This window comes from Anabrus simplex, chromosome 1 (genome assembly GCF_040414725.1).
Source record: "Anabrus simplex isolate iqAnaSimp1 chromosome 1, ASM4041472v1, whole genome shotgun sequence".
NCBI classification, from domain to species: domain Eukaryota; kingdom Metazoa; phylum Arthropoda; class Insecta; order Orthoptera; family Tettigoniidae; genus Anabrus; species Anabrus simplex.
The window spans coordinates 1,199,494,896-1,199,637,827 of NC_090265.1; the positions used below are offsets into that span (position 1 = coordinate 1,199,494,896).

General features: G+C 40.6%; 1 protein-coding gene and 1 non-coding gene across 7 annotated transcripts; one reads left to right on the plus strand and one right to left on the minus strand.

Annotated features, from left to right (window-relative positions):
* The first annotated feature begins 34,457 nt into the window (after window positions 1-34,457).
* On the plus strand, window positions 34,458-121,113 carry LOC136877469 (uncharacterized). 6 transcript variants are annotated; one of them, XM_067151551.2, is made up of 7 exons: window positions 34,458-34,593; window positions 55,844-55,991; window positions 60,576-60,729; window positions 94,956-95,180; window positions 105,866-106,096; window positions 114,772-115,276; window positions 120,460-120,573. In XM_067151551.2, the coding sequence occupies exons 2-7, from the start codon at window positions 55,852-55,854 to the stop codon at window positions 120,465-120,467; spliced, it is 1,263 nt and encodes a 420-aa protein (XP_067007652.2). In that variant the 5' UTR covers window positions 34,458-34,593; window positions 55,844-55,851; the 3' UTR covers window positions 120,468-120,573. The 6 variants fall into 6 exon arrangements, with proteins under 6 accessions (XP_067007652.2, XP_067007661.2, XP_068084792.1 ...); XM_067151560.2 differs by having other exon boundaries at window positions 114,772-114,931; XM_068228691.1 differs by lacking the exon at window positions 114,772-115,276 and having other exon boundaries at window positions 120,460-121,113.
* A 5,451-nt stretch (window positions 121,114-126,564) lies between these two features.
* LOC136859326 (U6 spliceosomal RNA) lies at window positions 126,565-126,671 on the minus strand. The gene has a single exon (XR_010858971.2). It is a non-coding gene; the product is annotated as a U6 spliceosomal RNA (small nuclear RNA).
* Window positions 126,672-142,932: the final 16,261 nt, after the last annotated feature.

A 142,932-nucleotide genomic window follows, 5' to 3' on the forward strand; every position in this document is an offset into this window, starting at 1 on the left:
GCTAGACAGATGTTTCTTTCCACCTAGCGAAATACTAAACCCTTGGTGGTCAAAGGTCATGGGTTCAATACACAACGACATCTAATTAACAGCACTAGACTCCGTGAAGTCAGCAGAGCACTGGGGAGTATGGAAATGAAAATCTACAGCCTGTTTCCAGTCAATCAATCGGGTGAGGAATGGGATGAATGACGCCCCCATCAAGGGGCGAGGATGGGAATTGTGCCAGCTGCAGGAGCCTGTCGCACTCCTCTGGGGCAATGATTAATGACTGACAGATGAAATGAAATGATATTGGAGAGCGTTGCTGGAATGAAAGATGACAGGGAAACCGGAGTACACGGAGAAAAATGTGCCCCGCCTCCGCATTGTCCAGCACATTTCTCACATGGAATGACTGGGATTTGAACCACGCAATCCAGCAGTAACAGGCCGGCGCGCTGCCGCCTGAGCCACGGAGGCTGCACTGGGGAATATGTATAAACTTGTTAATTATATATATTTTAAACGTGTATATTTTATTTATAGTTTATGTATTATACTCGTATGCGTAGGTTTTTTAAGGATTTAATATTTAGTTAAAGTGGTAGTTGATAAACTTGGCTGAATGATCATCATTACGGCCATACGTTAAGGAGGTCCCGGCTTACGATTCCCTGCCGGTTCGGAGATTTTCGTCGCATGCGGCTCGAGAACTGGGTTTGTGTCTCTCGCGATACAAACTTCCTCATTTATACACAACGCACCATACTACCAGACATCACCACAGAAACACGTAATAGTGAACACATCCTTCCCAACTTTGCCACTGATGAAATACAGAGTTGGTATCTTAAAGGGCATCTAGCCATAGAAGTAGGCCAAATCCTTATTATTATTATTATTATTATTATCATCATCATCATCATCTGTTTACCCTCCAGGTTCGGTTTTTCCCTCGGACTTAGCGAGGGATCCCACCTCTACCGCCTCAAGGGCAGTGTCCTGGAGCTTCAGACTCTTGGTCGGGGGATACAACTGGGGAGTATGACCAGTACCTCGCCCAGGCGGCCTCACCTGCTATGCTGAACAGGGGCCTTGTGGAGGGATGGGAAGTTTGGAAGGGATAGGCAAGGAAGAGGGAAGGAAGCGGCCGTGGCCTTAAGTTAGGTACCATCCCGGCATTCACCTGGAGGAGAAGTGGGAAACCACGGAAAACCACTTCCAGGATGGCTGAGGTGGGAATCGAACCCACCTCTACTCACTTGACCTCCCGAGGCTGAGTGGACCCCGTTCCAGCCCTCGTACCACTTTTCAAATTTCGTGGCAGAGCCGGGAATCGAACCCGGGCCTCCGGGGGTGGCAGCTAATCACGCTAACCACTACACCACAGAGGCGGACTATTATTATTATTATTATTATTATTATTATTATTATTATTATGTTTAAACTCCAGGGTCAGTTTTTCTCTCGGACTCAGCGAGGGATCCCACCTCTACCGCCTCAAGGGCAGTGTCCTGGAGCTTCAGACTCTGGGTCGGGGGATACAACTAGGGAGGATGACTAGTACCTCGCCCAGGTGGCCTCACCTGCTATGCTGAACAGGGTCCTTGCCGGGGAATGGGAAGATTGGAAGGGATAGACAAGGAAGTGGGAAGGAGGCGGCCGTGGCTTCAAGTTAGATACCATTCCGGCATTTGCGTGGAAGAGAAGTGGGAAACCACGGAAAACCACTTCCAGGATGGGTGAGGTGGGAATCGAACCCACCTCTACTCAGTTGACCTCCCGAGGTTGAGTGGATCCCGTTCCAGCCCTCGTACCACTTTTCAAATTTCGTGGCAGAGCCAGGAAACGAACCCGGGCCTCCGGGGGTTGTAGCTAATCACACTAACCACTACACCATAAAGGCGAAGACTAGGCTAAATCCACGTGCAGTAAATGGAAATAAAGCTAGGTAAGAAATAATTATTTGTAGCCTTTGAATTATTCGACTGCAATTCATAACATGACTGCATAAAATCACAACAAGAAAGCACACAAGATTCATCATCATCATCATCTGTTTACCCTCCAGGTTCGGTTTTTCCCTCGGACTGAGCGAGGGATCCCACCTCTACCGCCTCAAGGGCAGTGTCCTGGAGCTTCAGACTCTTGGTCGGGGATACAACTGGGGAGAATGACCAGTACCTCGCCCAGGCGGCCTCACCTGCTATGCTGAACAGGGGCCTTATGGAGGGATGGGAAGATTGGAAGGGAGAGGCAAGGAAGAGGGAAGGAAGCGGCCGTGGCCTTAAGTTAGGTACCATCCCGGCATTCGCCTGGAGGAGAAGTGGGAAACCACGGAAAACCACTTCCAGGATGGCTGAGGTGGGAATCGAACCCACCTCTACTCAGTTGACCTCCCGAGGCTGAGTGGACCCCGTTCCAGCCCTCGTACCACTTTCGTGGCAGAGCCGGGAATCGAACCCGGACCTCCGGGGGTGGCAGCTAATCACGCTAACCACTACACCACAGAGGCGGCAAGCACACAAGATTGCGACTTGAAAATATCCATTTTTCTTTCATGAAATCTATTTAAATTAGATTAAAATAGATTGTCAGAAAATTTATTGTGATTTGAACTTTTCACCATAGATGCATGGCAGTGCGCGTTCCACATGTTCCACTATGCGTTTATAGCGAGAGAAAATCTTGAGTGTGCAGTAATGCACTGTTTTAGCACTTATTTCTACGCAAGTAATACTTACGAAAATCAACTCTGGTATGCTACCAGCTTTACGTTATGACTCCCGTGGTGTAGGGGTAGCGTGCCTGCTTCTCCCCCGGAGGCCCCGGGTTCGATTCCCGGCCAGGTCAGGGATTTTTACCTGGACCTGAGGACTGGTTCGAGGTCTATTCAGCCTACGTGATTAGAATTGAGGAGCTATCTGACGGTGAGATAGCGGCCCCGGTCTAGAAAGCCAAGAATAACGGCCGAGAGGATTCGTCGTGCTGACCACACGACACCTCGTAATCTGCAGGCCTTCGGGCTGAGCAGCGGTCGCTTGGTAGGCCAAGGCCCTTCAAGGGCTGTAGTACCATGGGGTTTGGTTTGGTTTGGTTTGGTTTTACGTTATGACTACCAAAGTGTTTTATAGTAGGAATGTCTAATAAACAATATGTATAATGTTTATATTTGATGAATATTTCACAGCCATAATAGAATAAGTACTGGAAACACGACAGTTTCGGTCACTTGACCAATCGTCACATCTTAGTTAATATTCAAAACTGATAATTGTTAATATCCCTATGAAAGCCTTCATTTCATCAGTACTAGTGTTAAAAATGTACCCTCTGTCTTGTGTATACAGATTCGATTGTCAACAATATTACGAATATACAGCAAATCAATTCTTTAAACAATTCTGTCATACCTTATTATTCTGAAGATGACATATCTTCCGCACAAATCACAGATAAAGGAAAGCGCGCAACTGTGAGCTTGATTTTTTTTTTTTTTTTTTTTTTTGCTAGGGGCTTTACGTCCCACCGACACAGATAGGTCTTATGGCGACGATGGGATAGGAAAGGCTTAGGAGTTGGAAGGAAGCGGCCGTGGCCTTAATTAAGGTACAGCACCAGCATTTGCCTGGTGTGAAAATGGGAAACCACGGAAAACCATTTTCAGGGCTGCCGATAGTGGCATTCGAACCTACTATCTCCCGGATGCAAGCTCACAGCCGCGCGCCTCTACGCGCACGGCCAACTCGCCCGGTAGAGCTTGAATTTAGGAGATAGTGGGTTCGAATTGCACCGTCGGTGGCGCTGGAGATGCTTTTCCGTGGTTTCCCATTTTCAAGCCAGCAAAATTATGGGGCTATACCTTAACTAAGGCCATGGCCGCTTCCTTCCCAATTGTAACCCTTTCCTATCCCTGCGTCAGCGAAAACCATCGACATGTTGGTGCGACTTTAAACCACTAGCAAGAATAAAAAATAAAATAAACAAAATTAAAATTACAGTATATACTTGGCAACTGTTCAGTAGGCTACAGGTTAGATTCGCGGTCCTACACCTGTGATATTTTCACGCCATGATCATGAATGTCTGAAGCGGGGCTCGTTCTGCCTCGTGTAAGTAATGGAAGAAGCCATCTACTAAAAATACGTTCACTTAACTAAACAGAACAGTGTTCGTTGTGTTTCAATTTGGGTTTCTCCGCTACAGCGCTAGAGTTCACAACTAGCCAACATTAACACAGTTGAATGTAGTCACTTACAGGGTCTCTCATACAAACTCAGACCGAACGCACGATGTTTGTACTCTGCGCTACGGCAGCTGCAATATGGGAGGCGCGCGCATAGTTCTAGACCTTGCAAGCAGCCTGCGTGTGTTCGACCTGGCAAGCATCAGTTACCAGTCTGAATCTCGGCTGTTAACATGGGGAGACAGTTATCATTGCAATATTGTATTTTCGTATGTAAAAGGTCTGGTTTCTTTAATGGTCGTGTGAACAGTCATAACTCTCACTTATTGGTATGCAAAAAATCCTAATGAAATTTATGAAGATTGGTGCTAGGTGTGCTGTTAGTGCAAGATGAATAATTGGGCCTATATTTTTTTCGAGATGACTGTAAATGCAGAGAGGTACCAAGATGATATTTTGACACCGTTCTTCCATCAAATAACGGAAGAAGAAACATCGCGTGGGTGATTTCAACAAGATTCAGCACCTGCTCATACAGCAGAAGATTCCCTTCTTACAATATCGGAAGTGTTTGTAGACGGAGTGATCAGTGCTGGTCTATTTACTCCTCATTCTCCAGATCTAATAGTGTGTGATTTTCACTTGTGGGGTAAACTGAAAGAAAAAGTGTATCGAACAAATCCACATTGGTGGAACTGAAAGAAAACATTATGAATGAAATCAAAAATATTATAGTGGCAGAACTCACTAGCGTCTGCCAGAATGTAGGTCGACACTTCCAGCATCTGTTATAAGGTAAGTTTCCATATAGGAGTGTATACAGTGAGCTGAGGCTGCTGCCGTAGCGCAGTGTACAAACACTGTGCGTTCTGAGTGTATATGAGAGCCCCTCTACATATCTTGCTTTTAAATGCGTGTTTACGTGAATCAGATTTGGAGTTAACCGTTTATAGGATGGAGATCCATAATGTACCACTTTCATTTGCTACTAATATTCAACTCCTCTACCGCAACTCTACAAACTCTGTCCGTTGTGCAGCTGGCGTCTCAGTACCATTTGACATTCGATTGGGAGTTCACCAAGGATCCGCCCTGCCACCTTTTTTTTTTTTTTTTTTTTTTTGCTACGGGCTTTACGTCGCACCGACTCAGATAGGTCTTATGGCGACGATGGGATAGGAAAGGCCTAGGAATGGGAAGGAAGCGGCCGTGGCCTTAATTAAGGTACAGCCCCAGCATTTGCCTGGTATGAAAATGGGAAACCACGGAAAACCATCTTCAGAGCTGCCGACAGTGGGATTCGAACCCACGATCTCCCGGATGCAAGCTCACAGCCGCGCGCCTCTACACGCACGGCCAACTCGCCCGGTCCTGCCACCTTTACTGTACAACTTGTACATGGGCAGAGTAACCGCGGACTTGCAAACACCCCATCTATGGACTTCTCTATGCTGGCTAGCGACTTAAGAAACAGTCTTAATGAATTGGTTACCCAGTTGAAAAACAAGGCTGGGAACATTTGGATTGCGGCTAAACCTCTCAAAATCAGAATAACCAGAGTGAGGCACTCAAACAAATAGGACAATATGTACAGAAATCATCCTTGCAACTAGAAGGAGTAAGCACCCATGGTGGACGCTAACGTGTGATAAGGCAATAGAGGAGAGAAAACAGGCATGGGTGAAATGGAACTGCAACAAAAGCACGGAAAATCATACAGCCTTCCTAACAATCAGAAAGAACATGGCCAAAACAATCAGAAATGCTAAGTGCAATATAACAACGACATCATAGATAAAGGCAGAGAAAAACTTTCAAAGGAACTACACCAGTAATACAAAACTCTAAAATCTCAGACAAACGCTTACTCAGCCCCAACAATTCACCTTCGAGGACCAGAAGGAGAACTGAAAATTGACAATGAAGATTTTACTAGAGCCTTTGCAAAATATTTTGTTGACCTCCTCAATGCAGAAGTACCCGAGAAAAAACAACAGTTTCAACCCAAATTATTATTAACCCTGACTCCCTTCGTCCTACCAAAGAAGAAATCACACAGATCAGCTCTGAACTGAAATCTAACGAAGCAGCAGGCGAAGATGGCATCATTGCAGAACTATGGAAACATGCCGATGAAGAGTCAGTTGACAGTATCCACAGGATCATAACTGATATCTGGACGACGGAAACACTGTGGACTTCAACTATCATCCACCCGCTGCACAAGAAAGGAGACAAGTTAGACCCTAACAACTATATAGGGATCTCTTTCCTATCAGTGACTTACAAAATCTTCTCCAAAGCATTCCTTTAAAAAAGTGGAGGCACAATTAGACTCCCGCAAAGGAGGGTACCAAGCTGAATTCAGGAAGTCAAGGCCATGCACAGAGCAGACTTTGAACCTCAAAACTATCTTTACCTACAAAAGCCTCAGCGCATCACCCTATGTGGCAATTTTCGTTGACGAACAACCCATGTCCAAAGTCATATTCAGAGGGGTGTTATCAAAAAGCTTCGAAATAAAAACATGTGTTAGACAAGGAAATGGTTTGTACTCCATCCAGTTTGACTGTCTGCTGGAGAAGGTCATTCGGTAATGGACACATACACCAGCTAACAAATCTGGATTAAAAATCGGCTACAAACAAACACAGTCACTTGCTTAGCCTTCGCAGATGACCCCACATTCTTAGCTTCAAGTATGGAAGAAGCTACTGCACCCATAAGCGAATGTGTATAATGAATGTATAAATTAAATGTTTAATAATTCGCATATGGGAATACTACAGTATGCTGGGAAAAGCTTGCAGTCTCACAAAGCAACAGTCAGGCGCCGTTCAGACTGAAAATATATCCACAGAATACGTATTAAGGCACGAACAGGAAGTAGTTAGCCTGAGTGGTACGTCCAATTATGTTTTATGATGCCGACGAGAAGTGGAAACTTTCTATCCAGTTCCCACGTGAATCTGCATGTCGGAATTTGCCCTGCCTAGAAGAGCGAGTGAGACACGAATAATACCCGTCATCCCTTGGCAGAAAGTGGAAGAATCCAAACTACTAAGAACGCGAACGACTCAGCCAATCACAAAATTGCAAATTTTAATGTCTTGTCATAGCGGGAATCTACAGCTAGTATTTGGCGATTTGGTGCCCGAAGTAGCTGTGAAATATTGTGTCCTGACATCCCAGCAATATTTGAGAATTTATCAGTGCAAAAGGGTGGTTAATCAGTGGTTAAATAAGAACTTTTCAATTCTACATGGAAGAGTGGTATCGCCCAGGAAATGAACAGTCATGGCGGGAAGGCGCCATACTCTTGTAGAAAATAGAGCCAGTGACGCGCACCGTCGTATAAATTAACCTGTGATCGTTTCTCATAACGCAATGTAACACGTAATTCGGACCAAAATTAGGAATGTTTTGAGCACATTTCCTAAAATTCTAACCTACGGACATATGATAAATCGGTCCCAAGGGCAGGATCATTACGCCACATCCCTTCCACAGAACTATTTTCGAAGTGGGGGGAGGACTGTTTACAAAAACGAAGACACCAGAGTGGTGAACTTCAGTCTCGTCGGAATTCTCAGTCTTGTGGTGAATCGCAGTCCTGTGAGAATTCGCAGTCTTGTAAGAATCTTCAGTGTCTTATACAGTAGTTGACATCCGAGTGAGTAATGTATTTATTTGTGTGAGTAATATCTTAGCCGAAATGAACACTTCGACAAACTTTTATTCTACTTTAGTTTATGCAGAGATAATCAGGCAATTAAATCAACAAGTGACAATGGTAGTTATATTTTCAACACTTGCCTTGAATGAATTTATAACATGCTAGGACTGGAATGAACAATTAATCTCTTCGTAACACGTAGCTGCATAACATTTTTCCTAGTTCATGTGTAGCTTGTATATTTCGTGGAAAAGTCATATTTTGGAGGACGATTATTATAAAATTCTCCACATCATCGGGAACATTACATTTAAATTTTTCCACACTCTCATAGAACTATTATTGCAAGTGAGATATTTGGGAGCAGAATTAGTCAAGCCAGTTACAGGGAGAAAAACTTTCTTTCCACAAGTGGAATGCTGCCGCACTAAGACCTTGAGTCCAGTGTTATGGTCAGAGAAGGTGAATAACCAATAATCCTTTACACAAACAAACTGAGAGGGGTGAAGGAGGCGACAGCAGGAGGCTAGGCAGGTAGCGGAGTCCAGACTTTCAACTTCACGTCAGGTGCTCAATGCACTGTCATTGAATATTCTTCGTAGGAGTGTTAAAAATGCGAGTGCTAATATAAATATGGACTTGTGCAACGCTATTGTAAAAATGCATCAAGTTTGCGTGTGTGACCTCTTGGATAACATCAGCTTGAAGAGGAAGTACTAAATTCATCATGACGGAGTCCGGAGGATGATCTGACCTGCCTCCAGCACAAATAAGGTAAATGAGCAAAATGTAAATATGTAAATATGTAGGACTATGAACAATCGATGATCATAAATGTAGTTTAGAATTTTAGATAGGATTGTAAATAATTCACGGATCGGATGGTAATTATAGAAATTAGGATCGTAATAATAATAATAATAATAATAATAATAATAGTAATAATAATAATAATGATTAGCGAGTGTTATTTGCGCAGTTTCCTTAAGTTAATGTTTTAATATTATTTCTGGACCATTTTGAAGTAAGTCATTTGACATATGAGAATCCTATTTCACTAAGAAATTTACATACGCTGTAGTGCAGATTTTTGAAACAATGATAATGATAATAATAATTGTGGTAATGAGTGTTATTTTGTTGACGTTTTGATTTTGTAGATGCCGCCACGCTAGTTTAAATGTTCATTTTTGCTGCTAGCGCATTCAGTTTATTATTTCATGTTATGTAATCATTGTTCAGATGAACGTTTCCGGTAGCTCTCATACGTTGTATTTCGCGACGATCTCGTTGATACGCGAAAGTTCATTTCTTTATGTAACGTGGTTACACATTTCGATAGCCGTGTTTTGAGTGGCAATCTCGTTATTTCCGTTAAATAATTAGTGATAGGAAGCCATTGATAAGTTAGCTCTGATATTTCATAATATGTGAAACGGTGGATGATCAAATAACGAGCAAAGTAATAGTAATATCCCTGATGTTCTGCGTTGAAAAATGGAAAATGTAATATTTGGACCGTGTCATGAGTAATGTCGTAAAAAAATGAATGTGTGAACGACACAGTTATTTTGCCCGCCTGATATGAGCGAGGCCGTATTATGAGTTACTACGTCGAGAATATTGATGAATAAATAGAATTGAGAGATGAATAATTTAACCGAGAGTGTTAAATATGCGACGACATGTGTTATGGTTGTAGGCGGAAAGCCTGTATTGTTTCAAATAGTTTCCAGGGAAAATAAATGCTCGGAAAATATGCAATTTAGAGTCCGAGGTAAATTGTGAACAGAGCGACCGATCAATGTGTGTTTCGACAGTCATGTATAATCATTGATGACACGTTATACCAATAATTATTGTCCGTAAAGATTGAATAGGGTCATGTCCAGACATTTTTAGTCTGAGGTTAGAAGATTGCCATCAAATTCACATAATTTTGCTACGTGAATCAGGGTAATATTTTATACTTCTACATTGCGCATTTTTATTTTAAATTTTATTAGGCAGCGATTTTTGGGATCTAGATTTTTGTTATGATATCATTTCTTTGCACATATGTTGTCACCGTATTATTTTAGAATCTGATACGTGAATAGTGTTTGATTTAATGTCTGTAATAAAATAAAATAGGTGTAGTCAGGTTATTTTAATTTCAATATTTCTTGGGAGCAGTGTTTCTCCATTGACATATTCATTTATGTGAATAAGATTTCATGTGTTAGGATAACAGATCATCGATTAGTTCATAGTCAAAACCATAGTAGTGGTATGCTCATACCAAAAGACAGTCAGTAATCACCAAGCCTTAGAAATCCACTACATTTCAGTTAGGCAAATGAAGCGATCTTTAATAAGCAGTTGTATCACAAGTGCCGCAGATGACTTACATAAATAAGATGAAATCTGCCTCCATCTAGAGTTGGTACCACACAAATATGCATTCGCAATGAAAATGCAGGTAGCGGCAAAGTAGATAAAGTTAACGATGTAAAGGGATCGCTTTCATTTAAGATGTAAACTTGAGGCACTTGGCCTAATTAATTTAAGTATTTTAAGCGTCCAGACTATCACAGTTAAGTAAATAAGGTTTAACAAACTAAACGAGTGGTGGTAGCACTTAGATGTTCGGTTCAATAATTTTTTTTGTTTTCAGCCACGAGTAGTTTAAATATGTGGCAAAGGTTATATAACGGATAAAGTACCATGTTCATGGTTGTTTTATGTTTCCCTCTTTTTCAATTTTGTTACACATGGTTAGTGTATTCTATTATTATTTTAGAGTTGGGTGTTTCCCAACTGGAGTCGAATATGAGATAAATATTTGATAGACTCCTTAAAGTCAATGTCAATTGGATGAATTAATAATTCAATTAATTAATTAATTACTAAGTTTATTTTGAGAGGACATTTTCCAAGGTATTGTAAATCATTTATTCAAATGAGGCTATATTTCTGATCAGTGTTTGAATGTGGTCACGTCATCGTCATGGAGACAGTGGTTCGATGTACTCCAGTATATTTAAAATTTCGAGCGACCTTCAGTCGAAATTTATTAAGGCAGATAATTAACTTATTGTAATGCAGATCTTTTAATTGTTTTGAATTTTAATTTCATTTCACATTATTTTATTCACACCATTTTACTTTCATTTTACACTCTGCAAATTTTTGTTCAATAAACCATTTTATTTATTTAAATTTTAATTCAGTCTTTGGGTACCGTCATGTAATAGTTTAGTTTACCCCATCTTTCATTTCCTCACCCTCCGATCGACGTGTGGCCCATCAACCCGTGGGATCCAAGGACGCACCACCCTTGAGGAAGAAGAGTCTACATGAGGCGGTAGGTATTTTTTAAATGTCATTATTTTCAGGAGCAGCCGGCGCACATATCAAGAAAGAAGACCACCGCATTTGGTGTCTTTAAAAGGGCACACTACGTACCAGCTATCCTCCCTCAAACGCATAGCAGCTAAAGTAGGGCTGAAGATCGCTGTTAACAAAACAGAATTTCTGACCAGCATCAGAGAAGCACCCAACTTCATTTCTTTGGGGGACAAAGTAATACGAAATAATAAAATGAAGGAATACTGGGCTAAGAAGAAGCTCACCAGAGTTAAGAACCACCTGGTCCATTGTAGGCCTAAACAAAGAACATATCACCCTAGACACGTGTGCTCTCTTTATTAAATTTCTGTATATTTAACAATTTCGTTTTTTATGACAATTTGGTGGGAGGATAATGTTCCACTCTCCCCCCCTCCCACCCGTGGATCCACCCCTGTAGAGAAATAATTTTCTTTTTCTCTAATCTTCGCCAGTAAAGCATTGAAAATTCACGCTGTGGAGAATGGCAGCCAGATGTCAGTTTATATTTACAGTAACCGCAAAGAGCCTATTGACAGACGAACAAAATAGCTAATATTTATGCACAAAGGCTGTCTCCATGACAGGTATCACAGGCATAAACGCGTATTGGTACCTCCATCCACTGAATGCATAATATCCAATAATATACAAATTAAGTTAAAAGATTGAAAATCAAAATGAACGTGTGTCTAACTCACACACGTGGCCGTGCGGTTAGGGGCACGCGGCTATGAGCTTCAATTCAGGAGATAGTGGGTTTGAATCCCACTGTCGGCAGCCCTGAAGATGGTTTTTCCGAGGTTTCCCATTTGTACACCAGGAAAATGATGCTGGGGCTGTACCTTAACTAAGGCCACGGCCGCTTCCTTCCCACTCCTAGCCAGTTCCTATTCCATCGTCGCCATAAAGCCTATATGTGTCGGTGCGACGTAAAACAAATTGTAAAAAAAGAAAAACTACACACGTCGCAGGTTATAAAATTCCATCTCCCACGGAAAATATTTAATTGCACCTGTGTTTTTGTTGTTTCGTTTAATATGACTGGGAAATCGTAACTGGCCCCGGGTCTAAGACAGTGAGCCTGCCTCTTACCCGGGGCCTAGGGTTCGAGTCCCGGCCAGGTCAGGGAGGACTGATTCGATGTCCACTCAGCCTATATGAGAACAACTGAGGAGCTACCTGACGGTGAGACAGCGGCCCCGATCTACAAAGCCCACAATAACAGCGAGAAGATTCGCGGGGCAAACCACACGTCACCTTGTAATCTGCAGGCCTTCGAGCTGACCAGCGGTCACTTGACAGGCCAAGGTCAGTCAGGGCTGTAATGCCATGTTTTGTTTGTGCGGGGAGGGGAGGAGGAGATCGTTGTCGACGTTCCTGTTTACTTAGCTCATGCGAGGTCTGTCTTTGTGACTGTGGTGTTTGCTGTAATATATCGTTACGTACTTATATGACTGCAAGCCTTCTGGAAGTCCCCTTTGGTAATTTCTGAAAGGGATTTGTGAGTCAGGCTGGAGACTTCCACCCGGTCTGAGGGCATACGTGGCCTCCCCCGCTATTGTACCTTCCGTCTGCTGTCTCCGTGAACTTTCTAGAAGGTTACTACTCCGGGCACACGCCGAAGATTCTAATAGTTCATCACCAAGGATATAAAAGCAGGGTTGCCGCGAAGAAGGATTAGGTTTATTTTTTGTGGATTATAGTATTGTTGGACCAGAGATGTGAGTGCTGAGAGAGTGTCGTCGTGGTGAAGTGTTGAAACTGTTGTTGTTGTTGTTGTTGTTGTTGTTGTTGTTGTTGTTGTTGGCCCAAAGTAGTGTGTTGGAGGGTAATGGTAAAGTGTTGTCGCTGTTTAGTAGTGTTTGAGTGGAGAGCTGTCTTTGTTTAGTGGTTGGTGTTGAGTCAGTGTTCTTATTGTATTGTCAAGTGATATGTGATAAGGAATTCAGCGTGTGGATCGGTTACGTGCACTGATTGTGTGTGTTATCGGACTTACCTGGAGCCAAGCCAAGGGTACAGACGTCGTGTGTTATGATAGCCAAAGTTCGTGTGTTCAAACCTTGTCTGCGAGGAGCTACTGCGTGATGTGATAGTGCGTGCTAAGCCACCTGAAATGTAAGGTCCGTCATTGAATATTGCGGAAACGTCTCCTATTCCAGGTAATTACCAGCCAGCTTGAGACCCACTGTGAGGATTAAAGACTTGTGTAAATAGCCACTAAATAGCGAACTGTTGTCATTCATTTTCAAGTATATTTCTGTGTGTGCGTACACACACATGTACTGAATGGGCCCGCCTAAATTTTATATCAATAAAACTGAGAGAGTTTTATTCGTAACAATATGTTGTTGATGCGCGGATGGCAGAATAGTAAGTGAAATTGTTGTTGTTTTTTCTTGTTTTTTTCTGCAAGTTGTTTTACGTCGCACCGACACAGTCGGTCTTATGGCGACGATGGGACAGGTAGGGGCTAGGAGGGGGAAGGAAGCGGCCGTGGCCTTAATTAAGGTACAGCCCCTGCATTTGCCTGGCGTGAAAATGGGAAACCACGGAAAACCATCTTCAGGGCTGCCGACAGTGGGGTTCGAACCCACTATCTCCCGAATACTGGACACTGGCCGCACTTAAGCGACTGCAGCTATCGAGCTCGGTAAGTGAAATAGTATCAAGGTTCAACGAGGCTAATGCAGTAAGCTCTCAGCTGTGATAAACGATATCGTATAAGAAAGGAGTCAGGTCTCGGATTAAAGTCTCTACATTGATCTGTTCTCAAAATGAGCTATCTGTACGGGAGTGGAAGCTGGGTAGACTCGGGATATTTTATTTATTTTAAACATACATGAAGGTAGCGAGATTGACTGCTGACCCAAGAGTAGTAAAAAATGGCTGGGGGGTACCTCAAATGAGGAGATAAAAGCAAAGTTACGAATTAACTCGATGGATGAAGCTGCGTGTATAAACCGCCTTCGTTAGCACGATCATGTGAGACGGATGAAAGATTATAGGTTAACTAGGAGAATCATTAACTCGACTATAAATGGTAAGAGAAGCAGAGGGAGACTGACGATTATAAGTATAAGTAGGTCAGCGTGTGGAGCGGTCACGTGGACTAATTGTGTGTGTTATCGGACTTGCCTGGAGTATAAGTATAAACGATGTCATGGAAATATTGCTAATAGAGGAATGTGGAAGCACTTATTTGATTCACAAAGGTTTGCAGACTGAACACTGAAAGGCATGACAGTCTATACTTATGTTTTGTTTTTGTTTCTTATATTGGCTTTACGTCGCACAGACACAGATAGGTATTGTAGCGACGATAGAATAGGGGGGTCTTTCATCGACATCTCTGATTTGATTTGCACCCAACTTCGTCGCACCTCCTAATCATTTTTGCTCGGCCGGGTGGCTCACCATCTATAACTTAGCTTCCCGCCGATACAATCAGTATATTGGGCCGACACCTAGTTGGTTGTCAGCCCCCCAGCACCATGTCTAGCTGCGTGCTCCATGATACTGATCCCGCCCTCACTGACCAGGACTTACTTACCAAAATCCAACTGGCACACGTCCCAGCCCGAAGCGTCTCAAGGATACTGCAAGACTTCGTTCCTACACGTCGGGTCCTGGTACATCTCCATACACCGAGCTCGATAGCTGCAGTCGCTTAAGTGCGGCCAGTATCCAGTATTCGGGAGATAGTAGGTTCGAATCCCACTGTCGGCAGCCCTGAAAATGGTTTTCTGTGGTTTCCCATTTTCACACCAGGCAAATGCTGGGGCTGTACCTTAATTAAGGCCACGGCCGCTTCCTTCCCACTCCTAGCCCTTCCTTGTCCCATCGTCGCCATAAGACCTATCTGTGTCGGTGCGACGTAAAGCAAATAGCAAAAAAAAAACATCTCCATACAGCGGACGCCGCTCCATATTTCATCACCAACGGAATCTATTTGGACCGCCAGATCCATCGAGTGACGTCTAGGCCTTCGTACTTTGCTGACGAAGCACCACCACAGTGGACTCCGCCCCAACTATCTTCCTCTCGTTCCTACACTCCTCCCACCACCACCGCCACCAGCACCACCAACACCACTACCGTCACAATGACCACCACGCCATCCATCCCTCTCTATCCTTCTCTTCCGGTCACAACTGTTGTAACATGCCGTCCTTCTCCTCTCATGACTTCTTCCCTCCCTCTCTGCCCTACCCCTGAAGGACCTCAACCCCCGTACAAGCCTACTGGCACATCTCAGTCTACAGCTGCAACACTGCCTTCGTCACCATCATCTACGCACGGCGCCGACGCAGCAGCCCCCGCCGCAGCACCATCCACGCAGTCCTCATCGACGTGTCACACCATGTACAGTTGTGTGATCCGCGGAGTGGATCCAGCTCTCTCAGCCCGAACGATTCTCCAGCAACTTCAAGCCGACGGCGTCCCAGTCCGTCGCGTCTTTCGGATCAAGAACTCCTTCGGCCCGACGTATATGGTCCGCGTCCACCTTCCAACTGCCAAGGATGTCCAACGACTTATTGCTAACGGAGCCTACATCTATCGTAATCGTCATAAAGTTGAGCACTCTCTCTCCCCACCTAAACCTATTCGCCAACATTTCAACCCACCATATCGTCGCCCCCGGCCAGCCCCTCCTTTTCAAACTAGTACACCCGTCTGTCCACGCCTTTCCGCGCCAAGTTTCTTCCCCCAACCACCTCCAACGGTAGATATCATCCGACTCCTCATCACTTCTCTCAACAATATCACAACAATTCTGCAACCCCTCACATTCCATCTCCACCCTGCTATGTTTATTTAAACTTCACTCCTAGCGCACAACTCATATCATTCCCACGTCCCCAGCCAAGAGGACCCACCGTTACTTCACCATGACTTTTCACATCGCTATATCCATCTTCCTCTTCTATCACACCTCCTAATTAGTTTCCCTTCTCCCGGCCCGAAAGAGCGCGTTACGCTTTGAGGGGCCCGCCCCGCCTTCGGACGGGGAATGAAAACCTATCAAAGCAAGATGGAATAGGAAAGGGCTAGCAGTTGGAAGGAAGAGTCCGTGTCCTTTATTAAGGTACAGCCCCAGTATTTTCCTAGTGTAAAAATGGGAAACCAAACAGAAAACCCTCTTCAGGGCAGCCGACAGTAGGGTTTGAACCCGCTATATCCCGAATGAAAGCTCACAGCTGCACGTTCCTATCCGCATGGTCAACTCGCTACATAAATTATGTATATTCGTAAATTGGAGCTAAAATTGAGAGGGCAGCCACCAGTGAAAGTTTAACCCACTTTTAGAGCTGCTCTTTCAAGGTTGAATTCATATATTTGTGACATCAACGGAAATTAAATACTGAGCAGAGTGACCGCGCGTGTTATCACGCTACAGCTAGAGGAACGAGCTCTGCATTCGGGAGACGAGTGGGTTCGAACCCCCTGCCGTCGGCTGTCCTAAGAACGGTCTTCTGTAGTTTACCATTTTCACTTACAAGCAAATTCCGGGACAGTTCCTTTTTATAGCCCACAGCCGATTCCTTTCACCTCCTTACCCAATTGCATTCACGGTCATTCATTTCATATTCGTTAGTTTCTCAAATTAGGTTGGCGTCAGGAAGGGCATTCAACCGCAAAAACATGCCAAATAATTTCATCACAGCTCATCTCCGACCCTGTATCAGGAAATAAGACCAAGGAGTAGACATACATACGACAGGAATTAAATATGGTTCAACTGAACCGTAGTATACATTTGGAAGTCGTCCTCATTCTGTCTTCGGTTTTGTTCAGCTTTATCATACTTCGCATTAATTTCACAAGCTTCCAGAGGAAACTGTCACTTTAGCATGGCGTATTAAACGTGTGAATGGAGCCACTTAATCTATGTTTTTAAATTGTAAGGGTCGCGTAAACATTTATTATTTCAGCAAACTTTTGTAATAACGATTCCTTTACAAATAAAAGTATTTATAGAATCCTCCTTATCAATACAAATCAGATCATCTGTTAGATGGAACAAAGTCTATACATGTTTCAGCCTATTCTCAAGACCATCTTCAGTATCAGAACAATTATTACGTAACACAAAAACAAATTTAAAATCTTGATGAAGTGAAATGACAATGATCATGATTAATGAATTAAAAACATATTGAGGTACAAAAGTCCTCTCGTCTGATAGGTCGTTCTTGATTGACAAATAAAAACTTGTTGACTGTTGAATTAAAACATATTGAGGTGCAAAAGTCCTCTCGTCTGATAGGTCGTTCTTGATTGACAAATAAAAACTTGTTGACTGTCAATCAAGAACGACCTATCAGACGAGAGGACTTTCGTACCTCAATATGTTTTAATTCATTAATCATGATCATTGTCATTTCACTTCATCAAGATTTTAAAATTTGTTTTTGTGTTATGTAATAATTGTTCTGCTTCTGTAGATGGCTTTGAGAATAGGCTGAAACATGTATAGACTTAGTTCCATCTAACAGATTATTTGATTTGTATTGATAAGGAGGATTTTATAAATACTTTTATTTGTAGATTGATAACCGCCAATACGGAATGAGATTTAAAACTTGCAACGATTCCTTTCATATGCACTACTGATCATCTGAAGGTTTTTCACGTATGGTATATGTCTGTCTGTCTGTCTGTCTGTCTGTCTGTCTGTCTGTCTGTCTGTCTGTCTGTCTGTCTGTCTGTCTGTCTGTCTGTCTGTCTGTCTGTCTGTCTGTCTGTCTGTCTGTCTGTCTGTCTGTCTGTCTGTCTGTCTGTCTGTCTGTCTGTCTGTCTGTCTGTCTGTCTGTCTGTCTGTCTGTCTGTCTGTCTGTCTGTCTGTCTGTCTGTCTGTCTGTCTGTCTGTCTGTCTGCCTGTCTGTCTGTGTTCCCAAAACTGAAAAATGGCTGGACATATTTCAACTAAACTCCGTTATCAGGGGCAACTGACATCAGGGTCATCGTATGGAGTACAGTAGAAGTTCAAAGAGCTTATTCTGAAATATCTCCTTTACGTAACAAATGATGTAGAAAATGCAATTTTCGATCGTTTATGCCAAATGAATATTTATCGTAGGATGGATAATAATGGACATGTTTACTGAAACTGGACTTTTGGTAGAAGTCCCGTGGGAAAATTAGTGCATGGCACATCGGGATCACTTCAGTGTGGGTTGACTGGAAGATTAAGACTGAAATTTTGCTCTTTTATGATAGAGAAGATAATAAGGGAATTATTATCACCAACGAGTTTCGCAAGCCTGCAGTTGCAGTGGTCAGGAATACTACAGAATGTAACATTGACGTCGACGTGTACATTTGCTTTTTTCGTGGTAAACTGCGGAAATGCGATATACATATTTCAGGTTGTTGTGGGCTACGGATGTGCGTAATTTCATTTGTAGATGATAATCAAAGACGTAATTTATGTTCAAAGTTACTATTTTTGTGTCCCCCTATTGGGGTGACATATGGTTATTAAGCTGACAATGCAATGGGGATGACGGCCTTTTAACCTTTATTGTTGTGGAATACTGTGCTCTGTGTAGTGAACTGTTGGTTTACGCCCCTTTCAACAAGTTCCTTGTAATGTACACTTTTGCGACAAGAATATAATTCATGTTATATGTATTTCTGTGTCGAGTAAGCCATGATTACCGATGGAGAGATAGAAGAAGAATTTGAAAAGGGTTCGAGTTCGTAATCAAGTGATGTTGACATTTGCAAATATGGTGCCACCTTTTCCGAGTCGGAATTGGACAGTAGTTTGTGTGGTGAGGACACTAGCAAAGATCGTAAGATGATTCGACCATATCACTCACCAGCCAGTGACAGTTACTGGGGAATATTCTCAGTTTTGCAGAAACATTTTTTAGTCACACGTAGCCCCGCTTTACAGTTTCCTCTGAGTGCTAAATCTCAACCAGTATGTAAGAATAAAGCAATAATAGACTCCAATCCACATAATTTTCCTTGCCATTAATAATTGAATTCTGATGGTTGCAGAGAAATTCCACTGTCTGTTGCGCAATGCACAGCGTGCTGAGAAAGGAATGGGCACCGCGCTGCACTCTATGAACACCTTACGTTAACAAGCAATGCAATACAACAGCGAATGGTAGCGCTAGTTTCGCGCGACAGCCTAAAGATGAGAGGCCTGGACACACTACCGTGACACCCTACAAGAGGTGACATCGTCTTGAACATGTTAAAAGTGGGAACAAAAATTCTGCACAACTTTCGATCACAAACAATCGTAAATCATTCTAATTTTGTCTCGACTTCATTCAGCTTTATCATACTTCAAATTAAACACCACATGCTTCCGGAGAGAATAGCGTCTATGAGAGACCGGGCGAATAGTTAGCCCCATAAAAGTCAAAAGTGTGTCAGATCCCCAGCAGTGTGACATTGATGATGATTTTGGTGTATGACTGCGATGACGTTATCTTACTTAACGCATGCCATACTCCAAGGATAGCCCGTGAATGCGAAGTATTACTGTTCATTTTTAGAACATCACTGCAGTGGCGCAAGGAGTGACGACACTTTCTGCAGGCACCTCCACCATTTTGCAGGTGACTAATTTGTACGTTCGATGGAGCTGGAAAGTGCATTATCAACCCCCATAGTAGCCCGACTTAGGCCTCTGTGATTCTGATTTTATACCGAATAGGAAGGAACCGTTGTTCCCTAAGTTCTGCAGACCGCACCATTCACAGCATCCAGGCGCTCCTTCAGGGATACTTCGGCTTCCACATCGTTGACGACGGATTCTACACAATTCTGGGGACTACGCAGAGGTACTTTAGAGATTTCATAAAGAAACATCCTTTCTATCGGCTGCAATTAGTAGTTGCTATTAATAAAGAAACTGCCCTCGTAGTGCTCTCACTGAAAACGACATGCAAGATACGTGTACGCAACAACACTCGAAATATACTGTTCGGTAGCCGAAAGGCCATAAAACCTGTGACACATTTTGAGCCCATTTTTTTGTACATAAACATGGCTACAGAACGCAGGGCTAATAATATTTGTGCTATTTGTTTACCTCGCATTGACAGAGAAAAGTCTTATGCTGACGATGATATAAGTCGGGGCTAGCGACCGTGCCCTTTATTAAGGTACAACCCCAGCATTTGGCTGGTGAAAAAATTATAAACAAAGTGAAAATATATTTAGAGCTGGCGACAGAAGAGTTCGAACCCACTATCACCCGTATGCAAGATCACCTATTACTAATAATTCCAAGGGCCGATTACCTAGATGTTAGGCCCCTTTAAACAACAACCATCATCATCACCCATATTTCCAGTACTGCTTTTCAATGTGAACAACTACAGTAGTAAGCGATCGACCACAGGACATTATCTTCCATATGGAGGTTTTATATTATTTTGGGGTGTGCTACCTACGCCGTGATTACATTCCACATATTTCGAAACATCCTATATTTTGAACACACAGTTTTATTTTCCTCCTGCACCCTATACATTTGGTTCCGATTTTCTCTTTGTCATACTGAACGGTTAATTGAAACAGTTCAAACGGCGATTTCTGTCTGGTAAACTAAGTTTTGCCTTTTTGGTCGGTCAAGAACACGTGGATTTGTAAGAATGGAAGTGATGGTCTCCCACAAAGCTTTGGAATGACAGAATGAAAGTACTTCAGAAATTTAAAGCCTTTGTGTTCTGTCCACTAAGGAGAGCTTTACGACGATCATGAGAGGACTTAATTAAATTTCAGATTTAATAAAGTTTTGTTAAAGTTTCCACATAAAGATAATTCAGTTTAGTTACATGTTTACTCAGCATGCCACTTCAAAGAACGATCATATCTATTGTTTCTCTTCAAACTTGTGGGCAACGGGGCTACATTATTAAGTTAGAAGATCCTATCGGAGGCCGGAAAAATACCTTTATAATTAAATTAAGACTAAAGTAACCAAATGCGTCAAGCAAAAGTAATATTTTAAAACTATTTAATAATAATAATAATAATTTTACGACTCAATAATAAAATTACTTTCACAGTTTTCGGAGGCACCGAGGTGCTAGAATTGTGTTCTGAAGAACATAATTTGCGTTTCCTTAAACCTACTGACACGAGGCTGACAGCTATGATTGATAGATGTGTGTATTTACAGGATGTATCTAAACATTTTTAATAAACGTCGAAAGGTAATTCCTCTGATCAAAACAACAAAAAATGTCCTGCAATGCTTTGTTACAGAGTTACATGCTACGGAGTTATAAGACGTGCATTGACCACATCACAGGAGATTCTCAAGTGAATACGATGTCCAAATCGTTGATTTCGTGAGCCGAAGTAGCGTACACCACACTTTTCATATTTTTTCTTTCTTTCCTGGCCGTATTATGTACTCATAAAACGGGCACTCCCGAGCGCACCACAATTTTCATATGTCCCAGCAAATAAAAGTTCACTGGATTAAGGTCACGAGACCGGGCAGGCCCATAGAGTTAGTAAATGATACACTAGAGGTAGCATTGGCGCCACCGTCTACGAGAGAATCACTGTAGCGAGCGGAGCATATTGCTGTTTGGCAAAAAGCTCGCTCGGCTATGCTCATCAATGTCAATAGGAGCCTTTTAAAACTGGGTGGATATACATAAGGTTTAAAATTCTTACATGTAAATATTCTCAGATACTACAGTATACTTGCGATGCTTCTATCCAGTAAAAAAGAAAGCCCAAAAAAGCATGAATACAGAACTAAGTGCGTAATAAAAGAGGACGGTGTTCAGGTGCAGTTAACTAACATGAAATCAATTTATTGTTCATATTAAGTCTTCTAACAACATACGTATAGAAGGAGGGCTCGTATATTTCGCTATTTCTTGTGTAAATGACCAGAAATTTGGTATAATTCTGGCCAACGACCGAAAATGTCCTCTCTCGTACGAAGCGGATGAACGAGTTTTTAGACCTAAGAACGTTGGCGAGATTTTGAGGTAACGTAGACAAAGTATTATCATCGCCGCTTTAGACCCTAGCTTTCTGAGCCCAAGTTCGCAGGTTCGAGCTTGGCTCAGTCCGGTGATACTTGAAGGTGGTCAAATAAGTCAGCCTCTTGTAGATAGATTTAGCGGCAAATGAAAGAAATCCCGTGGGAAAAAATTCCGACACCTCAGCGTCTCCGAAAACCGTGCAAGTACTTAGTGGGATGTAAAGTTATTATTATTATTATTATTATTATTATTATTATTATTATTATTATTATTATTATCGATGTTTTCTAAACATGATTACAAGTGAAAATATGACACTCGGTTGTGGTTTCAGCCTATTATGGAGTTTTTATTTACGTTTTCCTGAAATGTACGACATGCTTTAAGATTTTAACTTGTAAAATGATTTCCGTCAATCGCACCGACACAGATAGGACTTAGCCTATGGCGATGATGGGATAGGAAAGGACTAGGAGTGGAAAGAAAGCGCCCATGTGTTTAATTAAGGTACAGCCCCAGCATTTGCCTCGCGTGAAAATGGGAAACCACGGAAAACCATCTTCGGGGCTGCCGACAGTAGGGTTTGAACCCACTATTTCCCGAAAGCAAGCGTACAGCTGCGTTGCCCTAACCGCACGTCCAACTCGCTCTGTCAATAATTCATTTTGCTTGTATATAGTCTTATGCGACATTTAAAGGAATAATAATATTGACGAAAGTAAAGGACTCAAATGTTAACACGGTGTGGGACATCTAGTCTCTAAATTGTAAAATCTGGTAAGGTATGAATGGGGACTGCTACACATATATTATACTAGCTGATGTACCCGTGCTTCGCTACGGGATTATCAGAAAGACAGATTTGTGGTTTTCCTAACTGAATTGAACATAGGTCATTACAAAAACGTCAGTAGGAATGTAGCGATTGAAAGCAATGTTGTCATATAAAATACTCGATCAAATGAAAAACCGCACACTTTCTCACTTTCAACGAACAGTACTACGGTGCCGATCTAAGAGTCCAAAGTTCCAGAGCTGGAATAACCAGGTCGCAGACTGCCGTGAACACTCCTCTGTCATTATTCCGTTAAATATGCACACTACTCAATCCGATCAGTGCCGCAGAGTAGGGATTGAATAGCTCGAATACTATGATGAACCAGTGTGTTACGTACCAGATATATCAGAAAATGTATGAACCAGAGGAATGGCATGTTAAAGAAGAAAGTTATCTTACTCCACAGCTACTTCCCGCCAATATACAGGCAGGCTGTTACAGTCGGTACGACCAGGCGAGTTGCCCGTGTGGTTAGGGGCGCGCAGCTGTGAGCTTGCAACCGGGAGATAGTGGATTCGAACCCCACTGCCGGCAACCCTGAAGATGGTATTCCGTGGTTTCCCATTTTCACACCAGTCACACCAGGCTGTACCTTAAAGCCAAGGCCGCTTCCTTCACCACTATTCATTTCCTATCCCATCGTCGCCATAAGACCTACCTGTGTCGGTGCGACGTCAAGCAAATTGAAAAAACCTCGGTACGCTGCAGTAATCCTATCTATCGAGGATGAGAGGAAACAGAAGACAAAAAGCACATCACAACAAACAATGGTCAATGTAATGTTATTGTTGATAAAGTTTATGAGCTTTCTATATTGCAGGCCTTAACATTAGTTTTCTTCCGACTCTGTGATATTAGGGTGTCCTACAAAATTATTGATATCGTAGACTGGAGTTCCTTATTATCAGATATTACATACCGATTTTCACTAAATTCTGTTCACCCATTTTCTCGTGACTCGGCGCTGATATGGACCTAGTAACAAAAATGCAAATTCATGAATATCTCTGATTATATGCGGTACGGTAACAATGTATAAGACATAAGTGATCGGAAATTTAATAATTTCTTACATAACTACTACTAACTTACGACATAACTAAAGTTATGTTAGTTACGTAGTATTTATCGATACGACCACTAATAACATAAATAACTTATTTGAGAATTCCATTTCAGGCCTTCCCCTAAACTACCATTTCACTCAACGTGAATAAAATAATTTGTAGCCTAGACTGCAGTGGTTCATCACACGATATTACATACCGATTTTCATTAAATTCTCTTCAGCCCTTTTCTATTGATGCGTGTACAGACAGACAGATAGAAATTACGGAAAATTAAAAAATTGCATTTCCTTGTTACTGTGGACATGACAGATACAGAAATATCATTCATTTCAAATTCTGAGCAATGATAAGGCAAGACACTTATTTTATATAGGCTATAGATTACATTTCAGGCCTTCCCCTAAACTACTGTTTCTCTCAGTGCGAATAACATTATTGATAGCCTAGATTATAGCGACGTATTCCCCGACTTTGCATACCAATTTTCGTGAAGATACGACCACTAATAAAATAAATATTTGACAATTAAATTTTAGGCCTTCCCCTAAACTACCATTTTTCTCAGCTTGTATAGCCTATATTGTAGCGACTTATTTCCCATTATTGTCTAGCGATTTTCATTAAGACACGACCACTAATAACATAAATATTTGAGAATTAAATCTCAGGCCTTCCCCTAAACTACCATTTCACTCAGCGTGATTAAAATAATTGATAGCCTAGATTGTAGCGGTTCATCACCCGACTTTACATTCCGATTTTCATTAAATTCTCTTGAGCCGTTTTCTCGTGATGCTTGTACATACATACATACAGACAGACAGACAGACAGACAGACAGACAGAAATTACGTAAAAGTAAAAAAATGCATTTTCTTGTTACTGTAGACATGACCGATACAGAAATACCATTCTTTTCAAATTCTGAGCAATGTACAGACAAAACTCTTATTTTATATATATATAGATATAGATTACATTTCAGGCCTTCCCCTAAACTACCATTTCTCTCAGTGCGAATAACATTATTGATAGCCTAGGTTATAGCGACGTATTCCCCGAATTTTCATCCCAATTTTCGTGAAGATACGACCACTAATAATATAAATATTTGACAATTAAATTTTAGGCCTTCCCCTAAACTACCATTTTTCTCAGCGTGTATAGCCTATATTGTAGCGACTTATTTCCCATTATTGTCTAGCGATTTTCATAAAGACACGACCACTAATAAAATAAATATTTGAGAATTAAATTTCAGGCCTTCCCCTAAACTACCATTTCACTCAGCGTGATTAAAATAATTGATAGCCTAGATTGTAGCGGTTCATCACCCGACTTTACATTCCGATTTTCATTAAATTATCTTGAGCCGTTTTCTCGTGATGCGTGTACATACATACATACAGACAGACAGACAGACAGACAGAAATTACGGAAAAGTAAAAAATGCATTTTCTTGTTACTGTGGACATGACCGATACAGAAATACCACTCTTTTCAAATTCTGAGCAATGTACAGACAAAACTCTTATTTTATATATATAGATGAAGGGAAAGCAACAAACTGTATATAGAGAAAATATATTCAATAGCTTTTAATAGGCCTACTATAAATACACATAAAAAGTGGAAAATAGACCACAAATTCTAGGCTATCATGCTCATATTTTCTTATTTTCTTTTTTGTACCAATTCGCTTTACGTCGCACCGATACACATAGGTCTTACGATGTCTATGGGACAGGAAATGGCTAGGAGTGGGAAGGAAACGACTGTCGTCTTAATTAAGGTACAGTCCCAGCATTTGCCTGGTGTAAAAATTGGAAACCATCTTAAGGGCCACCGACAGTGGGGTTCAAACCCACTATCTCCTGAATGCAAGCTGACAGCTACGTAACCTAAAGCCTGTAGCCATTCGCTCGGTATCATGCACGTGATTTTTCTGGGCATTTGCTTTCAAAGGCATGGCCATTCAGTGAAAGGAAAATGTCATCCCTTATATTTCGTAAAATATTTTCAGTCTTCAAGGTAAGATGACCGAGCTCGATAGCTGCAGTCGCTTAAGTGCGGCCAGTAATCGGGAGATAGTGGGTTCGAGCCCCGCTGTCGGCAGACCTGAAGATGGTTTTCCGTGGTTTCCCATTTTCACACCGAGCAAATGCCGGGGCTGTACCTTAATTAAGGCCACGGCCGCTTCCTTCCAATTCCTAGGCCTTTCCTATCCCATCGTCGCCGTAAGACATGTCTGTATCGGTGCGACGTAAAGCAAATAGCAAGGTAAGATGCAAAGAATATCATTCACGCCGACAGGAGAATCAGTTGCGAAGTCAGCCCAAGTAGGCCAATTCACATGACAATAAGTGTCACGCAAAATATTATGAATTTCAAGGCAGCGATAAGCTGCACAGGAGACTGGCATTTTCCTTCAGAGAAGTATATACTTCAATTTGTCGGGAAGCTCCAGTAGTGACAGTGCCAAACAATCCAGCTTTTGCCAAACAGCGCGCTCGTTCAACTTCGAACGCGACTGCAGCGCCCATGCTACCTCTAGTGTATTATTTACTAGCTCTATGGGCAGGCCAATGCAGCAGACCTCGACGCCCGATCCATTGTCGTAGGAAGGTGCTGATCAAACACCAGCGTACATGCAATCTGAAGTGCGCTGGAGCCCCATCATACATGAACTACATGGCTCAGCGAACTGCTGGGGGCACATTTTTTAATAGTAGAGACAGCGTGCTTCTCAAGAAGCTTAGATACGCTAGTCCTTTCAGTCATCGAAAGAATCATTTGTTACTGAATAACATGCTACGGAGTTATAGGACGTGCACTGATCATGTCACAGGAGATGCTCAAGTGCCCCCCATGTGGAGCCTCAACATGGAGTGGGAAATCCGCTCGAAGATATCTACTGTAGGTCCTGTCGAACTGCTGCACAGGAATCATTCATGAACAAGGGGAGTGTATATGTGAGACATGACAGAAGGAAGAAGTATTCAGTCAGCAGCATGTAAAGATTGTTGGTTACAAGGTTAATGTCCAGGTAGACAAGGTGAATTATACTAACGAAGTAATGGAATTTACCTATGATAACAATGAGATTTACAATAAGATACAAAAATTGAAAAATAGAATGGAAGCTGAAACTGATAAGATTTTTGGGGATATACTAAATGCAATGTGTTGGGATATATCTGAAATACTTATTTGAGCACTCCTTGCATGTGGGAGCTTATATGAAATGAATGGAGAATTGCTGTAATAACCCCTGCGTACAAAGGAAAGCGTGATAACATAAAGCCGGCCGGGCTGAGTGGCTCAGACGGTTAAGGCGCTGGCTTTCTAACCCCAACTTGGCAGGTTCGATCCTGGCTCAGTGCGGTGGTATTTGAAGGTGCTCAAATACGACAGCCCCATGTCGGTAGATTTACTGGCACGTAAAAGTACTCCTGCGGGACTAAATTCCGGCACCTCGGCGTCTCCGAAGACCTTAAAAAGTAGTTAGTGGGACGTAAAACAAATAACATTATTATTATTTATTAACATAAAGCCGATAATTGCAGGCCAGTGTTGCATGTAATCGTTGGGAAAGAATTCTTTCTGTTTATATTAGACGCGTTTGTGAAATGTCTAACTGGTTTGGTAGAAGGCAGTAAGGGTTTTGGAAAAGTTATCTCACAGAAGTTCAACCTGTAGGATTCCAGCAAGATATAGCATATATTTTGGATTTATAAGGTATAGTGATTGACCTATCTAAGGCTTTTGATAGATAGAACATGTGACACTACTGACAAAAGTGAGTGCAATTGAACTAAACAAAACTCAGAGTGAAGCTTTACTGATTAAGAGGGGAATTCTTCAAGGTAGCAGAGACGTAAACAATATGATATCGGCCCGTAAACAAAATTGGCCCTCCTCAAAGAAAAAGTGTGAAACTGTCAACAGCATAAGTAAATTTTACTGCAGCAGATGCAAGCAAAACTTTAATGCAATCTACAGGAAGTATAATTTAAGACTTCGTAGCGGTTCACCAAGGAATGATGATGCTTGTAGTTTAAAGGGACCTAACATCTAGGTCATCGGCCCCTAATGACACGACACAAGACGAAGTGTAAGGACAATTAAAAATCCATAATCCTCCACTGACCAGAATTCAAAACGTGAGGACGAATAATGAATGGATGGATATGAAGTTAAAACAATCAGTGGATCCGACCCGCAATGCCCCACATTCCCAGAAACTAACGTTAAAACAATAGTATTACTGACCAAGGGACTGCTTCTAAAGCATAATACTGAATCAATGATGCTTGTAGTCTAAACGGGTCCAAAATCCAGGTCTTCGGCTCCTCCTAATGGTACTTGTGGCTAGTAAAGTAGAACCATGGTATTTGTCATGTTGCGGTACTAATCAAAAGTAGGGTACACTCGCGCGGTATTCCACACATTATGGTACTACTCACAGGTAATGTAATGCGCACATGTAACACAGACTTATGGTGTTTCACACATTCCGGCGCCATTTACAGGTAACGCAAACCTATGGTGTTCTTCACATAAGTGGACTAACCATAGGGACTCGCACTATCCCTTGGTGTTCCTCACATAGTGGGTACTAATCATAGGCAAGGCAGAACCATGGTGTCGCTCATATAGTGGTACGAATCACAGGTACTGTAAAATGCATCCTGAGCAGTCACTGTCTCTACTAATCACAAACCTTTTGTGTACCCAACATAGTGGTACTACGCGGAAGTAAACACGACCCATGGTGTTCCCTGTGTGATGGTACTAATTACAAGCAGTATCATGGTTCTAATTTGATTATCCCTTGGTCTCCCCTTGTAGTCGCCTCTTACGACAAGCAGGGTATACCGTGGGTGTATTCTTCGTCTGCGTCCCCCACGCACAGGGGGTTGTGTGTTTGGTCCGCGAGACGTATTTTATTTCCCTCAAGTCCGCCGGCAACCCGGTTAGGACCCCCACCCCTTTCCGCCACCTGGGACGCGCGACGTAGGAGTATCACCTCTCCCCCTGCTACGCCAGCGTAGTAGGTTCGTGGCACCGAGGAATAGGAGCACAAGGAAGTGGAGACAGTGAGCGTAGGAATAAACGAAAGTGAACTCACCAGCAATATACATACTCAGATCAAATAAATAAGTAAATAAATAATAAATATAAATAAATTTCGGCTCCACGATACTGTCGTAAACACTATTCATTAACCAATTGCAAAATCTTATTCTTGTGATGAAATCTGTAGGCGGTATGTTATGGACTGAATGAGACCGGTAAGGTGGCAAATGCAATAATTATGTTGCATTACGTGCTGACGACTGTAGCGACAATTCACGTGACACAACTCAAGCACTGGTTACAGAAGTGGGAGAATGTGCTGCAGGGTCTGCTACAGCTAATCAACTGCATCAACAACATCCATGGGGATGGGCCGCCATCCTCTCCCTGGTGCGACGCCTAATTCACCTGTTTCCTCGAATTTCTTAATCATTTTTTTTTTCGCCCCATTACTTGTCATGGGACCTCTTCTCTGCTGTTTCTGTCGACGATATTCCCGTAATGCAGCGTTGCTATTGCTGCCATTCTGATAAAACAACTTCACTAGTAGTGCACAGTCTCTTTTCCCAATTGGCATTACGTTTCACACGGAAAGGTTCAACTTTCGTACGTTACAACGAGGATTGACTTCACGAAAAGAATCAACATTCGTCACCAAGTAACAACCAAGGAACTGACACAACCACTGCCTTCGTAATGTCCAGGCCGTACTGTACCTCTGATGACGTCACGCTTTGGGGGGGACTTGAAGGCGATACGCATGTGCTCCGCTTGAATAACACACTCGTTTAAATTACTTAAAGAACTGTTAACACATTATAAAACCAAAACCTATCCTCAAATATTTGTTAATTCTGACATACAATGCATATCCTTCCCCGTAACGTTCTATTTCTCGCATGTATACGTTCGTTTGCGTGAGTACAGCCTAACACTTTGAGACATATTCTTGCGATTTTATCCATTTTCTGGTCAACTAGAACATTCACATCATACACACTGACAGAAAACATACAGCCCATTACGATTACTATTTATTTATTACAAATATAAATTATTTCTGTACCTCACTGTTTCCACTCCATGAACATTGCAGCTTTCCTGGACCTCTTGCAGGAAGTTACACCAGTATGGAGTAGGTCTGCTCTCCTTGAAGCACTTTGTTGAATACACAAGTCGGTGTGAATTTTGGAAAAGTTATTTAATATATTCACCCAAATATATATAGGCCTACACTGTCCGGCCAGGTCTTCCAATTTTTTCCCGCAGGCACAAATGACTGGGGAATCTGCCAACTGCATTGACTCCAAAGCCAAGGATTTTGTGACACACTTAGGATTGTCTGAATTTAGAAATACCATCTTATGTATCTGACACTAACACACAAAATACTTTGTACACCTCAATTCCAAGTTCTATTGACATGTCTGATGGATACTTTAAGCCCCCTCGATTTGGGAAATTCAGATATCTTACTTCTGGAGGATTCAGAAATAAGATCTGAATCTGTCAGAAGATAAGATTTACGTAAATCACACTGCTGTTTGATACTCATAAATTACTATTTATTTATTTATTTATTTATTTATTTATTTTTTATTTATTTTTTTTTTTTGTTATTTGCTTTTCGTCGCACCGACACAGGTAGGTCTTACGGCGACAATGGGACAGGAAAAGTCTAGGTATGGCAAGCGGCCGTGGCCTTAATTAAGGTACAGCCCCAACATTTGGCTGGCGTGAAAATGGGAAACCACGGAAAACCATCTTCAGGGCTGCCGACAGTGGGGTTCGAACCCACTGTCTCCCGAATACTGGATACTGGCCGCACTTAAGCGACTGCAGCTATCGAGCTCGGCGATTCTCATAAATATGACTTGCGTTTTCAAATACACCGAATTCAGACAAGCCGTAGGTCTGATTACATAAAAATATAGGGCCTACCTAATGTTACCCATGTTTATGACATAATAACAAAATTTAACTCACCATCTGGACGGGACACTCTTATTTATCTCAGGATGTGATTTTCAGGAAAGTGCTTGATACACACAACTCTGTTGTGATTAACTATTAAATTCTCCCTGGGAATAGCCTTCTTCCAAAACTTAACTCGTTCTTCATCAGAAGGAAACACAAATACCGGAGTGTACTCTCCTTGTTTATAATTGGCTTTGCAGCCAGGCACACAGCAACTCTTAGGCATGTTGATTTCCCTCACTGATCATCTTAATTCAAGTATATACAATTCGTGGTTAATAATAAAACACAGAATGCACTGACTCAATTAATTTTACACTATAAATATAACTTTACACAAATAAACTACAAAATTAAAACTGACGAACGATCTTCTTAACCTATAGCTTCACATAAATACACGCTCACACTAAGTTTTCTTCACTAATTAACGACTTTCCACTTAACAATGCAGTCGATGACGACTCATTCTCACATATGAGTAAACATACGGCCATCGGTAAAAATTTCAATAAAACTGTGAAAATCTATGTTTAACTGTACTAACTCATGTGCTAAACTTCCCCCCTAACGATCAGCTGATTGCTTTCCCGCGCTCGTTACAGTACGGCCTGGACATCACGAAGGCAGGGACACAACGCAATTCTACCGAAAGAACATTTTGACGTCAGAATTACGGAATATTGCACGTTGTGACCGCTTACAGCGCCATATTTTCACCTCGTGTCAGAACCTGGAACTAATATTTTTAATGGTATAATTCGCGAGCGCATTACTTACGAAATGTCAGACTCCTACGATCGTTACTGCCCGGGCTGTACCGCGCTAAATAACATTACTGTAATTGTGGACACCGGTAAAACGGCAAATCGAAAAATCCTTTCTCGCATTTCGTTGCAGTTAAAATATTAGTGTAACGGAGTAACTGAGACATAACCTACATTCGATGTAACAGGGTAATTTCGACCCAATATCAACTCTCGGCTGCTCCGCGACTTGGCACCGCAGTCACTCAGCGAAGATGGCTAGTGTGCTCAACACGTTTACCTACTATGAACAGCGAAGTGTTATATTTTGTTTTCTGTGGAACAAGGGATGAGATGAGCGTTCACGGGGAGCCATGCGGCCCGCATGATGCGGGAAATGCAGCCGACGGGACGTAAGGGCACAAGGGTTTCGCTTTGAGTGCGGCATCTTCAAACAAGTGTTGCGATGACACAAACACCTGAACCACGGTGGTGACTGTGAAAAATAGTCAAAGGTATTTCGACCACTGCATGTATTTTGATTTTCCAGTATGTTTATTAGTGGCTGTAAAATATAGGAGCAAACACTTTTTAGTTTGCCCTCTTTGTGTCAGTGCGACGTAAAGCAGATTGTTAAAAAAGATGTTAATCTTGCTTTACGTCGCACAGGCACAGGTAAGTTTTATGGCGACGACGGGACAGGAAAGGGCTAGTAGTAAGAAGGAAGCGGTCGTGGCGTTAATTAAGGTGCAGCCCAAGTAATTCCCTGGTGTGAAAATGGGAAACCACGGAAAACCATCTTCAGGGCTGTTGACAGTTGCGTTCGAACCCACTATCTCCCAAATTCAAGCTGACATCTATGCGAAGCAAACCGCGCAGACACGCGCTCGGTGAGAACTTTTTGCTTTTTGCTTTACGTCGCACCGACACAGATAGGTCTTATGGCGACGATGGGATGGGAAAGGGCTAGGAGTGTGAAGGAAGCGGTCGTGGCCTTAATTAAGGTACAGCCCCGGCATTTGCCTGGTGTTAAAATGGGAAACCACGGAAAACCATCTTCAGGGCTGCCGACAGTGGGGCTCGAACCCACTATCTCGGTCAGAACACAAACACTTGTAACATCATAGACTTCCACCCATTATCATCTGAAAGTAGGAAATGTTGTTTTTCTTACAGTGAACCTTAGATTTTTTTTTTTTTTTTTTTTTTTTTGCTAGTTGCTTTACGTCGCACCGACACAGATAGGTCTTATGGCGACCATGGGACACGGTAGGGCTAGGAGTGGGAAGGAAGCGGCCGTGGCCTTAATTAAGGTACAGCCCCAGCATTTGCCTGGTGTGAAAATGGGAAACCACGGAAAACCATTTTCAGGTCTGCCGACAGTGGGGTTCGAACCTACTATCTCCCGAATACTGGATACTGGTGAACCTTAGTATGAATGCATTACCATAGATTCTCACATAATTACACGTAAAATAATTAAAACACACTAAAACGTTTTATATTCCACCTCTGTAGTATAGTGGTTAGTGTGATTAGCTGCCACCCCCGGAGGCACGGTTCGATTCCCGGTACCGGGCGAATTGGCCGTGCGCGTAGAGGCGCGCGGCTGTGAGCTTACATCCGGGAGATAGTAGGTTCGAATCTCACTATCGGCAGCCCTAAAGATGGTTTTCCGTGGTTTCCCATTTTCACACCAGGCAAATGCTGGGGCTGTACCTTAATTAAGTCCACGGCCGCTTCCTTCCAACTCCTAGGCCTTTCCTATCCCATCGTCGCCATAAGACCTATCTGTGTCGGTGCGACGTAAAGCCCCTAGCAAAAAAACAAAAAAAAATAATAGCGATTCCCGGCTCTGCCACGAAATTTGAAAAGTGGTACGAGGGCTGGAACGGGGTCTGCTCAGCATCGTTATGTCAACTGAGTAGAGGAGGGTTCGATTCCCACCTCCGTGGCTTCCCACTTCTCCTCCAGGCAAATGCCGGGATGGTACCTAACTTAAGGCCACGGCCACTTCCTTTCCTCTTCCTTGTCTACCCCTTCCGATCTTCTCATCCCCCCCCCCCCACCAGAAGGCCCCTGTTCAGCATTGCATGTGAGGTCGCCTGGGTAAGGTACTGGTCCTCTTCCCCAGTTTTATCATCCCGACTCAAAGTCTCACGCACCAGGACATTGCCTTTTAGGCGGTAGAGGAGTTCGAGGGAAAAACTAACCCTGGAGACTAAAGGGATTAAGAAATAAAGAAAACTTTTAGAATTGCTCTTGGAGGAAGCATGTTATTTCATAAATTAGTGTACTGAAGGCTATTTACACTAAAACAATTCCACCGCGGAGTTCGTCATCATACACTATCCAAAAAATGCACATTCACAACTTTGTATTGAATTGCCTTTGGTATGTATATTCTATGCTTTTAACTTTTAAATTGGCAATTGACAATAAAGAAATTCAGTTGAATTCAATTGTATTATGGTTGCATGTCATGATTTAATTATCATATGGTTGGTAATGCTGTGCTTGTCCGAAGCAAGGTTGGCATTTCTTAGCGAAGACCGCAGAGGGAGAGTAGTGTCATACTGGCCATGTGTGTGTCACGTAGATAGTCCACCGTCGGGAGAAAATTTAGCTTCTTCGCTCTAGCGGGCCATTCTAATTATATGTTGCTCTCAGTTTCAGAAACATCTCTAAGGTGAGTAAATACGATATCAATACGACACTCTTCACAGAACATAGCTTTCGTAGCACATTTGAAGGATTATTTTATCTCCTGACAGTATAGAAATAAAGTAATTGTTTAACTAATTTCATAAGGATAAAAGATTAATTAATATTATTACAGCGCAATTAAGAATAATGATTAGTGAATTATCATGTGTCTCAATTTTCACTTATATTAATACCAATGTCATATTGGCAATTTATTTGTAATATTTTTGCTAGAGAATTAAGAAAAATTTGTAAATTATCGTGTGTTTATGCTTTCTGTTTATTCGTACACTAAGAATGAGTTTCTAGACGGAACTCAGCAATTTGACTCATTCAAAGCGGTGAATTGGTTGAATGTTTCTTACTTTCTTTTATTTTTCTGCCCATGTGCTGCATATTCTCGTGACCACCAACTGAATTATTTCCACCAGGCAAAAAAAAATATCGCATTGTCACTCGCTTGGAAGTTCAAAGAAATATTGTATCAACAAATAAATTAAAACTGATAGCGTATTTCATTTGAATATGCTGGGTGCCGTATTGGACAATGGGAGGCTCTCTAATGTGGACATTGCATCGTATACCTATAGCTGTTTCAATTACCTGATTGTGACTTATTGTGCCGGAGGGTGAGGGAATACAATATACTGGCTTCCATTGCAGGCATGTAACTAAATCTATCAACGTTACAGTGGGATATTGATTATTTTTACTGTGTGGACATCTGGCATTGTACGTACAGAAGTCCACACAAGCGACGGTGAAACGGGTTTCTTTTTCTGATTCGTTCTGGAAAAATCTCACTCGTGCCTCCTTTCTCGTTTGTTTAATCCAGTGTCATTCTATACTTGCCTATGGTTTATACAAAATATGATAGAATCGTAGTTCATATTTCCTTAACGAACGAGTCGGGGGCGTTGTTCGGGTCGTGTAGTTGTTAGCTTGCATTCGAGAGATAGTGATTTCGAACCCCACAGTCGGCAGTCGTGAAGATAGTTTTGCGTGGGTTCCCATTTCCACAACAGGCAAATGCTGAGGCTGTACGTGAAGGCCACGGTCGCTTCCTTCTCAGTCCCAGCCCCGCCCTATCCCAACGTCGCAATAAGACCTGTCTGAGTCAGTGCGTCGTAAAACACGTGGAACGATCATGAACTCAAGACTGCCGCGCTTCCGCTTGTTGGTTATCAGGATGATAACGAACACAATTCTCCTCTATTCTGTTCCGACACCGATGGCATTGGTTGTGTGAGGCTCAAGAACTCCATACTTTCTTATTTGGAAGTTGGGCTAAATCCAAAAAACAAAAAACAAAAATCGTTTAAGAATTATGATACACCATTTTTTCGAGGAGATCGAACCCTTCCGACCTTGTTTACTTTATCTTTCTAAAGGATTATTTTGGTTCTTTTCTTTACATCGTTACGTATAGATAGACAACGCTTACGTTAGTACGTTATAAGGGACGGCAAACTGATCATTAGAGCTGGGACTTTTAGGACCGCAGCGACATAGCACGTTACCTGCGACGCGACGTAGTGGGTTATATGTCAAACATTGACACGTGGGGGTGAGCCCTCAGTTTGTGCAGAAAATAATACATTTTTATTCCATTTCATCCGACTGAAAGTAGGAATTATGATCGTTAAGGCGTTGAAGTCTAAACGGTCTGACACCGAGGTTAGCCGATTCGAGTCCCGTTGGGCGGAAAACATTTCACCATCAGAATGTTGGCCGGCAGGGTAGGGGAGGTGGTGGTGGTATACAATTTCTAATCAATTGCGTGCCAAAAGCCTGGATTAAATTCCAAACCTCTCCTCAGTGATCATATGGGGTGAGAGCATATGACGCTGTTGATGGTGATTCGTCCGTTGGATGGAGATGTTAAGCCTTGAGCAGACCCCTTGGTACTGTTCGACAGGATTAGGCTACGTGGTGGCACCGGGTTCACCCTCTCCCTTCTGAGTGTCATATATCACGTCGCTCATTTCATCTCATTAACTCCTCTGATGAGGTTGACGTCAGGGAAGGCATCCGGTCATAAAAACTTGCCACGACAGATTCATCTCGCCTCACCTCACGCCCGACCCCGTAGAGAAACGGGACAAGGGTTGGACAAACAAACATTGGAATAAGCTATTTGTACAAACCCTGGTGTCTTAAGAGCTAATTCTTTCCTTTATTTTCTTTAATTATTAACACAATTTTTAGCGGAAATACGCAAAAAATGTTCGTCGCGACTAACCGGTTTGTATAGCGCCACAGCAAGTAATGGCAACTTTACATGTGCTGCGAGGAAGGGTAGCAGGCTTTTTGCCAGGTCATGGACACTGAGGTAGCGTATGATTCACCCGCTTGCCGCGGGCATTTGTCAGGTCATGAACACTGAGGTATCGTATGATTCACCCGCTTGCCGCGCGTATTTCAGGTCATGGACACTGAGGTAGCGTATGATTCACTCGCTTGCCGCGGGCATTTGTCAGGTCATGGACACTGAGGTATCGTATGATTCACTCGCTTGCCGCGGGCATTTGTCAGGTCATGAACACTGAGGTAGCGTATGATTCACTCGCTTGCCGCGGGCATTTGTCAGGTCATGGACACTGAGGTACCGTTTGATTCAACCGCTTGCCGCGCGCATTTATCAGTCTGGCAATCTATTTTGTGTCTGTTAGTTTCTTAGTGTGTAATCAAATACTAAATGGTTTTTAATAGTATAATCACGTCGTACTTATATTTAACTAGCTGATGTACCCGTGCTTCGCTACGGGATTCTCAGAAAGACTGACTTGGTGGTTTTCCTAACTGAATTCAACATAGGATATTGCAAAAACGTCAGTAGGAAGGTAGCGATCGAAAGCAATGTTATCATATAAAATACTCGATCAAAAGAAAAACCGCACACTTTCTCATTTTCAACGAACAGTACTACGGTGACGATCTAACAGTCCAAAGTTCCAGAGCTGTAACAACCAGATCGCAGACTGCCATGAACACTCCTCTGGCGTTATTCCATTAAATATGCACACTACTCATTCCAATCAGTGCCTCAGCGTAGGGATTGAATAACTCGAATGCTTTGATGAACCAGTGTGTTACGTACCTGCAGTATCAGAAAATGTATGAACCAGAGGAGTGGCATGCTAAAGGAGAAAGTTTTCCAACTCCCTAGCTATTTCCCGCCAATGTTCAGTCAGGCTGTTATACTCGGTACGCAGTAGTAATCCCATCTCTCGGAGTTGAGCGGCACGAAGAACATCACAACAAACAATGGTCAATGTAAAGTTATTGTTGATCAGTAACAAACAATGGTCAATGTAAATTTATTGTTGATCAGTGTTATGCGCTTTCGATATTGTAGGCCTTCTGAAATACCCCTCTTATCATAGTCGATACAGTAAAACTGAATGAAACATAAATGATCGGAAATTGTATTGTCTAATACTTTTGTTATGTAGTACCGTACTTTTCGATAGCACCAGTAACATAGGCAACGGTATTTAAAAATTAAATTTCAGGCGCCTTCCCCTAAACTACCATTTCATCTCGGGAAAATAAAATTATTTACAGCTTAGACTGTAGTTTCTTATTCCCCGACTCTATATAGCGGTTTTCATTAAATTCTGTTAACCCATTTTCTCGTGGCTCGGCGTTGATATGGACTTAGCAACAAAAATACAAATTCATTAATATCTGTGTTATCAGGGCCGGTACGGTAAAAATGTATAAGACATAAATAGATTTATCGATAGGACTGCTCATAATATAAATATTCGATAATTGAATTTAAGGCCTTCCCCTAAACTACCATTTCACTCAGCGTGAATAAAATGATTTATAGCCTAGATTGTAGCGGCTCATCCCCCGACTTTATATACCGATTTTCATTAAATTCTCTTCAGCCATTTTCTCGTGATGCGTGTACATACATACATACAGACATACATACATACAGACAGACAGACAGACAGACAGACAGACAGACAGAAATTACGGAAAAGTAAAAAGTATATTTTCTTGTTACTATGGACATGACCGATACAGAAATATCATTCTTTTCAAATTCTCAGCAATGTACAGACAAAACTCGTATTTTATATATATAGATTGTAATACGTGTGTAATATTGTTCCTTTGGTGAAAGTTCTATTGTATAGTATTGAACCAAAATCTCAAACTATTATTACCGTACTCAAGTTGGTAAACTGTCAACCTTTACCTCTCCGTCGAAATTCGCCCAGAAAGTATCAAAGAAACTTACCATTTTGTAGCGTATTTGTTTCAGCTTTGATGTATATAACCCCCCTCCACCTGCCCGTTATATCCCACAAACCCGGGCACTTTTTCTTGTCTGTACATTTTGTCGTCGTCGTCGTCGTCGTCCCCACACCACTAATTCCCAGTCACCACTACTGGGCTGTACAATACTTGTAATGCATCGGGAGATAGTGGGTTCGAACCCCACTGGCGGCAGCCCTGAATGTAGTTTTCCGTGGTTTCCAATTTTCACACCAGGCAAATGCTGGGGCATCTTCCTTCCCCCTGCTAGCCCTTTCCTATCCCATCGTCGCCATAAGACTTCTCTGTATTTAACCCACTATCTCGGCTTGCTACCTGACAGAGTTGGGTTTCCTCCGAAGGCTACCATCCTAATAGTGTTTGATGAAGCTTTTAAATCTATTGTTCATTGCTTAGGTTTACAGTGCGAGAAGGTCCTTGAAAACACTGATGCAAGTCATGTCAACAATGGCTTGATTCAGGTTCCTGTGTTCCATCCATTTCGGTCCCATTGCGTTCACCCTGTCGCAGACGAACTGTAGCCTAACATTTTTCTACGGATTTCACTTTCGGACGAACTGCAACTTGACAAAACCTTATGTAACTGGTCCTCTTTGAAACTGGCAAACAACTATTAACAGTCGGTCGTGAGAAAAAGGACATTCATGAACCCACGATGGACTATTTTAAAAGTCACACTCCTTGGTTGAATGGTCAGCGTTGATACCTTCTGTTCAGAAGGTCCCGGGTTCGATACCCGGCCGCGTCGGTGATTTAAATCGCGTCTGATTAATTCTTCTGGCTCGGTGACTAGGTATTTGTGTTAGCCCCACATTCTCCTCTTCAAATCCCGCACTACCAACCACAGAAACACGCAATAGTAATTACATCCCACACAGAGTTGGTGTCAGGAAGGGCATCCGGTCGTAAAAGTCAAATCCACATGAGTGACACAGTTCACACCCGCCACTACACAGGTGTGTGAAAAGCGATGGAAGAAGTAGAAGAAGAACAAAAAGGTGGACTATTTTAAGACTAACTGCGATCTCTAAAAGTTTACGGTAAAAGGGTTGCTTCGAACCCCACTGTCGGCAGCCCTGTATATGGTTTTCCGTTGTTTCTCATTTTCACACAATGCAAATGCTGAGGCTGTACCTTAAGGCCACGGCCGCTTCCTTCTCCCTATCATTTCCTATCCCATCGTCGCCATAAGAGATGTTATCAAATTCTTAAGCGAATTTTGTGTACGTCCCGCGCTCTAAGAGCAAAAATAAGACTAGAAATAATGCTATTGGCTCTAAAAAGGCTCTCTTCAGATTTTGAGAAATCGTTCGTTCATTTTGAAATACTAATTTTACGATTTTAAATTCCAAATTTTGTATCGTATGCTTTGCCAAAATGGCAACCTACAGTATGACATTGGGAATCAATTATAAATTAATGCTTATTTCTTTTAAAATAACTATCCCTAACAGCAGGCTGTGCTGATTAGTTTTGGCGTTGGCGTCTTGTGTTCAAGGTTGAGACATAAATTCCTAGCAGTCGTTTGGTGTTCATTTCACAAATTCAGAACCAAATCCTGCTGTTCTTCTGCAGAGTTGGTTACTGAATTAACGTACCAGGAATATCCTTATCTTGACGAACCACATTTTTCAATAGTTATTTGCTCACAAAGTTTCACTAATTTAAAATTGGGTGATTGTATAAAGGAAGAAACTAATAATGGATTGATTAATAAATAAATGTTAATATTGCATTCGGGACAAGGTGGGTTCAAACCCCACAGTCAGCAAATGTTTTTTTTGTAGGTTTCAATTTTCATACTACCCAAATAAAACTAATTTGTAGCTTAATAATGACCACGTTCGCTACCTTTCCAGTCATCATGGTCTCCGTAAATTCGCCTGAGCGTTAAACCGACGACAAAGATATATATAATACTAGCAGAAGTACCCGTTCTTCGTACGGGTTATCAGAAACTGCTTTAGTTACTCATATTATCGGTGTGACTGACTTCATTAAATGTGTATATCACTGATGTATTTACTTACGTACATAGAAATTATTTGTCATGTTTGGAATTATACTTTTCTTCTTTTCTTCATGGGGCCTCTAAATATTAGTTCCTAATTTGCGTCGACACCTAAGATCTTTTGCTACCATGTTTTTCCTTCATTCCCACCTAGATATACCTGCTCCCTTCACAAAGCTGCAGGTTTAGTGTAAATATACTTCAGCTAGATAGTACCACAAATATAAATATTATTGAATGTATTTTTTTGATCCGACATTTCGTAACTATTACAAATGATAAAGGAAATACGCGATGCATAAAAGAAACTACTATAATTATCGAGAATTATAATTCTCAGGCCTTGTCACTCATGTCGCACATCATATAATGAATCTGAGTACATAAATGTTGAGAAATTTTTTCAAGTCATCGGCGCACCATCTTGACAATTGTGTACAGTATATAGGTTGTTTTCATTGTTACAATGGTTACAAAGTGGACCAAAATATCGGCGCTAATAACATCAGTGATCCTTCTACTCCACGATTTGGTAGTAAAATAGTTTAAACTATAGGTAACAGACTCCGCAAAATGCTGAAACCTAAGCCAGTACGTAAAAACGGAGGCCCGTCGGTAACCGCTGGTCGCTGTACTACGGAGAATTCCGGGGCTATTATTTTTATACTTCACACCCTTTTTCATCCCCGCCCAAAGGAGTGCTATGAGCGTCTTGCACAACAGTTTATTTTTTCGAGATAGTAAGTCATATGTGTATCAATGTTGGTTGGCAGCTATGCCCAAACGTACATGCATAATCTAGCTGCTGTAGAATCCTGGAGCTGACGTTGCCATGGTTACGGCCGTTCGTTTCTTTATCCGATTCCTAGAGCAGGGGTAGTGTGGTTCCAATATCCCCATAACGGTTGGCTTTAGAGCCTTAAAACATGGTTTTCGGGCACGAAAGTTTTACCGAGTTTTGTTCTTTGCGTCAAGGGACTTAAAATGAGCTTTGTCTCATCCTTGTACGACAAATTCGATTTCGCCTATATTAGCCTATTGTTTTAATATTTTTATCTCGCCCCCCCCGTCGGCCCCCCCCGTCGCCCCCCTCGAATTATTTTGAAAATAAAATACAGCCCATATTACTCACTGGCAATGTAGCTTTCTATAGGTGAAGTAATTTTTGAAATCGGTTCAGTAGTTTATGAGTCTATCCGTTACAAACAAATATACACATTTTTCCTCTTTATAATAGTATAAAAATATAGATTGCATCCCTACACATACGGTTGCCGTCAGGAAGGGCATCCAGCCGTAAAACAGGGTCACATCCACATGTGCGACACAGTTAGCACCCGCAACCCCACAGGTGTGGGTAATACGATAGAAGAAGAAAATATTCATTTTAAAAATTCACCTGCTTTTTTTATTCTTTTCACACCCTTAAGTGGATTTTCCAAAAAGAGTGTGTTCATTTTTAAAGGAAATTCCAAGTATCAATCTTAAAGTCTGTAACATCTTCATTTTTTGAGATATATGTATCCTCATATAAGTAATTCAACTCCTTCCTCACTCTTTTCACACCCCCCCTTCCCCCTAAGTGGATTCTCTGTAAACGAACATTTGTGTTCTTTCTTTAAAGGAGATTCCAAATATCAATTTTCATGTCTGTAACACGTTAAGTTTTTGTGATTTATTGTAGACTAGCAAATGTACCCGTGCTTCGCTACGGTATTCTACATTGTATACGGATATCGACGTAAATACTGTGCGTGCAGTAAATGAGATTGTTTTAAAATTGCATGTCTCTTAGCCTTATCCGAGAAATAGCATGGGGAGGTCCCCATACGTTGTTTGCAATGTAAAGTGAGGGTTGCAGAGTTGTGATAACGGCAGGCTCACTTGCCTACTGCCATTCACAATCGAGTTGGCAAGTTTACATTATAATTGCAGGCCCCATTGCCTACTGCGCGGTCACAATCGATTTTGGAAGTTTTAGTTACAATGGCAGACCCATTTCCTACTTGCAGACAGATTACAGTTGAAGAGTTTTTATTATAATAGCAGGCAACTTCCCTACCACCAGTCAAAATTGAGTTGTACAGTATGACAGGCCCTTTTTACTGCTGCCAGCCAGCTTACTGCCAGTCACACAGAATTAGTGAGTTTCCATGAAAATAGCAGGCCACTATGCCTAATGCTAGTCAAATTTTAGATTGGAACATTTGTTTATAATGGCGGGCACCCTGGCCTAGAGCCAAACACAATAGGGTAGGGGACTTTCGAACAAAACTGCATGATCCCTTGCCTTCTGCAAGACAAATCGAGAAGTGAGTTATTCATTAAAATGGTAGACCCTCCTTACTACTGCCAGTTACACAGGAGTTGGAGAAGGACCCCATTCCTACTGCCAGCAGTCAAAGTTGGTGTAGGGAGTACTGATTACAATAGCAGACACACCGTTTCACGATCGCTACAAATCGACATCAATGAATATATATAGATGGACATACGAAAGTATATGCATGTTTACAATATTGCAGACCTTCATTTAGAGATTAACTGCTGCTAAACGGTACGTCATATTGACAAAGGATTGTACCGTAAGGCGCAGTATTTAGCGATCTAAATGGCTGGTCCTATGATGTTTTCTCGCATCTCATCTATTCATGGGTCAGGTTGAGTCAGAAACGTTGAATAGGTTGAAATTTGTGTAAGATTATCTTACATTGCAGTACTCTTCGGATAATTATGTGACATAGCATTTGGCTCACATATGGGTACTGGGTGGGCCAATGTTCGTGTAGAGTTTGATCATACTATCTTTACTGTAAGTGATTGAAAGTAAGAATTATATAGGTAAAGAGTCCAAATGTACTTAAAATCGAGAAATAGAGACGAATCTAACGTATAAGCGATACAGATACGACAAAAAGTCATAAGACCAAGGTTGAAGATCACTCCTAATTCAACGAAGAGTGTGCCATCTGTTATACCGGTATGATAGGACTTCCCGTTTATCCCACGAAATACCTCGAAACGAGGGTCTGCACCATGATTAAAATTGCTTCCATATTTCGATATTCTTCGGGGATAAAAAATGAAAAAATTGAAGATCTATGAAGTTTTTCCTTCGTTACAGGCAGAAACGTATAATTTTGCCAAATTTCAATTTTCTTGCTTGTCTGGCAGATTATGCTGCAATCTGGATTTTGGGTAAGGGGGTAAAAATTGACTTTCAGGAAATTAAACCAAAAAATATGCAGACTATCATTATTACCCCTCAAACGGGTATCTGTACGAAAATTTCACCAAAATAGTCATTGTACAGGCACACACAGTTGTTACGATTTTATTTATATAGATAGATAAGGAATCTGCTCCACGTACAACACATTTTGGCTATGTCCGCTGGACGTAACCTGCAAAACCAACCGTTCATGATATCTCGCTTATTAATCTTCCTGTCGAAAAATTCACATGAGAACAAAAGTTTTAGAAATGGGCTTCCATTAAGGATTGTAGATTTCGATTAATTTCGGATGTGCATATTTTGAGGAAGTACAAAGTCATGGTTCCGGTTTCGGATAAACTCCCAGTAAATTTAGGTATTCAGAAATAATATTGGCTCTAAAACCTACATAAGGACAGGTGGATTCTAAATATCAAGTTTGGTAGAAATATATTCAGTAGTTTTCAAGTTATAAAAACTCACACCAAAGTTAAGAAATCTGCAGATGGTCTTTATTTCAACTGAAACGGATAACTGTACGAAAATCCCGCCAAAATAGCCAATGTATAGACAGGCGGTCGTTGCGATTATATAGATGACAGATAGACATGGGCACGTTTGAAAGTGCAAACCTTCATTTCGAGATTTATTGCTCCTAAACAGTACATCATACCAACAAACGGTTTGCACCCTCAGAAGTCCCTTTTATCGCTCTACATGTTTGGTGTTAAAACATTTTCTCGTATCTCACATATTTATGGGTTCGATTGAGTTACGATATTTGAATGGGGTGAAATTTGGGTACATTTTCATCATTTTACATTATTTTTCACATACTTATGTGAAAGCTAGAATTATGAAATTGGGTTCGCATATAGCCATTGATCGTGTCAATGTGCGTGCCAAATTCGATGACTCTACCTTTCCTATAAGTGTGTCAAACTAAGTAATACACGTGTAAAAAGCACAAAATTTACGAACCATCGAATTATATAGCCAAATCTACCCTATAAGGGGGAGGGAGAGAGAGAGAGAGAGAGAGAGAGAGAGAGACGACAAAATATCACAGGACCAAAGTTGTAGATCACTCGAAATTGAACGGAGATCGTGCTATCCGTTTTGTGATAGGACTGACCGTTTAGCCGCGAAATACCTCGAAACGAAGGTCTGTTCACCGTCATTAAATTGCCTATATTTCTATATTATTCGGCATAAAAAGTGAAATATTTAAAGATCTTGGAAGTTTTCCGTAGGTTACCGGCTAAAACGTATAAATTCGCTTAACTTCAATTTTTCAGCTCGTGTGGCAGATTGTGAGGCAATCTTGATTTTGGGCCGGGGGTGGGGGGTAAAATTTAGGACTTCAAGGAAACTATAGCTAAAAAATATGCAGGTGGTCATTATTACCCCTTAAACGGAAATCTGTACGAAAATTTCGCCAAAATAGTCAATGCATAGATACACGGTCGTTACGATATGATTTATCTAGATAGATAAGGAATCTGCTCCACGTATAACACCTTTTGGACTATGTCCGCTAGACTTAGCCTGAAAACCGAACTTTCATGTTATCTCCCTTATTAATCCTCCAGTTGAAAAATGCATATGAGAAAAAGAAATTAGAATTGGATTTCCAAACAGTTTGATCGATTTCCAGTCAGGTTGGTCTTGTACTTTATATATTGTGGGAGAGTAAAAATCACCATTTCGGTCCCCTATAAAAACCCCAGTCCATTCCGGGAATTTGAAATGGTATAAACCTTAAAACCTACCCTTGGAGTGGTGGATGCTAAATATAAAGCTTGGTTCAAATATATCAGTAGTTTTCAAGTTGTAAGAAATACGCTTTAGCGCACCCGCTCTTGCGTTAAGTCCGGTGGGACTTGTACCGAAAAACGGTCCGTTAATGATATCTCCGTTATTAATCCTGGTATCGAAATGAAGCATATGAGAAAAAAAGGTTTAGAAATTAATTTCCATTAAGGCAGGTAGATTTCCATTAAGTTTGGTTGTGTATATTTTGAGGGAGTGCAAAATCTCGGTTTCGGTTTCGTATAAACCCCAATTAGTTCAGGGATTTAGAAACAATATTTCCTACTACGAAATCATGATGATGCCATTAATTTTTTCTAGAATCGGTTCCTTCAGCAAATAAGAAAGCCGAATTCACCTACATACAAGGTTATTAACCTAAGATGTTACACGAAAATAATGACTAAACCATTAAATATATTGGTATTCTGTTTTCATGTTCGTAAATGCTACCTAAGGGCTTGTAAAATAATGTGCTATGTATTCTCATGGGGTGATTAATAACTGAGATATTGATACTAACTCCATATTTTTAAATGAAACGGCACAAATTCATACAGCTGGCCTAAAAGTTCAACTGCGTACAGGTTCAAATATGTAGACTAAGTATTTACAAAATCGGACATTTACTTTTTGAGATATCAATAAAGGCTAGTACACACCAAGCGACAAAGTTGCGGAACACGTGTATCGCGACAAGTTCCAGGGATGTCCTGCGACATTTTTTCCGTGTTTGGGACTGTCGCGATACAAAAGTTGCATGTCGCAGGTCTCCCATTGGAAATAGGATACATGATACAAATGTTGTACAACATGATGTAGGCTGGATGTGTCGCGAGACAAAGTCCCGGGACACGCCGATGCCAGTGTGCAGATAACCGCTACATATTGTTGTGTTGCTTGTTCTGTGGTTTTTTGCGATTGAAACTACTCTAAAATCATTGAGGATTTACACACCCTCCCTTGTCTTTGGGATGTTATGTCTACCGAGTATAAAAACAGAGACAAAAGGAGGGAAGCAATGGAGTCTCTGGCTAAAAACTTCACTATGTCCATTCACGAGATGGAGAAAAAGATTCACAACGTTAAAAGCACATAAACAATTTCTTGCACCATTTCGCGCCGATTCCTGTGATGCAACTGGCTGTGTAGATGTGGACGCGGGACATTGTATCGCAACAGTCTAGGGACAGTGTCTCGCAACTGTCCCCGTACAATGTCCCGCGACTTTGTCGCTAGGTGTGTACTAGCCTTAAGAACAGCATGCGCGGTTTGCCATGCCGCATCAGACAGCGCGCAGTCCGGCAAGGACATACTGATGCACAAGCAGTTTTCTGGGTCCGATTCCAGCCACAGAATTGATACCAGGCATGTAAGCATATCGTAAAGATGTAATGGGTTTCCAAAGTGTGTATGACAGGCGAACTCATGACAGGAAAGGGAGGGTTGATGTTTTTAAAAGGAATAAATTACTTTGACTTCAAATGAACATAACGAAAGTTATAATTGTCACTGGTTTGAGTGGGGAAAGACGCCAAACTGAGCGCAACCTGTTACACATGGATTTCAAAACAAAACAAGAAAACTTTAATCTTCCTTCCACGTTGTGCGTTCGCCAGTCATACAATAACGTTGCACACCCAGGGTATGTTACGGTACATCGCATGTGTATAGTTTACAGTACATACCTGGTATCCGTTCTGTGAAGGAATCAATGCCAAGAAACAGCTTGCCGACTGCACGCTGTCTGATGGGGCATGCGAAAGCCCAGATGCGGTTTTTATTGATATATGAAAGTAACCGTCCGATTTTGAAAATACATATTTGAACTTGTACGTAGTTGAGCTGTTAGGCCAGCTGTATGAATTTGTGCCGTTCCATCTATATATATAAAATAACTTGACCTGACTGACTGACTGACTGACTGACTGACTGAATGATTCATCATCGCCGAGCCAAAACTACTGGACATAAAGAAATTAAATTTTGGGGTATATTCATATTAAGTTGTAGGTGCTCACTAAGAGAGGATTTTTGGATATTCCGTCGCTAAGGGGGTGAAAAGGGGAGTGGAATTTTAAAATGAGTGTATCTATATCTCAAAACTTTCAATGTTTACCGATGTAAAAATTGGTATTTAGAATCATCTTTAAAAACAAGGAAACACGTATTTTTTGTTTTCAGAAAATCCCAATAGCAGGGGTGAAAATGGGTGAAAAATGGGTTGAATGCCTTTAAACAGGATGCCGGTACTTATATCTCAGAAACTGGAGATATTACAGACCTGAAAATTGGTACTTTTGATCTCTTTCAAAAATAAACACGTATTTTTTGTTTTTGGAAAATCCAATTAATGGGAGGGTGAAAACGGGGGTGAATTTTTAAAATGAGTGCATCTATATCTCAAAACTTTTAAAGTTTATAGATGTAAAAATTGGTACGGTATTTAGAATCTTGATTAAAAATAAAGGAATACGTATTTTTTGTTTTCAGAAAATCCCAATAGGAGGGATGAAAAGGGGTGGAAAAAGCGGTTGAATGCCTTTAATTAGGATACTTATCTCAGAAACTGAAAATATTACAGACCTGAAAATTGGTGTTCAGGATCTACTTTAAAAAAAAGAAACACGTATTTTTTGTTTTTGGAAAATCCCAATAGAAAGGGTGGAAAAGGGTGAAAAATTGGTTGAATGCCTTTAATGAGGCTACTTATATTTCAGAACCTAAATATATTACAGACCTGAAAATTGGTGTTTGGGATCTACTTTAAAAATAAAGAGGATTTTTTTCGTTTTTGAAAAATCCAAATAATGGGGGGTGAAGAGGGGGGGTGAATTTTTAAAATGAGTGTGTCTACATCTAAAAACTTTAAAAGTTTACAGATGTAAAAATTGGTATTTGGATCTCCTTTAAAAACAAAGAAAAACACGTTTTGGGGGGGGGGGAACCATCTTGGGGAGCGGGAGTGAAAGAGAGTTGAATTCCTTTCACGAGGACACACAAATCATAAACTGAAGAAGTTAAGAGTCGTGATAATTGGTATTTAGAAGATCCTTTACTATTAAGGAAACAAGTATTTTTTGCAGGAAAATTCATTTAGGGGTGGGGGGAGGAGTGTGAAAGGAAGTGCAAAAAAAGTGAATTATTTTTATGGGGATACTTATATCAAAACTGAAGGTAATAGACGTGAACATTGGTGTTTGGAATCTCCTTTAAACATAAAGAAACATGCCTTCTTTCAATTTTTTGCGGGGGGGGGGGTAAATAAACTTAATGGCGGTCGGGTGTAAATGTACTTATAAGGAGCCTCCGTTGCTCAGGCGGCAGCGCGCCGGCCTCTCACACCTGGGTTCCGTGGTTCAAATCCCGGTCACTCCATGTGACGTTCGTGCTGGACAAAACGGAGGCGGGACCGGTTTTTCTCCAGATACTCCAGTTTTCCCTGTCATCATTCATTCCAGCAACACTGTCCAAAATTTCATTTCATTTGTCATTCATCGATCATTGCCCCAGAGGTGTGCTTCGGTAGCCAGCACAATTCCTATTGTCGCCACTAGATGGGGCTTTATTCATTCCATTCCTGACCCTGTTGACTGACTGAAAACAGGCTGTAGATTTTCGATGTACTTATTCTGATCATAAACCGATCATTTTTAATCTTTCCTGGGTTCGTTTTCAAGAGCCATCTTTTCCTTCGGAGAACGTTCTTAGATAACAGTAGATTCTCCTGGCATATAAATAAAAATTTAAACACATTTGAAATAAACGATAGGAATGAGATTGACCGTCAAATTGTTCACCTCTATAATAAGGTCAATAATTCACGGAAGTATGTCATTCGTATCGCCAGAAATCCTGCACACTTGCCTACGCGCGACAATGGTGCTGGTCACATTCTCAACAATGACAATGGCAGCAGATGTAATTTACCGCCAAGTAGCGGTCTTGCATCTTGCTGTAGGGTCCAGAACATCTAATAATACTACTACTACTACTACTAATAATAATAATAATAATAATAATAATAATAATAATATGGACCGTCGTCAAATGTGCGGATCGCGCTCGAAGCGGGTCCTGGACGGGTGATGACTAAGAATGCAGTCCGGCCGCGGGTTCAGTACCGCCAAGGCACCCAAGACGACACCACGCCGGATCTCCTGAAGGATTTGATCCATATTACAAATGCTTATAGGAAAAAATGGCAAAGATTTAGGGACCCAACTGACCGGGTTGAATACGTGGACCTAGCCCGGGAAGTACGAAATCGATTGCTGGAAAAAAGATTGAAAAATGGGAGGAAACTTGCCGTAATCTATTAGAAAACAAGTCAGATCGTGAATTTTGGCGGATTCTCGCAGAAAGAGTCAGATCGCCAATTTCGTCGGATTATATATCTAAAACAAGCATTCAATGATAAATTTCAGTATAATACCGTAGCGAGGCACGGGTATCTTGCTAGTTTAAAAATATGGAGTTAGTATCAGTATCTCAGTTATTAATCACCCCATGGGAATAAGTAGCACATTATTTTTCAAGCCCCTGGGTATCATTTACGAATATGAAATCAGAATATAGACATATTTAATGGTTTAGTCGTTATTTCCGTGTAACATCTTAGGTGAATAACTCTGTATACTGCACCCGCTCTCGCCCTGAGTCCCAGACTAGCATTTATCTCACGTGGGATCGGTTCTTTAGTAAATGTCTAAAGCAAACTAATGTATTCAAATAAGGCGCTCAAGTAACTACAGGGATGAACGGGGCATGCAAATTAAAATAGGGGGAAGGGCTCATTCCTAGACACTCAAGTGAAAGGCCACACAATAGAACTAGGAAATGGCGGAATTGATTACCATAGGCATGACTAAATGTATGTATGTTGGGTCTTCAGCCCGAAGGCTGATTTGGTCCTCAGCAGCTCCCCCATAAGCTGCCATAGATGGCCTAGGCGTCACTGAAGAGGCGAACTAGGGAAATGAGTGAGGTAGTTTCCCGTTGCTTTCCCCACTGAGACAGAAGTTGCTATTACGTATCAGTCTGTCAAGCCCACTGAAATGCAGGCACCAACCAACCGTATGAGCGACATTTTCGCACCATTCATAGCGGGGACTGGCTGCATAAAGAATGACATTACTAGCATCACTCATACCTCAGTCACTTTCATATTGTCAAAGTCAAGAATGAGACAGACAGGTCAATGAAAGTAACAAATTTATTCTAGCCCATACCAGAAGACATAGTGCACTGTAAACACTACACCTTGCCAGCAAAGGCATCATGACTAAATATCTACAATAAAAATATAATGTAACTGTTTCCTTTTGAAATTGCAAACAGGAGCCATTTATTTAAGTACTGTAATTTATGCAGTGTTATATTGTGGCATAATTTCAAATGCGACAATAAACCTGAAAACAATTATAACTTGTGTTTTCACCATCCTACCACTTTGATGGAGGGAATATTATGAGGTCGAACAGCATCCCGTATGTTTGTACATGTAATTCTGAATTGGTCGAACACCTGATCCGTATGGATCGAATCAATGACCCTGTGTACTTAGACACGTAAACCTGAAAACATTTGAGACGCGGGAACGAGCACAACCTTGTGCTTTGCGGTCGCCTCCACGTTCCATTAGACGAGTTACCTCTGGGTTATTCACACATAAGATAGCCCGGAATCCTATACTAGAAATATCATCGTAACAAAGGGGGAAAATTAGACGGAAGGACCCTAGCCTAACTATCCAGAGTCACGAGCATGCCAGTAATAACTCGCCAAATTTAGCTTTAATTTCATATTTACCATTGCCAATGCGACATATAAAAGGTTCGGAAGGTGACTCTAAAATTCTCGTATAATCCTGACATTTACCAGCCGTAGTCTCACTAACAAAGTTATGAACCTGGGTATCCAAGGGAAGCGCAACTTGTTGGTCAAAACTAACCCGACTCACGGTGACTATTATTATTATTATTATTATTATTATTATTATTATTATTATTATTATTATTATTATTATTATTATTACGATCGTCGAAACATCAATATTATGATTACTATTATTGATGTACAATATTAAAAGATTATTATGGGTCCCATTTAAATTCGTTTAATCTGTCATTATTACACCTGGCGGCCATTCATGCGGACTATCAACCTCTCTAATCTCTGGGGCCGTAGTACTTCAAATAACTACGCATGCAGCCTATCCTTCTCGTACGTACTGTAACAGGTTGAGATACCTGCACTCTCCGTAACTCAGTCTTACTCTGCCTACACCCCACGGGCTGATAACTCCATTTTCCAGTACCCGGACACTAACATTCTCTGTGTTTCTCGTAGACTTCTTTATATATTTCATCGTAGCTTCATTATAAATATCCCTGATGAGGGAATTCTTCCATCCTCACACATCAGAGTAAAATTCCTCAATTATTGTTCCGAGTTCACGACTGATTATATTCCATCGACGACATAGTACGATCTACTATTCATTAATTGCATGTTATTCCTGATTCCCCCCCTCATTTGATTTGGTTTCTGAGGTTAGTCTCTACAAACGATCGTAAGGGTGTAACATTATATTCCCGTAACTCTTAACGATCGCGAGTACGTAATTATTACGTGGTCCCAAACTATTACCGGTATTTGCACAATCAAATTTTAACCATTTTTTATAATTCATTATACCCACGATTTAAACAATATGTTTAGACCATTATTTAGCATTCATTTTAACCGGTGACAGCATTCAGACTCATTAACATAAATTTAATTAATACATATCTTGGAACACAATCAGAAATTTTAATATGTCATTAGTGAATCCATTTTATCCATCTAAAAGTCTAAGTTTAACACTGTTTACATTTGAATATCGTATTTTAAATCCCGACAATGCCATTTATAACCACCGGCAAAATCTCGGCAACTCATTATTATTATTATTATTATTATTATTATTATTATTATTATTATTATTATTATTATTATTATTATTCGATCTTCTGTTCGTAAATCACACATTTCATTTCACTGGCAATTTCATATGTCTGGATGCAATGTAACATGCCTTATTCCTAATACTAAAATATACGGTAGCATTGACCAAAGCGGTCAATTAATTTATTCAAATACATGGGTGAGCTCAACACTTTCTGAAACACAAGAGTAAACAAATGATAAACCCACAGTAAATTTATATACAATAAAATAAGCTTCAATTAAATGATTTAACCCATATTAACGGTTACTTTAATGTCCCTCTGTCTTATTTACACTAAATCATGGAACCGAGAAGCAGTCCATATATTACGTTAAGAAACAATTATTAATATATTTATTTCCCCATTTTAACGCGATAACATTCCCAAATAATTACTCATATTATGGTACTCGCCGTTTTGTAGGCTTCTTGGCGCTGGACGGACAAAGGGCTCAGGCCCCCATCAGCCTTACTCTGACATGGTGTTGGCCTTCAGGACATAGCAATGAATTAATCCTATGCACTTACACATCACACACTTCTTAACCTATACATAAGAATATACAAGTATTCTAACTTCGAGGTGCCTAAGACCGTCTATACATTCACTGAATTGTCTTCGTTCCTGCCCGAACTAGGAACCATTGATACTAAGCGACGAAATATCTTAAATGCGACCGGACCCGCTTCGCCGGTATCGAACGCGGCACATCCGGGATAGTGCGAGTCCCTGTGGTTAGTACACGGATGTGATGAACGCCTGTAAATGGCGCCGCAATGTGCGAAACACCATAGGTCTGTATTACATGTGCGAATTTCATTACCTGTGAGTAGTACCATAATCTGTGGAATACCGCGAGTCTATGCTACTTTTGATTAGTACCGCAAGATGACAAATACCCTGGCTCTACTTTCCTAGCGATAAGTACCATTATGAGGGGCGATGACTTGGATTTTGGACTCCTTCAGTATTACGGTATATAAGCAGTCCCTTAGTCAGTAATACTATTGTTTTACGTCAGTTTCTGTGAACGTGAGGCATTGCGGGTCGTATCCACTGATTGTTTTAAATTCATATTCATCCATTAATTCGTCGTCCTCACGTTTTGTGTTCTGGTCAGAGGAGGATTTTGGACTTTTAATTTGTCATTACATTTCGTCTCATTTCGTACCATTAAGGGCCGATGACCTAGATGTTAGATCATTTACATCATCATATCTAAACCGTCTAGTGTTAGCTACGCTGACTCGGTCTTCCTCTAGAGATGACGGAAGTCTCACCATCCGAAATATTATGGCTAACTTGTCTTCACTAAGACAATAACCCACCTCACTTCCAAGCGAATGCTGGAAATGTCCCTTTACATGTCTATTCAGAGGCTACAGATTGATAATTTCACGCTAGGCTCATTGCATTCATTAGAAGTGCTACCGGCGTATGCCGGTAATTTATACTTCATTAAATTACAGCGTACGTGACGAGAATCATAACTGTCAAACTGAATTTATCAATGTGGCTTTAACCAATAGGAACTCAAAGTACTCGGATTATTCACTGTAGATTACTTAAGTGCGGCGTGGATAATTTTGCGATGAGTGGCAGAACTTCCGCCCTCGACTGTGTTGTTTCCACTGATTGTTCACGTGTCTGTCGAATCCATCGACAAGCTTTATTTATACTTTCCTGCCTCGGCTTTGGTTCATCTGAGGTCAACCCCGAGAGAGAGAGAGGTGGGTTTTCTTGAATCGGTATTTGGAGGCTGGCCTGGCTGTTCAAATTTTCACCACTGAACGGTCCGATAATTTTAACTCACACGTGGTAATCTGATCGAAATTCGATCATGGATTGATCATATATCAATAGATTTTCGTCTTCCAGGTTTTCGCGTATTTCGTTCGTCGCTATTGGCGTGGTGTAACTCTGGCCAATAGCAGTCCAGCTGGGGTCAATTCCTAGAATTTGATACCTTACACTATTAAAGTTATTGCAAATGATCACGATGAAGACCTTCTAAAATCCTCACAGTTTAAGTCTTTAATTCGAATATTTTATGTATTATTAATTGGAAAGATAGTCGGATTTCATATTTACAGATTCAAAGCTGGTGCACCTGGAAAAGATCGCAATAGTTACTAGAATTTTGTCATTGGCCTAGAAAGTAAAGCAGGCCTTTTAAGTGTTCCTTATTTTTCTCGTAGCCATATATGCCCGTAGGCTGGGGAATTTTGTTTCCTCATTTCTAAGAATGTTTGGCATCGTGACACTTCAAACTGAACAGAAATATCGGTATTTTTTTCCTGGTAGCAATTAGTGACTTAGTCCTTAGCTCTCCCCTTTCCGCTCTCGTAGTTAAATAAACACTTAGCCAAGAGGTCAGGACCCCCTCCCAACTCCTTCAACATAGCAAATCTCCATCCCCCCCTTCCAACTCCATCAAATCCTCCAACCCCGCCAAATCTCCTGGCCAGAGAAAAGGCGTAACCTTCTAGGTGGCCCGCCCCTTCCCTTCGGGAAGGGGAATGAAAACTTTCCTCTTGGTCCTGGTCGTAGTTAAGGGAGCGGGCACTTAGAGTGATTTCTGCCGTGATAAACAGCTTAACTAGCCTTGGTTCTTCGGAACGGAAATGTTCATTTCTAGAGGCAATATAATCCGCTTGGCTCCAGGTTCGTATGAATGTACTTGCAGGTGTGGTAATATATTTCCCAAGTCAGCAGCACAGCTCCCCAATATGTATTTCCGAATTTCAATGTCATATCAATCATATCAAATCATGATGAGATGGCCTATCCTGCATGGGTACAATACATATTCGGAGCTAACTTTAGTAAAATCTCTAACCTAAGATTACTACAGAAGAAATCATCCTTAGAGAAAAATGTGTTCACTAGTACTGCTGTGTTCCAGATCCCGATATGTTCCTCCCTGTTCTGACTTCTCTGCTGGTGCTTTGGCGGCCCCTAATAGCGAATACAGAGTTCCGGTTCGACGATTGTGGTATGCCAGCGACATGCAGAAGAATTGCAAATGACAGAAATCCAGAAGACATAAGTGAGTAAGTATTATTAACTGTGTGGGATTGTATGGTACATTAGATAAAATAGGAGTAAATCATGTGATAACTGCACAAATTCTAAAAATATTTATACATTAAAATACAATACTTGTATGTAGGTCTAATAAGTAGTAGACTTAATCAGATCATTGCATTTGACACGTGGCAGTTACTCCGTTAATGAATATTCAAAGAAGAGTATGGATTGGTTCAGGACCAAAAATATATCTGCAAACACGGCATACGAGAGTCATTTTTTAAGTCAAGACAATATTTGTATTCCACCGAATTCCAAAACCTCAAATGATAGCCGAGTAACAAAATCACTCGATTCTCGTAAAGGCGGTCGCGATCCAAATTCCGATCATTGCATGTGCGATTCTTGAAATGAAAATACTCCTTTTGTTCGGATTCCACCGTTAAACTGGAGATACCACAGCTATGATCACGATATCGACTCAAATCTGGTTTGTTTTCTTCTTAATTCCATAACCCTAAATGTAAAGACATGCCGGGGAGATAGTGTACTATGCGGTACCTCTTGACTCCACTACATGGGAACAATGTCGGAAGATATCAGCAGGTTTTGACTGCCTGTGGCCTCCGAAGAGGCCTGATGCACATCTTTTCATATCGGCAGGTGGAGAGTGCACAGTTTGAAAGTTGCAAACTTCATCAGATTAGGACCTTAGTTGGCGTGAACAGCGTCCATACTTAATATTAAGACCGTCGCGTAAGAAACGTAAGATATTGTTACACAGAGCTTTCGAAAGTATCTTTTTCTCCAATACCGGTCACAAGGTAGGCAGAGGCGTGCATCGCACCCTCGCAGCTCATGCAAGCTCGATTCTGACAAGCTAGCTCGTCATCGTGACACCAAGGGTGCCACGCGCAACACATTGCGGCGAGCTATCCCGTCATACTGACATAGCGAGTGCCACGCGCAACACATTGCGGCGAGCTATCCCGTCATACTGACATAGCGAGTGCCACGCGCAACACATTGCGGCGAGCTATCCCGTCATACTGACATAGCGAGTGCCACGCGCAACACATTGCGGCGAGCTATCCCGTCATACTGACATAGCGAGTGACACGCGCAACACATTGCGGCGAGCTATCCCGTCATACTGACATAGCGAGTGACACGCGCAACACATTGCGGCGAGCTATCCCGTCATACTGACATCGCGAGTGCCACGCGCAACACATCGTGACGAGCTCAGTTGGCTCGTATACATGATATCAGCGTGCTAAGTGTGTGCTGCGTCGTCTGGTAGCTAGGTGATAGTGCCAATTCAGTTTAGTAATGGCATGATAATAAGAGTTGACAGGTTTTTAAAACGGCGATACGTGGCATGTCTGAAAAACGCCCTCTCTCCCTCCACCTTCCACCCTATCGTCATGCTATTAGACGTATATGAATGCAAAATTCCTGCCGGACACCTTAAAACAGGAAATTACGAATAGTCATTCTTCATCACTCTACTGTGATCAATAGAAAATTCTCTTACAAACTGTACATTTTGACTCTAAAGGAATTGTCACCCACAGACGCAAGCCAAGAATACATAGGCTTTTTCAACTTTTCTACAAATACAGTCCTTTTGTTTCATCATACATGGAAGGGGTCGAATCACTTCGTACCCGTCTTTTCACAAACTCGACAGTTTACCAACAGACAGGCTACAATTATAATCGCTGTCACAACACGATAATTCAAGTTCTATCTCCTTTATAATAGCTTAATATCATTGCATTGTTTCAGTTTGTTTCTGAAGTATTTCTCCTTCGCTGTCCAGTCAAAAGCACATAAGAAAAACTCTTCAATAACATGAATATCAAGACCGTGTATGACAACACAACGTGCTGGATTATGTTGTTTTATGTATTGTCGTCTCGAATCAATGTCTCTGCGTACGGCAAGATATCCTTGCGATTTTAATGAACGAAGTAAGGAAAGATGGTAAAAATAATTGCTTCTAAGGTTCCACTTATATAGGACTTTTTCCGTCCTGTACGGGTTCAATACGGATTTTTTTTTTATTCCATTACAGGACTTCCCATACAATATGGAACATTTGGCAACATGTCGTCGAAACCACCAAAATGTTAACAATCCATGCCAACGAATGCTTCTGGCGAAAGAAATTCAGCAAGTCAGAAGTAATGAGCACCGAAGAAAGTAGTACAATCAGTACTCAAAATATAAATGGCCTACAAGCACAACGTTTATTTTGTAAAGCCATTCCGCTTGCTTTCGTCCTAATTTGTACTTTGTGCTGTATATGAGTGGCGTGCTCCTGTGTTCGTACATTACAAAGCTTTATGCATGAATTCTTTTTAGGGTAAAGAAGGGTCGAACAAGTGACCAAAAAACTTCCAACACATCCTAGTTCGTTGTATTATGCTGTGCCAAGACCATATGTTTGTGAAATGTATTTACTCGTCAGAATATGCACGCATTTGCCAAGTATTCTAGAAGAATAAATAAATCTTCTTGCATATCGACAACTTATACACGGTTCCATATATGATTGTCTTTTTAACATGAGTCTGATACTGAATGTGTATTACACCATGTATTAGCATCCTAGTAAAATATCGTATGCAGGGTTCATACTGTAGGCGTGTGCATCACTTGAGGCTAGTCAAAACCAGCATGCTAGCTTGCCGCTCTTTTCTAGCTGGCCGATCTGCGCTCTGCGCGACGATTTCAAATAGGTCAGACGATGTGTGCCAGCATGTCTCATCTAGGATGCCCTGCGACTCTTAACACGGATGGTATTCGTGCTATGATCGCAGAGTGTTTAGAGGACGACAGACGATGGAAACTGCACGAGTGGTGGGTAAATAGAACTGATACTGACCAAGTAACTATGCTAAGATTTTGTGGCAAAATCTACACATGCGGCACAAGATAGCTGCAAATTCGGTAGCACGTTGACTGACTGAAGTGTACTAGTGGGCACGTTAAAATAATATACGCTATGAACCTGCAATGATACGAATAAGGTGAGATGCTTGAATTTGGATTAGGATCTTAAACCACCGAGCGGTTAGGGTCGCGTAGCTGTGAGATCACATTCAGGAGATCATGGGCTCGAATCCCACCGTTGGCAGTCCTGAGGATGGTTTTCCATGGTTTCCCTGATGTGACATCAGGCAAGCGCTGCAGCTGTACCTTAAAGCCACTGCCACTCCACCTTCCCAATCCTAACCCATTTTCATTCTTGCGTCGCTAAAATCCTTCGATGGGTTAGTGAGACAATAAACCGCTCGCCCACTCTCTTGGCGCTACAGATCTTGAAGGGCCCTCCCCCACTTCTTTCGGTCCAAGTCCCGGAACCCTAACGCCTCCAAATCTCTTGAGATGTTGTCCAGCCATCTGTCCTTGGTCTCCTCCGTCTTCGTTGGCCGCTGCCATGTTGGTCGAAGATCTTCTTTGTTGTGTTCGGTCCTGGACCATCCTAATAATAATAATAATAATAATAATAATAATAATAATAATCGTATGGCCTCAGCTACCGTGTGCATACATTTCAATTTGACGCCATCCGTCTGTCTGCTCGTAAATTTCGACGTTGCGTTTTACTCTAGGCCCACTAGATGGCAAACCGGGTAAACCGAAACTCTCTTGGGCGTCTATGGCTGAGATTTAATTAATTTTGTCGGGTAAACACCAAATGTGTTACCAGAAATCTTTTATATGCCGGCATCGTACGACATGGAATGTCGAATGGACTTTTTTCCGCCCTTCAAAACTCCGACCACCTCTGCCGGATTTGAACCTGCTATCTTGGGATCTACCGAGCTCGATAGCTGCAGTCGCTTAAGTGCGGCCAGTATCCAGTATTCGGGAGATAAAGGGTTCGAACCCCACTGTCAGCAGCCCTGAAAATGGTTTTCCGTGGTTTCCTATTTTCACACCAGGCAAATGCTGGGGCTGTACCTTAAGGCCACGGCCGCTTCCCACTCCTAGCCCTTTCCTGTCCCATCGTCGCCATAAGACCTATCTGTGTCGGTGTGACGTAAAGCAACTAGCAAAAACAAAAAGAATATCTTGGGATCTGGAGGCCGACACTCTACCACTGATCCACAGAGGCAGCTATCCTTATGATGTGACCAATGTACTGAAAAATCTCCTCTTTTTGGCCTCAGCGACAATCTCGAGGTCACCATACAGGGCGTAGACTTCTTCGTTGGTCCTGATGCGTCACTCTCCTCGATCTTGAACTGCGTCGAAGATCTTTCTGAAAATCTTTCTCTCCCGCACGTGTAGAAAGTAAAGTTAAACCACTAGCGAAAAACGTATCTATGAACCCAAGCTAACGCGTCAGTTCGCCGAATAGCTCCATCAGGAATAGTCCGGAAGTGTCAAGGTTCATCAAAATCAGTCTCCGGTAAAGTTAATGGCGATCTTGGCATATGAGATCATGAGATCTGGAAAAGGGGAGGTCATTTTAGACCACATCGAAAAGGCTATCTACGCTGTAGTATTGAGGATAGTCTATGGCGCATTAAGTATTTCTCCCCTCTGTAATGTGTGGTCATGAAGTGACTGATCTTGTTTATTTCCCACAGGTCTGAAGGAGGTTTGTGCTTTTGCGATCCAGACTGCTTTGTTGTGGAAGACTGCTGTATAGACGCTGTCCCCAACGAGAACTCCCGATTAGTGGATATTGCCCCAGCATACTGGGAGTGTCGTGAATTGGCTGTACAGGGCAGAAATCATGAGGTACAAAATATGGCTTAGATTTGTTTATGACTAACGTTATGATTTATGTAAACATAGACCTAGGTTATACAAGACGCAACCTCATAGAGAGTAGTGAAATCTGAGAGTAGACAAGGTAGCTTTCCAAAATATGTTTCGGTTAAATAAAAACAAGTCTTGTTAAATTTTAATATACTAACGGTATGTGTCCGCATCGAATCTGCGTTGCGAAGCCCTGCTATTAAACACTATACTGTATTGGAACAACCGCTGACGTTATAAATAACGACCCATTAAAACATTTGAATATGAATGAATATATTGCATACTAAGGCTATATTCGTGCGATGAATAGAGAACTCAAAATCAAAATTAGTCGATTGTTAGTTTCTCAGGTTGTAAAGCAGATGATTTTCTGCACATTAACTGCATGTGTTTATAAAAGGAAATGGTAGTTTTAAAAATGTGTTAAAATCCATTCACATAACAGAAAATGCTCTTGAGACCAAGTAAAGTAGCATATTTTTGCGCAATTTGACTGTCATAAAGTGAACCAATTACACAATCGAGATTATAAACTGCTGAAACTCAGGGAAATTAGTTCTGGCTCAGATCATTGTTACAATACCAGTAACACGAACAAATGTTACCCCAAAAGATGATGTAATCTAATGATACAATAATAACAGGACCGAGTGAGTTGGCCATGCGGTTAGAGTAGCGTAGCTGTGATCTATCATTCAGGAGATGGTGGGTTCGAATCCCACCGTCGGCAGCCCTGAAGTTCAAACTAGGCAAATGCTGGGGGTTGTACTTTAATTTAGACCACGGACGCTACCTTCACTGTCCCATCCTTGCGTCGCTGAAAACCTTTAGTGGGACGTCACGCAACTAGCAAAAAGTTATAACAACGATGAACTTGAACTTAAACTTTCCGCTGCTACGTCGAGTAGTGTAGCCCGTTCAGAAACAAAGTAAATAATTATATTCGGTAGTCGAGCCTGGGTCCTCACCTCGTCAGGAGTCTGGCTCCATGGCTCAATGGTTAACGAGCTGTCCTTTGGTTAGAGGCCCCGGGTTGGATTCCCGGCAGGGTCGAGAATTTTAACCATCACTGGTTAATTCCGCTGGCACGGGGGCTGGGTGTATGTGTCGTCTTCATTATCATTTCATCATCACGACGCGCAGGTCGCCTACGGACGTCAAATCAAAAGACCAGCACCTGGCGAGCCGAACAGGTCCTCGGCCACTCCCGGCACTAAAAGCCAAATGCCATTTCACGTAGCTATTGGCTTGCATTCGGGAGATAGTTGGTTCGAACCTTTGCCCCCTAGTCAACATGGTTGTCCGTGGTTTTCCAATGGTCGCTTCCTTCCCAGGCATAGTTTGTTCTTATCCCATCATCGACATAAAACTTGTCTGTTACGGTGCTAGTAAAGCAAATTGTGTTTTCTCTGTATCACATATCTGAATGACCGTATTCACCATCTACGCAACACGACGAAATAGGCGGATATTACAATCAAGATTTTTTTTAAAAATGCATTTATTTTCATAAAACTGTGAATATACATGTGGTCGTTAGCAACCTCAGGAGATAAATATTTGATATATTTCCTGTCAGAATAATAATAATAATAATAATAATAATAATAATAATAATAATAATAATAATAATAATATCAATCAGTGTTACAACATAAGGGAAGGTTCCCGCTACAGACCTAGTCTACGAAGCTTCTAATCTTGTTCTCTCTGCTCGACACTCACCAGAGAACTGCAACTAGCTTCCATCTCGCAAATCAGGGGAGAGATCGAGGCCCAATCAGAGCGTAAAGTTTAAACATGATAGTGAGACAAAAGCCTACACAGTCTGTTACAAGCAGACTGTAAACAGGAATACAACACAAGTACTGTTAAAATATGTCATGTCAGATACATTCAGAATCTTGAAATAAGGAAAAACACATCTCATCATAAATGTCTTCAGTACGTCTGAATATGATGACGTAGACTGTAATTTATAGTTTTCAAGTTAATATGTTGGTCACCAAGGGTAAGGGTGTATTCTGCCCAAAGGCAGGTCCGAACCTCCGCAGACGTGTGCCTGCGCAGGAGTATACGTGCGGTAGGGTAGCCAGTTCCTTTCCGCTCCTCCAATAATGCGTGGCAACCCATCCAAATCTTGACCACGCACAATGTTGCTTAACTTCATAGATCTCATTGGTGTCGGCACTCTGTATCTATTTAGCCCAGTTTTACGGCCGGATGCCTATTGGGAGGGATGTATTCACTGTCATAACTGTCACAAAATAGTCCTGAGACTTTGCAAGTTATAGCCGTGAAAAGGTTCATTAATATGTTATTAACATGTTGATTTACATATGCAGTCTTTAGTGGGGAAATCCATACAACCTGTGATCAATAAATACGGCGAATGACGTGCTGGTGTCATCATTCACGAAGCCGTGCGGTTATCGAGATATGCAGTTTGTGTGTACGCATTGTGGAAGTACGGTGTAGTGCTGTAACGCTGTTAAGTTCAAATTGGAGCAACCTACGAACGTGAGATTTGCTTCAAACTTGAGAAAACGTCAAGGGAATATCACGACATGTTGCGCCAGGAAACAGTGCTATATCGAAAAGACAGGATGGAGGCTTGTGGAGACTTTATTGACGTTGTGGATATTGACTCCACCTTTCTTGAACGCATCGTTACAGGCGATGAGTCGTAGTGCCTGAAGTACCTCCCAGAATCGAAGACTCTGAGTGGCGCGGTCCAGGGTCACTGAAATCCAAAAAGGTTTCGTGCGAGAAGTCGCGCATCACGACAATGCTCATTGCCTTTCTTGATGCTGGATGGATCATTCGTAAAGAATACTTACCAGAAGACACGGCATTGAATGCGACCATCTACGTGAACATCTTGGATCAGAGGATCAGATGTGTGCGCTCCCAGTGTGCCGTAACGATCCTAGTGGCTGCTGTCTGTACCGCTATAACCGTGCAGCAGTTCCTGGCACGTAACGAGGTTGATGTGCTACATCACCTCATTTGTTCACCAGATCCGGCCCCTACCGATTGACCTATTTCCTTTTTCCTCGCTTGTAAAACATCAGCAACATTCAACGCTATGTGAACGCTGAACTTAACCGTACCCCACAGGCTGCCTTGTCGCCCAAAGTATGCGAAACATCTACACGCGTTGTCGGAAGTGCACAACCATGGGAGGCGCATATTTTGAAGGACAATAAGCTGTATCTATGCATACATGTGAAAACGAATCATGAAATCAATCATTCACCGTATTTATTGATCACAGGTTGTAATTCCTACCACTTTAGACGGAACAAGAACGTTGACCTTCAGCGCTATGGTGTGAGTTTATCAAGATAACTGGCAGAAGTACGTGCAAGACAAGATACTGCTAGACTATTAAATTGTGTTCATATGAGCTCATACAATAAATGTTTCTCTGCTAGGCTAAGTAACTGTCGATTGATCGCTAGCCTCCTGAGCTCACGTTGGGAGGTTCGATCCTGGCTCAGTCCGGTGATATTTGAAGGTACTCAAATGTCAGTCTCGTGTTGGTAGATTTACTGGCACGTAAAAGAACTGTTGCGGGAAAAAATTCCGGCACCCCTCGGCGTCTCCAAAATCCGAGAACGTAGTTAGTGCGACGTAAAACCATTATTATTATTATTATTATTATTATTATTATTATTATTATTATTATTATCATTATTATATGTTTTTCTAATAGAAATATTATATTGCTGCTTAAATTATAGTGTAGGCGTACAGAATGGCAACTATGACATTTTTCAGAGAACAATGTGCCACGTCCCAAATTAGGAGTTCTGGCTTTCAAGAATACCACTCGGCGAAGCGGAAACATGGAAGTTTAGTATAAATTTGGTGATGCGTGTTATAAATGTTCCAATGTAGCAAAATTAACACATCTATTTTTATACATATATGCTCCATATGACAAAACAATGGCTTAAAATCGTGAAAACTCATTCATCAGTTCCAGTGAGTGCAGGCAAACCACCTTACCCCTATTACTTCTGATTGTGCAGCAGGTCAAACAAATGCAAGTAGCCAAGGGTGCAGTAACAGCTCATCTCTCCCCGCAGAAACAAAGAGCACTGTAAATGCGGCTATCACAATGGCAATTTATGCAACTAACCTGCTTTAAAATATTTTTTATTCTGTTACTGGAGAACGTTCTCTCTCTCTCTTAAAAGTATTAGCCACCTGGACTAGTCCCTTTCAAATACTCCTTTCGATTCTGAGTATTCGCGTATTTCTTAGAATACAAAACAATTAATATAAAATGTCACTGCTTCAAGTCTAATAGCTATTGGCTGGACAGATAGTAAATGAAATCAAAGAGGAATTCGGAAAGGGAATCACAATTCAAGCAGAGGAAATGAAAACTCTGAGATTTATTGATAGTTTTATTTGATCCGAGATTGAAGATCAGAGAAATTGGTGAGTGGCATGGACACAGTCTTGGAAAAGTAGTGCAAGATGCAAACAAGATGTTTTTGACGGCTTTCTTCTGGATAGTGGCATTGTATGGAAGTGAAACATGGGCAATAATTAGCTGAAAAAGAAAGGAAATAGAATATTTTGAAATGTGGTGTTACAGAAGAATTCTGATGGTGATATGGATAGATCAAATCACGAATGAAGAGGAACCGAATGGAATTGTTGGTGAAATTTGACCAGAAGAAGAAAGGGAATGATAGGATACGTCTTAAGACACCCTCGACTTGTTCAGTTAGTTCTGGAGGGAAGTGTAAGTTGTAATAACGGTAGGAGTAGATCAAGGCATAAATAAGTTATGAAAAACAGATTAGAGTAGATGTAGCATGTGGTGTGTCGTCTTCTAACCCTCCGTAAGGGCGTAGTGGCATCTTGTAGCTAGCCTCTTGATGACGTGCCTACATGAGTCTCTGTCCTGATTGTTGCAGGTTCTCTCCAGTTAGGCTCTTGAGCTGATCTACCCCTCTCAATGCAGTATGTCCTCTTCGTCCAGTGACTTTCCCCTCAATGAACGTCTACTCCAGTCCACTGGGTCTTCTAACAATGTGACCTAAGCACCTGAGTTGTTGTAGTTGTATAATTGTTGACAGTTTTACGTTGATACCAAGGTGTTTCAGGATTGACTCGTTCGTTCGGTGTGCCGGCCAAGGTATTCTCAATATTCTTCTGCAGCATCACATTTGCAAAGAGTCTATCCTGCGGCAGTCTGTCATCTTGAACGTGAAGGTTTCTGCTGCGTAGGTGGCAATGGGGAAAATGAGTGTCCGTAAAAACATAAGTTTTGTTGTTGCAGTAATGGAGGTGGCTTTCCATATGTGAGCAAGCTTAGCTTTGCTGTTGAACTCCTCGCCATCGTAACGTGCCTGCGGACCTCAGGTTTATAGACCCCAATGTTAGAGACAACAGATCCAAGTTACTCAGGGCGGCTGACCACTTCATTGTTAGCAACCCTCGCGATATCAGGCAGGTTGTTGTCACGGCGATCTACAGTCATCACTTCGGTCTTTTCAGTGTTGATTTGAAGTCCATACACTCCGCTATGTTCTTCTATCTTCTGCATGATGGTGTCTACCTTGTGCTGATCTTTTGAAATTATCAAGGTGTCGTCTCTCATTAGTTACTCACTGTAGATGTTGAATAGGAGAGGGGAAAGAATGCACCCGTCTCACACTACTAGTAATAGGTGAGAAGACATCTGAGAGCGTATGATTAACTCGTACTGTTGTCTTGTTCGAAGAGTACAGTTTCTGGATAAAGGGCACCAGATGTCACGGTGGCCCCATTTCGATTAGAATGGTCCACCGTTTCGACTATTTCAACTTGTCAAAACCCTTTTTTTAATTTTTATTTTTCACGAAACTCATGTACATCGTGTTATTGAATTCTCTGATCTTCTCCACGAGCCGCCGGAGGTTAAAAATTTGCTCACGTTTTCCTTCGTGTGGAACGAACTTAATCTGCTCATCACCGAGCCTGATAGCTGCAGTCGCTTAAGTGCGGCTGGTATCCAGTATTCGGGAGATAGCGGGTTCGAACCCCACTGTCGGCAGCCCTGAAGATGGTTTTCCGTGGCTTCCCGTTTTCACACCTTAATTAAGGCCATGGCCGCTTCCTTCCCACTCCTAGTCCTTTCCTGCCCCATCGTCGCCATAAGACCTATTTGAATCGGTGCGACGTAAAGCAACTTGTAAAAAAAAAAATCTGATCATCTGTTATTTGTGGGAGGAGGAAGGCCTTCAGCCTCTTCAGGATGTAGTAGTTGCGTAGAAATTAAAAGGTTAGCACAGGATAGGAACTGAGTTTCATCAAACCACTCTGTGGACTGATGGCCCAAACAACCACCCGGGGATATAAAGAGGACACTGAACACATCAGCTGCAAAATAAACTGTCGTTGAAGAAAGGGGTTGCACCAAATTTGTTGCCGTAGTTCACAGATAATGCGTTTGTAATGAGAAGAGCCTGGCATGCAAGATCAAGTAATACCCTCACATTTCTTGTGTAGGGTGCATCGCTCATGGAGTAAACCTCTTCATAAAATATATCATACCGAAAGTAAAGAAACCTGATGTGGTAATTATTAACTGTCAGAAGGTCATGAAGTACATCAAAACAACCCATAGAGCATTGACACAGAGGAATAACAGGACAAGTATGAAGCTCAGTCAAAAAACTCATAAACTCCCTTCTCCTACTCGCTTTTCTGGAGCTGCCCTAATGTTAAAATCACTAGTGGCTAACAGAGAAGCTCTAGAAAATTGTCTCCTTTTTCTGTACATGGAGACATTAAGGCATTCATATCGTCGCGTGACTTGTGATCCCAAATTGAGCAAATCCTGAGTGTACTATCACAGATTTCGGAAGCCATTGCTCTCCTAGAGTCTCTGATAAAGCTGTGTTGTCCGATGTGTCACATTTATCGTACACATTGAAGGATAAGTTAGGGATTGCACTGAGAGGAGCATCAGAAGACAAAAATATACATATACATCCATATAGCTACGTACTTGTTAAATCTAAGTTACTATAGTGAAAATAATAATAATAATAATAATAATAATAATAATAATAATAATAATAATAATAAGTAAATACCAGCGCCATCGAACTTCTGTATTTCTGTTTTATATACTGTATTGTTTGAAATGCCCACTCATATTTTTTCTAGGATTATTCTTTGACTGAATGTAACTGTGGGAACAATGAGGGCTGTAAATAATAGACTAGACCGTACACACTTCTTCACAGTTAAACTACAGTTAATAGTTTTCCTCGATTAGGAAAAGCCAGTATAGCCAGAATGTTTAATCTATCTCTATTTCTTTTATTATTACTGAATTTATTGAACTGAACATAACAGGCTTTCGCCCAGTTACAATGTTCCCATATACAATTCAAAATAAACACTCACAGACTATTTATAGCTAGGCACTAACTACTTACTACTTAACTACTTCTAAATCTACTATGTAGCATCTTGCACATGGGCGGATCGCCAGCTCCACATGCAACACACCACCTAACTAAACTACGTTACTACATAAATATATACTAACTCTAACCTAAATCTGTCTGGCCGCGACATCACCCCTGGTGAGGAACTGTTACCACCCTTCCCTGGGATGTCACGACCAGACATGTCTCATGAGGCTGGGAAACCGATACCTCATAGACCCTTTAAGCTGTCAATGTTATTTCCTCACCACTCCTTCCTGTAACAACCCACATGTGTGCGGATTGCCTAGCTCTACATGTAGGCTGTCACACCTGTATTTCACTGCCGAGACAGATTCCATAACTCGGCTCATCTTTCACTGTCTCATTGACAACTTACTTCCTCTAACCTAACACTATTCACTACTTGACTCTACATGTGCAGACGTACCGAATCAACACTTTGGCTTGAGAGAGATCAGGCCTATCTCCCCCTCTCCCAATTCTATTGTACGTCAGCAGCCAAAAACAAACAAACTAACAAACCAAACTAAAATAAAACGGGCAGACAAACAACCAACAACCTCATTAGAAGGTATACAGTACGGCTTACATATCAATGAATTGAATCTACTAATTAGAAATATACAATACCTAAGGAACAAAGGAACAAAACTAAACAAATATTAAAAACGGAACATAATACTAAACTTATAATTATAGTCTCCCTTACTTATTGGTGAGTTATACTATATAATGCTCCATATCTGTGAATAAATAGAATATATTGTCACTGGTTCTGTTCAATTTCGAACTGTAACTCATTTATAACTTGTACCATATTCAATTATAATTTACTAACACAGACATATTCATTATTAGTTACATATATCTTTGAACGTAACTACATGTAATTATCTCCGTTATCTTTACTTTTTTTCCAAATACCTCTCATAATATTAAATAATTTATCTAGCTTTCCTGGTTTCTTCCATTCTCTGTTTAATAGACTTGAGAGTGTGTACAGTTCATTTTCATTTAGAATTTTATCCAATTCTTTCCTTTCTATGTATTTCTCTCTAATGTTTCTTTGCAGTCCTTAATCAAATGAGCCATTTCCATATTTGAGTTACATAAAATACATTTATTTTCGTCATTTTTTTCTCTTAAAGCTTTATTTTTACACTCCCATCAACCACCAGATTATTCCTCTCATTTCCCTTTTTGTTAACATTTGTTTCCTTATTGTCATATTCTCACTTATTTTACAAAATTCTATTAGTGTTCTCTTACTATTGCATTCTGTCCTAATTGTTTGTCTTTCTATATCTTTCACTCTTTGAACTACTTTCTTATGCAATCTCCTGTCATCCCTTTCAGTATTAGTCGCCCAGTATGATCCCATTCCTATGTACTCTAGAAGCTTCTTTACCCCATCCACTCAGTAGCCTTCGTTTAAATATTTCATTTGGTGATGGTAGGCTAAGCCTAATATTTCACCACCTCCCCCAGTCTTTAATCTCAACCAGTACTTGACTATTCGCTTAGCAATCTCAGCTCGCATACTCACCCCTTCACACATCATTCTTACTCCACTGTTTGCAGTACAGTTAAGTAGTCCCATAATTATTTTGGCAAATTTGCTAACGATTACATCTAATGCTACAATTCCCTGATCTATTCCCCAAATTTCAGATCCATACAGTACTTTAGCTTTAACTATTGCATTAAATATGTTTTCCTGGATTTTGTATTCTACGTTAGGCATCTTTTTATCTAATATTTTGCTACTAGCCAAGGCACTTATTCCCCTCATTTTTGATATTTTTATTTGGTCAGACCAGTTTCCATTACTACTTATAATCGTCCCTAAGTATTCGATTTTTTTGACCACTTCTTTGTCCTACCCATCCACCACCGTTCACTCTTAGAATGCTTAACACCCCTTTTACAGACCATTACTCTGGTTTTCCGTGGGTTAACCTTTAAATTCCACTCTTTCTCTACCTCATTAATACTACGCTGCATCTTTCTGGGTGTTAATGCAAGTAGAATGATATCGTCCGCAAAGATTAGGCCTGGAATATCTTGGCACTCAAGACATGAAGCTCCTTTCTCAAATTCTTTCGAGTGGAAAATATCGTTAATAAACAATAAAAATAATATGGGGGACAGTTTACACCCTTGTTTAAGGCCCACTTTAGAAGTTATCTCTCCCACTACTAAACCATTCTTAACTTTTACTGAACATTTAAATTCCGAATATATACAGGGTGTTAGGTGTATACGTGCAGATATTTCTTGTAGCAATAGAGAACGATGTGACGAACCACTATATATCAAACTTTTAGTAATCCGCGGAAGTTATTTTCGAGAGCAAAGTGATATGATGTTTTTAGAATAGGTAGTATGCCTCGTTCTGCGAATGAATAGCTTTCCGTTGACAACAGGCAAGTCACGCGCCATCCGTACCAAACTGGTTCTACTGTAACAGCTGAACGCTACCTTTGTAATGCCACGAGATGTTACGTAATATACTTGCCAAACTGGTTTTATGTTTACGAGCAACTGAACTACGATAACAGCTGAAGGCTGCTACCGGTGTTCACCATGTTACGTTACATTCTCGCCAGACTGGTTTTGTTGTTAGTATTTAGTTTCCGTCAGACAACCCTAGTTATCGGTTTCGGACCCTGGAGCTGTATCGAATTGTCAGCGTTAATACTGGTTCATTTGCTGTTACGTCACTTAGGGGATTGGGATATCTGTGGTCGTCAGCCCCGTGGTCTAGTGAGTATGGAAATGACCTGAACACCTATGTCTTTACGCCAACGAAAGCAAGCATGGGATTGAATTGAATTAGGCAAGCACAGCCAACGTTTTACTTCAAACGAATAATGAACATGTTATACAAATAAATAAATAAATTAAATGTACCTGCATTTCGTGCCTCCTGTCGAGCTGTGTGGCTCAGAAGGTTGAGGTGCTGGCCTTTTGACTCCAACCTCGCAGGTTCGAACTTGGCCCAGTCCGGTAGTTTTTGAATGTGCTCAAATACGTCACACTCGTGCCGGTAGATTTAGTGGCACGTAAACAGAACCCCTGCGGGACTATATTCCGGCACTTCATCGTCTCCGAAAACCGTAAACGTAACGCAAATATTATTATTATTATTATTATTATTATTATTATTATTATTATTATTATTATTATTATTATTGACTACTCGCCAATAATGTCTGCCTAGAAAATACTTCTCATCGTTTATAACTATGGACCTCGACAGTTGTATAATGTCGTAATTATGATGATTTTCAAAATTGGCTTTAAGTCGCACCGACACAGATAGGTCTTATGGCGACGATGGGACAGAAAAGGGGTAGAAGTGAGAAGGAAGCGTTCGTGACCTAAATGAGGTTCAGCTCCAGCATTTTCCTGATGTGAAAATGGGAAACCACGGAGAACCATCTTCAGGGCTGTCGACAGCGGAGTTCGAACCCAGTATCTTCCAAATGAAAGTTCACAATTTCGCGCCCCTAACCGCACGACCAACGTATTCCAAGCTCTAATGCCGGGCTGAGTACCTCGGACGATAGACCGCTGGTATTCTGATCCGATCTTGGCAGGTTCGATGGAGGCTCAATTCGGGGGTATTTGAAGGTGCTGAAATACGCCAGTTTCGTGTCTGTAGATTTACTTGCATTAAAAAAAAAGTCCTGCGGTACAACATTCCAGCAACTCGGCATCTCCAAAACCCGCCAGAGTAGTTATTGGGACGTAAAAAATTACATTATTATTTCGTGCTTGCAAACGAAAAGCATATGTGTAATGGTAAAATAAAGCAAAATAAAAGTGGCCAGTCTGACTTGCTCAGACGTTTAAAGCACTGGTTTCTTGTTTCCAACTTAGCAGGCTCGATCTTGGGTCCGTCCGGTGGCATTCGAAGGAGCTCGTCAGCCTCGTGTCGGTAGATTTACTGGCACGTAAAAATAACTCCTGCGGAACTAAATTACAGCGCCTCCAGAAACAGTATGAGTAGTTAGTGGGACGTAAAGCAAATAACATTACCGGTATTATTATTATTATTATTATTATTCATTATTATTATTATTGCTACTACTCATATTGAACTTCTTCTTATTACTCTTTTTCTCGTTTGATTATTATTATTATTATTATTATTATTATTATTCACCTGTTCATACTTTCGTCTTATTCCTCTTTTTACTCTCCTTTTAAGTCGTATACTTGTTATTCATATATGATGTTTTGTTATTAATATTATTGTTATTTTTATATTATTATTTTTATTATTTAGTTTAGCTTCATGTGACACAATACTTTTTCCGTCTTTAATTCAACTTTTGTGTCGTGTGCCGGTATACTTCTATGTTTCTGTCCTGTGCTTCAAGACAGTGCTGCAAGATCTGTGTTTGTTTCCCCAGCCCGGGTGTGTTTCGTTTCTCATGTGACAGTTACATCTTACGTTCTGTTACATGTTTAAGTTTGGCCTTGTGATAGATCGCCTTTAATCTGCTCTGTAGCCTTTAAAAGTGTAGCATGGTCAATGACCTCAGTGCTTGTTTTGTTCACATATCTGGACTAAGAACTCGTCTCACTCGGCACAGCAAGTTCAAGGACCAACTACTTCTATCTGTTTGTTTATTTATTTACCCAGGTATGTATGTCAACATTGTACTATGTCAACATCGTACCACGAACATTTACTCAATAAACGGGGTGTTTGGGGGGTCTCTGTCATGGGTGGTGTGTTCTGCGGGCCTACTCTGGGTCCGTGTTGTTGCTGCGGTTATCTCTCTGTGCGTTCAGGTATTTACTATCATGTTCAATTCAATTTATTGTATGTACAAGACATACGTCCAACTTGAATTATTTCATCCTCACAACTCTACTTCCTTACTCCATGGCCCAAGCGCTACACGTATAGCTGACGGCCCACCCACCCCTCTACGAGTGTGGGAATGAAATAACTAATTTGATTGAATTTTTTTCATATTTCAGTAGTGATGAATATAAAACAAGCATTTTTTGAATTTTTATACGTGTTAATGATGATGATGATTGCTGTTTTAAGGTCATCGGCCCTTAAAAACGCAAAGTGTCTTCTGTTTTAACTCGAGCTCGATAGCCGCAGTCACTTAAAAGCGGCCAGTATCCAGTATTCGGGAGATAGTAGGTTCGAACCCCACTGTCGGCAGCCCTGAAAATGGTTTTCCGTGGTTTCCCATTTTCCCACCAGGCAAATGGTGGGGCTGTACCTTAATTAAGGCCACGGCCGCTTCCTTCCCACTCCTAGCCCTTTCCTGTCCCATCGTCGCCATAAGACGCATCTGTGTCGGTGCGACGTAAAGCAAGTAGCAAAAAAAAAAAGAAAACAACATGCAGTGTAGGATTGAGCAACTGCCGAAATGCGTTCAAGGTCAATGTCTAGCGTTTTAACAAGCACGTCTTCCGCACTCGCGCACTGAAACTCTCAATTATAATTTTTGTTACCGGTACATAAGTTTCCCTGCTCGGATTTATGAGAATATCGACCTATCGAGACTCAAAATACTATAACGATACTGTACTGTACTCCCAAGCCATTACGTTGCACAAATGGCGTAACATCTGACATACCAAAGTAAAACTCGTAGCAATTGTTCAAAGTGATCACCCTGGGCTTCCCTGCAGGCTTCACTTCTCCGAATCCAGTTGCGACGCATTCGAGCCAAGACACCAGGGTTGTGTCCGACTCGTTGGCTGAACGGTCAGCGTACTGGCCTTCCGTTCAGAGGGTCCCGGGTTCGATTCCCGGCCGGGTCGGGGATTTTAACCTTAACTGGTTAATTCCAATGGCACGGGGGCTGAGTGTATGTGTTGTCTTCATCATTTCATCCTCATCACGACGCGCAGGTCGCCTACGAGAGTCAAATGGAAAGACCTGCACCTGGCGAGCCGAACTCGTCCTGGGATATCGCGGCACTAAAAGCCATACGACATTTCATTTCATTTCATTTCACCAGGGTTGTTCAGAATATCCTCTGCTGCTTAAACAATACGTTCATGGAAGTCGTCCGAAGTGGGTACTTCAGTTCGATATAGTTTGTGTTTCATGTTCCCCCAGACATTAAAGTCAATTGGAATAAGGTCTGGAGACCTGGCTGGCCAATTGATAGTTCCACATCGTCCTGTCCACCGTTGAGGAAATGTCTGCACCATCGTGTAAAATCCACGTGGTTCTGCGTAGTCGAAGAGACACGTCCTCTGAAATTTCAAGTACTGTATCTACAGGAGCAAGGTAACATTAATAAAAAGATGATTAGTCCACGTAACCGACTTCCTACTACACCCATCCAGGTATTAATTCATAACCGGTGCTGGAAATTGCCTTCTTCTACTGAATGGGGATGTTCCACAGCCCATGAGTGGGATATAGTGGGTTCGAACTCCTCTGTCGGCAGCCCTAAGGACGGTTTTCCGTGGTTTGCCATGTTCACACCAGGCAAATGCTGGTGCTGTTCCTTAATTAAGGCCACGGTTGCTTCTTCACCATCCTAGCCTGTCCCGTCGTCGCCGTAATATCTATCTGTGTCGTGGCGACGTACATCAACTCGTAAGAAAATGGTAATCAGCTGTCAAAGACACTGCACCCGTTGAATATGGTCAGGATGCACTAGTTCTTCATGCAGTGTCCTACGTATGGTCCAAGTTGGTACACAAACGGCACGTGTTATACTACGCGTACGGCGCCCGGGATCATCGTTTACTATTGTTAGGATGCTCGGCTCCATGGCAAAACGGTTAGCGTGCTGGCCTTTGGTTACAGGGGTCCCGGGTTCGATTCCCGGCAGGGTCGGTATTTGAACCATCATGGTTATTTTCCCTGGCACGGGGCTGGGTGTATGTGTTGTCTTCATCCTCATTTGATTATCATCAAGGTGCGCAGGTCACCTACGGGAGTCAAACCAAAAGACATGCACCTAGCGAGCCGAACCCGTCCTGGGATCTCCCGGCACTAATATCCATACGCCATTTCATTTCCATTGTCAGGATGTCTTCTTCCGCGTCTAGAATTACACGTGGCCGTTTAGGCCATCGCTTCTGAAAGCGTGATGTAACACAACCTGCATCGCGAATACGCTGCAGTACAGCAAGTATCGTTGCTGGATTCGGCACCCGTCTGTTGGGAAGCCTTTTCCGATAAATTCATTGAGAGCGACCCGTATTCTGTTCTGTCACACGATACACTAGCAGCATATCATGGTATTCGTGGTATTCATACACTGGCATTATTCAAATACAACGACGTTGCGCAACACATCTGCGCAGCGGTTCATCATATATTCGCGGGCGTTTGACTGTCGCGACCGATCGGACCTTGGAAAAAAATAACCCTCGTACTACTACGAAGTAACTCGCGTACTAGTACGGACGATAATTCGCCTCTCTGACAGCTGTTATTCAGGTCAAGGTCAGACAGACAGCTCATACCTCTAATCCGGTGGTTTCATGTAGGGGCGGGAACCCGTCCCACCACACCCCCGTCGCTAGGAACAGCACACGACCAAACCGGCACGTGACAGGTCTAGTGAATTTGTCAAACTGCTTACGTGAAATATTCTCCCACAGTGTGATTTCAATACCATGGATTCTTGGGAGACCAACTTGCCGTATGCAGAAACACCCCGCGTTGACGTGTACGTAAATAAAGTTTCTTACGTAAACGAAAGAATGCGTGGGATAGGATTTCCAAGTGAGTAGTATCAGAATTGAATTGTCAAAGCACATCGAACGTTTTGCTTCATATCAATAAGGGACATGTTATAAAAATAAATTAATTAAACGTACCTCCTCTTCGTGCTTCCAAATGAAAAGAACTTGTTTAATGGTAAATTAAAGCATTCTGCTTTTGCAGTGCCTATTAAACGTATCAAAATAAACGTTGCCAGGCTGAGTGGCTCAGACGGTTCAAGCTCTGGTTTCATGAACTTAGCAGGCTCGATCCTGGCTCAGTCCGCTGGTATTTCAAGGTGCTCAAATACGTCCGCTTCTGATCGGTAGAATTACAGGCACGTTAAAGAATACCCGTGGGCAAAATTCCGAAACCGCGCGTCTCTCCATTGGCACGTAAACATTTATTATTATTATTATTATTATTATTATTATTATTATTATTATTATTATTATTATTATTATTACTGAGCGAGTTGGCCGTGTGATTAGGAGCGCGCGGCTGTCAGCTTGCATTCGTCGTAAAGCCACCTACCAATATTATAATAAAAACTGTTAGTCCATTATTACTAACTATTACTAAAATAAAAGTTAAACGCCCCACTCAAACTCCGTAGCTGGTAATCTGTCAGAAAACACTATAGAAAACACTGAACTTTTAACAAGTCCGAATTATTATTAATCTTATAATTGCGGACATGTCTCCGGAATTACCGAAACATGTACTTACAAATTGTTTTACGTCGCACCGACACAAGTAGGTCTTACGATGGGAGAGAAAAGGGATACAAGTGGGAAGGAAGCGTTCGAGGCCTTAATAAAGGTACAGTCCCAGTAGTTCCCTGATGTGAAAATGGGAAATTACGGAAAACCATCTTCCCGGCTGCCGACAGCGGAGTTCGAATCCACTATCACCAAAATGCAAACTCACAGCTGCGCGCCCCTAACCACACGACCAACTTATTCTAACCTCTAATGCCGGATTGAGTAGCTCGGACGATAGAGCGCTGGTCTTCTGATCCCACCTTGGCAGGTTCGATGGCGGCTCAGTTCGGTGGTATTTGAAGGTGCTCAAATAAGCCAGTCTCGTGTCTGTAGATTTACTTGCACTAAAAAACACTGCGGTAAAAAATTCTGGCATTTCAGCGTCTCCGAAAACCGTGAAAATTAGTTAGTGGAACGTAAAGACATTATTATTATTATTATTATTATTATTATTATTATTATTATTATTATTATTATTATTATTACGGAAGTTCTAATTAAGCGGGTCCATTACAGTCATCACTTTACCTATCGGCACTTACTGTCCAGTAATAAGCCTTCTGTCTGCCTGTGTGGTATAGTGGTTAGTGTGATTAGCTGCCACCCCCCGAAGGCCCGGGTTCGATTTCGAGCTCTGACACGAAATTTGAAAAGTGGTACGAAAGTTGGAACGGGGCCCATTATGCCTCGGGAGGTCAAATGAGTAGAGGTGGTTTGATTCGCACCTCAGCCATCCTGAAAGTGGTTTCCCGTAGTTTTCCACTTCTCCAGGCAAATTCCGCGATAGTACCTAGCTTAAGGCCACGGCCGCTTCCTTCCCTCTTCCTTTTCTATCCCTTCCCATCCCCCGCAAGGCCCCTGTTCATCCTAGCAGGTGGGGCCGCTTGGGCGAGGTACTGGTCATTCTCCCCAGTTGTATCCCCGACCCAATGTCTCACGCTCCAGGACACTGCCCTTGAGGCGGTAGAGGTGGGATCCCTTGCTGAGTCCCAGCGAAAACCAACCCTGGAGGGTAAACATATTAGGAAAAGGCAGAATAAGCCTTCTATTACAAATGCCTGGCGGCAATTCCACAGTAGCTCTTTTTCCTTCGAGCAATGTTTACGATGGATGAAACTACGGTTTTTGAAATTTGTCTCATTAATAACAATTTCACTGAATACTTATAGTCTTTTCTTTCAGTGCCCACCGTCCTTTCATTGACCTGAAAAGTTTATTCATAAGCATAGACAACTCGCATTGTCTATTGTCAGAAGTTCATCGTAGAGTGTCGCAATAACAGCACAGAAATTTTTCGCCCATTTTTCATTACTTATTAACTATTTCCTTTAATTTTGTCAGCTTGGTTCACTGAATAATGCCAATGACGTCTTATAAATCACACACAACTACACAACACTTGATTCGCATGCATATGGTGGTACGGATCTTCGACGTCACTGTAAGAATTCTGTGTACTTTTCACACAGACTACCCTAGACCGGTTTTCGAGTACAGCAAGTGGCCAGGCACGTGAGTCAACCTCTCCTACTTGCCAAGCCTTTAGGGGAAGTGCACAACAACATGTGTTGGCCTGCGATAAGAAACAGGTTCAACAAGCCCTATACTCTGCTACTGTACTTCCACTACACGTGGACAGAATGACGTAACCGGCGTATTCTACTACGGCCGTTCAAAACACATTAGCTCCTGAAATATTTGGCTCAGTTATGGGCAAACTAATAGGACAAGGTAAAAAGTACATAGCATATATTGTGAGATGTATTTTTCTTTGCCGACTAGCTTCATATCTGCACGTATACCCCTAACACCCTGTATTATCAATTGCTCTTATAATTTTAGCTGATACTCCGATCTGCCCCAACTTATGGGCAACAGCTTTTCTACTCACCGGACTCTTAGAACATAATTTCGTGACATTCACTTTCCGAACTTGAGTGGCTGAGTTGTAAAATGACGACAGGTGAAAAAAATGCTCTACTGTTAAAAAATTTGACTATTCTATTACACACGTCAAGCCTATCCATATCATACTGTCAACGAACAACTTTCTGTACACAACACCAGACTAGCAAAATCCTTTAAATTATTATTTAAGCACATGGTTTCCAACTCAGTCCTTACATAACTAATCCTAGAAATATGGGATAACGGGAGAGTCACAATACGGAACTACCCCGTATAATTCGGGAAGTCTGGTCAGTTTTCTGTAATCTTATGGCTTACTATGTATGGTTTGGTACATTTTCAGTAATACGGTAATTTATTCCTTTTTTATAGCAGAGTGCCATTTAACCATAAATTAATGGTGAATTTGTTTAATGACTATCCTCGAAAATTAAGGGAAACATCATTAGTCACTAAGAAAAAATATCGGACTCGAAGGCGCGAACACGCAAGTTCGGACATGAAGTTGTTATAGACCTGCCCCTGGAATCTCTTACCTCATACCGTATCTCAAAAGAGGCGACACAATCTAAGTTCTCTCCAATGGCTGCGTGCCCCAGAGGACGATGGTAGTCCATGAATATGAAATGAAGACGGCGCAGCACACAAGGGAAGAATCCATTCACATAAAGTGGACGAAACCCAGCCCGAAACTTAAACCAGAAAATTTTCCAGAAGATACTAAGTATAGCTATCGGAAGAGAAAAGAGGAGATGATGATGATGATGATGATGACGATGTAGTACTACCATTTATCATCGTAACCTATTTGTTCTGGCAGTGGGTATCTCTAACAATATTAGAAAAATACCAAGCTGCGCAACAAGAATTGCAATCTCAAAAATTCAAAGTAAACAAATTAGTTATACGTCAATATTGCTTATCCTGTTGTCAGACTTCTTGGCTGAATACTCAGTGTTGAGGTCTTCGGTTCAGAGAATCTCGGGCTCGATTCCCGGCCGGGTCGTGGATTTTAATCGCGCCTGATTAATTCTTCTGGCTCGGAGACTGGGTCTCAACACTGTCTTCATATTCGGACAGCACACCACACTACCAAACACTACAGAAACACACAATAGTGATTACATCCCTCCACATAGGATTGCCGTCAGGAAGGGCATTCGGTCGTAAAACAGAGCCAAATCCACATTGTACGACAGTCACACCCGCGACCGCACGGATGTGAGAAAAGCTGAAGATGAAGATGAAAATGAATATGATTTACTCTGTTCTAGGCTGAGGACTAACAGCATATGCCTTTATACTGATCGATGCTGGTATTTTAAAAATTGCCTACTTCAGATGTTAAAAACCGTCCAACAAAATCCATCGTAGATGAAAATGGCCTTCCTAATTTAAGAACTGCGTTTTGTTATGATAGAAAGGACGTTGTAAGCCTTGTTATCGGCTTGCTGTGGTGGTGCTGTTCTAATTGTTTTGGATATTATTTACTCATTTTCAGTGGCGTATACTGAAGGCTACCAAGGCTATCGGTGAAGCCCGAACCTCAAATGAGAACGATGGAAATCTAAAGCACGTTATATTGTAAGCACTAGCACACTATTCCATTTGCAAAACTTGAACACAATGAGATAAAACTTCGCTCGTATTTCTGAGTGCAAGGCATCGGTGAAAAATATTGCAGCCGAGGCACTGCGTTCTTATCTCGCACGGCTCGCCCGATCGGTGCGGTGACCAGGGGCGGGGGGGGGGGGGGGGAGAGTAGATGAGCTAGGCTTCGGCCCGTCAGATCGCCTTCCGAATTCACGCATGCGTTCCTCATCGTATATAATTCCTCACCTCATTCTGACCTAATTATACAGATAAGAGTGCTGGTATTTCACTCTTTTGCTTCTGCATCCGTGTATAAGACAGTGCAGGGCTGCTGTTATAGGAGTAATATAGTTTTGTTTTTATAGGTAGATCTGCTAAAATGAAATGCAATCGTTCAGGTTTAGTGTTATTTGGTTGGTTGGAATCGAACCTGTAATCATGGATTGGACGCCACCACTGATCTTCCGAAGAAGCTAATAAACCAATGAACGATGGGTACGATTGCTGGTAATGAAGTAAAATTCAAAATTTTAATGTATATTATTATTATTATTATTATTATTATTATTATTATTATTATTATTGTGCATAGCATCTGTATAGGTTTGGTGGTCACCTAATGAGGATGAAATGAATGGCAAAGACGTGATAAATCCCAGTCCCCAAGCCAGTGCAATTAAGAGTACGACGTTGTTGATTCTGAGAATTGAACCGGGCCCATTAAACCAAAGGCAAGAATTCTATCCATTTAGCCACAAATCCGGACTTTATAATTTGCTAAATCTTCGGTTACCATCTCCACTGATCAGGTGTTGATTGACAGTAGCAGAGGCTAGAACAGTAGCTTCTGAAATAGCACTAACAACACAGCAGGCTACTCCGTTGGCTGCTGGCTGCAGTCAAAACGCTTATGGCTTGACTTTCACTAAACCAACCATCGAAAAGGGGTAGGTAACCTAAGTCTAGTGATAGCCCACTAGAGGTCTGCATTTTCTCTGATTTTTACCAGCGAGTACCGCTCGCCTCTCTGGCTCTCGGGAGTAAGCGGCCGAGCGTCCTGTGCAGCCGGTTGCGGGCTATCGATCATCAGCGACTGGCCGAGCGCGCCAAACTCTCGGTCGGTCGCCAGTAACCGGCGGACTCAGTGCTAGCCAGCCAGTGAGCTGCGCTTCACCGGACTCGAGATCATAGGCCACTACTTTACATTAATCCTCACCTATTTCTTTTACAAATGTCTTTCGTTTTTTACTGTGTGTTTGAGTCATCAGTCCATAGACTGGTTTGATGCAGCTCTCCATGCCACCCTATCCTGTGCTAACCTTTTCATTTCTACGTAACTATTGCATCCTACATCTGCTCTAATCTGTTTGTCATATTCATACCTTGGTCTACCCCTACCGTTCTTGCCACCTACACTTCCTTCAAAAACCAACTGAACAAGTCCTGGATGTCTTAAGATGTGTCCTATCATTCTATCTCTTCTTCTCGTCAAATTTAGCCAAATCGATCTCCTCTCACCAATTCGATTCAGTATCTCTTCATTCGTGATTCGATCTATCCATCTCACCTTCAGCATTCTTCTGTAACACCACATTTCAAAAGCTTCTATTCTCTTTCTTTCTGAGCTAGTTATCGTCCATGTTTCACTTCCATACAATGCCACGCTCCACACAAAAGTCTTCAAAAACATTTTTCTAATTCCGATATCAATGTTTGAAGTGAGCAAATTTCTTTTCTTGAGAAAGCTCTTCCTTGCTTGTGCTAGCCTGCATTTTATGTCCTCCTTACTTCTGCCATCGTTAGTTATTTTACTACCCAAGTAACAATATTCATCTACTTCCTTTAAGACTTCGCTTCCTAATCTAATATTTCCTACATCACCTGCCTTCGTTCGACTGCACTCCATTACTTTTGTTTCGTTTTTTACTATCAGTTCTATAACCTAAATATTACAATTGTATATGTTACATTTGAAGTGTGTTAAACTGTTGCAGACTATTGGATTTTCGTCTTTGAGGTGATTATGTATTCCAATAATTGTAACGTTATGAACTGTAATGTCTTCATATAGTATTTTGTTCCGTTCGCTAGATAAACGGAGACACAGTAATAGTGGGCTATGTGTAGCCTATCTCCAGACTCGGCCACATATACACTGTACTAATATCAAATGCAGGATCAAGAAGGAATGCAGGATTGTTTTTAAACAAATACTCATCAATTTTCATTTTATAAGCGTTAACTTATAAACAAATTATGACCTGTAAATAAAGTTATATGTGAATCATAAATATACAATTCGGTTTTCGTCATTGGTGCTGCCTGATGCACAGGATTCATTTGTGTTCCTGGAGCTACTACTACAGCTGGCGGTTTGCACTTCTTCATGTGAAGTAAATGAAAGTGGAGTCATATACTTATAGCGTTTGAGGAATGTTTCCTTTCTTTTGATTACGTGTTATGTTCAGAATACTTACGAAATTGTGATGGACCAATAAGCGATCATCCACCTTGTCTGATTCCAAGCACGATCTTTTGCTGGATAGCAGGTGACCGGCCTGGCTAAAATTTCTCTCGCTGGCAGCACTAGTGGCAGGAATGCAGAGTACTCTTCTGGCTACTACCGACAGCCTTCGAAATAACTCCGCATGCGTTTTCCACCACTTCAAAATGTGTCCTTCGGCACAGCTACAGTCGGATTTGGAGAGCGAAGGGTACCTGTCGAGATCATTAGTAGTATTTGTGTGTTTGTGTGTCCATCTTCGTCGTCCTCATCCGAACTCCAGTCCACCTTGGACTTTTTCATGGGAAGAACTTGGTCACTGTTTGCTTGAATGGGCTATAAAAATGAACAAAACATCCGTAATGCATTCCTGTCACCTTTAAATATGTATAAAACTTAGGATTACTGGTTACTAAGAAGCTATATTTCCAGTGAATTCCTAAATATATCGCAAAAGTTACATCAAAACGCATTGTGGAATTTTTAGACTGCGAAGCCCTTCCCAAATATTGTATATTTTAGACGGCATAATCGCTGATCTAACGAAAGGTGGAAGATTAGACAAACAAACATTCGTTTTGCTGTCATTAATGCTTTCCCGGCCCGTACTTAAAGACATGATCCTGTATGGGATTTTGGGCTTATGCCTCATTTTCTTGACACGGCATAAGCCCAAAAGCCTATACAGAAACATTCCTTTACTAATTTGTTTCAGTGATTCGACCTTACCATTTACAGGCAGTTCCGAGCACAATCGTCGAACTTCAGCATACGCGACCTGCTTTTCTTCTGCTGTGACTTTCTTCAAATGACGTCGTGATGGGCATAGAACCGTGGCTTTGTAATGGATAGCCTCCAATTTGCACTTCTCTCTGAAGTATGCTGCTCTCGTTTTTATTTTCGTCATGCACTGAAAAGGATAAACAATATATACATAATTAAATTCCGATAATTCAGCAGGTTTATAAACGATCGTAACTTATAAAAATATTTCTTACTTCGTTGTGACTCTCTTCTGGTTCACAATGATGAAACAGACGCGTGTACCAAGGCAGCACACGTTACAGCCTTGTTACACTTTCCAAATCCAAACTCGCTTCTTTAAAGGGGGTTGGAAAAGCGATAACTTCCCGTATGCACTCTTCATGGAAAGTTTCTAAGAGTTTCGATTGCCCGCGCGATTCTAGTAGATCTAGAATGTCGTCAATTTGACTTATGATGGAATTGAGCATTAACAGTATACTGTTCCACTGCGTTACAGCTTCTTTCTTCACAGAGTGCTGCAGACGCCCCGAGTGACCCGATCTCTTCAAATAGCCTACTATAGCTCTTGCTGATAGCAGACACGACAGGATTTCAGGAGCTTCGTCTTCTAAAAACGTCTCTTAAAATGGGTGACGAAGCGCAGTCATCAGGAAGTGAGCAAAGCAAGGCAAACGGTCGTAAGATTCAAGTGCCTTCTTCATATTAGCTCCTTGGTTGGTGACAAAGTAACATTTTGTAAGATCATTCTTGTTAATTGCTAACTGAAGCAACCGCTCTTCGATTTCATGCTGAATGTTCTCTCGCTTAGTTATGTCCGGAAACTCAGTTGTTAGCAAAACAAGCGTTTCTAGCTGCCACTCATCGTTAACATAATGCGATATCACAGTCAAAAAATTTCTCTTCTTGTAGTTATCAGACCACAGATCAGTGTCTAAAGCGCACATTTTGTTCTTTATGGCACATATTAGCTTGGGCACCATTGTCGCCCGTATTTTGTCCGGCCTTTTCTTTAACATGCCGTGATACAGTGGTAGGGTGCGGAAGAACATCTTCTATAATTGACTTTGCCATAAGTGGCGCTAACATTGATGAGCTCCGGCGAATAATTCTTGAAGCCAATCTTACTACAAGTATTTAACGGCAGCAAATCTATTCCACTCATATCGACCACCTTATCAACACCAACTTTCTTTGTGCTGCTTGGTACTGTACGTGTTCGGTGGAATTCTGATCCTCAGTTACTTTTGCAGCGCCAAATCATACCTGTTGTGCTTGGCTGGTACGAAAGTACAGTATCACATGTGCACACTGCACGAACCCAGAAGAAGCCTGCGTGACAGGATCCACTACAAGTGCAAACGATTTCCAAGCTTCACTCTTTTCCTCCTCTTCCGACATATCTTTCTTCTTCAGGACTAACGAGCCGCTCCTAATTCTCTCCAGAATACTTCTCTTCGTTTCTTGAATGCAGCGTTTACGACCTATACTTGGTTGATCCATAACGCTGTCTGCACTGCTCAAAGCCCAGTCACCAACTGATTTTACACACGATTTCTAATGAATTCCGCACTGTATAGAGCGCGGCGGTTTTACTGTCACCGACCGGGATTACGATTACGCTCGAGCGCCCGGCAGTGCTCGACAGTTCCACTGATCACCTGAGAGGTGAAGGACGGCCGGCCACATGGTGTAGTAGACGGCCACAGCCTTATCGCAGCGCGGGCTTTTCCCAGCCGTCGAGCAGCGGCACGGAGTGGGCAATGCTCGAGCGGTTTTCTTGCAAATGCAGAGCTCTATAGCCCACGTCTTGATCCCAGCATACACTACTGCTCATTCTATATTTCAAGTTTGTTTGGAAGTGATGTCGAGTTTCATTTTAACATCAATCTGTAGCCTATAGCTCGAGGAGTTTGAATAAATTCCAGTATATTGGAATGTGGGCTAATAAAATGTTTATTAATGTGCGTGGAAAGATTGACACGTATTGTGGTGCTGTCGCTATCTAAAGATTCTGATGCCCGTAATGAGAGAGAAAATGCTGACTTTGTGTCAATGTAAACTTAATTCTCAACTAAGTAATCTGAGAAAGATTCACTTTCACGGGGTTCAGTAAAAGTATGTGTAACCTCTGAAGAGTCTAATAATGCTCACCCGAATACCCATGTCAACCTCCTACCACACTCAGAATCCTTATTACAGTATTCACTGCCGGGCTGAGTGGCTCAGACGGGTGAGGCGCTGACTTTCGCGCGTGTTCATCTTTACTCACTGAATACCCGTGACATCAGCTCAATGCTATCTTCAATTTATGCGGTTAATCTAAACACGACTCAAGTACAGCTCAAGAGACTTCCTTCAGATATAAAGTATGATTGTAATGCCATCTTTTGACTTTTTAATATAGTACCTTCCCTTTACCATCGATAATGCAGGATGCTGCATTACCCCGTCGATTACGTGTAAAGTTGATTGTGCAGAGTGGTTATATTTATAAGCCATGCTATCTCTCGTTTATGAAGCTAAAAGGATGTCCCCAAATTAGGTTTGAGATACCTATAGCTGATGCCAATTCCAAGGAATACTCACACCGGGCGAGTTGGCCGTGCGCGTAGGGGCGCGCGGCTGTGAGCTTGCATCCGGGAGATAGTAGGTTCGAATCCCACTATCGGCAGTCCTGAAGATGGTTTTCCGTGGTTTCCCATTTTCACACCAGGAAAATGCTGGGGCCGTACCTTAAGGCCACGGCCGCTTCCTTCCAACTCCTAGGCCTTTCCCATCCTATCGTCGCCATAAGACCTATCTGTGTCGGTGCGACGTAAAGCCCCTAGCAAAAAAAAAAGAATACTCACAAGAATACTGTGTCCAAGGTATTGTAGTATGAACCAGTGAGGGATACATTTCCTGTCCAGTTTTCAAATGGCTTTCTGACTCCAAGTTGGCAGGTTCGATCCTGGCTCAGTCCAGTGGTATTTGAAAGTGCTCAATTACGTCAGCCTCGTATCGGTAGATTTACTGGCACGTAAAAGAACTCCTGCGGGACTAAATTCCGACACCTCAGTGTCTCTGAAAACTGTAAAAGTAGTTAGTTCGGTCGAGTTCTAATGTCGGATTGGTGACAGCCGAAGATAGTCTTCGTAATGGAGACTAACAGTTCGGTCGAGAGTATTTTAAATCTAATGCCTAGATCTTCAGTCCGTCTTAATTTCAGACTTTTATATTGTAATTTCATTATCGCAGCAAATCTCACTATTTCAGTTTCAAAATTTAAGAATTTATTTTGTTTAGTATCAAGTGCAGTTGTTTTATTTCATGGTACGACAGGTAGTCCCAAATTATAGTTGGGAAACAAACGTCAATATCCTTTTCCCAAAACCTATTCTAGGTTATGTTGTCAAAGTAAGCTTATTACCCTACATCCAAGAGATAATCAAGATTATCATACTATTATTGTTACATTTATTTGTAACTGGCGCCCACCATCTATTAAGGTATTGGTATTTCTGGTTACTGTACCGGTATCTGAAATTAATCAGTTTATTACAAGGAGAATGCCCAACAGCAGGGCATATTTTATGTGGAAATCCGAGGTTAAGTACAAAGTGAGACCACATAGTGCGACGATGAAGTTTTATGTATCATGCATATTTAATGTGATAAGAGCAGTAAATCACAGGTTGTCGTTCACTTAATGAGGAGTATTGCCACCCCTCGCATGGATAACAGCTTCACAGCACCTTCTCATGCTCCTGACAAGGTGCCGTACGTTCCGTTTAGGCAGGCGAGTGATGATCGATGAATGACGTAAATGCCCAGTAGCAACTGGACAGTGTTGATTAACAAAGTAAGCACATTACTCACTGAAAAGGTGCTTTTTGTTTCCTTTTATATAACATAAAATTGAAACACGTATTTTCACAACATAAGCTTCCGTGACACTTCCCTTGATGGTAAACAGTATATTCTAACTCTTAGTTTTGTTTTCACAACACAAACGCCATAGGACTTGAATGGCATAACACCTTGAGCGCCTGTCATTATTTTTGTATTAATAATAATAATAATAATAATAATAATAATAATAATAATCTACAAATTTAAAACACTAGGCTGAATTTTGACCGCAAGTTTGAGAGAACGACTGAACCGACTGACATCGTAAAGCAGTATGACAAAAGCTCTAGGTCTGTAGATTTGTAGTGTCTTTTAAAACATAATTTCTTACCGTTTATTTTTAAATTATTAAGGAAAAGTATAGTAGGTTTATATTGGCCAAAGTGCTCCCCAGTATTTCAAGGACGCCCGAACTGTGAGAGCGCTGAGGCATGTAGCACAATAGAGGAGTGGAAGGGGTAAGCACGCATGTGCAGTCAGACGTCTTTCTAGTCAACTGTACTTCGGCTTCTTCAGCCTGTGTTGCAGTGGGTCGCTTGACCAAGAAGAAGATATTCAGCGCAATTTTACGGTCTATTCTTTAGTTCTCCCTATATTTACTGGCTTGAAGTGATTTCGGATAAATTTAAAAGGTTCCTTCTCTACGTCGTCACTCCCTATATTTGTTAATTAACTTGAGTGATTTCAGAGAAATTTAACTTTTTTCATGTTAACACCGAGGCTATGAACTCCTTCCATCCCGATAGTTAGCGAAGCGAGTCAATCCTCCGTGTCATATTAATGTGCTAATTTTCAATTTTGGTTTGGCTGACATGGTACTCATAACAAACTAGGAACAAATTTCAATTACTAATAAAATCACTGACATGCTCTAACAAAAGACACATGCCAAGAATGTATTTTAATCTATAGTTCGGGGGTACTAGAAAAATGTTAGGATATATAATACAAAAGTGCTTCAATTTAGGGCTTCACGTCCAAGTAAACTCGCGTCCTCATCCCGAGGTGGTGCAGCTCTTTCAGGCACACCGCCGATGGAGGTGAGCTGTATGTACCATTTAACCACATACTGGCCTTCTTGCAATTCTTAAATTTCTGGCAGTACCGGGAATCGAACCCAGGCCTCCGAGTACAGCAGCTAACAGTGCTAACCGTTAGGCTAGAGAGGCGGACAGAGCTTCGTGGATAGGAATAGCCGCTGTTTCGCTGCCCAGTGGTTGAACAGTGCACATTACATTCAAAATTCCTCGGTTCGGTGTCTGGATTAAAATTAAATTTCAAAGCAGCTGACGGTATTCGATTAGCACGGTTCAGTATGGGATAAAATCCCAATGGCAAATAGTTATTCATTAATCTATATATATAAAATAAGAGTTTTGTCTGTACATTGCTCAGAATTTGAAAAGAATGGTATTTCTGTATCAGTCATGTCCATAATAACAAGAAAATGTACTTTTTACTTTTCCGTAATTTCTGTCTCTGTCTGTCTGTCTGTCTGTCTGTCTGTCTGTCTGTCTGTCTGTATGTATGTACACGCATCACGAGAAAACGGCTGAAGAGAATTTAATGAAAATCGGTAAGTAAAGTCGGGGGATGAGCCGCTACAATCTAGGCTATAAATAATTGTATTCACGCCGAGTGAAATGGTAGTTTAGGGGAAGGCCTTAAATTTAATTCTAGAATATTTATATTATTAGCGGTCCTATCGATAAATACTATACAACTAAAGTTATATAGAATTAAATTTCCAATCAATTATGGCTCATACATTTTTACCGTACCGGCTCTGATAACACAGATATTAATGAATTTGTAGTTTTGTTGCCAAGTCCATATCAACGCCTAGCCACGAGAAAATGGGTTAACAGAATTTAATGAAAACCGCTATATAGAGTCGGGGAATAAGAAACTGCAGTCTAGGCTGTAAATAATTTTATTCGCCCGAGATGAAATGGTAGTTTAGGGGAAGGCGCCTAAAATTTAATTTTTAAATACCGATACCTATGTTATTGGTGCTATCGAAAAGTACTACATAACAAAAGTTATAGACAATACAATTTCCGATCATTTATGTTTCATTCAGTTTTACTGTATCGACTATGATAAGAGGAGTATTTCAGAAGGCCTACAATATCGAAAGCGCATAACACTGATCAACAATAAATTTACATTGACCCTTGTTTGTTACTGATCAACAATAACTTTACATTGACCATTGTTTGTTGTGATGTTCTTCGTTTCTTATGGTCCCGCTCAACTCCGATAGATGGTATTACAACTGCGAACCGAGTATAACAGCCCGACTGAACATTGGCGGGAAATAGCTGGGGAGTTGGAAAACTGTCTTCTTTAGCATGCCATTCCTCTGGTTCATGTAGCCTCCGTGGCTCAGACGGCAGCGCGTCGGCCTCTCACCGCTGGTAACCGTGGTTCGAATCCCGGTTACTCCATGTGAGATTTGTGCTGGACAAAGCGGAGGCGGGACATGCTTTTCTCCGGGTACTCCGGTTTTCCCTGTCGTCTTTCATTCCAGCAACACTCTCCATTCTCATTTCATCGCATCTACCAGTCATTAATGTATCACTGGCAGTGGCGACCCTTTCGTACTAACAGCCTATATATATGCTTCATTTATTACATCCCTGACACGGCCAATGACTGGAAAACAGGTTGTAGGTTTTCATTTTCATTTTCCTCTGGTTCATACATTTTCTGATACTGCAGGTACGTAACACACTGGTTCATCATAGTATTCCAGTTATTCGATCCCTACTCTGACGCGCTGTTTTGAATGAGCTGTATGCACACTTACGGCAGAGGCTCACTTAGTAGTAGTAGTAGTAGTAGTAGTAGTAGTAGTATGATGACCTGGTCTAGAATTACTATTTAAGCCCATTTCAAGTTATAGCAGTAGTATGACCTGGTCTACAATTACTATTTAAGCCTATTACAAATTATAGCACCACAATTCACTAAAAAACTCAAAAGTCAACCCTGAAAAGAGCCGTTTCTTAAGAAAAGCTTCTTCCTCTTCACTTTTATTAAATTCTACATTCATTTAATTCCAAATTAGCAGTGAAGAGGGGGCTTCTCCTCTGGCTTGGAGGAAAAAATTGCCTTCAAATCAGATAGGTTTTTCCGTTGCCATTGTAGTGAACTGAGATTTTCCGACTCATCGGGTACCCTCGGAAACAGATTAGTAAAAAGGCATAGTTTTTGCCCTGGGACTCTCCACTATTCGCCTTCCCCCCCACTCCCTCCTGCACCGCAGAAAAAAGACGAAGAGTGTTCATGGATCAGAACTGTCTGCGACATGGTCCTTCCAGCTCTGGAATTCAAGCATAGTACTGTTCGTTAAAAGTGAGAAAGTGTATGGTCTTTCATTTGATGGAGTATTTCATATGAAAGTATTGCTTTTAATCGCGCCATTCCTACTGACGTCATTGCAATGACCTATGTTCATTTCAGTTGGAAAAGCCACTAAGACAGTCTTTCTGAGGATGTAAAATGGCTGGTGGAGAGTGAGTGTCTGCCATTATAATGAAAACTCCCCAACCTGGTGGTGACTGATGGTAGGCAAGCGGGCCTACCATTACAATGAAAATTCCCTAACACAGTATTCATATGAGAAAAGACGTTTGGTGACTTCCCCGTCGCGTTTCTAGGGTAACGTTAAGAGCTATGCAATTTAATACGATCTTGTTCACAACGTCTACACTACCTAGCCTACAATTCTGTATACAATGTAGAATTCCGTAGCGAAGCACGGGTACATCACCTAGTATATCATAGGTAACGAGATTCCATTCCTTCTGATGGGTAAATTATTGTTCTTGGAAATTTCGTAACGATTTTGCCTGTTTGTCGCATGATGATCGTCAAACATTTATTTATAATTTCATTAAATACTTTGTTTTACAAGTTGATTTACGTCGCACCGACCCAAATAGGTCTTATGGCAACTATGGGATAGGAAAGGGCTGGGAGTGGGAAGGAATCGGCCGTGGCCTTAAGGTACAGCCCCATCATTTGCCTGGTGTGAAACCGGGAAAAGACAGAAAACCATCTTCAGAGCTGCCGACAGTGGAGTTCGAACCCACTATCTCCCTAATGCAAGCTCAAATTCGCTGATGTTTTGCAAGAAATATGTAACGGCGGCTACCCTTCTGTAAATGGTGACAAATCAATTGTTATTGGACGACCAGCCAGAATTTTAGCACATGGTGATATTGTGATAGAAATTTATAACGAAACTTTCACCTCTGGGAAAGATCTCATCAGTTTCTCGAAAGTTGCCATTATGAACTAATTTGAAAGTAATTGGTCTTATGTCCGGTACCTTTGGTCAAAACCATATACTAGCGTCAACAGATGAATACTGAAGATGAATAGGGCCTACTGAAGATGAAAGCTAGCTACTCCAATTTCCTAAATCTCTCTTCAATTTCTTGGAATTAATGGTTTGCCTCAACATATTATTATTCTAAAAATTGGAGCCTTAGTTATGCTCCTTAGAAATATGAACGTACGTTTCCTAACGGCTCCTAAACGGAATCAGATTAGGACCTAATTGTAAGAAGGTAAGTAAAGGGTGTAGTCTGCCCGAAGGCAGGTCCGAACCTCCACAGAGGTGTGCGTAAGCCGGAGTTTACATACGGTAGGGTGGCCAGTTCCTTTTCGCTCCTCCATTATCTTACCACCACCACCACCACCACCACCACCACCACCAACAGCGCGTGGTAACCCATCCAAGTCTTGACCACGCCCAGTGTTGCTTAACTTCGGAGATCTCCCGGGATCCGGTGTTTTCAACACGGCTACGGCCGCTGGCTAATTGTAAGAACTATGTACGAAAATTGTTTAGATTTGGAAATAATTGGTGAGGATAAAGCTGGACAGAGACCTCTAATCCCCCGAATTGACTTACCAGAGAAAACGCTTCCATTTTTTCCAAGAAGCCTCAACTTCCAATTTGCTTGGCATTTTGTATCCTAATCAATAAACCTCAAGGTACGTGAAGATCCCTATTTACTTCAGGCAGTTTTCAGCCATGTCAAGAGAGCGATATTTTAAAGTTGCAATAGTGCTAAAAGTAATTGTAAAAGGAATGCACCGAGCAAGTGGGTACGTGGTTTGAGTCACGTAGCTATCGGCTAGCATTCGGGAGATAATGGGCTCGAACCCCACTGTCGGCAGCCCTGAAGATGGTTTTCTGTTTTTTCCCATGTTCACACCAGGCAAATGCTGGGGCTGTACCTTAAGGTCATGGTCACTTCCATCCCACTTCTAGCAATTTCCTATCCCGTCGTCGCCGTAACACCAACCTGTGTCGTTAAACGTAAAAAGAATTGTAAAATGATAAAGTACAAGGAATGTCGTATATAAGGAAATCATTCAATAAATATTACTTCAAAGGTTTTCGGATGCGCCAAGGTGCCTGAATTTTGACCCACAAGAGTTTTTAGTGCTGGTAAATCTACCGACTCGGATCTGACGTATTTTAGCACCTTCGAATATCAGTGGACTGAGTCAGGATCGAACCTGCCAATTTGGTTTCAGAAAGCGAGCCACCCAGCCCGGCAGTTTTGCATTTACTAGTGCAGCGACATCTCTGATAACTTCGTGACCTTAATGTACTGTTAGCTGAAACCGCAAAACGTAAAGTAAACACTCGGATAAACGCGCTTTAACCAGGGCTGCAATCGTGGGTATAAGCGGGTAGGCCTACGCGCTGTATGCGTTCTGTTTAACACATTGAATGCCAAGGTCTGGGTCGTAAAACTTTCCCCGGGGCCAAATGAATTTTTAAACTGATTTTGCGCATATGGATTGCTACCTTGAATTTTATTTTCATCTGCAACAGTTATACGATCTTATTTTCATGATTTTTCCCTGTCATGCACATATGAATGACGTGACCCTGTGTTAATTTGGAGGCAATCTTTACATCTGGTGGTCATGTCACTCATATATGAATGACAATTTTTAATGTTATTTTTATCTTTTCAGAATTGATTAAAATTTGTTAAAAATGAGTAAGAGACGTCGCACAGAAAGGCTATCTGAGGTAGAATTGAGGCGAGAAAACATGCAAAGATGGTTTTCACCTATTGCAAGACATGTCCTGCCATGCTTCATCTGTGTCTAGACTGTTTCAATTCTGTGCACGAGTGATTTCCGTACTGCAAACTTTTTTATTCAGGTTGTTTCAGATAACTAGACTTTCTTTTAGCAAGGCACAGGGCAAATTAAAATACTACAAACCAACAAAAACCATTACTGGAGACGGTTCTAGCTCAGCCTGCGTGCCCCAGTTTGAATAATAATTTTAAAATAGTAAAATTTGTAAGTCTAGAGCCGCCACTGGTCATTACTGGTATCAATACATATTACAGGATATTTAGAATACGTTTAAAATACAATAATTCAGATAATAATTCAGAACAAGTGTGTTTGATAAAATATTTCGTTTGTTTTCAACTAGAATAAATAACAAATGTATTCGTGCATATTATGTTTACATTCAGCATGGTATACCCGATTCCATTACAGGTACGGCCAAACCAAGCACACCAAAAAGTAACTCGTGGGCCACACTTTAATGTTAGACTACCATTTGATTTTACCCTAACGTCGTTCGTATGCGAATGACGAAGCCTGATACAGCTCATCTTTGATCACATTTCACTATTCTTCCCCTGAGTTTTAGCATTTCTGCTTAAGCATTACCTCATAATAATCATGAACGTTGTGTATCGTATTTCTCTCTTCATCTGTTGAATAATATGCAAACTGGTGTTTCCTTTCGGGAGTGTTCCATCAAAATATCTAGATCTAACATTGGTACATTGATCAGTTTTATGGCCATGGGTCCATCAGATGTGAATTATTTCATGAGTTTGCATAACTGTCGTGTTGTGTCTTCCGCGTTTAGTAAGTTTCTTTGAGACTGAAAACCAACACGCTGTTTAGCAGCAACAAAGATGGATCGTTGGTTGAAGATGGGTAGTTTGAGTAAAAAGACATCCTGAAAACGAATAATAGTGATACTGAGGAATGAGTCGTCAGAAGAAATGCAGTTTATCAGTTAGGAAAATGCCTCTACTTTGGAGGTAAAATGAAATGGCGTATGGCTTTTAGTGCCAGGAGTGTAGTCATGGCCTAACAGAGTATACGCTTAAACATTTTGGGTCTACATCCCTGGCTTTAACGCGAATTAAGCGGGACTGCGTATTGAGACGGGTAATTGGGATATCCCGGCACTAAAAGCCATACGACATTTCATTTCATTACCATGTAGCAAATGTTGTGTATGATCAGGGACCCATATGTTTTGAACATGCTTTGCAAATACTACGTCCAATGTGTGTCCAAAAAACGCGTATCATTTCCATTCTTAATTTTTGCAAAGACGGGTTATTTAATTGTGTGTCTGTTTTCGTTTCAATATGCATGCTTATAATGAAGGTATGAACATATAAAAAGTGTCCAAATTTGTGTTTTTGAGTAGTGTAGTTGGGAAAAGCTGAAGAAAGTTTTTCTTATTTAAGATTACCGAGAAAAATTTTAACAGAAAATTTTGTCTCTGCTACTGTTGACAGATGATCTATATGGTGTCGTCCTGTCCAAATGGCCATCCTCTTCAAGACCAGTGTTCTCAGACTTCAATGGACTACGACTACAAACTGGATATTCCTGTTCTCAGTTCATATACTGGAATCTGGTTTCAAAATATCTTCTGCGCAATTTGCCACAACTACACCGATCACTTTAGAGCTCTGGACCTGTCTTTCTCTTGCAATGGAGAAAATACTACCTTACAGGAGGTTGTTATCTTTATTATTATTATTATTATTATTATTATTATTATTATTATTATTATTATTATTATTATTATTATTATTATCTTAATCATATTCCTGGGACAGCCTGTCGAGTGAAGGGAGTGAAGGGACTCTTTATAATTCACTAATGATCAGGGACCCCTATGTTTGGAACATGGTGTGCAAATACTACGTCTACGGCGTGTCCAAGAAAACGCGTTTCATTTCCATTCTTAATTTTTGCAAACAAGGTTTGTTTAATTATGTGTCTGTTTTCGTTTCAATACAGTGTGTATGCTTATAATGGAGGTATGAACATATAAAAAGTATCCAAATTTGTGTTTTTGAGTAGTGTAGTTGGGAAAAGCTGAAGAAAGCTTTCTTTATGTAAGATGACCGAGGAATACTATAATTTTAGCAGAAAAGTTTGTCTCTGTTACTGTTGATCTACTAATTAGGGCTCGGAAGCTGAGGGGAAAATCCTTTCTTTCTCGAATGTCCGAAGTCGAGGCTCAAAATAATATATGTTCATTTTGAGATATTGTAGGCCAGGAAATGGATTTGTTTTCTATTTTTTTTTCATTTTTGACGTTTTTGGCTTATTGACCCTTTTCTTAACTTTTTTGTAGGTCATAGCGGTTTTTTCCTGCAACTTCGCCTTTCGACTACATTTTTACTGCCCATTCTCAATTCGAATCATCAGTTCATCACCCCTTAAACATCTTTTCTTTAGTACATACATGTATTTGAACCATACCTGAAAATAAGAGGAAAAACGTTCTTGGACGATAGAAGGTACGACCAGACAGCAGGCGCCTTCAATGATCGCAAGTCATTTAAGGAATTGGTGCGTTGTGACGATGATCTCGAGCAGAGAGGGTAGGGGTGCGAATTTTGTCGTCAAGCTTTGTATCAGTTTGTGGAAGAAATGAAGGCTTTTCTTTGCGAGTGCTTGTGTCTGAATTTGGAGTGGAGATGTTTTCTACTGATAGAAGTATTTTCTGAAAATATTGCAAGGTAAAAGTTAGTGCAGAAAAGCGGTTCTACTGTATGTCCAACAGCACGTTGGGTGTGAGGAACACATGACAGCAAATTTCTGGGCCGCGGAGAAAAACAAATCGCAGATTCTGTTAGGGCAAAGTGGTAGCGAATATTCCAAGTATCCGTTTTAGAAAGACCATTGCAGTGCCTTAGTTAGAGCAAGTATCCCGTTGGCAAAGATAAGCAATAAATCTTTCAAACCATTTTTGGAGAACAGTATACAAATCTGAACATTCCTGACGAGTCTACCCTCCGAAAGGAGTACGTGCACCGCCGCTATGAAGACACGGTTGAATAAATTCGCGACTACGTTGCGAGTGTCAATTCTTGTGTCCATTGACGAAACAAGTGATGAAGTGGGTCACTCCATTGCATATGTGATTGTTGGTACGTTAGAGGACAAGCCTGAGAAAATATTTCTCCTCCCAAAGGACATCCTGGAGAAAGCGAATCACCAAACGATTTGCCTCTTCTTGTGCCCACAGGGAATAAAGCATGACAATGTTCTGCTTTTTTCTCACTGGCGCGGTGCCATACATCATAAAGGCAATTAAAGCGTTTTATCCAAAGCTGGTTCATCCAACCTGCCTCGTGTATGCTTTACATCGAGTGAGTGAAGAAGTGCTAAAAGTTTTCAAGATATTGACAAGGTAGTGTACAACGTTAAAGTTTTTTTTAAAAAAATCCCGACTACAGTGCGCCATTTTTATGAGAATGCCTCTGACATACTTCTACCTCCGAAACCAGTTCTGGCACGGTGGAGTACTTGATTCCTCACCTTCTCCGAGCATCTTCTTCACCGAAACAAATCTCCCAGCCCGAGAGACGGCGTCACGGTCTAAAAGATACATCTCCCCCTTCAGGGGAGGAATGAAAACATTTCAGAAGTAGTTAAGCGCTTGCATTTCTTACAGCAATCATTTTGACGTGATTAAGTTTTTGATAGGGAAGATGCTGCTTCCATAACCATGTTACAAGATCTAATGGCTAAACCTCAGTTCAAGGGCAATTTGCCTTATAATAACAGTAATTTTTCTCATTTAATGACATCCTTACAGTACATTGAATAAAGTAATGAAACCTTTTATTACTCTCTAGGATAAGTAATCTACAGCAACACTCAGAACAATGTGAAGGTGAAACTGGAAAATCAGTGAAAAAATTAGTGTTTGAATACAACAGATATCAGAGATAAGTGAAATATTGAAAGGAGAAAATTTTGATATGTTTTGAATAGGAATTTTCACGACGAGATCTCACTTGCTTCAAGTATGCACCCAACATCCGTTGATATGGAAAGAAGTTTCTCGATGTTTCACAATGTGCCGTCTAAAAACCGACGGTCCTTTACACCTAAAAACCTGAAAATGAGTGTGATATTCTGCAATGCCAATTGAGGTAAGGTTTCCAAATTCCAGTTTCTGCCTGGTGTGGTTAAGCCAAATATGATTCTAGTTGTGCTAATTTCAATTTCTTTCTCGAGGATGCCCATTGCGGGTTCGCTGAATTAATTTATTCTAGGTGGTAAATATTGTTCATTCTAAATTCTCCAAATACATTTTTAATAAATACAGAGTTTCCGTTTCAAATTATTTTAATCTAAAATATGTATATAATGTCTGAAAGAAGGAAGCATTTCATTCATATACTTTCGCACTGTACAGTATGTTGCATATCACCACAATTTCGTAGTTTTAAAACATTATATTCCTTTATTAAAATGTAATTAAAACTAAAATGAATTCATTTGGATCATTTTAAGTCCTTTTTTGTCAGTTTTAGTTCCTTTTGGATATTTTTAGGTCTTTTTACAGGTCTTCTTCAAGCAATTTACAGGCCTTCAACTTCCGAGCCCAACTAATAATAATACACCCTAGAATATCTTTCAATATTCGATTTTCAAGCTCATCGCCATTCTTTCTGTACTAGATTACAATGCCTCTCAGGTCACTGCTAGACCGAACTGTGGCCTTTCGGGTAGAAGGAAACAGAGCTATTTGTTCCCTTGTCATTTTATTTCCTCTCACTCTATACCTGGACTCACCTGGATTGCGGAGGCAAAGAGAAAAAACATCTACTGTCCAGGTAGCACCACTGACTGAAAATGTATCATTTCGGATTAACGTTGTTTTTTCGAGAAATCCCTCAATTATAGTGATGTATAATTACAGCGTGCTGCGCGTAATTTGTAAACTGTCTACGATAGGATATTATGAATCCATTCAACTGTACAGTGTATTTTGCGAGAGACATTAGTTTCGCGTATGGACAGACTAAGACAATTGAGCGGCCTACAACGCCCCTAACAATTAACAGGGGGAGAAAGGAAAAGAATTTCTTTCAATTGCCTTTCAAAATCTATTGCTTTACTACCCAACCATTTTTAACAAGTTTAACTGTTTGAAAAATGAATTAGCGTACGTCTTCTATACGCTAATGAAGTGTAAAGATCTATTTCCATAGCATAGTGATTTAAACGGTGTCATGAACATAAAAATGGTGTTCTAGGAAACATTTACTGTACATTATTTTCTTTAGTATTTTCCTTCAACCAGTGTTTCAGTTGAGAGAACTTGTTTAACTATAATTAAGTCGTACACAAGAAGCATAATATCGCAGAGAAGGCTCATGGTGTAAGCTATAATTTCCATCCAGAAATTACTCTTCTGTGAATTGAGAGGACAGGAAGATTTATTTATTATTCGAAATAAACAATAGACGAGTACTGCATGCGGGAAAATGTATTGAAGATATGTACTATTTGGTGAGAAATGTTTTCTTCCTGAAGCCGTAAAGATATGCGCAATCATGCATGGAGAAAAGTATGGCTAGATTCTGAAGACTATACCGCTGTTAGGAGACATAGTGGCTCGGCGTTCTCATGCAGTGTCCTCTGATATAAAAGTACAAATGACAGTCTAAAATTCGCCTTGCAATTTGATGAAAGCATGAATATTGTGAATCATGTTCAAATTCTTGTATTAGCTCGCTGTTGTCACGATGATATCCGCGAGAATTTTATTTTGTTAAGTTCTACAACAGAGGAGAGGATATTTTCTCTCTTATTAATTTCTTTTTTTTTTTTTTTTTTCACATACAATAATCTTTCATGAACGAAATAGGCCTAGGTTGGTATATATACAGATGGGGCGCATGCATTTACTGGAATAAAAAAGGGATTCAGGACAAGAGTGAGTGCTGTTAAATCATCTGTAACATTCACCCACTGAAGTGGTGGTTGGTGCATGAAGGGCTTCAGATGTTTTCTCCTTAGTCTTGAGGCCGTCGTGCTCTGGCAGGAGAGCCCTCAGTAGGTTCCAAGAGTTTAGCAAGTGTGCGGGGTGTGGGAGGAGCCTGGAAATACGCTATGGACTTGTGAGGGGAAGGAAGAGTGCAGGTGGGTGTATGTTCTGTCCAGCAGAGCCCGCAGCAATATCGCCAACCACTTTACAATGTTCCTAGGATTTTAACCCCACCCCCCACGTCTTACATTAACTGTTGTTAGAGATTAATTCTAAAACATTTTACAAAGCAATGAATTTTATTATATTGAATACTGAAACAATTAATTTCTAGAGAGAAGGTAAAATATTTAAGATGTAATCATCAGATGACGGCACCATTTTTAGGTTGGTCAGATTGTTAAATAAGTCTTAACCCTTTGAATACGGGCAAGACGAATGAAATTTGGGCGTGCACTGTTTGTTTCCCCGATTGTCGTTAACAGTGCAGTGCCATAGTGTTTGCAGTAGTTGTTAGCCTGTTAATGTGTGCGTAAGTGCCATTCTAGTGTAGGTAGTGCAAGTATTCAATACCGGTACTACAGCACCATTTTACTTTAATAGCCGTATACATTATACCTTCAGTATTTATATCTCGTGTTGATATCTTCATTCACGTGCTTAATTTTTATCTGTCTAGTTGAAAACTACAACAAGTGTTACGGTCTTAATTTAAGAAGACAAAGATGAATTCTGTAAGTAGCATTTTAAGTAGTACCGTAGTGGGAATTTAAATTTTGAACATAAGCTAGAATTAAGGAAGTTAGGGCCTCCTTCGCCGAATTTAAATATTGCATAAGAACAGAAGGGTTATAAGAACGAAAATACATAAACTAGGAAATTCACTTCATCACGATATAAGCACGCTGTGTAGATGCGCAATAAGGAATGCGTCCTTTTGTTATTCGTTTTAGGCAATGAATGCCGTTGATCATTCTTAGTAAGTTAATGTATGCTGCTAAGTTCTGTGGGCAGTTTGAACTAGCGCTCAGGCAGATACGTCTGACAACTCAGGCATTTTTCGAGGTTTTTTCGATGTTATCTGATTTTTGCTACGTGATCAATCGCTACTGATCTGCATTTAGGGCAGTCGCCCAGATGGCAGATTCCCCTATCTGTTGTTTTCCTAGACTTTTCTTAAATTATTTCAAAGCAATTTGAAATTCATTGAACATCTTCCTCGGTAAGTTATTTAAATCCCCAACTCCCTTTCCTATAAACGAATATTTGCCCCAATTTGTCCTCGTGAATTCCAACTTTATCTTCATATTGTGATCTTTCTTCGTCTAGTAATGTCATTCCACGCCATCTCTCCTCTGACAGCTCGGAACATACCATTTAGCAGAGCAGCTTGTCTCCTTTCCCATAAGTCTTCCCAGACCAAACTTTGCAACATTTTTTAAATGCTACTCTTGTCGGAAATCACCCAGAACAAAATCGAGGTGGTTTTCTTTGGATTGTTTCTAGTTCTTGAATCAAGTAATGCTGATGATGGTCCCATACACTGAAACCATAATCTAGTTGGGGTCTTACCAGAGACTTATATGCCCTCTCCTGTACATCCTTACTACAACCCTTAAACACCCTCATAACCATTTGCAGATATCTGTACTGTAACCGTAATTACTGATATGGTTGGCTAGCTGAGTATGAGATTGACACAAGGTGTGTCCGGTTTTTAACTGAAGCATTACACAGAAGGAGAGGTTTGCATGAAATAAGTATAATGGGTCATTTAAAATTGCTGATGAATTTATTAACAAAATAAATGTTAGATTTCATATCACATCTGTACAGAAGATTTTGAGAATGCCCACTCCTTGGTCTGAGCTGGTAATATCCACTGCGGTCCTGCTATTATACTCGTTCACCCCTGGATCGACTTCCGATGGAGGTCTCGAAGTTCTCGAAATTCTAGGTCTAGAAGTTCTTGCAGACGTTGAGATAGATCACGGCAAAGTGCTTGTGCCCGAGATGTATTTGGTTAGGCAAATGGCTTCTGCATTGACAAAATCATTAATAGCAACGGCTTCAAAACGAATCACTACATTGGTAGATTGTACACTCAAATAATTAGTTAATGAATTCCACACGACAGATTGTCAATGAAATTTGATCGCGTTTGCAAATCAATCACTTGAGAGAAATTAAATACGGTTCAATGTTACTAGAGTTGAAGACGCAACTGAGTTATACAGTTGAAAATGTTATTAGACCGAGCCGAATGTAAAATGAAACTGAACTCGTAATGCAAGACAGCCACTTAGGAAATTGCAAAATTGTCACTTATCACTGTCGAATGTTAATAAAATCGACCTAAGAATAAAGTTATATTTGGAAAAAAATTAAGTACCTACTTCACTCGGTGATTATAAGTTCACACAGTTTTCAACCAACTTGAAATTAATCACTTCAGTAAATTATCAATGAAGATTTCTATCTCGTGAATTTAGTTCCGTTCAATACACTTAACTACAAGCAACGTCGTAACACAAATATAATCTGTTCAAAGCCAGTCCTTGGTTCGACTTATACGAAAGGTAACTATTATTTACAGACACAAGTTCTATCAATCTTAAGAATGTTCATGAAATACGCGAGAAATGTCCCCCACTCTCAAAACACAAGTTTAATGGAGTAATCACAAAGTCGTGACAATTCACAAAGTACTACTTGGAATGTTATTCACTCAAAAAATCCTGATTTCAATTGTAATGTTATACGTAGTCAAATATTTTAATCACTTGATGAAACTAAACGCAAAGTTCGAAGTTTATTATCGGAGAAATATTCATATTACCTTAGAATGTGAATACTGAGTTATTCAAAATATTTCAATCACTCGAAGAAATGTTACACTCGTAAGACAATAAGAAAAATTCTAACAACACTTGGGTTGGTCTGAGAAAGAGTTAGTCACTTGAAATACAAGTTAAATTGAACTATTTAAATTCGCTTTGGAAAGTTTTCTATCACTCGCGAATGGTGATGAGTATTTCTAAGTCCGACACAGATTATCGCACTTTTCTTAGCACGCAGAATTTGTCAAACAATTGACGCGAACCGAACCCTTACTTCACATTACGACGATATAGGACCATCAGTCGACCGTCTGGCCTCGACTGTGGTACTTAGTTGACTGACATGGACATTTTTTATTTTTTTATTCCGGGGGCCCCGAAGCCGCTCCCCCGCGTGGCAATCGACTCAATCTACATTGCCTCTGACATGCTATTAATTTCTAAGTAGAAAAGAGACAGCAGGGAAGAGTGGGAAAGGTACTACAGGAGTACCTGCCTGTTTGCACGTCAGACGCATTACCAGGCAAGGTTTGTGTTGGTAAGGTGGTATTAAGGTGTGGTATTAAGGGTCAGGAAAAAACACATAGGCAGAAAAGAGAAAGAGCCTACATGTAAAACCTGACAAATTTTGATAGCACATGCAAGGATGTGGTTTCTGGATAGGTCCAGGTGTTTGTGTTAGTTGAGAAAAGGGATCATGCACCAGTCATGAACCATAATCTCGCCATTCCAGTTGTCAGGGCACTACTGTAACTAGGGCAGCCTTGCCGGTGACAGAGCCATGCGTTAAGTACCACTAGGGCCCGCTGCACATTGCCACCTCCTTTGAGTCCCTCGTACCCAGTCTCCGATACTGGAGAATGAGGCCAAGCCTGCCTGGGCGAGGTCCTCCTGGATGGGAGTGGGTCATGACGTCAGGCTTCCTTCCTCTCTGCCCGCACCATGGCCCGATAAACAGGGCAACTGCAATGAGAGGCCGGGTGGCCCCCTGCACAGTTGGTACCTCTTTAAGTGCTGTGCAGACCGTGTAGTGGTGATCATTCCCACAATGGTTGCACCTCACTAAGAGCCCACACTTCTCCTGCTGGTGGCCCCACCTCAAATAGCAGAAACACTGCAAGAGCTGGTATGGGGGACGTTTCAATCTCACCTGAATGCCGCTACCCGCTGAGATCCTCTCCTGATGGGCTCCTCGGTCGGCTGCTGTCCTGGGTTGCAGCTGGGCGGCCTCCTGCTGGTGAGCCTAAGTCTTCTTCTTTCTCCTGGTCCAGGGGCAGGGTCTTCTTCCTGGGGATCTCTTCTCGGCAGGGAAAGAGGCCTCGTCCTGGTGGCCCTCCTCCCGGTCTGGCAACCTCTGGGTAGTGAGTGGTCCTGCTGCATCGCCATCTTCTCCCTCTTGGCTGGCGGCGGTGGCGTCAGTCGATGCTGACACCCGACTGCATTCCCTGTCCTGTGGGGCACACATCGATGTCTGCAGCTTGACAGACACGTTGGCAGGCTGGGCCTGGATAGTAGCCTCCGAACGCCAGGGGGCATTGTCCTCCACTGCTGTGCTGCCGTCCGCCGTCAGGGGTGCTTTCCTGCATTGCACCCAGGTAACAGGCCCTTCCTGGTAGGCCTGGGTCTGCGTCCACTTCACCCTGGTTGGTGGTCGACGGTCCTGGTTGGTGGCCTTGTTGGTCTGCGTGTACTTCGTGAAGTACAGCATTCCAACTGGGGTTGAAGCATGACATCCAGGAAGTCATATTGTGCCATTTTTTGGTGCATAGTGAAACAAAAAATGTAAAGTAATATGCCGCATATCCATGGTGCGCAGCTGGAGATAAGCGGCTTGAATTGTTTTGCAATGTGAACATCATGCTCATCAATTCTATGGCCTGCACAAATAAAGCTGTCAAGGTCCATTTATTACACTGAAAATGAGATGTTCTTAAGCACCCACCATTCTCACCATATCTCTAAACTGCGATTTGATCTCCAGATTGAAAGAGGTAGCCAAGCACTGTGACATAATATCCTAAGATTTACTGGAATGGTGCAGCTGATTGTACAGTTTTTGTCGATTCCTTCATCGTTAGCAATGAACAATAAACTGACTGTCACGGTGATGACAATATGAAGATTCCTAGTGAGTTAATGTGCGGGCAAGTTACTGTAACATTGTTCAGAGGTGTTCAGCATTGTTACCTATTCCTAAATGAAGAAATGTTAAAAATTATTCAACAAGTTCAACAAGAATGGTGTTTACTTCTTCCCTGGTCTAACTCCCTGCCTGAACTCTCTTGTCTGAAGGACATTATTCACTTGCATATGATGTCTGTACCTATATATATTTTGGATTTCTGGGAGTAACATGCATCTGCCCAATAAAACATGGGTGGTGATGAGTGACTGTTTCAAGAGGATGAACTACTAGATAACTATGCCAATGATACTCATTATTAAAGTTTTATGTGATGCCGCATGGGGGGTGTATCACTTACTTGAATGGCCCTCAGAAAAATGCGTGCGATATGGCATGCACGATTCTTGTTGGGCCCTTCCCCCCCCCCCCAAACACCCACTGTGGGTGGGGGCGAAATAATAACATCCATCCTGCCTGTTGTAAGAGTAGACTAAAAAGGACCGCAGGGGTTCATAACTAGGGAACATGGGTTGGAGACTATGGGGCCCTTAGCTGAGTCCTGACTTTGCTTCCACTTACTTGTTACAGGCACCTCGCTTTTCATCTATCCTATCCAACCTCCCATGGTCAATTCTTGTTCTTTTCCAACTCCGATGGTATTAGGTTTCCAAGGCTTAGTCTCTTTCATTTTCATGTCCTTTGTGGCCCTTGTCTTTCTTTTTCCAAAGCCTTAAGTTTTCAAAGTGTCGGACCTCATCCATTTTCTTTCTGAATATTGTTGTCAGGTTCGATCCACGAGAGATAAACATACCTACAAGATGACAGATGCCATATAAACAACTGACGGAGCTTGAGATAAACCATATAAGACAGTGGGAGGCACAATGGGCAGTGCGCCAAATTGCCTGTCATTTGGGCAGTTCGGACTTCACAGCAATATTGAAAGCAATATAAGCATGAGGGTACCTTTTGCGGTGGACTAGTCCTGGATGATAATGACAGATCACTGGAATGAAGGATCTTTTGTGAGATGGGTTCAAACAGATCCAACAGCAGGAGGGATTCTGATCAAGTATACTAAAGATGTCCTCAGTGCAGACAGATGAAAGATAGTTGCGAAGCAACAATATCGCAATCCATCTTCCTTCTAAACGTACACAATAATTTAATTTAATTTGAATCCAATGGTTCTTTCTTGGCACACACACTTTTGTCAATGAGTATACAGTACTTATTATACCATGTCTTCCTCTCGTCTGTATGGCTTGTTTATCCAACCTGACTGAACTGTTCCATCTCCTCACTGCTTAGAAATCTTACTTTCTTCTTCACATACATTTCAAGCCATAGACTCACACTTTGGCTGTTGATTATGCAATGGATGTCCTTTGACAATAGTTGAAGGCTATTTTCATTAATTCTGCTAACATGTTCCAGTAGGTGCTGACTCTCGGCATCTATTTGCCAGGCGATCTCACTTGGTTTTATGAGGACTCCATCTGTGTACTTCAAGCTCAACTTCAAACATCAGATACAATGAATGCAGCAGAACCCTGGGAAAGACCTTGCATTCCAGCTGTGAGTAGCTGCCCTCTGGATTGGCAAAACACCACTATTGCAAAACTTTGTCGGTCATACGCTCATTATGTCGAGTCTCGTGGTGAAATAGAGGTAAGGAGTATTGAGGTTTTGATTATCACATTTCATACATACATCTATCCACTTGTTTTAGCTTAGAAACGGTAATTTTTGGTTGTAAAACTAGATATTTTAAAAGTGATTTTGAATCTTGGCATGAATCAAAAGTCATGAAACTGTTTACCATAGAATCGAGTGATAGATATGCAGGCATTATTTTGTAAATAATTGAGTTGATACACAAATATTTTGCTTTTGTAAATCTCGCATGTTTTAACTTGCAGGCACCCTCTAATGAAATGCAAAACCTACAAACAACTAATATAAATTAAATTACAGCAGGTAGAAAATAATGCAATATATTGTCAAGTTATATAAACAAAGGGATTATTCATTATTGTAAGATTATTAAAAATAATGTTTGATTTTATTTGACTGCACCCTTGGTGTAATGGCTAAGCTGTTGAAGTAACAACCATGAGATCCTGGGTTCAATTTCTAGCTCCACCATGAATTTAAGACACTGGTGGGGGCTTGGAACAGGGCCATACCTGGCTCGTGTTGCCAGGCTGAGAATATAAGGAGCAGAGAAAAAGGACTGGCCACACTATCTTCAGAGATATTCCTGGCTTAGTACATCTGACTGAGACCCCAGCCACTCTTTGGACTGAGCACTCAGCAAGCAAGCAAGCAAGCAAGCAAACAAAACAAACAAACAAACCAATTTTATTTAAGAATTAAATTTGTGTTATAGTGACCAGGCGCGGTTTCATGATATGATCTGCAGAGCTGCAGAACCACCAGAATGAAAGATATAATATGCAGCGATCCCATCCTTCATACTGATCAAAAACAAGATCAATACGAATTCAGATATTGGTGATCTGGCATCCTTGTTAGGATCTGTAACCATAGAGTTAGAAAATAATACACTAGAGGTAGCACCAGCGCACTGTCTGTGAGAGAATCACTGCAGCGAACAGAGCATGTTGTAATCTCGGCTGTTTGACAAAAAGCTCTCTCCACTGTACTCAATCAAGGTAAACAGAGAACATTAAAAACTGTGTGAATATTGATATGGCTTAAAATTCTTACATGTCAACATTTTCAGATACTAGAGTATTGTCGTGATGCTTCTGTTCAGTAGAAAAAAAGTCCAAAATGCTTAAATACAGGAGAAATGCATGATAAAAGAGGACGGGGTTCAGTTGGGATTAAGTAAAACAAAATCAATTTACAGTTCATGTTAAGTCTTCAAACAATGTACTTTAATGAATATTGAATTTTCACGACCGCGTTGTAATCTAAACCGACTTTCAACCTATTAGGTCGTGTTACGTACATTTAGTGTGTGTTGAAGAGATGTTAAGTACAGAACAAAAATGGCCAACAAGATACCAAGCTCTACCAATTGAGCTATTATAGCTATTATAGCTCAATTGGTAGAGCAACCGACGCGAAATCGGGAGGTTGTGAGTTCGGATCCCACATACTAAATGTACGTAACACAACCTAATAGGTTGAAAGTCGGTTTCGATTTCAGTGTACTTTAAGATTGGGGGTACGTATATTTATCTTTTGTGTAAATAGCCAGGACTTAAGCATAATTTTATCCAACGACTGAAACCATAATCTCTTGTATGAAGCAAATGAGCAAGTTTTTAGGCCTACAAGTAATCGTGAATATGTTTCTCCATAATAGTGAATTTTTTGGAGTTACATAATCATGAAAATGAAAACCGGAAAGTTAGTACCATGAGATGATGTTCTACCTCCATTGTGAAAGTCAGCTTCCAAAGATGTGTGCAAGTCTTGGAACCTCTGTAAATATGAGTGTGTCGATACTAGACCAACATTTTTTCGAAAAGCTGAAGAAAGGCTTTTTTTGTGGTTTACAACTTTTTTGTACGAGTCAGTTATTTATATAGTAATTTCCCTCAAAACTGGGATCTTACAAATTGAGATGTATGTTTACCTGTATTTTTTCTGTAGATGTTTGGGAACTTCAAAGCTAATAGGACATGGAGAAAGGCATTTCTGTGGGATTGGAGGACAGATGCACACGAGCTCAGACAGCACTTCCCGTATACAATACGAATTTAGATTTTCTGTTACACTTACTGCAACATACTGGGCGTTACAGAGCAGAACTACCAACATAACTCAGCACAAGCTGCCACTGATAGTGACTGAAATTCAGTATCAATAAGCATATAAGTTCCTTCTATCTGCTGTCTGTTGTACTCGCATTAAACTTTAGTGAAAATGGACCACGCGGCATGCCTTCTGTGATGTGAAAGTGGTGTTGATTTCACTGATGAGGCTGAGTTTACAGAGTCTGTCTTTGGGTCATAGAATTTTGTAGATAGTTGTTTTTTATAAGTTTTTGCTTTGAAAATGATTGTTTTGCTGAAAAAACCAGTAACGGGAATAGTCACAGGTAAAATGCCATGCATAAGTCTGGAACACTAGCAGGTTCAATTGAATTTTCCATATACAGAGGTTATTGAGGCTTTTTTCAAAGTATTTATGAAACCTAGTCTGGGAATTTGCTGGATAAATCTTAGCCATATTCATTTTGAAGAACCACTGCTGCATTGTGAATCTCTTCATTGGAAGCAACATTTAGAAATTGTGGGAAAAATAATTTTGAATAAATGGTTAACATTATACATTCAGGAAATAGTGGGTTCAAACCCCACTAATGACAGGCCTGAAGGTGGTTTTTCCATGGTTTCCAATTTTCGCACCAGGCAAATGCTGAGGCTGTACGTTAAGGTCATGGCCACTTTTCTTGCTGGTCTTGCTTTCAACACAGTCATGGCATGGTTTACGGTTATGTCTTGTGAAATGTTCCCAGTGAACTCATAAAGGGTGAGTTGATATTTTTTTCTGTGAATAAATCAGCAAAACTGTTTCTTGCCGTAGCTATCTCATCCCATAAAGAGTTGTGAATCACATGTTGAGAAATGTGTAGTGGGGTGGGATCTGGAGGGAGGGTCCTGTTCATGATGGGTTTTATTCCAAAATTTCATATAAAATCATAATTGGATGGTTTATCACCTCCACGAACCTACTATGCTGGCGTAGCAGGGGGAGAAGTGATGCTCCCACGTGGCGCGTCCCAGGTGGCGGATAGGAGGGTCCTAACTGGTTTGTCGGTGGACTTGAGAGAAATAAAATACCTCTTGCGGACCAAACACACAACCCCCTGTGGGTGGGGATACAGACGAAGAATACACCCACGGTATCCCCTGCCTGTCGTAAGAGGCAACTAATGGGGCGACCAAGGGATGATTGTATTAGAACCATGAAACTGCTTGTGATTAGTACCACTACGTGGGGAACACCATAGGTTGCTTTTCCTTGCATGTAGTTCTACTATGTTAGGTACCAAATAGGTTTGTGATTAGTAGCAACAAAGTGTGTTGCCGGCTTCTACAGTACCTGTGATTAGTACCAATTTAGGAGCAACACCATGGTTCTGGCTTGCCTATGGTTAGTACCCACTATATGAGGAACACCACGGGATAGTGCGGGTCCATATGCTTAGTACACATATGTGATGAACACCATATTTATCATGATCACTGTCACTTCACATCATTACGTTTTTTAATTTGTTTGTATATTATGTAATATTTGTTTTACTACTGAAGATGGCCTTGAGATTAGGCTGAAACATGTATAGACTTTGCTTCATCTAACAGATGACTTGAATTGTATTGATAGGAGAATTTTATAAATATTTTCTTTTGTAAAGTGATAACCGTCAATACGGAATGAGATTCATAACTTGCAATGAACACCATAGGTCTGTATTCCATGTGCAAATTTTATTACCTGTGAGTAGTACCATACCGTGTGGAATGCCGCAAATCTATGCTACTTTTGATTAGTACCGCAACATGACAAATACCATGGTTCTACTTTCCTATCAATAAGTACCATGATGAAGGGCCGATGACTTGGATTTTGGACCCTTTTAGACTAAAAGCATCATTGATTCAGTATTATGCTATAGACGCAGTCTCTTGGTCAGTAATACTATTGTTTCATGTCAGTTTCTGTGAAAGTGGGGCATTGCGGCTCGGATCCACTGATTGTTTTAAAATCATATCCATCCATTCATTCTTTGCCCTCATGTTTTGAATTCTGGTCAGTGGAGGATTTTGGATTTTTAATTTGTCATTCCATTTAGTCTCATTTCGTTCCATTAGGGGCCGATGGCCTAGATGTTAGGCCCCTTTAAACAACAATCATCATAATCATCATCATCAGGTTTATCACCTGTTTTACTCCATTCCCAGCCACCTTCCTATGTCTTTTTGTAGGCAGGATGGACTTCATTATCATCATAACTTTCAAACACGTCATCACTGTCGCGTGAAATTTTTTGTTATGCTGCTATAATTTTCACTGCTAGTAAATAAAATTTATTAATTTTCTAAAACTACATCACTGCCCAATTCACTCTGACTACCCCATAATATATGTTCAATTTTATTCCTTGTAGTAGGCCTACAATGTTGACTATGGCCAGCCATTTCTGCTGAGTTAATAGTCTGACTGAGGAAAATATGAATTTTCACTGTATCATAAAAGATCCTAACTTCTTGAATTCCACATGCAGTATGCTTAAGTACTAGATTTTAATTATGCACTGCACAATGCACATACTTTGCAGCCGAGCTCGACAGCTGCAGTCGCTTAAGTGCGGCCAGTATCCAGTATTCGGGAGATAATAGGTTCGAACCCCACTGTTGGCAACCCTGAAAATGGTTTTCCATGGTTTCCCATTTTCACACCAGGTAAATGCTGGGGCTGTACCTTAAATAAGGCCACGGCCGCTTCCTTCCCACTCCTAGCCCTTCCTTGTCCCATCATCGCCATAAGACCTATCTGTGTCGGTGCGACATAAGGCAACTAGCAACAACATACTTTGCAGTTCTTTGTATTTGTCGAATTCTGATTTTGACACCTTTGTGTATGCCTGACACAAGCATCGTACCCCTGACGACGGCATTTAGTTAATAATGGTCACTTTGTCTATTCCATGGAGTATTTCCTTCTCTATTCCTGTTGCAGTTTGATACTATATTTCACGATAATCTTTTCACGTTACAAGGCTTTCTGGTTAAATCATGTGAAATTGTAACTTACCTGTACAAGTTAATTGATCTCTTTTTGTTATGTCCTGTGTTGTATCTGTAATAATAGAAAGAAAGGGACATCTTTAATGTCATCATTTATTTTACAACTGCACGGGATAGAATATTCATTAACTCATTTTGAACCAAAGGGTTTAGGTACTGATGAGTGTATTTTGGTTTATTTATGAGTGTGTAACATAAGACCGTACTTTGTGAGCAGTTCAGTTACTGCTAAGAAATTTCCACTGATTTTCCAGTTTCTTCCCTATGTTCCTGTAATGCTAGATTATTGGATGCCATTGTTAATGTCACAATCTCAATATGGTCAAAGATCTGTTTCCATACATTCTCACTTTTCTTTAGTTCTGAGTCCATTCAGTTTTTCTTATGTCATGAATTAAAAACAATGCATGCATTCAAATGTGTGTAACTAGTTTTGTGTCACACTACAGCTTTCGTTAACCATCTCCAATCTCAGACCCCTTCCCTCCAAGGTAAAAATATTTGTCCTCCACAGAGCCAACATGGTTTATAATAAACGGAGTCATTTTTAGATGAATAACACAACCTTCTCTCCAAATTCTTTGCCCTGTCAATATGAACATTTTAAAATGAAAAATGAAAACCTACAACCTGTTTTCCAGTCATTGACCGGGTCAGGGATGTAATGAATGAAACATATATAGGCTGTTATTACAATGGGGTCGCCACTCCCAAGGTGATTTATTAATGAGTGATAAATGCAATGAAATGATAATGGAGGGTGTTGCGGGAATGAAAGATGACAGGGAAAACCGGAGTACCCGGAAGAAAACCTGTCCCGCCTCCGCTTTGTCCAGCACAAATCTCACATGGAGTGACCGGGATTCGAACCACGATATCCAGCGGTGAGAGGCCGGCGCGCTGCCGTCTGAGCCACGGAGACTCCGAACATTTTAAAATATTTATTGGAAAATGATCTGTTATGCTGTTTAGCATGTTTGGGGAAAGGACCCACAGGCTGATACGGATTTTGTCCATCAATGAACTTTTTCATTTAATTATCTACATCTAACTCATAATCTGCATGATCATTTGAATACTAACTAATAGTGACAGGCCTATAGTGACAGGCTAATGGTGTTTTTTGGTCACAATCTTCTTTCTCACTCTCACAACTGCTGTCTTGTATTTCTATATCACTGTTTGCTTAAAAAAAAACATGTCTGTGGTACAAGAGGGAGTATCATCCATAAAGCAGACCCTACACGGTCAATAAAACTGTCAGTACCAAAAAATATTGATAGTAATACTGATCGTGTGTGGACTGGAATGATGGAATGAAGGCCAGTACTGAAGCAGATCTGGATTTCCTGATCTGCGAGCGTCAGTACTGTAGAGTGGTGGGGATACTGACAGTTATACTGACCGTGTGAATGCGCTCGTCATTATTTCTGTCAGTATTAACAGAGCAGCGATGGAAGACAAATGCGTTCCTCACCAAGGCCAAGTAGAGGTGCTTGTGAAACCGCCAAGTAGGCCTATTGCAAAAGTTTATTGAGCTATATGAAACCCTGCCAGAATAAACATAACACAATACTTCACATGTTTCCACAACTGCTGTACTGATGGAAACTGGTGACATTATAGCGGAAAACTTTAAATCTTCAAAATTTCTACCAGTTGCAAAATACCTCACACTGCTAATCTCTCTGCCACTGATAAACAGGTCCACATGTTTGTGTTTTGCCTTATTAGAAAAGGCTCTACCATTCCTAGTAATTTTGCAAAAATACCCTCACTCATTCTGAGATAGTTCTGATAATCTTCTCCTTCGGTATATTGTATTTCCCTCAACAACTTCACATGAGAATGCTCTTCTCTTTTCTTAAGCCAATCTTTAACCCATCGTTTACATTTAACACCAGGTTTCGTGCAGAGTGCTAATGTGATAACCACACATGCCCGTCATTTGCGATCCATTTTGATAGAATACCACAATTGTATGTTATGAATCTCATTCCATATTGACGGTTATTGATTTTTTATTTGTAAAGTGAGAATACCGCAATGGTAAGCAAGTGCACAAGTACCGACCAAAATATTGACAGTAATAATGATCATGTAATGTCGCTACAATATTGATGCATACTGTCAGTATTATTGACTCAGTATTACTGATCAGTATTATTGACCGTGTAGGGTCTGCTTAACAGTTTCACTAACACTAGAACTTTGAGGAGAAAAGATATTTCTCATGAAATTGTTTGACGCTTTTTCTAACTCTCGCTTCTTGTTTTGTTGTGCACCACTGAGATGTTCATACTTCACATTAATTGGTTTCATTTTTCAATAACTATAAAACCATACCTCATAAGTGATAATGAAGTCTCAGTTATAATAATTTATTTTAATACATGCAGAAAAATATACAAACAAAATTAAATCAGAATCTCTTCATATAAAATTTTAAAAAATAACATTGCACAACTGATAAGCCTATTATTAACTTCGTGCAAAGAGAGCTCACTCGAAACTGGGTTGACTGATTGTTACTATACCAACTTCTTATTGACATTATACATTGTCGTTGAATAAATGTGTGATGAAAGTTCAGCAAAATTTGTGCATATTATGACCTCAGGTCAAGAAAATATAATTTTCTAACTAAAACATGATACTTAGGTATAAATTTCCAGTGCTGACATTATTTTAAAATAATTTGGTGCAGCTCTTTTGTGAAGTGTGCTGCAGTTTTATGAGAGGTGGCAAGCACTGTTTACAGCTGTGGTGATTTGCACTCTGTGACAACTTCTTCAAAAAGCCATTTCTTTCCTTATTCAAAAATTAAATATCCTTATCTTGTAGGTTATATTCTGAAGTTCTAAATAAATCCACCAACATTTCCAAGTTACTGCCTTTCTCATTATATGAGAAGACCCTGTACCACAAATAACAAGTAATGGCATCCCCGTGTCTCAAATGTGAATGAGTTACACTTACAGATAACATAATTTCCTCTACTGTTTCCAGTCAGCAGAGAAGCAAGATCAGATGGAACATGCACACCTATGATCCTGCACCTCCCATCTGTACCAGTGCTCCAGAGCGGTTAAAAATTTGCAAGGAGTCATTGTTTATGATCCTTGACATGATCAAAATAGTCTCATTCTGTCCTTGGTGACAACTACTAGGCCCTTCCCTTGTTAATTACAGGCAAATGTTGATATAGTTGATAGGCATTTAAGAATATTTAAAAGAGAGAGCCTGTTTGACTGGCTCAATGAGCAAACGTTTCTTCAGGCTAGTAATCTGGCATTTAAGCATCTCATTCTCTGGCAATAATTTTTTTTTCTCAGTTGGGTATTTAACCAAAACCCAAAATGAGCCATCATGGCTGCAGTGACTCAGTGCAATAAGCTTAAGAAAGTTTTGGAAATTACATGCTCAAGTTGTATGTCATTTCTCTACCCATCCAGTTATATCTAAACCATAACATCAAGAAGGTTTACATCAAAATACTTTCTATCAATTCAAGGACAATCATGTCTGATACTGTGCTTTGTTTCTCTCCAGGTATACAAGAACCCTCACTGTGCTTTGTGTAGTGGCTTGGACATCAAAAAACTGAGCTGCTTTGATGGTTCCAGTACCACTACGCGTAATGTGGAAGAGACTGTCGTCCATCCTCCACCTTCCCTGCGACTTGTAATGGACTTCACCTGGTATATGGAAAGTAAGTCCTGTCGTCTTCCAGTTGGAGTGTGGGATGTTCTTCACTCTTGCTGTCAGATGCATGACTCTTCTTATTCTCAATGGATGCAGAACCAAAGAAGCCGCTGTGTACAAATTACATCTTCAAGATTTATCCAGAAGGACAGTTTCAATGAAACTTGCTCTCGAATAGTACTGAATCCTGGAGAGTTTACTTTACATGATGGTTATTTGAAGGTTCTTATTCCTCGTTCAAGCTATTTTGGTTATCTCTTCCCTCCTGGAAAATACATGCTCATGTCTGGAGGTAGAAGTGAAGTTTGCGACATGTTTCAAGCTAATTTTGCTCGCATGGATCTCATACAAGGTTATCTTACAATTATTTGTCTTTCAATATCTGTGATTTGTCTTACATTTCACTTACTCACATCCAGACCAAAGAATCTTCACGGGAAAAATTTACAAGCCCTATCAGGAACTTTGCTCTTGGCTCAGCTTGCTTTTCTAGTCGGTATAAACCCTATAATTAGTATTTCTCAAGAAATCTGTATAGCATTTGCTGTAGTATTATACTTTGGTTATCTTTCAGCCTTTCTTTGGATGAACATCATAAGTGTTGACATCTGGCGTACATTTTCTGCTTCAGTTGGATGTATCAGAAAGTCTGTTACTACTCATTATAAGTATGCAATGTTTGCATTGGGCATTCCTGCAATCATGACATCGTGTGCTTTAGTGGCTAATTATACTTCTCTTCTACCATGCTATCTGAGACCAGAATTTGGATCTGGAGGCAACTGTTGGTTTGGGAATAAAAATGGACTAGCAGTTTTCTTTGTAACACCAGTCTCTCTATTATTACTCATAAATCTTATCTTGTTCTTGACAACCATATATGAGCTGCACCGCAAGCAAGAAAACAGGTGTTATATTGAATCCATCCAAGCAGAAAACTTGCGAGGGACAAGACGGGTAGGTTTACACACAATGAATTACTTTTTCTCTTTTTCGTTTGGATATGTATGACTTTATTTCTTATGAATTAGGTACAGATTACCACAGATTATTTCCTATTAAAATATTGTGGTGTAGCAGGTTAAGGTTTTCACTCTTAATGCTCAATGATTGGAATGTAATCCTGGCTCAATCACCATTTAAGTGAACTGAAATAGGAGACCAGGGTCAAAGTTACTAACAAGTAAAGAAACCCATGCCAAGACAAAACTTGCTTTTTTATTTTAAAATTTGCTTTACGTTGCATCAACAGATAGGTTTTATGGCAATGATGGGATAGGAGAGGGCTAGGAATGGGAAGGAAGCTACCATGGCCTTAATTATGGTACAGCCCCAGCATTTGCCTGGTGTGAAAATGGAAAACCACAGAAAACCTTCTTCAGTGCTGTTGACAGTGGGGTTCAAACCGGCAAAGCTCTGGACCTTGACATCTATGAAAGCCAATAACACCATTAAAATATCCACTTTCGTCACTGTACTGCCTTCTACAATCAGAGCTCCAAAGGAGACCACCATATGAGTCGTACAGTTGCAAAACCCGTTATGTGCAGACAAACAAATTTTTCAGGAAGCGCAAAAAAACTGTCATTTGTTATGCAACAAAGATAGGAGGTTCAAATTTTGTAATTAAACAGTAAGCGTCATCATACCACAAAATATCCACAAAATTTAACTTATAAAACCCATGTTTTTTGCAAAAAAAACATTTGGACGTAACAAGTTTTGCAGCAGTTTTGTGGAGATAAGACATGTGCAGCAGTATATTCGAGCCCTCTCAAACGGCGACAGTTGTTGATAGTGTGCTCTTCTGTCATCGAGGCACAAGAGTAACTTGTACACTGAAGTGTCCTTATAGCAGGAGCTCTGTTAGGAGGGGATGCACTACGTTGGATAGTTCAAAGTGCGCATGCACGATGAGATGTGTTCTTAGCTGGCCCGATCTCTATGATGCAAACTTAATGTTTCCCACACGCTTGGGAATCAGTGTTGCTAATCTTGGTATTTTATGCTAAACCAAGCAGTTTTGAGTTATTGATTAGCTACAAGAAATTGAAAATTCAGTATTACTTGTATAGCAAATAAGCCACATTTTTAAGACTTTTAGCTACTAAAATTTGATTTATCATTGTTAGTATACGGATTTAGCTACTTTTCCATGGCCAAGCAGCGACTTCACCTTTATGTAAGTTGTTAACACTATTGGGAATCACAGTGCAAAGGCTTCATGTGGCAAATCAGTCTTTCACAACAGAAATGGCAGAGCTTTGGTAGTGGCTGATTGGATATTTTGTTTAGCCCAGTCAATCTTAACAGTGCTAAGTGCATTACGTGTGAGTTGTGGAATGTGAGCAAGTGTTAAGTGTATTTCTACATAGTTGTTTAATATTCACAATGTGTACAACATGCCAAAAACTAAATTAAGTAGTGCAGGTAGCCTTAAAGGCTACCAAGAAGAGTTTTCTTCTGAATTTATTTCTACAGATTCTAAAATACTATATTGTAAGGCATGTGAGAAGAAAGTAGGGTTGTGAAAAACAGTATCAGGTAGTGCAGCATATACACACATCCAGACATAGGGAGTCAGTCGCTAGGAAACTTAATACGAATTCTGCTATGCAAAAACAGCTTGTGGAGTGTTTTGGAAATAGGCTAAACAGTTTTTCTCAGACCTTTGTCAGGCCTTTCTAGTAGCAGATATTCCTCTGTTTAAGCTCAATAATTATTTAGTATATCCCCAGAAATCTTATAGTTTCCAGCTTTTTCTGGTTTTAAACGGGCTGCCTGGCTGAGGCGGTAAAAGCATGTTCAATTCGCCCGGAAGGACGTGGGTTCGAATCCCCGTCAGGAAGTCGTAAAATTTTAGAAACGAGATTTCCACTTCCGGAGGTGCATATGGCCCTGAGGTTCACTCAGCCTACACCAGAAATGAGTACCAGGTTAATTCCTGGGGGCAAAGGCGGCCGGGCGTAGAGCCAACCACTCTACCCAATCACGTACCGCAGTTAACAATGGTAGAAGCCTTCACCTTCCACTCCTCCAAGGCCCTTCTTGGCCTGTACGGAGGTGTCTTTGTCTTTCTAGTTTTAAACTTGTCTGTTATCTTTGGAAATCGGCCTTACACTTAAAATTTCATCACAATACAGTCCATTTAACCTTCTGAATCCGATATCTGCTATATCTTGCTGGAATACTACAAGATGAGCTTCAGTAGAATAACCTTTCCTAACCCGAACTGCCTTCTATTGAACCAGTTATCATGAAGATCCTTGGTCTTCCTCACTCTTCCTTTCCCAGAACTTTTCCCTCAGTTATGTTGGTCATGAAGCTGTTACGCCCCAGAGTGTTATATCAATAAACTTAATTCTGTTTAGTTTCTTACAATGCTTCTACAGTTTAACACTAAAAACGTTTTGTCATCCATGCGTACTTCACTTTCAGCTCCCCGCATTCTTATCACACTCCCCAGTCTACCCAGTTTCTCTGAATTTACCTCCATATAACCCCTCTAAACAAACTTCCCAACTTACGCATACCCATGTACTGTAGTTCAAGTGAAGGCCACCTGAGCGCAGATCCCTATCCCCTACCCACCCATTAGAATGCACAAATCTCATTCCCAGTTTCCTGTATATCCACTCCATAGCCTCTTGAATATCCCTGATCACCCTTCAGTCAGTATCCCACTGATAACAATCTCTGCTACCCTGAACTTCTCCTGTGGAGTCATAACCAGATTCCACACATTCCCACTTATGTTGGTATCTATTTCTGCTTGCCTTCCATTGTTAGTACCAACATGTAAAACTGCCACCTTCTCCTTCCCTTCTACCTTCCTCAACATCTGCTTTAATCTAATTTCTGGATGACACTCTACTCCGGTTCCCTTTCCTCCACACACTTACCCCACCTGCTTAACAATAGAGACCCCATGACAGTGCCTTAACCCCACCCAACTGATTTGATGCCCTTCACTCCTGTTCTCCCTCATCTTCACTCACGGTTGCAGAACCTACTTCCTCCTCCCTTCTCTCCCTCTTATAACCCTGTTCCACTTCCTCCTCCTTGTCCTCTCTCTGTTTCCCTTTCCTACGATTCACTGTACTCACCTCATCTGTCCTCTTTTACAATTCCCCATTCCCCACCCTCCGTTTACTGTTCTACCAGTAGTGACTTACACAGATTCATCACTGATACCTCTCCTGAAATTTCCCCTGGGTAGGATCCTTGACCCTCGATAAAATAAAATAAACTTTTTTTTTTTTGCTTGCCATGTTTAGTACGTGTAGCCTATATAATTATGAACATTTCTTGATAGTCAGTACAGTAGACTCTTGGCTATTCGGCTCATGACTGACCGGCCTACTTAGTGTGTACTACAGTAAAATACTTCTCCAAATCTTTCGCAAGCGGGCTCCTGCTATAATCCTTTGTTGTCTTTCAAAATGTTTTATGTATATCTTGTGCTTCTGGCACATTTGGAGTCACAATGGTAAAGTACAGTACAGTATTGTTAATACATTCGTATTAAATAAATTATTGGAGAAAACTCTTGAACAAATGAACAGCCCTCTTTCAGTGCATACAAACAATAATGAACACATGTAGAGAGCAGCTCTGTTGGACACTCTGGTGTTCTTTGTTTCGTCAGTTGTTTATTGGATGTCCCAACGTGTGAATGTTTGTAAATTGTTGTTTTGTGCACTCTGTTGTGTTTTAGTCGAAGATTGCAAAATGTGTGATAAATGAAAAAAGAGTTCTAGTGTCAATGGATGAGAAACTATGTTCTATGAGACAACTAGATTTTGGGGTAAGAGCTAAGACTATTGCTTTGGAGTTAGGGGTAGGAAAAAATACAGTTGAAGACTGGAAGAAAAATAGAGCAGGAATTGAAAAGTGGTGTGCTGTCCAAGGTAGTAGAAGTGGAATGAAAGTAAGAAAAATGGATGTTGAAGGAAGTTGAGGAAGCATTACTTTTGTGTCATGAACACTTAAGATGAAAAGGCTTGCCTGTTACTGGGCCAATATTGCAGGAAAAAACATTGCAGTTTCAGTGACAAATAGAAGATGATTCAGAACTTATTGCTAGTGATGGATGATTGGATCAGTAGAAGAAACTATTTGGTATTAGCCAGATTACCATTTGTGGAGAGGCTTATCTGCTGACGATGAGGTGTGCCAATGTTTAATCAAATGTGCACTACAGTAGGCTACATGCATACATAACACTTATAACTAGCATGCACTACGTAAAGTCAGAAAGTACCGGTATTAACAAAATTTGATTTTCATATATAAATGAGTGGGGTATGAAGAGAATATTTATAGAACTCCAGCCTATCCGGCTTGACCTTCCACCACATTAGGCCAGATATCTGAGAGTCTACTGTATTCTGACATAGTACTGTGCCTTTTTTTAGGAATCTGAGTGTGTCTTATTTCATACCATTTTTTGTGATGCATATTAACTGTGTAAAAACTTTGCATAATTTTAAAAGCAAAAACTTTGTTAATTTAGTAATTTTTCAATCTGTACAGGTTGGTAAAACATCATCAGACTATATTCACTTTTGTATGTTGATGAAGCTATTCACCATCATGGGACTTGGATGGATCATGGGTATTTTGGCAGAGTTTTTAGACCAACCAATTTTGTGGTACCCATATGTAGTCTTAAATGGACTCCAGGGTACCTTCATCTTCATGTCGAACATGAAATGCAACACACTAATTGCATTGTGGAGAAGAGTGGTCAACCGTCCTGAACCACAAGGTTCTAATATACAGAGAACTGCTGATGGTAGTAACTCATCAACAAGGACTAGTATAATATGAAGATCAAATATATACTGAATGGAACAGTGATATTAGCAGAATGCTCTCGTTTGTGAATTCTTATCCAAGACAAAGCCATGGAAGTACTCGGTTTGAATTAAGCTTCAGTATTAATCCAAGATCATATTATTTCACCTAGTTTTACATTTTAACTATTAGATTACACTGTTGTAGTCATATCTGATGAAATTTTATTGTTTTAACAAAAATATTTTTATTGTATGCTAATGTGTGTTGTTATGAATTATAATTGGAAAAATGTTTCAAGAGGTAGCATGTATAAAATCAATATCCTTATAAACTGCATTTTTATAAAGAAGTAGTGTGTCTGGGATCATATCATAAATTGGGGCGAATTTGGACCATCTTAAACTTTTCATCAAAAATTTTGTTTTAATTAAAAATACAAAATCTTTATCCCCGATTGTTGGAATGAGATTTTCAGTACTCTAATAACATTTCTTATTTATATCATAGAACACTGTCTTTAATTTATGACTTGCTGAAGATTTCAGCTACCAGTTTCTTATGTGAATGATTTCTCTCTGTTTATCTCAGAAGCAGAATGAAAGGAATGAAAACTGATATATTTCATAGTCCAGCTCCATGACTAATTGGTTAACATTTTAGCCTTTGGTCCAAGGAGTCCTGGGTTAGATTCCCAGCACAGTCAGGGATTTTAACTTTCATTAGTTAATTTCTCTGGATTGTGGGCAGAGTATTTGTTCCATCTTCCATCACTAGAATTCATCCTGTGTAGGGCTCAATCCTCGCAGACATGCAGGTCGCCTATACAGTGTCAACTCGAAAGACCTGTACTAAGCCTCTCTGGATGCCACACGTCATTGTTATTATTGTTATTGTTATTTTTGTTATTATACCGGTACTTCATAAGAAGTACAATATTCTAACAGAATGGGTTTAGAAGTGTTTGATTCTCACTCAGTCTTGCTTGCATATATAGTTGCAAAAAGATGAAATCTGGAATGTCAGAGGTAGTGCAAAGTTGTTTCTTTCTGAAATGATACCAGAATTCTACCACCACCTGTTGTGAAAGATTCTAGTTTATTTTCATTGTGTCAGTGGACACGTGAGGGTGAGCTACATTTGCTGCTGTGTGAGAGCATTGCCTGTGTGTGTAGGTAATATCCACTCGCTACCACCGAGCAAGTGGCTGCACGGTTTGGGGCACGTAGCTGTCAGCTTGCATTCAGGAGGTAGTGAGTTTGAACCCCACTTTGGCAGCCCTGAAGATTTCTGTGGTTTCCCATTTTCTTAAAGTCAATTTGTCTGTTCTATATTCATTGACAATGAAGCCTTTTCAGACTGTTTAGTCACAATTACCATACTAGGGACACATGTGACTTTAGGACTGCCATGGTTGCGAGTAACACTGTCCCTCTTAGAAAACGGTAGTATGCACCCTCCATCTGTACAACAATCATCCAAACCTACAATCAACAATGTGTACCTAAATGCCTCAAAGTAACCTTGGGTAGATCGCTAACATATAAGACTGACTCATCACATGAAAATTTCTGCCAAAATCACGAATATGGAGCAATGTACTCCAAACACTAACAGGCATCTCCTGGGGAGCTACTGCATACTAAGTAGGCCTACTGTTCCTAAATTTGGTTAAACAGCTGCCATTTAAAAACTGTAGATGCCTACCTTCTTCTTCCTGATACGTTTCTGCTTATGCAGGTCGTTCAAGATGTATAACTGAAACAAACAATGCATCTTATCACAGAATACATTCCTCTTACAAATATGACTTTTTTTAAGTGCCAAGAGTGTCAGAGAACCCATGAGGGTGAGCTACATTTGCTGCTGTGTGAGTGTGTTGCCTGTGTGTGTAATAATATACACTGGCTACCACTGAGTGAGTGACTGCGCTGTTTGGGGCACATAACTGTCAGCTTGCATTCAGGAGGTAGTGGGTTCGAATCCCACTTCGGCAGCCCTGAAGATTTCCATGGTTTTCCATTTTCATACAGGCAAATGCTGGGGCTGTAACTTAAGACCACAATTAATTTCTTTCCACTCCTAGCCCTTTCCTGTCCCATCATTGCTGTATGACCTATCTGTATCAGTGTAAAAAAAATACATATACTGGCTACCAGAATCCCAGTTAACTGTTCCAAATCAAATTATCAACAGCAAGAGGATTAAAATCCAGACAGCCATCATGGTGCGGTGCATTGCACTTACCCTCCTTTCACTACACTGAAACTTCACAATCATGTTGAAAACCATAAACTGAATATTTATTAGCAAGGAAGACAACTTGAATTCTCTTCAGTGTCAAGTACCTTGGAGTTCAACTGGATTGTTCACTCACATTTAAAGTACACTGCCATTCTGTTGGCATGAAGATTACTTAAGATCTTAACAGGTTGGAGCACATACAGCAAATGTGCAAAGTACAGTTTTGACACACTTTCTCTCTACAACTGAGTGTGCTTATCCAGTATGAACCAACTCTGTGCATACAAAGGAAGTGGATACTGCCTTGAATGAAGCATGTTTGTGTAGTCTCTGGGTGTCTCAAATCAACAAATGTTAAAGATATATCACATTTGTGGTACCAGTATAGCTAGAGACTGGAACTTTTTAATGGCTTGAGAGTCCAAAGAGGTATTTTAAAATAGGAAAATTAGTGGCTTTAAAGGAACAGTTTGGTAATTTCAAGATATGTCAAACTTATAAATTTAAAAATATACTTACAAGTACTCAGCCAATACAATAGGAGATGGCTAAAGGACATTATAATTTCCATATCTCTGAAAAGATATTTACATTTTGATCTATAAAATGAGGCTTAACTGAAAAAAGCCTATTGTAAACAGAAAATAAAAAGTTCACAATCAACATTTACACATGGCATTCATGACAATTGAAGGAATGCAGTGGGCAAAGTAGGCATAATTCATTGTCACTCCAGTTAACATTGAAATAATGTCCACCATTTTCCTACAGTTCAGTTTCATTTTCATCTTTTAAAATCCTTTCGGACCTATCGTACCAGTAATAATTACACTCTTGCTCAGATTGGAATAGAAGTTCAACCTTTTACATTTCTTTAAATCTTGTTTTATTACTAATGTAACAGTTTCTGCCGGTTCAAACATTATTATTATTATTATTATTATTATTATTATTATTATTATTATTATTATTATTATTATTATTATTATTACAATAAACAAGGGCACTAGAGGGAAAGAAATGGCAGGGCCTAGGCAACTGGACAAATGACCACACAAAAAACTTTAAATTTTGAATTTATTCCCAATTTTTTCTTTATTTATTCAGGTTCTATTTTCTTTTCAGAGGAAATAACAGAGATGAACAAGAACATAAATTGATATTAAAATAAGCTTTAGAAAATAATTAACAGGGGAGAAAGGAGCTCCCATTTTACAGCACCTTTTAACCTTAAATAGACCTTTGGCAGGGAGAGAAAATCTTTAGTTTTTATCATAAGAGGCAGAAGCTTCCCAACAGTTCAGTTACACAATACAAGAGGAGATAGAACTTCCACATTTCATTATCAATGGCCAGAGGGGCCCAAGATTCACATAAACGTGCCTCAAGGTACATTAAAAGCTTATCAGCTTTATCCAACTTGATACTTGGTGCCCTTAATTCAAGGGGAGGCAACAACACAAAGTTTGGGATCGGAAGGATCCAGAAAAGCAGGAGCAGGAGCTCATATTACACGGCTGAAAAATTACAATAAATAAAGGTTAATAATACAGGCCAGAAACAAAACAGGCAGGGATACCGATCCCATTCAAGCAATCCCGTGACATGACTTGCCTTAAAACCTGATGGGGCAGAAGGCCCAGTGACATAGAGAATAAGCCATATTATATTGGTGACTAAGATGGGAAAGAAATTAATTGCCAAAAAGTAAGAAGAAAAATGTAGAAAATTAGGAAAGTTTAGTCACCAAAAAGCAAAGTGAACAAGGGAAACGAGGGTCCACACTTGTACATCCTTAAGACATTATATGAGCCCATTAGGGTGGTTTGCTCTGTTCACAAACAGCCTAGAAACATTCATATTACAAACTAACTGAATTTAAGAGAGCCTACAGATAAAAATTCAGGTAAAAACAGCATGCCCTAATCATTAAATGCTAGAGGGGAATGCTGGTATCTTCCTGTTCATATGTTAGAGAAAAATCTTGCCACCTACTTTACATACTGCCCCAGCTCATCCATAGCCTCCTGTGAGGAGAACTTCATTTGTCACTCCACTGTTCAAGATCCAGATTGACCCATATGGTCTGAGATTACCAGTATTTATAGGAGTGAGCTGGGCGATGATTGATTGGTTAACTTTGAAATATGAGTAGTGGTAACTTAGAAAGAATAAGCTCTCTTGTGCCAAACCCTAAACAGTTACAACACACTACTAAGTCGTATACAATCCAAGCCCCTAGGTGGCACACCAAAACCAAAAGTAGTGACATCTGTTAATAAATTTAAAAATCAAGTACTCTTCCTAAAGTTCAGCATATTTCCATAAGATTTCACCATCCTCAGGCATTTAAAGTGTTGCCTACCACTAGGGAGAGGCCTTATTGATGGTACAATTATTATTATTATTATTATTATTATTATTATTATTATTATTATTATTATTATTATTATTATTATTATTATTATTATTATTATTATTATTATTGGTGTTGTTTCTGGCCTTTTCCCAACTGCCTGCAATCAGCACTTTGTATTAATTTAGCCCATTTCTTCTGATGCCAACCCTGTGGGAAGAGATATATTCAGTATTATGTGTTTGTGGTGATTTGTTGTGTATTAAGACAAACACAAATGCCCAGCCCTCAAGCTAGAGAAATTAACCAGACGAAGTTAAAATTCCTGCACCAGCTGGGATTCAAATTGGGGGCCCTCTGAACTAGAGGCCAGTGCACTAACCATTCAGCAAAGGAGCCAGATATTATTATTGTTATTATACATTAAAATATTTGCATGTTCGCTCCACAGTTTGCTCCTGAATTCATAATTATTTTGCAATAACATAAAAAACTATAAATTATTACAGTGTAAGTCAGTATGGTTCAGATCATGAAGTTTCACATGTAACATTAACATTTCAAGACTTCATATAAAATTTGTGAATTTTTTGCAAGTCTAAATTTCAAGTTAAACTACAAAGTTATTGTCTAAACATGAAAAATACAATTTTATCTACATTTGCAAAATTTTCCATTCTCTAGGTATAGCACATTCCACTGTTCAGTGGCAATTGGAAACTGAAACTGAAACAAGAGGTGGACAAATACCATCCTCTGTATGGCCACCCAGCAGTAAGACAATGTCTCAGATCACAACAGAGTTTCATGACCAGCAGCAACCCTGCAACAACTAAATCAAACACTCTCAGGAGCCAGTACTGGCAGCAACGGCAAACACTACCAGACTGGAATAAGCCAACCAAGGGGACTCCAACTCATGCCTCACAACCATGGCCAGTATAAGAATTGATATAACAATTAGGGCCACCCTAAAAAAATGGGACTATACACAAAATGATGCCTGTGACTGCAGTGCTTTTCCAGATCTGGAGCATGTACCATTGCCCAGTTTGCCCTGTGGAAACTCAATGTGAAGATTTTGATGCAGTCAGTAACAAGTGATAAGTTGCTTCATGTGGGAGTGACTTTAACATTTGAGGAGAATTGGATATGATCATCACCACCACTACACTGAATCAGGAGTGGTCAATGTTAACTTATCAAATGGAGATGGAAGACGTAATCAAACTGTGCCTGTGGTGACCAATTACAAACTATGAATCGTGTGTGTCATCTTTGTGCAGGGGCCATGCTAATCTTCTCTATATCATTCCAATTTTAGTACGTGTGCTGCTGAAGTGAGTACAACATAATGTTCATCTGTCCTCTCTGAGCTTTCCATGCTAATATGATGGATGGGTGGGGTTAAGGTGATGGTCATGGGGGGGTATCCATTGTTAGGCATGTGGGGAAAGTGTGTGAATGAAAGGGAACTAGGTTAGTGTTATCCAGTAGGTTAAGACAGATGTTCAGGAAAATAAAATAGGAGGAGGGTAAAAAATTGGCAGTAATTTTTCACATTAGTACAAACAATGTAAGGCTAACAAGAATAAGTTCCAACCTCATTGAAGATGTGTGGAATCTGGTTATGCCACTACAGATATTGTTACCAGTGAGATGTTTCAGAGGGATACTGAATGGAGTGGGATCAAAGATTTCAGTGAGTCTCTGGAGTGACAATACTAAGAAACATAGTGAATTTTTAGATCATATTGGGTGGGAACGACATAGGGATTTGCACTCAGATGGGCTTGAATAGAACTGTAAGGATATGTAACTGTAGTTGAGAACATCTGGTAAGGGGGCTTGTTTAGAAGGTTTATAGGAAGATAAATTCAGGGAAACAAGGCGATTAGGGAATGGTGATGAGAGTACCCAGGAGCTGGAAGTCGGGTAAGGATGACATAAAGTTGTAGTCTTAAATTGTAGTTGAATCATTTATTTGGTGTTAAACAAGCTTTTGTCATAATACATTAATATACACAGATATAGAAATTCTCCATATATACTAATAAGAATACTGCAATAATAAAACTATTTACACCTCAAAATATCTTGCATCCCAATGGATACACTTTTATATCAATATAAATTTATGTTTATACTCAATTAACTGACAGATATGAGAGTAAGAAACAATTAGAGTATTGTTAAAAAGAAACTATTGGCAGTGCAGTGATGCTGTTCCCCATCCGATCCATGTTCCCAGGCAGACCACCTTGACTATGAATCCTGGTAACATCTCGCGGAGGACTCTCATCCAGTTCAATGCATTGTGGCCATTCAAATGAAATCAAAACAAAAATCAAGTGTTGTAAATATCGTCGGTGAATACAGTTATACATCTGGTCTGTTAAGTCATCAGCCCAGAGGCTGGGTGGATCCTCAAAAGCACTACCAAAGGTTGTGTGGTTATAGGAAACTGTAAAAACCAATGGCAGCACCAAAATGAGGAGTGAGATGGTTTGCCATTGCTTTGCTCACTGGACTAGAAAGTGCTATTACAGCACAACTGACCCTATTAGCAACACCTCGCATAACAATTGGATGCACTGATCATGCTCCAAATGTCATTACTCAGCGCCACCCATTCCCCAGCAGCCCAGCAGCTTCCATGTTGTCAAAGCCATGGATGAGACTGGGACTTCGGTGGAAGCTACATTTTGCTCTGACCTGTAGGCAAGAGACAGATGCAAAAGTACTGCATCCATGAAGAAAATGCAGCATGCGACACAGAATTATGGTTATAAAGTTACACATATCACATTCAAATAACTAGATATACATCACTATTACATTAGCCTGTCTTCGACAGTTAAAATTACAAGTACTATGTGGTAAGTAATTGGAAATATGAAAGTAATATGTTAATGTATCCCATGAATACTACTTACACAAGATCCACAGTCATAATTATTAAGAAGTAATTGGAAAAAATAAATACTGTTAATAGATTTTATGAAAAAGTTACATATATACATTATGATATTTGAATGAAATCAGAACAGGTATTACAGTATTTCCTTACAAACCATATCATGTGTAGTTTTAGATGAATGTTGTACTTTGATGTGTGTGGATCTCTTTACTCTTGAGGAAGCTACATACAGCTGTCCATGACAAAACACCACAGTGGAGAGATTTATCCCAAATTTTTATAACGTTTGTCCTATAAATTATGACAGAAGGCTAAAATTAGAATAAACTGCCTCCGTTTAAGAATGAGGTGCACATGGGGATTATCAGATGCTAAAATATATTCTTAGAATAAAACACTTTCTTCGTAAAGCTGAGCCTGTTAGAATTTCTGCATGAATGATACATTTGTCTAGCTTCAGTCACTACTGATCTGCATTTAGGGCTGTTGCCCAGGTGGCAGAGAACCTATCTGTTGTTTTCCTAGCCTTTTCTTAAATGACTGCAAAGAAATTGAAAATTTATTGAACATCTCCCTTGGTAAGTTATGCCAATCCCTAACTCTCCTTCCTATAAACAAATATTTGCTCCAATTTGTCCTCTTGATTCCAGCTTTATCTTCATATTGTGATCTTTCTTACTTTTAAAGACACCACTCAAACTTATTCGTCTTCTGATGTCTTTCCATGCCATCTCTCCACTGACAGCTCGGAACATTTCGGGGAAGCTCTTTTAATAATAGTATGACAGCAATCAGCTTCAGGGATCCTGAATTAATTGAATTCAAGTGACACTTTTATAAAATCAAAGCTAACAACATTCACCTTGGAAGGAGCAAATGAAGAGGACATTATGGTAAAATATAGAACAGTTACAAAGGAAAATTCTTTTTCAAAAACTTTTTGTTAGCAGACAAGCAGAATATCATATATCATAGTGAAAAAAGTGTTGGAAACAAACATTTTTTATAACACCTGTTCACAATAGACATAGTTTTAAAACAGGCTAAAATAAGTAAATCCATTTTCCCTCCCATTTCACCACCCCATTCAACCATCCACATTGATTTTAATTTATTTCAATTTTTAAATTCACGTAGATATTAAGTAAAACAAGGTACTTATTAAGATGTTCTTAAGAAGATAAATACTTTATTTCACCTAAGCATTGTAATACAGCTGAAGATGTTCCAAATGGAATGAAACATGTACTGTATATGATTAATTGATTTGCTTAAAGCAAATATAAGTATCAAAAAGGTGGAAATTTACTGTTATGATTCATTGTACATACCACTTAGTCGAGCAGTTCGTCTCCTTTCTCCCAAGTCTTCCCAGCACAAACTTTGAAACATTTTTGTAATGCTACTCCTTTGTCGGAAATCACCCAGAACAAATTGAGCTGCTATTCTTTGGATTTTTCTAGTTCTTGAATCGAGTAATCCTGGTGAGGGTCCCATACACTGGATCCATACTCTAGTTGGGGTCTTACCAGAGACTTATATGCCCTCTCCTTTACATCCTTACTACAACCCGTAAATACCCTCATAACCATGTGCAGAGATCTGTACCCTTTATTACAATCATATTTATGTGATTACCACAATGAAGATCTTTCCTTATATTAAGACATAGGTACTTACAATGATCTCCAGAAGGAATTTTCACCCCATCAACACAGTAATTAAAACAGAGAGGACTTTTCCTATTTGCGAGACTCACAACCTGACTTTCAACCCCATTTATCATCATACCATTGCCTACTGTCCATCTCGCAACATTATCGAGGTCATTTTGCAGTTGCTCACAATCTTGTAACTTATTTATTACTGTACTCTGTACAGAATAACATCATCTGCAAAAAGCCTCATCTCTGATTCCACTTCTTTACACATATCATTGATATAGGCCTATATAAGAAAACATAAAGGTCCAATAATACTGTCTTGAAGAATTCCTCTCTTAATTATTACAGGGTCAGATAAAGCTTTGCCTACTCTAATTTTCCGAGTTCTATTTTCTAGAAACATAGCCACTCGTTCAGCCACTCTTTTGTCAAGTCCAATTGCACTCATTTTTTCCAGTAGTCTCCCATGGTCTACCCTATCAAATGCCTTAGATAGGTCAATCACGATAGTCCATTTGACCTCCTGAATCCAGGATATCTGCTATATCTTGCTGGAATCCTACAAGTTGAGCTTCTGTGGAATAATCTTTCCTAAACCCAAACTGCCTTCTATCAAACCAGTCATTAATTTTGCAAACATGTCTAATATAATCAGAAAGAATGCTTTCCCAAAGCGTGCATGCAATGCATGTCAAACTGACTGGCCTGTAATTTTCAGCTTTATGTCTATCACTCTTTTATACACAATGGCTACTATAGCAACTCGCCATTCATTTGGTATAGCTCCTTCATGTAAACAATAATCAAAAAGTACTTCAGATATGGTACTATATCCCAATCCATTGTCTTTAGTATATCCCCCAAAACCTTATCAATTCCAGCTGCTTTTCTAGTTTTCAACTTTTGTATCTTACTGTAAATGTCATTGTTGTCATAGGTAAATTTTAATACTTCTTTAGTATTAGTCACCTCCTCTATCTGGATATTATCCTTGTAACCAACAATCTTTACATACTGCTGACTGAATACTTCTGCCCTTTTGAAGATCCTCACATACACACTCCCCTTGTTCATTAATGATTCCTGGAATATCCTTCTTGTAACCTGTTTCTGCCTTAAAGTGCCTATCTAAGCATCTCTATCACAGATGTTTCCTCTCTTTGCATCAACATTAACTTGAAACATTCCCGATAAAGACCAAAGGAGGAACAAGTACATCTCACTAAAGTTATCTGTAAAAAAAAAAAAACCTTCAGTCACTTTAGGTGGCTGTGACTGAGTCAAAAAAGAAAGATGTTAGTGGTTGATATATTTTGGTTGCCCCGGGCAGAGTGGCTTAGATGGTTAAGGCACTGGCCTTCTGACCCCAACTTGGCAGGTTCAATCCTGGCTCAGTCCGGTGGTATTTGAAGGTGCTCAAATACGTCAGCCTTGTGTCGGTAGATTTACAACTCCTGCAGGACTAAATTCCGGCACCTCGGCGTCTCCAAAAACCATAAAAGAGTAGTTAGTGGGACGTAAAGCAAATAACATTATTATTATATATTTTGAGTAACCTGTCCACTGCAGGAGAAATAAGCAACCATCTTGTCTCACAGAAGACTTGTCTGACAAAAGTCTTTAAGCAACTTACTGTACTTCTTACAGTGTATGTACTGAAATAATTGTAAATTTTCAGCACAATTGATTGTGTATCAAATTCAATTGTATCCATACCATGTTGCAGACAGTCATTTAGCACATGAGCAGGACATGCAATACCTATTAAGTTACTTCAGTTACGGTTTTCAACTTCGAGTGTACGGTATTACGAGAAGATCTAGCAAACCCCACCAAACATCGTATTAGAGTTATCACCAGAAGGCAACAGTCTTTTCTGCAAGATCAAACTTTCTGAGTAATGTTTTCACATAATCTGCAATAGTTTGTGCAGTCTCATTCAGCTTGCCTTGGAATTTTGAATTTATACTGTTTTACCCCATTTTTCCAATTAAAGTACTCAATTAGGATGAGAAATAATTTTACTGCTAGTTGATTGCTAGTGTCAGCAGCCACACCTCAAAACAATATCGTCACTTAAAAAACAATACAGCTTCTTCCTATCTATTAGTTTCCTAAAGACTGGTCACGCCTCCCAGCTCCATATGGACATGCAGTCCATCAGAACACTTTCGTTTGTGTTAATTTTCGTATGCTGGTGTATCAAGGAAAATGGACCTTATATATGCTGTAGGAGTACGTAAATATGTTGTGCAAACGTAGATCCCTACAGAACAGTAGGGTAAACCTTTGCATGTAACCATAGGAAAATGAACATATGTAAATTGCTCTAATAGATTGCATATCCATATGTGGCTGGAAGGTGTGAACTGACTTAAGGAACATAATAGATAGAAGAGCATTGTCAGATAGATTGAATTGTTTCTTAAGTGATAGTATGCCTTTCATTGTGTCCAAGACTGTTTGCACAGCATAAGGAGATGACACTGAATTCACAATCGCTTCTGAGTTTGTGGGGGCACTTGAGAACTTTTTCACAGTTTTGTAAACTGGGAATATTTTCTTCATAAGAGCAGTAGTACAATCTGTTGACTTGTAGCTATTATGATGGTTCACACAATGGAAAGCCAACATACATTCTTCTGCATGAACATCATCATTGGCTTCTGTTTATGCAAAGAAACTCGTTATTGTTGACAACACTTTTTCACCTCTAATACACATTTTGTGGTATGCTTGATTGAGATCGATAGACCATTACTATAGAGAAAATAAAGTAATAGAAGGTATTTTTGTCATAGTTAAGAATAAATGTGATAGAAAGGAAGGTCATAAAAGTATGACTATTAATTAGGCAGTACCATATGGCTGATAAAACTGGTATGAGGGAGTTAGTAAAAGGTAATTTTGATCAGTGGAAAACAAGAAATAAAAATGTAAACAGACTGTGGGATGGGCTTAGAGCAATTGTTGAGGAATGTGAAAACAGTTATGTACCTATATAAGGAATGGTAAAAACCTGCTCTTTTTCCTTTTCTGAATTTGGCCATCTATGGACCATATAGAACTTACAGCATTTTGGCCAGTCTCTTCTCTTCATTCTTTTGCTTCTCATCTTTCTTTCCTCTTTGGAAAGGAGCTATTTAGGCCTCCGTTTTAGTGATTTCTCTTCAAATGATTTTAGACTGTTGACTCTTCTTCTGAATTCTCTTCTATTGTGGATCATCTGTAGTGTAGTTCCAACTTCTTCCGCATCCTTCTTGACCTCTTCTGCCCACTTGGAGGTTGCCTTTAACTCCATGGTGTATTTGAAGATCCTTTAGGTCAGCTGTTTGTTATCCATTCTTACTAGGTGTCTGTAGAATTTCAGTCTCCATTTCTGCATTGTGTCCATGATCTTTTCAGTATTCTTGTATAGCACCTCATTTCCCCTTTTATTCCAAGTCCCATCAGTAGACTTCGGTGCTCCCAGAATTTTCCTCAAAATCTTTCTTTCCTTCTTTCTTTGAGTTCCTGCAGGTCCCCCTTTTTATTTAAAATCAGACACTCTGAAGCATACAAGAAGTATTGAAAAGAAGGAATATAATTAATTTAATATAGAGTTCAAAAAAATTAGGGGAACATGTTTTGTAATGTCCGGTATGTGAACGTTAATTTGGTAGGTGGGGTTCCAATGGTCTTACAGTATACTTTGAGACCTTAGCTACTCAGGGTATGTCAAAAGGAAGTTATACTCAATCTGTAGGCATAGTCATGCATTAAACTGTCAGGTGACCCCTCAAAACAAAGTGAATAGCAGTGCCTCCATGTGTCGTTGTGAGGTACACAGACTACTGTGGTCATTTGAGCACATTGTACATCAACCAGCTCATCCCACAAGACATCTTAACAAGGTTCAAGTCACAAGGGCCATCATTTTGATCCAGGAAGAATGGACTTTTCGTCGTGTTGCTGTGGATCTCAATGTCTCTCCATCAGTTATTCCCCACTTCTGGAATCGCTACAGTGAGATAGACCAGTTCACAAGGAGGATTGGACAAGGTCATGGACACATGACAACCCCACAGGATGACCGATATCTGACCAGCTGTGCATTGAGGCGTCGTTCAAAAACTGCCAGAGAACTGCAAAAAAACCTCAGGAGGGTCACTGGAGTCACAGTGTCTGACCAGACAGTAAGGAACACGTTAAGATAAGTGTCCTTACGACCCAGCCATCCCGTTTGAGTGCCCCGTCTAACATAGCAACATCGTGCAGCTCGCCTTCTGTTTGCCCATACCCATGTCAACTGGCAACTTCGCAAATGGAGACCTGTGTTGTTCACAGGCGAGTCCACATTTCCCCTGACACAGTATGGTGGACATCAACGTGTATGGAGATGCTGTGGTGAGCAGTTCATGCCAAATGTTGTCCAGGAAGGCAACCGATTCGGTCAAGGTTCTGTGATGTATGGGGTGGCATCAGTATTGAGGCCGTGCGGATCTGTCGTCATCTGTGGTAATCTTACCGCTACGGAGCACATCGAGCAGATACTGCTACAGCATGTGTTGGTTGTTGCATACAGTGTTAGCTGTGAATTCATACTCGTGCACGACAATGCCAGGCCATATGTAGCGCACATCACCTGAACTGTCTTGCGAGAACTGGACATTCGAGAGATGAAATGGCCAGCAGTGAGTCCCGACCTTAATCCCATCGAGCATGTGTGGGATAGGCTTGACAGGAGTGTTCGCGGGCGTCCTGTTTCACCACAGACTCTCCAAGACCTCGAACAGACTCTCGTTGCAGAATGGGACTTGCTACCACAATGTAACCTCCGTCAACTTATACGGAGCATGCCACATAGGTGCCTAGCTGTGATGAATGCTAGTGGAGAACATACACCATACTGAAGCTTTCCAACTGTGATAAAAATCCACCCTGGTGGACTGTTATCACTTTGTTTTTGCCCTATTTGGACATTTCCATTGTGTTCTGAAAATGAACATGAATCCATCGATGTTCCTTTGTATACTTCAATGTAAAGAATAGAGATTTAGTTGGTAATACACCTGGGTGTGAGGCATATGTTCAAAAACATGTTCCCCCTAATTTTTTTGAACGGTGTAGATATATACTTACCAGATATAGTAATAGGAATTCAATCATGGCTGAGAAATTATACAAAGGATGCAGAAATTTTCTCACAGAATGGGAGTGTTTATCGCAGAGACAGTATAGGAATGGTAAGAGGGGGGAGTATTCATACTGGTGAAAGAAGAATTTGTAAGCTATGAAAAAGTTAAAGATGACAAATGTTAAATTTTAGGAGTAAGGCTCATTTCTAAAGATAATAGGCAACTTGATGGTGCAGGCACAGATTTGGAAGACCTGCTATATTATAACAGAGAAGTAAAGAGATTAAGAAGGAGCTGCAATTTGGAAATGTTGGAAAGTAGTAGTTAGAAATGGTTGTGAATAAGGAGAAATTGAAGGAACTTATTAGGAAGTTGAAACTAGCAAACAAGTCGAGTAAGGATAACATGATGGATAAAAATTTTAGTGAAAAATGGAAGAATGTGTATAGGCAGAAAGAAGGTTCCAAGAAGAACATTCCAGGAATCATAAATTAACAATGGAAGTGTGTATGTGAGGATCTACCGAAGCCAGAAGTATTCAATCAGCAGTAGCTAAAGATTGTTGGTTACAAGGAAAATTTCCCAATAGAGGAGGTGACTAATACTAACAAAGTATTGAAATTTATCAATGACACCAAAGACATTTACAATAAGATACAAAAATTGAATACTAGAAAAGCAACTGGAATTGATAAGATTGATTACAATTTTATTTCAAGAAGTATATTACAGGTAAAAATTAACAGTAATGATTACAAGTAAAATATTATTAATCATTTCAAGGAATTAGATTAATTCCAACTCTCATCATCACAATATTGATATTCCAGATAAACTATAGGCTTGCTTTTTCAAAATTATTGCATTTTCTCTTTCTGTGCAAATGGTAATTATGTAGCCTCAGCTGTCATATTAAAGATTTTCTGACTTGACACCATTTTGCTGTCAGCATACCAATTTTGACTGGAAATTGGAAACAAGAGTGCATGTCTAAACTTTCTCAATGCATTTCCAATGGGAAATATCTCATGATACTCTCAAGAACAGGAAGAAGCCTGCTCCCAATGTCACATGGTACACAGAGTGATAACATGCTGTGAGGTCTTGGTTAACCAGATGAACTGGAAGGTGATTTGGTCTTCTATTCTCAGCGAATAACATAGATGTATGCGTAAGCAGGAACAGAGGTGATTGGAGGTCTGATTTACTTGATTAACCCACAACGGGGGTAGTACAACCTGTAGTTTCATTTGAGCCTTCGATTTATGGTAGATGAGAGAGATTGTAACTTAATAAATATAATTACTTTAGTGCACATTTTTGGCTAATAAGACAAAGATCATGGTAATATTTCACTTAAGTTCTAGAAAATAAAAAACAATGAAATGCAAACTCCCACTGTACTAGTTTTAAAAGAAGAAATACAATGGGCCCAGTTTTTGATTTGAAGAGCCATGAAACATTGCGAAGCATTCAAACATCAGTTAATTGCTTCTTGGAACATGCACTCTCACTTTCCATCCACAGTCAAAATTGACAGACCGAGCTCGATAGCTGCAGTCACTTAAGTGCGGCCAGTATCCAGTAATCGGGAGCTAGTGGGTTCAAGCCCCACTGTCGGCAGCCCTGAAGATGGTTTTCCGTGGTTTCCCATTTTCACACCAGGCAAATGCCGGGGCTGTACCTTAATTAAGGCCACGGCTGCTTCCTTCCACTTCCTAGGCCTCTCCTATCCCATCGTTGCCATAAGACCTATCTGTGTCGGTGCAATGTAAAGCAAATAGCAAAATTGACATATTGGCAAACTATGTTCGTAGCTTAAACTACATTCTGGTCTTCATTCTTTTTTTTTCAAAATAAGTGGTTATAATTTTACACCTAAACATAGAGTGGTTTTAAGGCAGTGGAAGCATAAATCAAAGGAATAAATCAATTTTTATTTAATTGCAAACAATATACACTGTCTGGTCGGTTACTCTGCTGTGATAATGAGTAGATCACACAGTCAGCATCTCAAAGTTGAGTGTCAGACTGCGGTAAATAACCTGGTCCCCCTAAGCTAACCAATGGCTTCGGACAGATGAGTTTTCTTAGATGGGGCAATAGTTAAAATGATTCTGGAACCCATCAAGGAACATCTGACCCCAAGTTAGGGGTGGCTGCAAAAGGCATCTGTATTCCATTTTCAGAGCGGCCTGATCCCCTGCTGCCAGTAGCTCTAATATGCCTTCGCAAGTGGCGATCCCATCATAATAACAGCCTAAAATAACAATGGCACTTTTAACACAATGGAGATGCTACCCGTAAAAACTGCGGGTGGATTATTTCATTGCAGCTGAGAGAGCTTGGAGAACCTATGGGCAGAAAATTTCACTGTAGCTAAAAATTATAGCTGCTGTTTCAGCGAGCTGTGATTTCACCATAACAATGTGGGATGCTTCTGTAAGCATAAAATATAATAGTTATAAGCGTAAGTTGAAAGCTCTTCTTTCTACTCATTGCTAGTGATAACATAGCCACATTCCTACATAACTTGTGGCTGCGAGATCGTTCACTCTCAGCTGTGAAATGAGCAGGAAAGTACGTGCAGGTGAACAGGAAGAGTGTGCGTTCGAGAGGCAAGCTTGTTTGTGTCATTCTTGTGATTAAGCATGTCTGATTCAAGTGTATGAAATTTAGAAGACAAATCCATACTGGATGTTCTTATGGAGGACTTGGGTTCTGAAACTAAGGATGAGGATAACAATTACACAGTTACACAATTCTGATGCTTCAAACATGTGAACTTAGATAATGAGCTAATTTCAAATTGGTGTGAAGGGTAATTTAGTTTTATACTGTCCCTAAAAACTTGGATTGTTTCCCTTATACAGATGACAACCTGCAGCAACTCGATGCGCATCTGTTATCAAGCAACGAATGGCGGAAGAAAAAATTACTGGTTGTAAACAAGGATACCCATGTCAATTGACCAATTAGATTAGAATCTGTATTAGCATGTTTTAATAGATGTGTCCTCAATATTTGTCAAATTTCAAAATATTAACTGGCATCCATAAGCTGCGTCAGAACTTTTTCATTTGTAGAACTGGAGGAAGACAGCAGAGGCAATAAGAAACTACTGTATAGTGTTATCAGAGGTAAAAGGAAGCTAATGAATACTATAAAGACACTTGAAGATGAAAATGGAAATCTAGTTAGGACAGAAAGTGACATGAGAGAAGTCCTGAAGAACCATTTTGACCACCTACTGAATAGACCAGTTCAAGAACAAAATACAGAACCAGAAATCCAGGCCTACAATGAGGAACCTCCCATCACCTGGACAGAAACCGAGACAGCCTTAAAATCTATGCCTAAAGGAAATCTTCAGGTGGAGATGAAGTGAATGAGGACATGATAATGGCAGCAGGCATCCAGGGTTATACAATGGTTGCACAGAGTACTAAATGCCATATGGACAGACAACAAAATACCTGCAGATTGGAGCAAGGGTGTTATAATTCCCCCGTTTAAGAAAGGCAACAGACAGAAACCCACCAGCTATAGAGGAATAACACTTCTGTCTCATGGGCTAAAAATTCTAGAGAAGAACATAGAAAGGAGATTGAGAACTATCATTGAACCACAGTTAGAGGAGGAGCAATATAGATTCAGAAGTAACAGATCAACAATAGATCTAATTTTTAGCACCCGCATGCTGATGGATATACAGTAGGAAAGACCTATGATAGTGTTATAAGACATGAGATCTGGAGTGCCTTACAAAAAGAAATGTGCCTGAAGGTCTGGTAAGGAAAATTCAGATATTGTACAAAGGCTGTACTAGCTGGGTACAAATTGGGGAAGGTCGATCATCATGGTTTAAGACCAAGAGTGGATAATATAATGAAGAATGTCAAGGAAGGTGAACTGAATGCATTGGCCTTTGCTGATGATATCATGATTTGGGGTGAAACAGAAGAGGAAGAACAGACCAGACTCAACATGTGGAAAACCCAGTTCCAGGAATATAACCTCAACATCAGTGAGACCGAGACAGTGGTGATGGCAGTCAACAGAGAAGGACGTCCGGCAAGTGTAAAACTAGGAGACCACCAGCTAGAGTGTGTGGATAGTTTTCCTTACCTTGGAAGTGTAATCTCTAGTGATAATTTGGTCAGAAAGGAAATTACAGAGTGCAAAGGCAATCAGAATTCTACCAACAAGTAAGAACACTTTTATAGGATGGCATGATTCCAAAACCGGCCAAACTGATGATGTTTAACAGCTATTTCATACCAATATTGACCTATGGTATTGAAGCATGCACCCTCACAAAAAGAGATTCATCAAGACGAAATTTCTTAGATCCACCATCCAGAAGACCAAGATGGACAAATTAAGAAATGAGGACATGAGGAAAGAAGCCAGAATAGACATCCCTATTATAGCATTGGGCACTATGTCCCTGTTATGGCACACTGTGTTGGTGCTCAGTTATGTTCCGCTGTTCTGGAACACCGAGCATCAGTTGTTCCAAAACATTCTCAAGCGAGACCGAGACAGTGACTTGCTATCCCACCAGAAGCGCCGCTATAAGCTGCCCTTCGCCCACTAGCTGACTGTCGATACCGCCAGTGTGCCGCCATGTGCTGGAGTGTTCCATGTTCCATCATATCCTCTTTGTTCTGTGAGTTCCGTTGCACCGGCAACTGGCGTTCAGTACATGGGAATAGCTTAATGCGTTCTGTTTTGTAAGAGTGTTTTCATTGAAGCCTAGTAATATATACCGTATGAAAGATGGTAAATTTGAATAATGTGGCACCAGAGTCCTGTTTATGACCTTCTTCTTCTTAATCAGTTTACCCTCCAGGTTTGGTTTTTCCCTCGGACTCAGTGAGTGATACAACTTCTACTGCCTCAAGGACAGTGTCCTGGAGCGTGAGACTTTGCGTCGGGGGATACAACTGGGAGAATGACCAGTACCTCGCCCAGACAGCCTCACCTGCTATGCTGAACAGGGGCCTTGTCGGGGGATGAGAAGATTGGAAGGGATAGATAAGGAAGGAAGCGGCCATGGCCTTTAGTTAGTTACCATCCCGGCATTTGTCTGGAGGAGAAGTGGGAAACCACGAAAAACCACTTCGAGGATGGAGGAGGAAGGAATCAAAACCCCCTCCACTCAGTTGAACTCCCGAGGCTGAGTGGACCCTGTTCCAGCCCTCGCACCACTTTTCAAATTTTGTGGCAGAGCCAGGAATCGAACCTGGGCCTCTAGGGGTGGCAGCTAATCACACTAACCAATAGACCATAGAGGCAGACTACGACGTTTTTACTAGAATAAAACTGGACAGAGTGAAATGCAATTAATGTTCTTGTATTTTGTCTGCCAAGGGATCTTCAACCAACACAATGACAAGACATTTGAAACTTAAACATCCCACAATTTTTATTTTCTTGTTCTGCTTGTAGAGTTTTATTTTTAATCTCCTGTTCCACTTGTATATAATGCTTAATTTTTATCTTCATGTTTTGTTTCTATGGGTAATTTTTTTATTTTTTTGTTCCGCTTGTATGTTGTGTACGTAAGAGTACTGACGAATGTTTCTTCAACTGTGCAAGTATATTTTTAATTGGTGAAAATAACAGTGTGATATTTGTGAACACATCTAATGCCAGTGTAATTGTGACAGGTGTATTTCAGAATGAATGAAAACATTCTTATCCTAAAAACAAATTTTAGACATGATTTTCTGGGTGCCTATTTCACAGTTCTGACTGTAATACCAATATAAATGGTCCGTTATTGGACATTATAAATTTTCCAGCTAACTCATTCCTGGTTGCCAGCGTTTCACCCTCGTGTGCTAGGCTGGGCTCATCAGTTGGTACCTAGCACACCTACCAACACGCTGGCTAGCGCATACCGTGGAGGCCACTGCATAGGCTACTTGGAGCCACCAGCAGTGCCAATGCACTATGAGAGATAGTGTCTCACTACCAAAAATTTATGCCTACTTGGCTATCAGATGATATAGATGTTGATTCCCAAAGGGAATCTGAAATATTTGTCCCGAATGAGTAAATTTATAATACCAACATAAATGGTCCGTTATTGGACATTATAAATTTTCCAGCTAACTCATTCCTGGTTGCCAGCGTTTCACCCTTGTGTGCTAGGCTGGGCTCATCAGTTGGTACCTAGCACACCTACCAAGATGCTGGCTAGCGCATACCGTGGAGGCCACTGCATAGGCTACTTGGAGCCACCGGCAGTGCCAATGCACTATGAGAGATAGTGTCTCACTACCAAAAATTTATGCCTGCTTGGCTATCAGATGATATAGATGTTGATTCCCAAAGGGAATCTAAAATATTTGTCCCAAATGAGTAAATTTATAATACCAATATAAATGGTCTGTTATTGGACATTATAAATTTTCCAGCTAACTGACTGCTTTTTCACGTGCCGTGAAGTTTTATCCTGACCCTAATTACTCACAATATACTGTAGGCTTATACATTCAACCAGTGAAAATATCCTTGGATTACTTACTTTTAAACACCTGCACTGCCATTGTGACCGTGTTGTGTATTTCATATTGACCGAAAAAATCTTCACCTAAAAGCAGCCCTTAAACGTTATCGTTGGCATGAATTTCAGTGTTCCGACTATTCCTTCACATTCCGTGCAGCTTTACGCTGGCCGTAACTACACACAGCAAGTCCGGTATAGCAGCACATTCCTGCTGACGTGGAGCATGTCATGTTGCCTCACCAAGTTCTCTCTACTGCACAGTTACAGTCCCATGTGCCATGTGCCGGGACACTGTACCGAAACACTCCACCTCAAGGTCCTAATGTTCCAGAACAACTTTGAATAATGTGGCACCAGAGTTCTGTTTATGACTTCTTCTTATTCTTATTCTTCTTCCTCTTATTCTTCTTCTCTTTTTCTTCTTAATCGATTTACCCTCCAGGGTTGGTTTTTCCCTCACTGTCAATATTATAATTATGACCCTTCCAAACCTCTAGCGTTAGCTGTTGATAGTTCATCCTATGGTGTTGGTGCTGTTCTGAGTCACCTCATCGATGGGGTGCAGCACTCAATAGGGTACTATTAGACAGAATCGGCACATCCAGGCTATGGTGGTACGGGCATATGATGAGCATGGAGCCTACAAGAACAGCCAGAATAAGTTTGGAAAAACAGGTGGAGGGGAAAAGACCTGCAGGAAGACCTAAAACCCGATGGATAGACATGATCAAGGTTGATCTAGTTGCCAGAGGATGGTTAGTGGATGATGTTCTCCATGGCAAGTTGTATATGGACAGGAAGACGTGGAAGAGGCTCATTAACAGTACCTGGGAAACTGGAAGTGTACAATGATGATGATGATAAGGATTAAGCAGAGAAGAGCCCTTTGAAAATTATATTGAAAGATGAATATCATTTTAATGTGTCATCTGTAGCAGAGGCAAGTCACCTCCTGTGTGTGGGGGACACAGACAAAGAATACACCCACAGTATCCCCTGCCTGTCGTAAGAGGCAACTAAAAAGGGGCAACCAAGGGCTGATCGAATTAGAACTATGGGACTACTTGTAATTAGTACCACCACGCGGGGAACACCACGAGTCGCTTTTACTTGCGCGTTGTACCATTATGTTAGGTAAAAAATAGGTTTGTGATTAGTAGCAACAGAGTGCACTGTTGGCTTTTACAATACCTGTGATTAGGACCACTATATGAGCGACACTACGGTTCTGGCTTGCCTATGATTAGTACCCGCTATATGAGGAACACAACGGGATAGTACGAGTCCCTGTGGTTAGTACACTTATGTGATGAACACCATAGGTTTGCTTTGCCTGTAAATGGCACCACAATGTGTGAAACACCATAGGTCTGTGTTACATGTGCGAA

Excerpts from the sequence above, each read along its gene's own strand:
- LOC136877469 (XM_068228688.1), top strand. The coding sequence starts at position 55,852 with ATGTTCCTCCCTGTTCTGACTTCTCTGCTGGTGCTTTGGCGGCCCCTA. Across the intron at positions 55,992-60,575 it reads AATCCAGAAGACATAAGTGA|GTCTGAAGGAGGTTTGTGCT; the intron begins GTAAGTATTATT and ends TATTTCCCACAG. Across the intron at positions 106,097-114,771 it reads AGTCTCGTGGTGAAATAGAG|GTATACAAGAACCCTCACTG; the intron begins GTAAGGAGTATT and ends GTTTCTCTCCAG.